Here is a 144,179-nt window from a genome sequence, read left to right on the forward strand (position 1 = left end):
TATGTATCTTGGAATTTTAAGCATGGAGTCTGTGGTTTTTTTCCCCCTAAAGGTGATCTATAGATTATTTCTATTGGCACTTTTTTTTTTCTGTTGAGAAGTTTTAGATGGTTTTCTTGCATCATGTCACACATCATAGTAGTCAGACTTTTTGATGTGATCTTTTAAGAGACCTATAATCCTTACATCATCCCTGTGTCTTGTTTTTGAGATCATTATGCTTTGCTTGTATGAAAAAAGAGTATGTTTTCTTTTAATATTATTGCTTTTTGTCTCTTTTCCTAGATTTTTTGTGCTTTTGGGTATTTGCATCCCTAATGAGCTATTCTTCCAGTTCTTCAGTGAGATTTGCCACCATGGATTCAAATTTTTTATTTTCTGCCAATTATTTCTGCTGTGTAGGGCATAAATCCTGCTTTCACAATTCCTATTTCTTTTTTAAACTATTCAGGAACATCCTGCTGTGGTTCTATCCTCTATTTAGAATCCACAGAGTCCTCTGCTTCACTGGGTGTTGATTCATTTTTCTTTCTCTTGAAATATTTATTCATGGATGTCTGTTATTTTTTTTTTTTACCGTATCTGGAGGGTACATTCCCTTCTGTTATTCATATCTACCCTGTTGGTTTATCTGTTTATGCTTAAGGTCTTGAATTGCATTTTCTTTCTCCTGAAATAGGTGGTAATTGCACTCTTTTTCCCCTTCACGTTATCCTATGGCTCACTTTCTGATTCCTTTTTTTTTTTTTAATAGTTTCTTCAGGGTTTGGACCTCAAAGCTCCTTCAATGCTGAGTAATTCATGTTCTATAGGTCTCAGTATTTGCTCCAAGTGACCTCTGGGAAGTTAGAACTAACTCCAGTTAGATGCTAGTCTTTTCCTTAGGCTTGGTAGAGCAACCAAAAGCATATGTGTGCACACACATATCCTACTCCTGTTCCCTTTGTTTCTCATTTTTCTAGCTGAGCTCTTTTGCAGCACAGAATGTCCTCTCTGCTATCCCAGATGAGCAAGTTTATGACTTTTGGTTTTCTGCCACTAGGAGGCGAGGGGTTAGAACTGAGTTTTTTGGGAAAATTGTGGGTGAGCTCATATAGACTTGTTCCTGGAGTAAAAGGTGCTAAATGATTTGAGGATCAACCTTCTCTGTTATTAGTTTATTGAATTGTTACCTCATTTGGATTCTTCACATTCTAGACCATGGAGATATATGAAATTTCTCTATCTATTGTGCATTATACCTATTTGGAGAATTTTGAGAGGTCATGAGCATCAGAGAAAATATCTAGGTTTCCATCTGGTCATATGGCCATCCTGAAAATTTTCAGCTGATGTTCATTGCACTTTTACATTTTAACAGAAACTAAGCTTTCTCCTGGAGACATCACCTAACTGGTAGGCCCTCTTCCCTTCCATTGGAGGTTACTCCTTCTTCCTCTAGTCTTACTTTATGAGGTCAAGAAGAAGAGTAAACTTTCACCTTGCTTTTCACTGCTATTCCCCAACGATTTCTTTACCATCATGATTCAAAGATTTTTCCTATTTTGAGATTCATTAAATCTGCTTGAAATTATCCCCTTCCCATCTTGTTGCTATTAATTTCCAATCTTAAGATTTTTCTAACTTTATCACTGGATTTAGCACCTATTTCCTGTTTACCTTATGTCCTCTTGAATACCAATAGAGACAGCTAGATGATATAGTAGATGAAATGTTGGCCCTGGAGTTAGGAAGATATGAGTTCAAATCAATTTCCTTTTCTTTTTTCTTTTTTTAAAATAGCTTTTTGTTTTCAAAATGCATACAAATATAATTTTCAACCTTCACCCTTGCAAAACCTTGTGTTCCAAATTTTCTCCCTCCCTCCCCTAGACAGCAAGTAATCCAAAATATATTAAACATGTGTAATTTTTCTAAACATATTTCCAAATTCATCATGCTGCACAAAAAAATCAGATCAAAAAAGGAAAAAAAAGCAATCAAACAACAATAAAAAAGGTGAAAATGTTTTGTTGTGATCCACATTCAGTCCCTACAGTCTTCTTTCTGGATGCAGATGGCTCTCTTCATCACAAATCTATTAGAATTGATTTGAATCACCTCACTGTTGAAAAGAGCCAAGCCCATCACAGTTGATCATCTAACATAGTCTTGTTGTTGTGGTGTACAATGTTCTCTTGATTCTACTCATTTCATTTAATGATTAGTTCATATAAGTCTCTCCAGGCCTTTCTGAAATCATTCTGCTTATCATTTCTTATAGAAAAATAATATGCCATGATATTCACATACCATAACTTATTCAGTCATTCCCCAACTGATTAGTATCCACTCAGTTTCCATTTCCTTGCCACTACAAAAAGGATTGTTACGAACATTTTTGCACATATGAGGACTTTTCCCTTTTTTATGATCTCTTTGGGATACAGACTCAGTAGAAATACTTCTGAAAGAAAGGGTATGCACACTTTGATAGCCCTTAGGGTAGAGTTCGAAATTGCTCTCCAGAATGGTTGATCCAGTTCACAACTCTGCCAACAATATATTAATGTCCCAGTTTTCCTACATCTGGCCCAACATTTGTAATTATTTCTTCCTGTAGTCTTAATCAATCTAAGAGATGTGAAGGGGTACCTCAGAGTTGTTTTAGGTTGCATTTTCAGATACTTATTAAATGTATGACTATGAGCAAGTCATACATTGATGTATATGAGCAAGCCATATAAAATGAGGGTAATAAATAGAACATATTTCAGACATACTTTCCATTATTGTGAAGATCAAATGAGATATTTGTGAAGCACTTTGCAAACTGTAAGATGATATATATGTGCTAGTTGTTGATATCGTTTCTTCTTCTTGTAAATTTCTTGTCTGCCTTTATAGACACATTTTACTCTGTGAATCATTTGAAAGGAGCAGGGGAAGGTATTTCCTTTTTCTTGATAACTCATTCAAATGAAATTATAACTCTTTTTTTTCCTTTTCCCTTCTGAACATCTTGAAAAAGTTGTCAGTGCCTAGTGCTTCCATTCTTCAATATGTATATCTCTTCTCAGTCTCTTGTGATTCAATTCTACCCCTACTCTCTGACTGAAATTCCTACTTACAAGGTCACCAATAATGTTATAATTACCAAGTCCAATGGATTTTTTTTTTCAGTTCTCATTCTCTTTGATCCATTTGAAAATGGACAGCAGTGAGTCATGTAATTGGTTTGAGGAAGCAGATTTTTGTTGTTAATTGATTTGGACTTCCTTGGCTCAAAAATATTGTTCATTAAAAATCTGAGCTACTTCATTGGTACTAATATTTAGCAGAGATTGAAATGGAGAAGGATCACACAGATTCATGAAGATGAGTCTTCTTGATTCCAAACCCAGTGGCTGGCCTTGCTACTCTTAAGGACTCCCTAAAAAGAAGAAAGAGACAAGAGAGCTCTGAAGACTTTTATATCTTTTAAACTCTGCCCACTTCCTTACTTTCTTCTTTGCTAGAGTCTTTATGGTCTGCTCTTCACTACCATCTAAGAGTTGAATGCAGCATTGTACCTTCATATAATCCATATTTATCTCAGTTTCTTCATGTGTAAAATGAACTAGAGAATGAAATAGTAAAACACTCCAATAGCTTTACCTAAAAAAATCCCAAATGGAATCATGAAGAGTCAATATAATTGAAAACAACTGACTGGCAGTGTTAGATAGCATGGCAGAAGTGAATTTCATGCAATCTACCCCACTTTCCCTTTTCTTCTATATTGCTAGATTTAGAGGTAGGAGGCCTTCATGACCTTACATTGAATAAAAGCCCAAGAAGAGTTAGGAGAGATAATTTAATTTCATCTTAATTATAGGAATATGTGTGTCTTTACCATCACCGTGAAAATCATGTTATCCATTTATAACTCGTTTTTATTGCTTTGTTTATTATTACTAAACTAGAATTTCCCCTGAAAGTTCATGTGCTTGCTTGTTAAATATCTCTGTCCAATAAAATTTCCATTTTACCATAATTTAATCAACCATCTAAAAAATCTACAATTGCTGACTGGAGGGATTCCTGTGTCCTCCAAATCCATTCCTGGAACACTGCTTTTAGCAAATCTGGCAAAGAATTGTGTTGTAGAATTTTAGGAGTAAATAGTCTTTACAATTGACTTTCATTTTCTTTTTTTCTGAGGCAATTGGGGTTAACTGACTTACCCAGGATCACACAGCTAGGAAGCTTTAAGTGTCGGAGACAAATTTGAACTCGGATCCTCCTGGCTTTAGGGCTGGTGCTCTATCTACTGCACTACCTTGCTGCCTTATACTTAACTTTTCCAGACATATCCTACATCACCTAACCAGAATAAAGCTTCCTCATCTAGTCACCACTCTTTTATAGATGTGATCTTTATTATTTTTGAAAGCTCCTAGAAAATAAGAGTTGTTTATTTTCTAAACAATTGTATTCAAAGATGCTTTAGTGACTAGAACACAATAAAGTGAATTTTGTTGCTGTTCAGTCTTTCAAGCCAGTCCACATTTGAGGTTTTCTTGGCAAAGATAGTAGAGGTTTTGCCACTTCCTTTTCTAGCTCATTTTAAAAATGAGGACAATGAGGTAAACAGGATTAAGTGACTTGCCCAGGGTCACATAGCTAGTAATTGTCTGAGGCTAGATTTGATTTTAGTTTTTTTCTGACTCCAGTGCTAATTTCTGTCCTCTGTGCCACCTGTTTCAATAAAGTTCTTAAGAAATGACTTTTCATTGATTTCATTTATTTGTATTATTCCAATCCATACCCATTATATTCAAGCTTTCTGTTCCTGAATTCACCCTCCCCTCTTAAGAAAACCTTAAGAAAAAAGGTTTTTTTCTTAACTTTTGTTCAGGCTAGTGCCCATGTCTAGAATATTTTCATTTTTTCCCTTCCCCTTTGGAGCTTTGTGCATTTTTTGGATCCTAAATCTAATGCTATGTCCTTGAAGACACTTAATCCCAATTGGCAAGAATCTTTCTTTTTAGATCTCACACAGAGTTCTGTTTCACACCCTTTAATTCACTCTTCATGTAATATTGGATGTTGTTTATATGTGTGTCTTATCCCATACTATACCCTTGGCTCTATGAAAGCAAGAATTGTCTCTCAGCTTTGTTTCTTCTCTAATGCCAGCACAGGACCCTGCAATAAATTGTTGAATTTGTATTCATATGCTTGAAGATGAATCATGGTTTATGTTCTCATTAAGAAAGAACACTGCACATTCAGAGACCCTTATAATCAAGAAATGTAAGACATGGAAGGAACATTGCTTAGTTCGAATTCTTACCTGATGCAAAAAGGTAGCCCTGACAGGATCAATTGAACACTATCTCTATAATTAAGAGGTAAAGACTAGATCAGTGGACTTCAGTGGTATAGAGAACTCCCAGATGATGAAATCCTTCTATCAGTCTAGATCACCACCTTCTCTGCTACTCATAGTCTTTGAACATTGTCTAGAGCAGAGATGCTATATATGAAGATAGAAGGGCCTTGTTGCTACTGGCAACGCTTCTAGTACATTGAAACCATATTAAAATGAAACAAAATTAAATTTTAACAAGGGAAAGCTGGGTGCACAGTGCATTATAATTGATCTGGAGTCAGAAAGACCCATCTTTCTGGGTTCAAATTTAGCCTTGGACACTTAATAGCTGTGTGACCCCGGGCAAGTCACTTAATCATGTTTGTCTTAGTTCCTCATTTATAATATAAACTGGAGAAGGAAATGGCAAACCACTCTAATATCTTTGCCAAGAAAATTCCAACTGGGATTATGAGTTGGAAATAACTGAACAACATTTTAACAAAATAAACAAAAATAGAATAGAACATAGATAATCTTAACATATGGTTTTTAAAGTAAATATGCAGCTCACAGGGAGCTGGCATAATGGTCCATTTCTAGTTATATTGGATACCACTTGTCTAAAGAACTCTGAAATTAAATGACTGGTCGAGGGTCACACAGCCAGTATATCAGAGGCAGGACTTTTATTCAGGGATTCCTGGGTCCAGGATCAGTTTTATATCCTTTTCATTGTAGGGATGCTCTAATAATTAGGAAGTTCTTCCTTATTTTAGATGAAATCTGCCATGTTTTCTTTTCTATAAGTAAAGCCTTCCGATTCCTTCAGATATTCTTCATATAACAAAGTCTCTGCACCCCTCACCTTCTGCTGAGTATAACAAATCAGATCCTATGCTTTTGTTATAAGAGCCATAACAAAAGCACTCATCCTTATTGTCAATAAGTAGCCCATGGGGTTGGGAGTTCCTGTAGCAGGTCTCTACTATAATGAATAAATGTATATAGTTGCTTCATATAAATTCAGGGAGAATGATTATTTTCAACTTGGAGTAGAAGATAAACAATGGAGAAAACAAAGAGAAAGAAGTTGAGGAGAAACTTCTTCCTTGTTAGAACAATATTAACTCTTGTTTTACAAAGAAACATTTTGATGATAATTTTATACAAAATCAATTTGGAGAAAAACTTTTATAAAAAACGTTATGAAGATAATTTTATAAGGAATCAATCTAGAGAGAAACTGTTAAGAATTGTGGCTTTAGATAAATTAAAGATACCATTTTCTGTTAGAGAAGCTGGAGAAGAGAGAAAGGAAAAAAAAAACAAAACAAAACATTGGGATATTTCCCAATCTTCTTTTTCAAATGAAACTAACAAAATCTTTTTCTTGTGAAGAAGAAAAGAATTATCAAAAAGAGACTTTATTTGCTACCCAAAGTGTTTCCAGAATTATGTGAGAAATAATCTGCAATTATAGCGATGGTTAGAAAAATTGGGTTGTGACTTTTTCAGTAAAACTGTTGAAAATTCCTACTATGTTTTAATTTTATTGTTAGTTTGTTAATAAATTATATGTTCAGCAACCTTAATGTTTATGTAATACTAAAAGATGAATATATAAATAGACATGAGTAAATATTACTGGGAAAGGAAGATTCTGTAGCTTATTAAGTAAATGAATTGATGAACTAGTGAGGGCTCTGAGTCTAGTTAGAAAAGATATTGATATCTTGTTAATTTAATGAGGAAATATGCAAACATATTTCTAGATTTTCCTAGAACTCTAAATAAGAATAATTATGGAAACAAGTCAAATAGTAGGCTGCAGGATGCCCTACCATTGAACTTGGTTGAGACCCTGTAACCTCCCCTCACTATAATAATATGAAAGAACACCAAAACAAAATCCAACTCTGTATAATTGTATACAATGACCAACTTTGTCCTTGATGAATATATAAAGAAATGCAACTCAGGAGGTGGAGCCAGAGGATCCTTTGGGCACAGAATGCTACAAATATTGTCAATCCTCATATTATTTTTGATAAACTTTTTTTTTCATTGCTAGGGAGTATTTTAAATCATTATTCTATGAAAAATAGTATAATTAAAATTAGGGAAAAAAATAAAGATATAGATGTACTACCTATCAAATTTCCAATGAAAAAGATATCAAGGACCATTTCTTCCTCCCTCCCCCACCCCCCAAAAATCCTAATGGACTAAGAATCTTGGGTAGAATCTAATAATATTAAATTTAATAAGGATAAACATAAAGACATTTATATTTTTTTAAAAAAACAACTTTACAAGTACTGTATGGCTAGATAATAGAATTTCTGAAAAAAAAGAGCTACATGTTCAGTCATATGATTACAATATGAATAGAATCACATGGCAATATAAAAAAAAAAAAAAACAACCACCACAAAACAATTGATTAATTTTAGACTATATCAATAGAGGCATAGTGTCCAGAGCAAAAGTGGTGATCCTTTTGTTATCCTCTACTCCAGCCAGGCCATATTTAAATTTTTTTATTAATAAACAGTAAAAGGAAAAGGGAACAGCATCATATAATTCCTATTATGTGCCAGGTACTATGCTAAACAATTTTCAATTATTTTCTCATTTGATACTCACAACAATACTGGAAAGTAGATGTTATTATTGGGACAGCTAAATAGTATAGTGAATTGAGTCTCAGGTTTGGAGTCAAGAAGATCTTAATTCAAATCTATCCTCACATACTTATTAGTTGTGTGACTCTGGTTAAGTCATTTAAGTTCTATTTACCTTAGTTCATCATCTGTAAATGTGGTGTTAAAGGGCTTTGACATCATGCCACGTTAAAATTGGTTGAAAGAAATCTATTTATTATGGAGAAAAGAAAATTTAGAGGTAACATGATAGCATGACTGGAATTGTTTCCCTCTTCATTCTGCCTCCTGTTTTCTCTGACTTCTTTCAAATCCCAGTTAAAATCTCACCTTCTACAAAAAGCCTTTCCTGATCTCCCTTCTTTCTCTTGATTACCCCCTTGTATCCTGCATATATTTCATCTTTACATAATTGTTGGTATTTTGACTTTAGTTAAACTGTGAGCTTCTTGACAGCAGAGACTGTCCTTCTTTCTTCATACCCTTAAAGCTTAACACAATGTGTGCACATAGTAGATATTTAATAAATGTTTACTAACTGGAATCTTCAGATATTTGAAGAATTATCACATGGAAGACTGATTAGCCTCTTTCTCCTTATCTTCAGAATTAGGAGTCATAAATAGGAGTACATGGATGTGGATTTTAGCTTGTTACAATACCATACTTCCCAATATTAGAATTGTCCAATGATGAATGTGCTATTCTAGAAAACAGTCCTTTCTCCCTCATCTTCCTTCTTCAAAGAAAGCTTAGGTGATCATTTTTCTAGCAAATTATAGAGATTGTTCTGGTTAGGTACAGGTTAGGCAAGATGACCTCTAAGATCCCTTCCATCTCTGAGATCTTATAATCTTGTGATGAGGCAGCTTGATGGCACTAATGGCTAGCGCACCAGGCCTAAAGTCAGGAAGACATTTCTTCAAGCACTTATTAGTTGTGTGACATGGGGCTAGTTACTTAACTCAATTTCCTCATCTTTCCTGAAAAAGAAAAAGGCAAACTATTCTTGTACCTTTGCTAAGAAAGCTCTAGATTGGGTCATGACTAAAAATGACTGAAAAACAAAAACAATTATGTGATTCTATCTATTGGAGAGAGTCTTATCCTATTTTATTTAGCCACAGTGATTTCTTTTTCTTTTTAATATTATCTTCCCCCATTCTCTTCTACTTCTTCATCTTCTTTCTCTCAGAGAATTGTTATACAATCATACTCAAGAGTTAAAATAAACCTTTGAATCTATCTAACCATTCTTTCCACTTTATGCCTTTCCAATAGGTGATATTCCAGTTAGCCTGTTCTCTACTGGTGAATGTGGGGATTGAAGGGATCTGGCAGGATGGTGACAGGAAATTAAAGGGGAAGGCATCCAAAGCATATTTGTCCTTAGATATTCTTTTGGCCAAGCATGACAGCCTGTAAGCTACCTGGTCAGAGAGAGACATAGATAGAGGCAACATTGTTTGGATGAATTAGTATCTTAACTTCCAATTTTACCTCCTAAGATTCACTGGCATGTGGGTCACACCAGTTTCATATATCTATTGGTTATTTTCAAATAGGTGCTTCTGCTCATATCATTCAATGCCATTCTGTCTTGGGCTCTATCTAGACAAATCCTGTTGACCTTTCAAGATTAGTTCCAGGTCCACTTCCTTAGGAGTTCTTCCCTGAGCAGCCCAACTCATAGAAATCTGTCCTATTGCTGAATCCCTTATTGTCTATTTTCTTGGCAAATATACTGGAATGGCTTATCATTTCCTTCTCCAGGTCATTTTACAGTTGAGGAAACTGAGGTAAACAAGGTTTAATGATTTGTCAAGGTCACACAACTAAGTCACACAACATCTGAGGTCGTATTTGAACTCAGGTCTTCTTGATGTCAGGTCTGCTACTCTATTTATATCACCTAATTGCCCGTTTTGGAACTTACCACATACCATCTTAGTGTTGCTTATGACTTCAAATGTGTGCATCTTTTCTCCTCAGATAACTACGAAAAGTACCTTCAGCCAAAGAGCCCTCACAAGACTTGCTACAGTTATGGGTACTTAGTTACAACTAAATTGAACTAAAAAGTATACTGCTAGTAGATTTGGAATCAAAAGACCTGGGTTCTAGTTTCAGCTCTCAAAAACTTGTTCTGTGATCTTGACAAATCCCTTTATTTTCTAGACAGCAATGACAATGTACAATGAGGAAGTTGAACTAAATAATTACATAATCATATTCTAAGATCCCTTTCAGTTCTAACATTACCAGTTCTACATTTTGAATCAAATTGGCAGCACTCTGCCTTTCCCCACCTCCCCTATCCATTACCTCCAATCCTTCCTTCTAGATTTTCCTGTGAAAATCTAGGTCCTAAGAAGTATCATGAATTAAAAACATGGGATTTACTTCAGCTGGTTGGGAGAATGGCAGCTGTTTGCATCTACCCCATGGGAAAACAAAGCTCTACCAGGCTTAGTTAAGACCTTTGAGGCCAGCTGTTGACAGGAAAAATGAAAACATCCTGACATGTTTGGCTAAATTCTAATGGGAGGTTGTTGCATCACCATATTATCTTTCTCATTCCCTGCCTGCCTTCTTCCCTCCTTCTCTACTGCATGGGATTCCAGGCTACTGGGAAAACTGGAGCTCAGAGAGAGTCAATTTAGGGCTTCACAAGTAGCAATAATGTTGCTAGTTGGAACTAGAATGTTGGATTTTAGTTGGACAATGTTGGAACTAGAATGCAGATGTTTTACAAAAGAGATACTTCTAGAGTCAAACCTATGATACTGTAACCCAATATAACTGTATTCTAGTAGTCCTATATCTCTTACTTTTTTCTACTTTTTTTCCCTTAAATGAGGCAGTTAGATTTCTCAGAGATGAGATAGTTCAGGTACTAGTGTGCTGGGCCTGAAGTCAGGAAGACCCGAGTTCAAATTGGAGCTCAGCCATGAACTAGTTGTATGTCCCTGGGACAAGTCATTTAACCTCTGCCCCAATCCACTGAAGAAGGAAATGGTAAATTACTCCAGAATCTATACCAAGAAAATTTAATGGACAGTATAGTCATGCAGACCAGACATGACCCCTCAGATGAGAACAGATTTAGTACAGCTGTCCATGAGAAGCAGTCCATTTTCTGAGGTTGATTCTTATTTGTTTCCCAGTTGGTTTCTTTGCACTATCCGTTGAGCTTGCTTTCCCCCTTGAGGACCTTAGACTAGACTAGTCTGTCCTCTGTAAGGCTTGACTTTCATCCAAGCTGTTTTTGTGCTTCCTGAGAAAAGTATATGGGACACTTAGCCTGTGATATCAGTTTCCATGGTGCCCATTATTGACATACACGATAAGGAGTTCAGTTAAGACTTCAGTAAATAGTCAGGCTTGCAATCAAATGTTGGTCTGTTCACTAAACAATCTCTTTTTAATCAAAGAGACCTGAGCACAGGAACAGGGAAAGGTTTCTTTTCTCCCTTCATGAAGGTTGGGGAGTGGTGAGGGGTGGCTTTAGGGGGTGGCTGGTCATAATTGATTCAATTAGTCTGTTCTGGGGCAAAGGGCTGGAGTGGAAAACTCTCAAGTTAAGCTGGCCTTGAAAGCCATGGGAAGCATTTAATTAGCTTCAGGTGACTTGCATAACTTTGGTAGTTAGATGATAGAGTGGATAGAAAACTGAGTCTATAGTCAGGAAGACCTGAGTTCAAATCCACTCTCAATAGCTTAGTAGTTTTGTAGCCCCAGGAGAGTCACTTAATCTATATCTGCTTCAGTTTATTCATCTGTAAAATGAGATTAACAATAGCACCTACATGTCAGGGTTACCAGGAGGGTAAAATGAAGTAATATTTGTAAAATATTTTGTAGTAATTTATATAGAGTTGACTTATATATAATAACATTATTATTAGTCATCAACAGGCTAACTCTGGTGTTGTGTTAAAAATATTGACATTGGAGGAAGAAGATCTGGGATTGCTCATGACAATTATTTCTTAGTCTGTCCTTAGTAGATGATGTATCTACTTACTGGTCATTTACTTAAATAACTTTACGTATGGTCAACATGAGAGGCCATGCGGCATAGAAATTATAGTTGAAATAGCTGAAATCAAGGAGTCCTGAGTTCCAGTTATCCTTTTGGAATATATGAGTAGTATGAAATGGGGTTCTGATTTCAAACAATAGAGAAATATATTACTCTTAGTTCCTGACAGTTTTTTCTAAAAACCAAAACAAACAAAAAAAAAACATATGTCTAATATTCACATGCAGAAACTAAGTCATTTGTCAATAGCTCAATCCCTTTGCAAGGGGATAGGTAGAATCAATGCAAGTATAGAGAAATGATGCATTCAGTATTGAAGCAAAGTAAATTTTAAAAATCCATTTGATTTTTTAACTGCATTTCAGTTGTGTTAAAATCTTAATTTAAAGACTAAAATTGAGATAATTATAAAGTAATCAATTTAAAAAACCTTATTGGATGAAAATATGATGGATTTATTCACTTATTTTGTAATCCAATAAAGATTGAGTTTTCTTTTTAATGGGATACTTATATATGTACATGGTTTACTCAAATTGGCATATGATGTATCCTATGGTACCTCGATAGAATCAATGTTCTTTTCCCTCTTCCTCTTAATATCAAGAGAATGATAGAAAGGCACTAAGCATCTCAGGTAGACTCCCTTCTGGTATACTTATGGGAGAATATGGACAAGAATGAAACAGAATGAGCCAGCATGGATGAATGACTCTCTGCATGACTGGACTGATTAATGATTAATGATATCACAGATTCATTTGAACCTTTGTGTTTAAGTAAAAGTGATTTTCTTCAAAATGTAGAATTTTCTAATTTTGCAGAACTTTTTAATCACTCAAAACTCTTTCTGAAGCAAATCCCAACTTTTCTATATTGAGAGCATGTGTCTGCTAGTCATGGAATATCACAATCTCTGAGAAAGAAAATGATTCATACAATCAATGGCAACAAAGAGAAGTTTCTTAAAGTCAGGGACTATTTTGTTTTCATTTCACTATCCATAACACCCAATATATTGGTAGTGTAGCATATTGGCATATAGTAAGTATAAAATAAATGCTTGTTAAATAAATGAATGGAAGCTGAAGCACATTTTGAACATTGGTTTATAGTTTATGGTGTTTTATGCATATATCATCAAAAAGGACATGATATCTGATTATTATTGTTCAATTGTGTCTGACTCTGCCATATAGATATGCCATAGAGTTTTCTTGGCAAAGATGGTGGAGTTGTTTGTTATTTCCTGCTTCAGTGAATTAAGACAAACAGAGTTTAAATGACTTACTCAGCATTATGTAGCTAGTAAATGTCTGAGACAAGATTTGAACTCTTCCTCCTTTTTCTAGTCTCAGCATTCTATTCACTGAGACACCTAGCTGCATTTATCATCTTTGATGGAAAGCCATTCTGCTGCATTGGGACTTAGATAAAGTGCCTTCAATTGAAGAAGAATTCAGCACATCGGATAAAGGATTTATGGGACAGCACAGACAAAAGTCCTATGGAAGAAGGAGAAATGGCTCAGTTGCCATCTGGATCATTGGGAGGAATACCTATTCCAATGTGATCCTAGATCCATCAGAATTTTGAGGCATAAAGATGATTCAGGTCATTTGACATTTATCAATTGTTTAAAGCTCCCAATTCAACTTTCCTTTGCTAGGTTCTAAATATGCTGACCTATGTATAAATGAGTTTCTTTTTTTCTAATGATCAGCATCATATATCAACTCATGCATCAACTTAAAAAATAAAATAAAAAAAAAAACAGATTCAACCAAGACCACAATGGAAATCCAAGCCAAAAAAAAAAAAAAAAGCCAACCCCAAAACAACCTTTTCACTGCAATGTGATCAATACCATGCTAGGCATTTTTCATGTTTTTTTGTTCTCCAGGGGCCTGCGACTCTGAGCTGATAACAGTTGTAAAAAATTCCACAGCAAGACTGCAGAGTTTGGGAAAGAAGGGAAACTGAAACAAATGGTGAATCCTACTTTGACTCAGAGGGCAAAAGGCAAAAGGCAAAAAAAAATTAAAAAATACAAAATAAAAATCCTTGAGATCTCTTTCAGTTAGGGAATGTAGGGGAAAAGTCTTGATAGAGATATGTGTTTATTTAAAGCTGTTACAGTACTAATGAAGGCCTCTCCTTTTCTAGAATGCACCAAGGTTTACAAAATGCTATCCTCACAACAAAGATGAGGTAGATCATTTAATTAGGACTATTTTCATTTTTTAATAAATTTTCAATAATGGATTTTTATTTTCAAAATACATACAAATATAGTTTTCAATATTCACTCTTAAAAAACCTTGTGTTCCAAATTTTTCTTTCTCCCTTTGCCCACCTCTCTCTCCTAGACAGTTAAACATCTGCAATTCTTCTAAACACGTTTCCACATTTATCATGTTGCACAAGACAAATTTGATGAAAAAGAAAAAAAATGAGAGAAAAAAACAATAAACAATAACAAAGGTGAAAATACTATGTTGTGATCCATATTCAATCCCCATGATGTTTTCTCTGGGTACAGATAACTTTTTCTATCACAAGTCTATTGACACTGACTTGAATCACCTCATTGTTGAAAAGAGCCAGGGCTATTCTTTTTGCAGATTGGCAAAGTGAATCCAATGACATAGTAAATTTGTATTAGAACCAGATTTCAAATCCAGATTTCCTGATTTTAATTCTATTATTTTCCCCATTAAATCACATTGTCTTTAGATGCCATCCAACTGGCTTAGAATTGAGATAGAATTTAGAGATTATTGAATGCAACACTCTCATTTTATAAATGGGTAGATTGGGACCTTGTTCAAGATCAGGTTAGACCATGTCTTAAATTATGGTGAAGATTTCAAATACTAGAGCAGTTCAACAATTCATAGATGTCTTCAGTGTCAGATTAACTACCCCTCCATTCCTTAATAAGTACCTTCGCAGGTATCAAAGGAATGAGAGTTTAAAAAGCGGAGGAGTAAAAAGGGATAAAGGGTTGGATTTGTAGTTGGGAAGACTAAATTTAAATTCTACCTCAAATATTTACTAGCTGTTTGATCTGGGCTTATTACTTAATTTCAGCCTCAGTTTCATCATCTATAAAAATGGAAATAATAACAATGGCAGTATGTTAGAGGATTGCATTCAGTTTCAAATGAGATAACTTATATTTAAAAGTGCTTTGTTAATCTTAAGGTGTTGCATAAATTTAAATTTAATACTTTGAAAATCATCTGGCTAAACCTCATTTTAGAGCTAAGGTCCAAAAGTAAGCCACACAGGGAATAAGCAGCAGAACCCAGATTTTCTTATTCCAAATGTGTCTTTTTTGACACTATACAGTATTGCTTTTGCCAGAAAAATTCATTTCCTATCAATGAACCTCCCAGTGCTGAATGGAGTTCAAATATAATATGATTAATTTGGGATTTTGACCTATAGCTTCAGCAGAGGCCCGTGGCTTCACAGTAATGAGTTCCTGGCCTGTGACTCATTCATGTATTTATGAATATGGATGTATCTGCCTGTGACCACAGTATTCTTTGCCAAGATGCTGGTGTGGACCCTCTAGGTTCCACAATGTATATCAGTTCCAACAAGCAAAGGCTAAATTTTTTTTGTTCCTGGGTATTGAGCAGGTGAGAAGTCTTTACCCTCCTTTACCTAGAATTTTTTCAGGATTTAAGGTCTGTAATTTAAAGTTGTAACAGTCACCTGTCCAAATATGCATAAAGTGATCAGCAAACAAGAAAGCTATTGGCATTAAGCTACTTTCACCCTGGCATGAATCATGTGCCAAGTACAGCTCAGAGAAATACAGTAGAGGGAAAGAGAGGTTAGGGATGGTGCTGAATGCAAAGCAGGCTTCTCCTGGAATCACATTCTTAAACATTTCAATTTCCTGGCCAGGAATCCCATCTGTTCTCTTTCCATGTACTCACCTACTGAACTTGACTATTCTCTGCCACAAGAAACAATGGTATATTCGGAACAGAAACGAGTGTCAATATAAAGTAATTACTAAATAAAAATTAAAAAAAAAAAAAAGAAACATGGTATATATTCCTGCCTTTGCTCATACTGTTCCCTATGCCTCAAATGTCCTCCTTTCATATTCTTGCCTATTTAACTACTGCCCATTCTTTTTTTTTCCCTGAGGCAATTGGAGTTAAGTGACTTGCCCAAGGTCACATAGCTAGGAAGTGTTAAGCATCTGAGGTCAAATTTGAACTCAGGTCCTCCTGACTTCAGAACTGGTGCTCTATTCACTGAGCCACCTACCTGCCCCTGCCCATTCCTTTTTTTTTTTTTTTTAATAGTATTTTATTTTTTCCAAATAAATGTAAAGATAGTTTTCAACATTCATTTTTGTAAGACTTTGTGTTCCTTTTAAACATATTTCCATGTTTGTCATGTACGAGTAAAACCAGGTCAAAAGGGGGAAAAAACATCAGAGGAAAAAAAAAACAAACAAAAAGTTAAAATACTATGTTTCAATCTATATTCTGTTTCCATTGTTCTATCTCTGGTTGCAGATGGCATTTTCCATCACAAGTCTGTTGAAATTGCCTTAAATCACTGCCTTGTTGAGAAGAGCCAAGTTCATTACAAATGATCAAAAGATAAGGACAATATTCTCTTGGTTTTCTTGTTTCCCTCGGTATCAGTTCACGTGAATCCAGACTTTTTTGAAATCAACCTGCTCATCACTTCTTATAAAACAATAATATTAATTTCCATATACCATAATTTATTCAGAACTATTTCAAGCATGTACATTTGTTGTTCAGTTGTTTTCAGTTTGTGACTCCATTTGAAATTTTCTTGGCAAAGATACTGAAGTGGTTTGCCATTTCCTTCTCTAGCTCATTTTACTGGTGAGGAAACTGAGGCAAACTGGATTAAGTGATTTGCCTGGGCTCACAGATTAGACTGGAAGTCAGATTTGAACTAAGGAAGATGAGTCTTCCTGACTGCAGGCTCAGCACTCTATCCATTGTGCCATTTTAACTGCCCAAAGCATGTACATGGTCTACTACTGCTATGATTAATAACTACTATTAATAATAACAGCAAGGCTATTGCCTTCTTTTTGCTCAGTTCTAGTGTCCATGAGGAGGATTCTAAGCAGCCATGATGCCCAGCCAACCTTGGTAAAGATAAGTTGCCACATGATTTAACCAACCAGTCAGGAAGATTAGAAGATGAAAGTAAAAATCTGATAAATTGCTCTTTACTCTGTATCTGGACCTATCTGGGTAGTGAAGAACTATTTAAGACTACATCAAAATATGTGTTTATAAAGGAGTCAGCTTGGAAACGCTTAGGATGGTAAGTGTTCCTACAAAAGTGATAGGGACCATTGGCATCTCTGTATACCCTGTGTACACAAAATAATTATATTGAGAACTTCAACACAAACATGTGTTAACCAAAAGAATATCCCTCATCCCATCTACACCTAAACAAATTTTTTTCCTAAAGAACCCAAATTGGCAACCAAGTTTTCAGGACTAATTGTGCTCCTCAGAAATGAACATAAGAAAGAGAAAGTTTGTATCATTATAGAAGATGAAAAAAAGCATTTGTCTAATCTTTGAATGACCCAGACCAATGCCCATCTTTTCAGAACTGGGACAAAAAAAAGAGTCAAAGAAGCAGCAGAGCAGAATAATAATAAGAAAAAATAATTATTATTTTGAACTATCAATAAAATCACAGAAAAGCAATATTAAAAATAAATATTTATATATTTATACAATGCTTTAAGGTTTTTGACATTTAAAAACATTGAGACAATTTCTGGGTAATTAAACATATTTTTAATAAGGCTAGCATTTTAATAAAAACAGTCAATGTCACTCTTGAATGCCAAAGACTATCATGGTGGTAGACTCACAGCTTATATGCCCTTGAAAAAGTGAGTGTTCCAGAGAAAGGCAATGAACTCTGATTGGTTAACAATCAACGAGAAAATTAATATTACTATGAGAAATGGGCTCACTCCAATGAGGGGCTGAGTGACATAATATCACTATTGAACATAGAGACTATCTCTACATTCAGATTGCTCCAGTCTTAGGCAATCTAATCAAAGAATTGTCCCCACCAAACCGCAAAAGAGCACAATGAGCTCCCTCTCCTGGGTAGGTTCTGAACAAGACTTAATAAAGTTAATCCAATCTCATTATCAATAATGTATTTCAAAGACTGAACATCTACTGGCTTCTGAAAAAAGTCCTAGTCCTAATTCAATAATTATTAAAATGAGAAAGAAACATTCATTTCTTTCAGTTTGTAAAGCAAAGGCCTGAAGTCAGGAAGACCTGAGTGCAAGTTCAGCTTCAGACGCTCATTGTCTATGTGACCCTGGCCAAGTCCCTTAACTTCTATTCAACTTAATTCAATGGAGAAAGAAAGAGTAAACTTCTCTCATATTTTGTCAAGAAACCCCATATGGAGTCACAGAAAGTTGCACCTGATTGAAAATAACCACAACAAAGGTCTCTTTAAATAACATTTGAACCTTACAATTTATATATGCTATATAGTAAAATTGTATATAAAATAGAAAATAGAAACAAAGTCCTTTTAGAGAGAAGGCATTAGCAACAGGGGAATGAAGAAAAGTTTCATACAGATAATGGTACTTTAATTGAACACTGAAGGAAATTAGGAGATTCTTAAGAGGTTAAGGTAATGAGGGAGTGTGTTTCAGATCTGGGGAATAATTAGTGCAAAGACTTGTAAACAGGAGATGTTTTACTGTGTTTGAGAAACAGTAAGAAGGCCAATTTGGCTGGGCCATGGTGTACATGAGGAAGAGTATTGCACAATAAGACTGGAAACTTAGGCTGGGGACAGTTTGTGAAGGGGTTTATTAGACACAAAGAATAATTTGGTACTTGATAACAAGAAAGACAAATATTTATAAAGCACACCCTTTTTGTCAGCAGAACATTATGCTAGAGTTTGGTTTAAAGGCCACTGACCTTAGAGAGCTCAGTTTCATTAAGACACAAAAATAATTATAATAGACAATAATATCTGATAAATTCATGGCATTGGGCAGGTGGGGTTACAGTGAATAGAGGTCAGGGCTTGGAGTCCGGAAGACTTTTGTACAAATCTGGCCTCATACACATACTAGCTGTGTGACCCTCAGTAATCACTTAACCCTGTTTGTCTCAGTTTCCTCATCTGTAAAATGAGTTGGAGAAGGAAATGGCAAATCACTCCTGTATCTTTGATAAGAAAATACCAGATGGAGTCATAGAATCAGACAGACTAAAAGCAATAGAACAAGACCAAACCTTTTAATTACCACAACCTCTTTAAAACATTCTGTGGTCTATTTACTCATTTAATTATAAGATTCCCCTTCAGGCCTCATGCAACACTTGGGATATTATACATCACAATGAACTGTGTTGGCATCCTATCCCTGGACTAGAATATAAGTTTTGTAAGTGAAAAGGCCATAGAAAGCAGTCAAAGATGTCCTGCTATAAGAGACCATTTAGTCCAGCCTTTACAGTTTACATGTAAAGAAACAGAAGGCCAAAAGAAGAAATGATTTGTCCAGTTTCACAGGATAAAAATATAAACCATCATTTGTTTTATCTGAATGCTATTTTTTTTTTTTTTGTTGAGGCAATTGGGGATTAATTGACTTACTGAGGATCATACAGCTAGGAAGTATTAAGTGTCTGAAGGTGGATTTGAACTCAGATTCTCCTGACTCCAGGGTTGGTGTTCCATCCAGTGTGCCACCTAGCTGCCCCTTTATTTAAAGTCTTTATGTCCTCTAGTAATTAGCCAAGGCCTTTGCATGCAATAAATAATAAAATGTAATATTATGATTTTATGACTACAAATAGATACATTAGATAATGACACTGAAAAATGATTTGCTTCACAACAGTGTGGTTTTTGTTATTTTTAAAAACTCTTCGATGTTGCTATGTGATCCCAGGATTTTTGAAAAGTAGACCAGTGAATGGAAGATCTGGCAGATGTCTAAGGTAAATAGCTTTGGAATAAAGCCTTAGTAAAAGACTTTCATCACTATCTCTGAACTAGTCTAGCTAAGGTGAAAGAAAATCCTCACCAGTAGACTTTAAAGTAATGAATTCTTTTGCCGTGTTAATTCATGAGATAAAGAGAATTTTAAAAAATATCCTCAGTCCTATGGTGGTCCCTTTTGCATCTACAGTGATGGAGGTAAAATGAGGGAAAAGGCTTGTGATCTCTGCTTCCTAATGTGGTCTATATTTGTTGCATAGTTGTCAGCACTATGGTCAAGGTTTGTGCCATAGATGTGAGTTATAAGTTTAGTCAGTAATTTGCAATGAATATTTTGCATTGCAATTATAGGCAAACAACTATTGATATAGTAAAGGATTTAATGAGAAAGAATGGGGTCTATCTCATACCAGTAATCAATTGGCTACAATTATGGAGCCTTGTGTCAGTATCTGTTGCGTGTAGAGAACAATTTAGAATTGAGATTTGGGGGTGTGAAAAGGCAATGATAACACTGTTGGAATTTCTGATAGCATATCCCAACATGAGATTTCTCTGTGTCTTCAAGATAGAAGGTAGCCAGAGATGCTAAGGATCTTATGAACTTTAGCTACTCTTAATAGCTCTTCAGTGGTTGGAGGACATCCATCTATTATAGGAAAGTCTATCATATTTCAGAAAAACATCTCTCTGGGACTTAGCCCCATAAACTTTGGAATACATTTGATTCTCATAGATACAGATAATTTTCCAGAAGATAGCTAAGAGAAGGAAAAAATACTGAGACTTCTCAATATTTATGTACCTTCCCTGGCTAAAAGACCTTTCCCTAGTCAATATTCTTCTACATGTGTTGTCTTCCCCTATCAGAATATAAGCTCCTTTAAGGCAGGGACTAGCTTGTGTTTTTTGTTTTTGTTTTTAAATTTTGCCCACAGTATTTAGCATAGTGCCTAATATGGAAATGTAATTAATGCCTTTCATTCATTTTTTCCCTTCATGAATAACTGGAAGCATATAGAGTAAGTAGGAAGTGATTGCTCACAAAGTAGGTTATTCAGGATCCCCTAGGGTTTTTTCTGTCTATTTTGATGTTGTGACATACCACAGTATCCTTTAGCTAGAGAAAAGGGCTCATTCACTGAGCAATGTTATAGGTGTGCTTTCATTCCAATCCCCACTATATATATCTGCATAAACAGAGCAGTCAGGTATATATCCACCAACAGGGAACTGGGCAATGATGAGATAATCATAAGAAAAATTCAGCACTTATATAGTGCTTCAAATGTTCACAATTCACTTTTCTCCATTAGTTATAGCTAAGTGCTACCAACCTGATATTTCTACTGAATCTTTTTTCTTCCCTGCCTTCAGATTGTGCTGGCTACAGAGGCTTCTCAGACACTGGGCTCAGCCAATAACCAGAAGATACATTACAATGAATTCAATTTCCTGAGAAGAGCCTCCTCTCCTTTTACTCATTCTTCTCTTTAAAATTTATGGTTTTAAAGCATTCAAAGGGCTCAATGTGCTTAACTGAAAATTTAGGAAACAGCTAATAGCTTTCTATAGCGGAAAAAACCTTAGTATTCTCTGATTCAGCAGCCCTCATTTTTTTTTTTTTTGATAGGGAAAGTGAAGGCCTTGAAGAATGGTCTGAGATCACACAATGAGAGAGGTATGGTCAAAGTCAGGACTAGAACCCAGGTGTCCTGGTTCCCAGCCCAGACCTTTTCTCTAAATCATTAAATTGATCCACTTATCAGAAAAGAAGGCTAAGGTATAGTCTCTGCTGTCAGAGCTTACATCCTAGCCAGGGAGACAACTCATTCACAGGAGGAAGTTTGTGCATGTGGAATAAGCAAGCTGATAACAAAGTGATATGCAATATAATACAGACTCTCAGAGAACAGGACAATTTATAATAGGGACAGTGAAAGAGGGTGAGAGAATAGGGCAGAACACTCTGGATGAGAGAACAGATTAAAAGAAAATATAGGGATAGGAAAATAGCAATGAGAGGCGAAAGACAAGAAGATAATAGGAAAGGAAGAGAGAGCAGTGCTAAGCACTCCCTTCTCACTCTAGTTTATGTTTAGTAAATCCTCAGTGATTTCATTCACCATCTTTTTTCACAAATCCTCAAGTCTTCCAAAGAAACTGCTTTTCTCAAGAAGCTTCCCTAAAGATTAACAAACACACCCCCAAATCTAGGAAATTTTCCAGAAGTTAAAAAAATTACCTAAATTGCTATTAGTTAACAAGTTACCTCTTTTGTAATCTAGATTGGGACCAGGCAATGTTCTGAGTTTATTAAAGCACCCAGTTAATCACTAATTTCAAATTACTGACTTTTTCCTGTATTCTGATTATAAGATTTTGTAGTTACTTTGAGATATGCTCTATGCAATTATCTTCCTGGCCCCCAACACCTATTACCTTTTGATTCTACTTGCAAAGACCTATGGTAAGAAGATTGATCCAAGATTGGCCTTATAAGGAGATTTTGATGGGTATATAGTGAGGCTGTGTTCTCAGAGAGCAGGCAAAGAGATAAGGAGCTCAGAATGAAGACAGAGGACCTATTGTCATGAAGCTGGGGCTCTGCTATCATTTGATCACTCTGCCTGACTCTTCATCCTTCTGCACAATGGAGGTGTAAAGGTCATGTTCTGAGAGAGGCATAATGAAGTCTGAGGAAACTGTTTATCTATATACCTCTGAGCAACTTCAGCCAGTGGCCACTTTGGTATCAAGATTAACATACCCTGAGCCTACTGTATTTTAATATTTCAAATATTTGGTTATTCAGGAGAAACAATTTCAGGAAGAAAATGTATTTGGATGAGTGTTGGAAAGCAACAATTGCAACTTTAATTTCCAATTAGATGGGAGGCAAGATCCATAGGTTCTCAATCTGATTTTTAAAATATATTTATCTATTCAACAAATAGTAATTAAGGACCTATTGATCATCTCTTAGACCATTTAATTAACAGAAGAACAGATGTTGTACCTAGAGTGGAGGAGATGAGAGACCCTCTGTCTGAGCATATCACATGGCAGGATGGTCAGGAAAATCTGAGTTTAAATCACTTAACTTCTGCCTACTTCAGTTTCCTCAATTGTAAAATGGGTTTTTGTGAGGATCAAATGGGACAATATTTGTAAAGCATTTAGCACAGTGCCTGACACATAGGTGCATAATAAATGTTTGTTTCCTTCTTTGTATTGCACCAGTATAAAAACATATAGTATTTCTCCAGAGTGATATGCTTGCCACTATCTATGAAGCACTAAACCCAAGGGTCTCGCCCCTTTATTCTTCCCCCAGTGCTGCAACTTATATAGCCACCATTCTACTCTCATATAAATTGTCTTTATTTTATTTTTGGGACTGATTCTGTCTTCTGACATTAATGTATATGCTATAATATCTCTCTGCATTCCCCACATATCCCAACTGAATTTTCCCAGAGCACCAGAATCCCTAATTAAGACTTTAGAATAGTGTTAGAATCATAAGCCTCTGTAGAACACCAGTTTTCAGTGGAGGCATTTTTGATTTATACACTAACTAGAACTAATTGTCCCAGTCTAAAAAGAAACTTGAGCTCCAATATCCCACCTCGCCAAAGAAGGGTTAAATTTAGATGAGATTTTTTGTTTATTTTTGTGTTTTTTAATCATGTTTTCTGGGAGTCTAATGATTCTCAAATTATTCTCCATGATCTATTTTCTAGGTCAGAAGGTTTTGACAAGAAGTACTTTAAATTTTCTTCTATTTTTGCAGTCTTTTCATTTTATTTTAATATATTTTACTGTTTCACAATGTCATTGAGTTCTGTTTGTTCCATTTTAATTTTTAGACTCTATTACTTTTCTACTTTATGTTCTAAGCTATTTACTCTCCATCATGTTCTTTTCTTCCAGAGATCTTATTTCACTTATAATTTTATTTTTTATCTCTAGCTTCATTTCTTCTAGATATTACTGTGATTCTTGTGAACAAATAATTTTTTTTCTGTGACTATAGAAATTGTGAAGTTATTGTTTTTTTCTGTGTTTAACTGTTGGTTGTCTCAGTTGTTGCTGCTGTTGAGTCATTTTCCAGTTGTATTGATTCTTCATGATCTCATTTTGAAGTTGTCTTGGTAAAGATACGAAGTGGCTTGCCATTTCCTTTTCCAGCCCATTTTACAAATGAGGAAACAGATGCAAACAGGGTAAAGTGACTAGTCCAGGATCATACAGCTGGTGTTGGAGGTCAGATTCGAACTCTGGAAGATGTTCCTGATCCCAGGCCCAGTACTCTATTGACTGCACAACTTTGCTACATCTCTAGACCTATAATTTTTTTTTCATAATTTTTGGTATCTTCTATTTACTCATATTTCCAGCTTCAGCACTTTTTTTTAAAGGTGAGGCTCTACTCCATCCCCTAGTTGCATACCCTTGGATGGTAGTCAGGTTTCAGTCTTAATTTCTGGGGTTATTGCTCCATTACCAATTTCTACCACTTTTATTTTGGACTAGATGAAAGAGAAGATTCTTTGCCTTGATTACTCCCTAGCCTTAATCACTGAATGGATGGGGCCTCAATCAAACTGAGACTTGTTGAAGACCTCATCTTAAAAAGGCCAAAGTCTCCCGCTGTATCCATAGCTATCATGATCTACATCTGGCCACTGGACTTAGATGGTTCTGGAGCAGAAAATGAGGCAGATGACCTTGCCCAGCCCTCCCTCATTTAGATCCAATTCATCTTCATGTCATGATATCATTTCCCTGATATTATGGTACTCTTCCAGAAGGAAGGACAAACAACAACAACCTCCTCTAATATTTCTTCATTCAAGATGCTGGGAAGTTTTAGGTGTCCCTAGACTGATTCACTTTAGAGTGCTATGGTTTACAGTGACCTTTGAATCCTCAAACCAGAGTACTGGAGATTTCTAATCCCCCTTGAGTATCTCTTTAGGAGCACTGCTAGATACCAGATCTACATCTATGGTCAGTGGAGTTAGCATGCCATAGTTTTTTGAAGTTTCTAAAGCTTTCACTTCTGTATACTCTAGGATTCCTACTTCCAATACAGAACTCAAGCACTAACAGGCTTCCAGCTTGCTTACTGTGCTTTCTCACCAACATTCCTAGCAAGATTCCTTTCCCTGTGCTTGTGGGCTTCTCACTGTTTTTTTTTTTTTTTTTTTAAATATATTTCTAGGCTGGATGAAAACTCTTGATCTAGTTTATCTTCATCTCATGCTCTTTTTAGATTTTTGCTGGTGCATATGGGCTCCTCTACAGCTTTTTACCTACCAACATATATTCTAATGGGGAAAGACAATACACATGCAAAAAAGCTGAAAAATAATGTGGGAAAGGCAAAGAGGAGCTACCCCATATGAGGGGCTGTCGGAGCCTAGTACAAAGAAATGCAACCAAATGGAAAATGAAGAGATGGCTGGCCCAGGACTCCTTATTAAATGGAGGCTTTGGGATAAGTTTTTTACTTCACTCCTCAATCATAAGGGCAGATGGTATAAATGAAGCATGAATACCAAGACTGAAGAATTCATTCAGGCATAAATATTCTCCTCTCCTCTATTTGCATGATATTCAGTAGTTGTTTTTCCTTCTTCATCCCTCTCCTCATATTGTTTATGCATGTCCCATCTTTATTGTTTATTTTCATTAGAATATCACTGGTTAAGATGGTAGATAAAGTTATAGAGGATACCATGTGTACCCCAAAGATCTAAAAAGAGCATAAGACTGACTAGTAATCAAGAAATCCAAAGATAAATTAGAGCAGAAGTCTTCCTTTACCTAGGAATAGTATGTCCCATGATCCAACCATCCAAGGTCACAGCCTTGATGCCATTTTCAACTCCTTACTATCATTCATTAGATACCCGCTTATCAGTTCTATATAATAATACCTGTATCTATCCCCTTTTCTCCACTCATATAGGCACAACCCTAACTGAAGCCTGTATCATCTCTTGCCTGGATCATTGCATTTAATCCCCTTAAATATCTCCCTAATTTAACTCTTTCCCAAATCCAATTCATCCTCTGTAGAACTAATAAAGTGTTAAATCTAAAGCATGAATGCGAACTTTCCTTTTGCCTCTGGGCTAAAACATAAAAACCTCTTTTTGCCTTTTAAATTTAGTCACAATCTGGTTTCAGGCCTAGCTTTCCAGGTTTATCAAATACATGCCTTTTTGCATATTCTACAATCTAATCATGTTTGTTTTTTTGCTATTTTCATAGAAACCTTTTGAATCTCTAATTTTCTTCAAACTCAGCTTAGTTGCCACCATCTACCTCTGTTTCTTCCTACCCCCCTAGTCCCTAGTGCTTCTAACCTCTGAAATTATCTTGCAGTTGCTTGTTTATGTACATTTGATGGAATGTATGCTTCTACAGGTCAAGAATTATCTTATTTTTTATTTTATATACTTATCAATTATAAGAACTTATTGCATATTGTTGTTATTCAGTAGTTTCAGTCTAGTCCAACACTTTATGACCCCATTTGGGGTTTTCTTGGCAAAAATCTTGGAGTGGTTTGTTATTTTTTTCTCCAACTCATTTTATATATGAGAAAACTGGGGCAACTAGAATTAAATATTAGTTTCTCTTTCTCTTTTAGAATCATCAAAGTCTAGTGGCAGGACAAAAACCAAGATGATGGGGATGTACTAGTATTTAGTAGAAGACCTTAGTGTCATACTTTCTGAAGGACTGGGGCTAAGATTCAGGTGAAATGGTGGCTAGGGAAAAATGTGATGAGGGAACTAATAAAGGTGAAGAATGAAACAAAGAATCACTTCCCTTAGGAAATGGCACAGTGCCAGACTTGAAGCCAGAAAGCCTCATCTTCATGAATTAGAATTTGGCTCCAGACATTTACTAGCTGTATGATTCTTGTAAATCACTCAACTCCATTTGCTGAAGAAAAAATGTCCAACCAATATCTTGCCCTCCAAAAACTCCCAGCGGGATCATAGAGAACCAGACACAATTGAATATCAAAAATAACATCATTCCCTTTCCAAAGTTAATAGTAGTGGTGATTCAATTACACAGAGAGAAAAGAGTGAAAGGTGATGGGGGTGGAACTGTACCAAGGGATACCTTGGTGGTGAATGGTTTAATTCTTTCCAAGATTGGCCTCTGATTGCTATGTTTGCAGGAGAAAAATATCAGCAGCACCTCTGTACTCCCATCTTGATCTTTTTTCCCCATTGTTTGGGGAAGTTCAGGTTTCTGTCCTATGCCTTTTGTTTCTATCAGAGAAAGGAAAGAATACAAGTCAATAATAATACTCTTAATTTAAATTCCCCTGGAGAATTGCTATTCAAGCAGATATCCTGGAATAAGAGAATTCAAAGCCTTCATCACCTCTAAAAGAAATACTTAAATGCTAATTAAGAGGTGGTGGGAAATAGGAGGGGACAAACATCTGCAACTTTTAGCTATAGTTCTATATGTTATTATAAAGTCTCAAGTCCCAATTAAAATATAATTTAAGGCTGTATTCCCATACCACTGTCTTCACTCAGTTATTTCCACATAATCCCTTTGCTTTTATTTATTAACTTTTGAAGACTTCTCATTTTTGATACATTTTCTCAACCATCTTGTTCTCAGTCTTAAATCCCTTTGGACCTGGCTTGTCCTTTTTCTCTACCAGAATCCATCCTTCTTTAACTGGACTTCACTTTCCAGGTTGCTCAATCTTTCTTCTGTGGAAATCCCAGTCATGTTTCTGAGATTAAATATTCCCTATAAAAAGTACTTATGGACCATCCCATGGCTGCCACTCTCCTCTGGGTTAGCCCACCACAGCATCCTGCCTTGTGGTATTTCCATTCCTCCATATCACATAGTATCTGTCCTAGCTCCACTATGCTTTCAGACCTCACTTTTTATAGCTAACTAACTCTTTTAAGGTGCTAAGTCCCTTTCAAGATTTAGCCTGACAGCCAAGGGCATATCCCAATCTCATGGAATATTTCTTTTCTATTGGGAAATTGTGAGTTCCACCAAGAAACTTATAAAAGCTCTTTTCTTGCTAATTGTATGCTCTCTCAAATATATAATAAATACAGTGCCTTTATCATCTGGTTAGTAATTATTTCAACTAGGAACTGGAATCTAATGAATTTATTCAGCATACAATTTGGGGTTCTATATCCCCACCTGTATCCCCAATAAATGGGGCCATCTATTACCCCAACCATTTGTGTCCCCAATAATTAGAGTAGGTAACTTTTCACAAATGAAAATGTTTATCAGCTAATAAAAATACTAAAAGAAAAAGGCAGATATATGCATCTAGTAACAGATGACTAGGACAAATATTCATTTATTTGCTTCTTTAGGATATAATGACCACATATTTTCAGATAAGAAACTGCAAAATCTTACATTTACTGAATGGTTGCTCTGATTATAAAAATTTTCTATAAGAAGAAAAAGCAGGGACATGGTTATAATAAAAATTGATCCTTCAGACTTCGGCCTGAGAGTACATTCATGACAGGACAAAGCATCCTTAGCTCAGTCTAACCATTTCACCTTATAGCCAGACTCAGGAATAATCAGGAGGTTCTTATATCACTGGGAAACTGACTCAGAAGGATCCCACCTTAAGTGGAGGCCAAAGTTGTCCTCCCAACTCTTGCCCAAATAAATAACTTCTACCTATAACAAATCAGGATCATATTTCTTTGAGTACACTTGTGGCATATTCCTTTCAGATAGTGGATTACTGGCTTGATGGTCCATCAGACAATCATATCTGAATTCAAAACTCCAAATAATATCAGCTACAGTTCCAAGAGATTTCATCTCAAATAGTAAGTCTCATTAATCAAAGCTTCAGTTGAATCTAGCTCTCAAGGATTACATATTCAAAATAAGTATTGACTACTATTCTTACATTTATAATAGTAAGAAATTCATCCTAGAAAGTTCATAGCTTATCTTTATAACCAAGTAGATGGGTTTTAAATTCAACATTACACAAATCATTTTAGTTGAAGATGTTCAATAGCCAATCTATATCAAAACATATTATTAACATGTTCAAAGGAACAAAGACATAAACCATTGTTCTTAGAATCTCCCTAAACAATGGTAACAATTTTAAAATGATTCAATATAACCAATTATAACTCACATAGAATATAAAATATAACAGAATTAATAATTTCCATGTTAATTCAACTTCCTCCAATCGAGGAGTCCCTATAAAATATAAATAACAGGTACAACACCAATATTGTTAAAATTCCTTTAAGCACAAACATTCCCATCTTCCACCAAAACATTCCTAATTGCAAAGTCAATTTTAGAGGTTATAAATTGTCCTTAAAAGTTCATTCTTCATTCCTCCACAGATTCTTTAAGCCTGATGTTCTCAGCCTTCAAACTCTAGTCTCATTCATCTGTAAAGTCTGATAAGTCCTTCTACTCCATTTCTTCCAGGCCTTAGTAAACTCCCATTCTCCTACAACTGCAAACTCCAAAGGTGGTGTTTGGGCCAGTAATTCTTGTTTCCTAAGGGCTAAAAAGGGACGAGGACAGGAGCATATATAATTACTTAAAAACTTAAATTTTGTCTAAAAGGATGGGACCTCTCCTTCTCCTGCTGGGTAAAGCATTCCATACTTTTCAAAGAGTGATAATCCTATATGAGAAGCTTTTGTGGCAAACATTTATTCCACTAATCCTTCTTAAAGCAGCAGAGTTTAGGGAAAAGTTTCCACTTATCTCCTACATCTGTTTTCCCACCAGTATCATTTCACCAAAACCTAACCTAAATATTCTGGAGCCAGGCTTTCCCCCTCCAGAGAGACACCTTTTCAACACCTTCCCATCTATCTCTTACATATATTACACACCCTTCAGATAAAATTTGTTTTTTAATTACACACATTCCCATATGCCAAATTTTCTTGCATTTACTTCTTTGTTAAAAGAAGAAAGCAAGATACATAATTAAGATTGATCTTCTTAATAGCTTTACGCTAAATTTCACAAAATTTATACTACATATCCAGCTAGGTTGACAAAATGTTAAAACACAGATCAAAAATTTTACAAATTGCCCAATATAAATTTTAACAAGCAACATAGTAACTTAAATATAGTTCATCTAATAAGGAGATAAAAGCATGTTACCAGAGAACCAAAATTTTAAACTTAAAATCAAATCAAATGTTGATTTAAATTTCTAGTAACAATATTTCAATACCAATGCATACTTTAAAAAAATCTTATACCAAAATAAACAAGTTCACAATTTTAGCACATACTAGTGAATAGTAATTATCTCACACAATTTCAGAATTAGAATTCCAATTTAAACACAGCCCCAAAATTTAAGGTGGCAGAAAACTGCCCTTTCAAGTCCATCCACAGGGCTTTAAGAAATTGGTAGACTTTAAGACTCTGGGGTAAGAAGATCAGAGAAATTTGGACGCAAGTGTTCAGCTGCAGGCCCAGTGACTACCCCACCCTCTATGCCAGAAATGCCAGGATGGGGTGCCCATGTCAAAGATATTGAGGCACCAGTGCAAACCCCAGAAGAATTCAAGTCAACCAGAGACATCACACTAGCCAAGATAGAGACCACAAACTTGAGAAATTTGGAAAATCCCAGAAAGGAGTATTTTTAACTTCTGCAGTTTTTTCCTCCCTCCCTGTAAACCTCAAGTTCTGGTCTTCAGAAGGCTTTCAATCATATAAATTAGGCCTACTTAAAAATACAATAGACCAACTTAACTTAGCTGATAGTGCCAAGCAACTTAAAACTTAGTCTCAAAAACCTCCAGAATCTGATAAAATGTTTTTAGCAGTTTTGTAACTTTTTAACTATTTCTGCAGACTCAAATTAACCACTTCTAGGTCCATAGCAATGTCAGATTTTTGTTTTTGTTTTTTCTTTTTGATAGAGCAGTTGAAAACTTTATCTCAGAACTAGTCCTTCTTCTCTCTAGCTAAAAGCTATTTGCAGAAGTCCAATTATGTACAAAACAAGCATTTTAAAATCTCAAATAGCCAGATCTTTTCCTATGTAATTAGCTTGACTAAGAGAAACAGAGAAGACAAAAACAGGCTCATACTCACATACAAACACAAACTACTTTCAAACTCCCTTTTGGGATCCAAAGCCTTAGGAGCCAGACAGGTGGTATAGAAGACTCGTTTGAATTTACACACAATCTTTTGGAGATGGACTATTTCTCCAAATGAGTTGGTCACTTGCCCAAACTAAACAACAGTATTTAATGCCTATATAATTTGGTACTTCATCCTAATTCTTCCTAAAGAGCTATCTTCCTGGGACATCAGGTAGATGTAGAGCTAGTTGCTTTCCTTTCCTAAGGTTCACAGTATCTTATCCTTTTTTAATGGAGGATTCACCCAATCTTACTAAAGGAAAATAGGAGAATCTTTACGGACTTGAACCACTTGGGGTTTTCTCCAATTATCCAGATGGCTTACCAATTGTTTGGCAGAGGAGAATTAGTCTCTCTCCCCTCACTAGTTTTTGCCATTAATCAGATGGCTCACCAGTTACTTGGCAGAGTTTCTGCCCCACTTTACCAGTTCTTGTCTTTATCTGGGCTGTGCTGTACAACTTTCCTAATTGATTTTAAACTTTTCTCATCTGGCTTATCTCTTGGGCTAAATTAATCCTCTATCTTTGCTAGTTTACTTCTATTTTTGCTTTCTTTGAGTGTCTCTCTTCAAAAGTTTAACCAATTAGAATGGGAACTCCTAGGCCAATTCCAAGTGTTGAGGTGGGGAAGAGACCCCAAAAGGTTGGGAATCACAGACCAGTGTTGTGAGGTTTCTCAAAAGAATTTGCAAACTTCAACTCATATCCAAGTCAAGGGGAAAAGTTTATTGTAATTGAAGGCAGCTATGTTCCAAAAGACTTTGACAAAGAACCAGGAGCAAGGAGACATCTTTATCCATTTCTTCATATCACTGATATTATGGCCTAGAGGTAGAAATGAAGAGGCGTCTCAAGAATTTGGTTATCACTGACCAGCAGAACTAAAACTATCCTAAAACCAGAAGACTTTAGAATCATTGACAACACAATAGCATTCTTAGGTCAGAGGGCCTCCAGATCACTAATATATTTTCCCTAAAATCTAAGGGAAGTGTTGAAATCCTTACAAAGTGTTAAGTCATTAGAATTGATAGAGACAATAATTATCTAATTTAGCATGGTTCAGTATGATTGATCTGATCCTACAAGGAGATGTTATGGGCCAGAACTTGAAATAAGGTACTAAGTGGAATTGATGGAAGCAATGCTTGTGTGCTTGGGTTTGCATTTTTAAGAGTTTACACATTAGATCTCACACATTGGAGTTCAAAAATACGGGAGATACACAAAGTTAACTTTGTAATTTTGTGAATTCACACCTCCCACAATCCCACTCTCAGAGGAGGAGTCAACTTTTTACACCGAGCATAAAAAGAGCTTCAGTCAATCAGTTTGGGAGATTGACAAGCTAGAGACTGCAGTTGGGCAGAATGAAGGATTCGGAGGAGTAGAACCAAGATTCAGAGAGAAGCTGGTAGAAGCAAAGGACTAGCAAGAAAAGCTCTGTTATCTAAGAAAGCTAACTGGGCTATTTTGAAGGAGAAAATAAAGAACTACTTTAACAACTGGCTGCATTTTGAGTGATTATTACTTTGAACTGAAACTAAGGCTGCCTCCAGAAAACCTCCCCAAGAAATCTGCTCCCAGAGAGAACAATCATATTTTAGAAAAGAACACCACAGGGAAGAAATATTATATTCCTAGACCAGAGGACTTTTGTAATCATTGACAGACAGATTGACAGAATAATAGTACTCCAAGGGGGAGGGGGAACCTCGGGATCACAGCTTCCAAAGCTAGAAAATTTGGAATTACTGACAGATCATTAGAATAGAATCACTCTAAGGTCAGGGGACTTTAAAATTATTGCTTTCTCTCCTTAAAAGCTATATTTCATCACAAGGACCACCAGAGTACTCTTGGGTGCCTGCCTAAGGATTCGGTACAGGAGAGACCCCCTCATGAACAGGAATATCTCAGAACAAACCCCAAAACTATGTGGGACATTATCATCCACAAAAACAGAGACTCTCAGAGTAAGAAAAAGCAAAAAGAGATTTCTTACCATCTTTTGAGAAAGGGCATCTCCCATCTGACAAGGTGTTTGTCAGTAAAGAAGTGCAAAACATAAATTGCAAAACACCAGATTAAATAGAACAGAAGCCTCTGTATAGCCATCTTGAGTTTTTTCCCATTGTTTGGGGGAGTTCAAGCTTATACCCTAAATCTGGAAATCCATCCCAGAAACAAAAGAATAAAGTCAATGTAATACTCTTAATTTAAATTTCCCTAGACAACTGCTATATAAGCTAATATCCTCTAATTAGACAATTCAAAGCCATCATCACCTTTAAAAGAAGTACTTAAATGCTAATTAAGAGGTGGTAGGAAATTGGAGCTCTATAAAGCTTCAAGTCACAATTAAGACATAGTTTAAGGCTATATTCTCATGACTTCACTCAGTTATTTCCACACACTTCTAATTTTAATGCCTTTCCTCTATTTATTATTTCCAATTTATACTGTATATTGTTTGTACATAGTTGTTGCATGTTGTTTCTCCCATTAGACTAAGTTTTTTGAAAGAAGTATCTTTTGCCTTTCTTTGTATTCTTAACACTTAGCACAATGTCTATTGACTGACTAATTCCTTTTTCATTCTTTATTAGAAGGAATCCCTCTTTCTTGGAAGAATATATTGGCAAAATAAAATGCTGTAAAAATAAAAGAGATAAATAAATCCTGATATATACTCTTACTAAGCTGTATGGCATTGGCCAAATCATTTATCCTTTTTTTCTAACAATAATAGGTTTGTATCTTTCAAAATACATACAAAGATAGTCTTCAAAATTCACCCCCCCCAAAAAAAAACTTGTGTCAAAATTCAAGTATTTTTCTCCCTTTCTCCCCACTTTCCCCTACCCCTACACCATTTATCCCTTTTTCAACCTCAGTTTTCTCATCTATAAAATGCAGATCATACTCTCAGTAGCACTTGCCTGGCAGTGTTATGAGGATCAAGTAACAGTAAGTAAAGTATTTCACAAACTTTTGAATACTACATGAGTTGGTTATTAGTGTGATTACAAATGCCAAGAGAATAATATTAAGAAGATCTGGGAGCTATCTTTGTGAGAGGAAGAAAGTGTTCATTTATATGCCTTCTTAGAATTGCTGGAGAAGAGCCACTTCAATAATACTCTTCAAGTTTGAAATGATAATACCAGGCCTATGAGGTGAGCTGAAAAAAAAAACTGAAGTTGATAATGGGCAAGATTTCTGTTTAAATTTGTCTCTGTGGCTTCCTGGCCTAGGTTTTATTTTTCTTTTTTGAAAGCCCAAAGCTTAAAAAACAACTCTTTTTCAAAAACAAAAACAACCAAAAAAAACCTAATGTTCCTTCTCCCCCATATCCTAAATCCCATAAAACTTAATCATCTTAGCTCTCCTGTATTACTTTTTTGGAGTATGAAGAGACCTCAGAATCTATGAAGTCCAACTTGTATTTTTTCTTCAGTCACAAAATAGATTATAAAAGTATTATTATAATTATGCTCATTTACAGATGAGATATAGAGAGGTTAAATGATTTGATTCTGCCTTCTGGTCATTTCTTCCTTTGTTTCCCCATGGCAGAATTTTCTTATTTCTTCCTAATAATACCTTCTATTTCTGTAGTGTTTTAAATGTTTCTAAGCAATTTACCCTTAATAAGGATGCATTTCTATTTCCCCCCCATTTTATAGAAAATACTGAGGGGCAGCTAGATGGTACAATGGATAGAGCAACCCCTATGGCGTCAGGAGGACCTAGAGTTCAAATACAGCCTCACACAGTAGCTGTGTGACCCTGAACAAGTCACTTAACCTTAGTTGTCTTGCCCCCAAAAAAGAAGAGGAGGAAATAAGAATACTGAGGTGGCTAGATAGACATTTGTCTAGAAAAGATCTGAGAGTTTTAATGGACTACAAGTTCAGTGTCATAAAAAGGCCAAGAAAGCTAATTCAAACCGAGGTTGCATTTACTGACATAATAATCAGGACTAGGGAGATGACTATTCCACTGAATTCTAACCTGGTCAGACAATATTTGCAGTATTGAGCTCAGTTCTGGACACCACAAATTAGAAAGGACATTGAAAATCGCAAGTATTTGGAAGAGGATGGCCAAAATGGTTAAGGATCATATATTGCTGTTGATTGAAGGAACCGAAGGTTTTTAGTCTAGGAAAGAGACTTAGGGAAGATATAGTAGCTGTCTTCAATTATTTATAGGGCTGTCACTTGGAAGAAGACTTTGATTTTTTTTTCTTCTTGGCCCTGTAAGGCAAAACTAAGAATAACAGGAAAAGGTTAGGAAGAGGAAATTTTAAGCTGATATCAAAACCAAAACAAAACAGAAAACTTTCCTAACAATTAGTTATCCAAAGAAGGATGGATTGCGTCAGAAGGCACTAATAATGATAATATTCACATGAAACCTTAAAGCCTGCAAAACCTTTACAAATATCTTATTCTATTCTCACAATCATGAGAGGTAGGTAATTATTAAGGAAATGGAGGCAGGCAGTGGTGAAAGGGCTTAGCCAGGGTCACCATTATTAGGTATCTACAGTAAAATTTGAATTCAGGTCTTTCAGATTCTAAGTTTAAACTTACATTTACTGTTCTGTGTAGTAGGTATGGAGCCAAAAGAGAATAAGTACTATTGCAAACAATGTATACAAGAAATTCTTGTTGAGTTTAAACTAGATATCTAGGCATTAGAGGTCTCTTCCAACATGAGGCTAATAGAGCTAATTAAGTGACTTCTTTTGGTTACACAGTCTATGAGTGTCAGAAGCAGGATTAGAATCAAGGTAGCCAACTCCCAGTCTCAGTGTTCTTTTCAATGAAAGGTGATGTCCCTCTAACAAGGTACAAGGTAATCTCAGGTCAAAGTTAGAAGACTGAGGATGGCAGCTGTCTGGTGCTGAAGGTTTAGAAGTTTAGACCTGGAATTTAGGAAGACTTGAGTTTAAGTCTCTCCTCACTTGTGACCCTGCGCAAGTTACTTCTCATTTCTCAGCCTCAGTTTCTCCATCTGTAAAGTAATAATATCACTTACCTCCCAAGGTTTCTGAGTGTGAAATCAGATATATCTATTGATTAATTCATCTGATCTAGTTAGCACTTTGCAAATCTAAAAGCACTTTATCAATGCTAGCTATTATTGTAGGAGAACTGTGTAAATTTCCCAAATGTTCAAAGAAGCCTGCTGTCACTGAGCAAGCTTGTTCATTTATCACCTGCTCCTTGGATGCACTGAGCTGTGCTGCCTGAAACCACTGACTGTGCAGCTGAAGCCTGATAACAGACATCTCAGGTGTTAGAGCACAGCAGGAAAGTAGCTTTCACATGGACAGTGGGTTACTTAAAAACAATATCCTCAGAGGCTCAGAATCAATAAAGATGCAAACCAAAATAGGTGCCAGCTAGGGGCATGAGTAGGGAGAAAAATTGCAAAAGAAGTCGTACTTCATTATTCCTAAAAACAAAACAAAAAAAATCCAGAAAAGGAGTAATCTTTGATATCTACCGGCACTATTATTAGGTTGCAGTGAAGTGGATTTTCTCCAAAGCCTCTTAAGGTCTCAGGATTTGTGGCACCTTGACCTCCAATCTTCAGTTTGAAGAATTGGGTCGAATAAAGCCTTCCCCTCTAAGAAAGCTTTCCTGAGTTCTTGCTCATAGAACAAAGGTTATTTCTTACTTCAAATTTTCTAAGAGTACTATGCCTGAATTTTTCTTTAGTATTTATTGTATTCTTCCTTTTATTACTATAATGTAACATTGTGATTGGTGTAATTGGACTGCGAGGAAATATATTGCCTTGGAAGGAGAGGGCTGGCCTGGAACTAAGTTTGTAACACAACTGATCATAACTTTTTGAGACCCAGTTTCTTAAATGGTAAAAAGAGAATTCAAATACATGCACTACTTATCTCATGCCATTGTTTTAGGGGAAGGAGTTTGTGACTTTTAAGCACAACAGACATGGAAATTATTATTATTCATGCACCTTGAAAAAAGTCTGTGTAAGAGCATCACTAGGAAAAAAAGATTATCTCCTAGATAAAGGGTTAGACTTGGTGAATCAGAAAGATACAAATTCTAATTTTGTCCCAGATGCTTGCCAATTAGGTGATCCTCATCATCTCTAAGCCTTATTTTCCTTATCTGTAAAATGAGGATAATAATAATACTTCCTTCATAAGATTGTTGTGAGATTTGTAATGGGAATTTTTAATTCTTAATTTCCTTTTATTAATTTTTATTATTTGGGGCTCAGGACCCCAACTGAAACTTTGGTTAACTGAAAGCCTGTTTTTTTAGCCTTCCTTGACCAAAACCTGTCCCATGGGATATGAAAATTTACTTAAGGTCTTTCTTAGACAAGAAGTCAAAGAAGAATTTCAAATGTCCCTAACTCTTTGAAGACATCTTGAGCCTACCTCAAACAGTTTGTGAACCCTATAAATGTAGTTTAATCTGTAACCGGAATCAATTTAGCAACAGCGGCGTGTTTAACTAGATATGTTTATTATGTATTAGTTTATGACTCTTTAACTGCACAACTTTTATGATATTGAAGGAGAGATGGGATGATGCATCTGTCTTTAATGTTTATGACTTAAAACATATGTACTAAGAGAAAGGAATGTTCAATTAGTCAGTTTTAAAGCATTTATTAAGTAATTACTATGGGTCAGGCTGGGTATTCAAAGAAAGACAAAGAAAAGATAGTTTAGAGCTCAAAGTGCTCACAGTGTCATCCAGTCATACATAGAGTTAGGATTAAGAGGGACTTTAAAAGGTCATCTGGTTTAATCCTCTCATTCTACAAAAGAGAAAAATGAGACCTAAAGATATTAAGTGATTTGCCAGAATACATGGTAAATATTGGAGGCAGGTCCTTTGAACTTGCAACCAATATATTTTCTAGACAGTGAACAAGCATTTATTAAGGACTTACTGTATGTCATAAAGGCACTATCCTAAACAGTAGAGCATACCTAAATTATAGATCTGATTTAGCCATTCAGCAAAGCAAAAGCATCTTTGTTGACTAAACAATTAACAATATGCCCTTGATGCATCTATAACCTTTCAGTCTCCTGCCTAATAAAAACCAAAGCTCTCTATGGGCTAGAGATTGCTAATTTCTGAGTGCATTTCCTGTCCTCTGTCTCCTTGCCTTGCTTCATGTGAGCTTTGTCTCAGGAAGGTTAAGCACTGCTGTTGACAAAGGTGTCATTATCAGGGAGTGAGTGGCAGAAAAGACTTATGGGAAAAAAGACTATGGTCCTTGGTTGTAGCTCATTATCTGGAATTTTTATTGGCTTAATCTTTCATGTACAAGTTCTACATTACTGTGAAGCCCATTCTAATCATTGTCTCTAACTCAAGCACTTCCCTTTTTGCCTCAGTTTATCTCTGGCCTAATCTGACCTCAGACCCTAGTTTTTTCCTATTGCTCTCCTGTTCATAATTTCAATTTTTTAATGGGAGATGTGAGGTCACTGATATTGGGACTCCCTCTGCTGGTGTACATGGCAACCCACCCATATCATATTCTGTCTTAGTCATATCACATCCAAAGAAGTATTGGGTTCAGTCATAGAATTATAGATTTAGAGATTGATCAAGTTTCTCATTTGATAGATGAAGAGACTGAGGCAGAGATCAGTTAAATGATTTGCCCATGATCACAGTGTCAAAGGAGGCATTTAGAGTTAGTCAACTATCATTTATTATTGTAGTTATTGTTTTTGTTCAGTCATGTTTGATTTTGAGGGTTTTCTTGGCAAAGATACTGAGTAGTTTGCCATTTCCTTCTCTATTTTACAAATGAGGAAACTGAAGGAAACAGGGCTAAGTGATTTGTTCAAGGTCACATAGATAGTAAAGTATCTGAGGCTAGATTTGAACTCTCTATTTCCCATTTTCCATTCCCCTATCCAATCAAACAAGGTTTATTAAGGAAGTTTTTCCTTACATTGATTTGAATTGTTCTTTCTAAAATTTCCAAACATTGTTCCTACTTTGACCATTGGAGGCCAATCAGAACAAGGATGGTCTCTCTTCTTAATGGTGAACATGATGATTCTTTGATCCATATATAGCATGAATTTAAATTCTTTCACCATCTTATTTTCCCTCTTCTTTTTTCAGTTATCAGTCTTTTCAAATTTTTGATACCCAAAGTAGATATACTATTCCAGATGAGGTCTGATGAGGATATATGAACATCATGACTCTCTTAATGCAATTTAAGCTTGCTTAAACTTTTTGGTTGCCATGTTACTCTGACATGTGACTCACATTTACTTTATAATCTATTAAAACTTTTGGGTTTTTCATATGAATAATTTTCTAAAGACGTCTCCCCAAACCTTGTGCTTCCCAACCCAAACTTACATTTATATGCTTATATAAACAGCAAGATTTAAATATTTTGTCATTAATTTTTTGAACCCAAGTATAGGATTTTACATTTATCACTATTAAATTTTATCTTATTAGACTGTTTAATTGTTTTAGACTCTTAGATCCCAGTTCTATTAAATAGCATGTTAGCTATCTCTTTTGGATTTCTATCATGTATAATTTTGATGAATATGAAATTTTTGCTTTAATGAAAACAAAATGCTTAACATTAAAAATGATAAAAAAAATTTAATAGCAAAAGGCAGATTTCTCGGGCACTTTTCTAGAGATCACTTTCAAGTAGAAAAAAAAGTTTTTTTGTTTTTTTTCTGAGGCAATTGGGGTTAAATGACTTGCCCAGGGTCACATAACCAGGACAGATTTGAACTCAGGTCCTTCAAGGGTGCTGCTCTATCCACTGCACCACTTAGCTGCCCCTAGATATCAGTTTTTGATTCGAGTTCTGAACACATCTAACCATATGATCAGGAGTATATATTCTAATAAGGGAAGATAACACATAAAAGGAGGCCGCTAGGTGGTGCCATAATACAGAGGTCTGGGCCTGCAGTCAGGAAGACTCATCTTCCTGAGTTCAAATCTGTCCTCAGACACTTATCAGCTGTGTGATCCCGAGCAAGTCACTTAACTCTACATAATTCAATTTTCTCATATGTAAAATGAACTGGAGACAGAAATGGCAAAGCATTCTATAATTTTTGCCAAGAAAACCCAAAATTGGGTTGCAATGAGTCTGAAATGTCTGAACAATAACAAGCAAATAAAAAGAGCTGAAAAGAGGTGAAAGGGGATGTGGGAGGGTATGTGAAGATCTTGATTTTTGGGCCATGATAGAGAAAGTCCCACGGAGATAGGTCTGCAGTGCAGCCCAGAAAAGAATGAAGACATAGTGATCTTTTCTTTAAAAATGAAGATTCTGGGAGGAACCAGCCAATGTGGGGAAAAATGGCTACAGGCTAAAGGTACTTTCAATCATGAGAAGTAGTATGAGGGTGGAATGAGGGCAAAGATGTTTCTCAGGCATGGGGGAGAAACTCCTGTGGATATGAATCAGCAGAACAGCCTGTAGAGGAACGGAGACATTAGGGAGAAAAGATCATTACATTTGGCAATTAAGAGAAAGACCAGTCTCAGTTGAGTGATGAGATAGAAAGATAAACTATGGGAATTTAAGGGGAAAAAATGCTGAAGTGACTGGAGCCTCCAAGGACATTTTGATAGTTTGACTGAGAAAGACTTTAGAAGTTTAGCAGGGAGTTTAATTGTCTTATTAGTTAACAAGACATAACTAACAAATATGATTGGCTCTATGGTAAGTGACTTTTTCAAGGAATTTGGCTGAGAAAATAGGGGAGAGTTTATAGGATAATGGTTAATATTGATGACAAGCACCAGGGAGGGAATTTTAAGGATGAGGAAACCTAGGCTTGTTTGTAGGTAGCTGGGAAAGATTCCAATAGAAAGAGAGAGATTGAAGATTAGACAGGGACAAAGACTATCAAGAGCAGATAGATAATGCAGTAGATAGATGGGCTAGCTTGATGTGAGGAAGACTCATTTCATTCAGACACAATAGATATGGGATCAAATTATTTAATTCTGTTTGCCTCAGTTTCTACATCTGTAAGATAAGTTGGAAGGAAATGGCAAACCACTTTAGTATCTTTGCTAAGAAAACCCCAAATGGGGTTATGAAGAGTCAGAAAATATTGAACAACATCAACAACAAAAGAATGTTAAATGGGGAAGAGTAAAATCTACTGGAAAAGATGAAAGATGGAATCAAGTATACTTTGCATACACATGGGAAATACAAATATTTAGGTTTCTCATTAAACTTTTAATAGCTCTTTCTTGCTTCTTGATTCTATTCCTGGTTTTAGCTTAATCTTGAGTAGGGCACAACTTTTTAAACCAATCTGAATATAATCTGGGAAGTGGAAAGATAGGAGAGAAGGTCTGTTTGGATTTTTTTTAAATGCCTACAAATTATCATGATTGTGCAAGACTATGCAAGGGAGTAGATAACCAAGAAGTTGTCACAAAATCTCACTTTTCTACAGCACTTTATAGTTTACAAAGTATTTTGGTTATAGAAACAGGTAGTACAAATATATTTATTCCCATGTTTCAGGTAAGAAAATTGAAGCTCAAAGAGATTAATTTTCTTGACCAAGCTAGAAGTTATACAGAAAATTTAAAAGCTAGTTATAGGGTTTTTTTTTTTTAATTGCAAGTAAGAAAAGATTTTTATTTTGAATACTAGGAGTAGACAAATATAAAAAATGGATTGGTCAGATAAGTTTAGCTACTGGATTTTTCTAGAATTCCCCACTTTTGTCTTTTTAAAAGATTATTTATTTATCTACTTTAAACAATTTTCTCTTTAATTTTTTATTTAGTATTTTATTTTTTCTACTTGCATATAAAAACAATTTTAAACATTTTTTTAAACTTTGAGTTCTAGATTCTCTTGCTTCCTATCTTCCCACCCTGTCAGAGAAAATGCAAGCAATTCAATATAGGTTATGCATGTGTAGTCATGCAAAACATTTCCATAAAAGTCATGCTGTGAAAGAAAACATATACCAAAAAAACAAACAACAACAACAACAACAACAAAACAAAAACCCCAAAACAAAAAAACTGCAAAAAACCCAACCCTCAAGGAAAATAAAGTTTTAAAGGTATACTTCAATCTGTATGAATAGAATTTTTCATCATAAGTCCTCAGAGTTATCTTGAATCATTTTATTGTCAGAATTACTGATCATTTTATGATATGGCTGTTATATACACAGTACATTTCACTTTGCATCAGCTCATGAAAGTCTTCTCTGAGAACTTCCCGCTCATCATTTTTTATAGTACAATAGTATTCCTTCATAATCAAAGACCAAAATTTATTCTGGCATTCTCCAATTGATGGGCAGCCTCTCAATTTCCAATTCTTTGACCCAACAAAGGAACTGTTATAAATATTTTTGTGCCTATAAGTTCTCTGACTTTTTTGTTTATCTCTTTTAAGATATAGACTTAGTAGTAGTACTGCTAGGCCAAAGGATATTCATAGTTCTATAGCCCTTTGACTATAGTTCCAAATTGTTCTATAAAATAATTGAGTATGTTCACAACTTCACCCACAATGCATTAATGTATTATTTTTTCCACATCCCCTCTACCATTTGTCCCTCTCCTCTACCATTTGTCCCTCTCCTTTTCTATTCTATCAGGTAATCTAATAGAAATGTGGTAGTACTTCAGAATTGTTTTAATATTCATTTCTCCAATCAACAATGAGTTAGAGTATTTTTCATATGGGTATTCTTGGCAGTGATTACTTCATCTGAAAACTATTCATTGGAGAATGGCTCTTATTTTTATAAATTTGATTCAGTTCTCTGTTTGAGAAATAAGGTTTTTATCAGAGAAACTTGCTTCAATTCAAATCACACAATTACTCTTGCTAGCTCTATCCCCTCCCCCTTTTCCCCTTATTCTATTCTCTCTTTTGTTTCACCTGTCCTTTCTCAAAAGTGTTTTGCTTCTGACTATTACCTCCTCCAATTTGCCCTTCCTTCTGTTACCCCCACTCTCTTTATGTCTACCCCCTCCTACTATCCTGTAGTGTAATACAGATTTCTATACCCAACTAAATGTGTTATTCCCTCTTTGTACTAATTCTAATAAGAGCAAGGTTCATTCCCTCCCTCTTCTCTCTCACCAATTCCCCTCCATTGTAATTTTTTTTTGCCTCTTTTATGTGTAATAATTTACCCTACTTTACCTCTCCCTTTCCCCTTTCCCTAGTACATTCCTCTTCCACTCCTTAATTTTATTTTTTATATATCATCTTTTCACATTCAACTAACACCTGTGCCCACAGTTTATACATACACATCTTCTAACTGCCGGAATAATAAGAAAGTTTTTGTAAATTACAAGTATAGAAAAAGTAAACATATAGTAAAGAATTCAATCTTATTAAGTCTCTTATGATTTCCCTTTCTTATTTATCTTCTTATACTTTTATTGAGTCTTGTATTTGAAAGTTAAATTTTTTATTCAGTTCTGGTCTTTTCATCAAGAATGCTTAAAAGTCCTTAATTTCATTGAATATACATTTTTCTCCCAGTAGGATTGTACTCAGTTTTACTTTGTAGGTGGTTTTTGGTTTAAACATTGTTTTCTTTTAAAGTTTTGAGTGAGTGCCTTCCTCACCCACTGAGACGGCAAACATTATGATATTGATGAGGTGTGAGAATTGAGGGTAAGAGATCCCCTCTGGATGATGTCCCAGATTCCTTGTGAAAGAATTCACAATGCTGAAGTCTGTGGGAAAAGGGGATTTATTTACACTTAAGAAGACAGCTTGCTAGGAACACAGTTTTCTTAGTGGGTAAGGTCCTGTTTGGAATTAGCAAAGGTGAGTTTACACTGAGAAGAAAATATCTTCATCAGTGGGCAAAATCCTGTTAGGACTTAGCAAAGATGTGGGGTTTTATTAGCCTTCTGAGGCTTTATCGGGGTTTGCTCAGGCTCCTAAGCAGTTCAAGGGACTAATCTCCAATTTAGTAGAGGGTGGTGATTATGCCCCTAGCCAAGATCTCCAATTAAATGAGATTACTTATCATGAATGGGTGTGGCCCAGGGTTTGAGACTCAGGAATTCCCTTCCCTCCAAAGGTGGACGAAGTTTCAGGGCTTCCCCAAAGATTAAAGGGGTCACAATTTACATCAATATCAATTATACATGTGCATTATGCAAAACATATTTCCATGTTAGCCCTATTAAAAAAAAAGCAAAAAAAGTGAGAAAATGATACTTCAATTTATACTTGGAGCTTATTCTCTCTGGAGAAATAGATAACATCTTTTCATCACGAATATTTTGGAATTATCTTGCATTATTTAGTTGATCAGAGTATTCAAGTCTTTCCCAGTTGATCACCATTATAACATTGCTGTTACTGTGCACTCTATTCTGCCAGTTTTTCTCACTTCATTTTCTATCAGTTTATATAGATCTTGCCATGTTTTTTTTTTTTTTTCTGAAGCCAATAATATTCCATCACAATCATATTTCACAATTTGTTTAGACATTCCCTAACTGATGAACAACCCCTCAATTTTCAATTCTTTGCCACCACAAAAAGAGGGGCTATAAATATTTTTGTAGATATGAGTCCTTTTCCTTTTGTTTTTAATTTCTTTGGAGTACAGACCTAATAGTAATATTGCTGGATCAAATAGTATATACCATTTATAGCCTTTTGGTCATAGTTCTAAATTGTCCCTCCCAATGGTTGGACCAATTCACTATTCCATCAATCATTCGTGTATCTATCTTCCCTCATCTCCTCCAGCATGCATCATTTCTGACAATCTTACTTTCATGTTCACCCTTTATAGAGTCTGATTGCTTCCTTATAAGCCTTCTCCAGGGCAGCCAAATCTTCCCAATTCTTCTTTCTTCAATCAAGTACCAATATATAAATGCCTGCTTGGCTTTTATAAAGTCAAACTTGCCACCTAAACAGTTCATGCTTTGCCTATTGTATTATTTAGCATGCATACTGCCCCTTATTGTTTAGTTAGGTCTCCACTAGGTTCTACAGTTGGGGTACCTATATAAGAAATCAATTCTCCAATGATCTTTCCACTCTTCCACACTGCCTCTAAAAGTCAAAATTTCTTTTGACTGATTAAACCAGGACAGCCCAGCAAACCAGTCTTCTTGTCTTTCATTTTTACTAGCATATGTTTCAACTATCATCTTTTCCCCAAAGGATTCCCAATAGTGTTAATAGCTGCTTCGAGTACCCCACTGGGATATTGGCTTTGGATGAAATGAGCTTGATTACATACTAAAAAAAAAAAAAAATCACTTTTTCTCCCCTTCCTTGTTTCTCTATTTCAATTCCCTTAACTGACTCATTGCTTTATCTTTATTCCTGAGTTTAGAATATTGCCAGTTCCCTCTGTTAATATTTTTAATGATCAGTGATATTAGCAAAGACAAATTCTCTCCAAAGAAGGTATTCTGTCTAGAAGGGAGAGAGGGTGTGGTTGTAGGAGTCTGTACTGTAGTCTCTTTGAAACAGCATCTTATGGGGTATGCTGGATTTGGATTCAAAAGAGCTGGAATTAAGTTCTAATTCTACTTATTCTCTAGGCGATGCTGAACACATTTCTTAATCTTACTGTTTCTTAGTTTCCTATTGTTTAAAGAAAGAGCACTGAGTTGGTAAGTAAAGTCAACAAGAGTTAAGCTATTTTTGGATGAAAGAGAGTGGATCAAGTGCTGGCAAGAAAAACATAAAATAGTCCCTGTTCTAAAGGAGCTTATGCTCTAATGGGGAAGACAATATGTAAACCATTGTGTACAAACAAGATAAATAAATAATAAATGGGATATAATCTCAAAGAGAAGGCACTCGTTGTAAGGGGAAATACAGAAAAGCTTCTTTATAGAAAGTAGAATTTTAGCTGAGACTTGAAGATAACTAGGAAAACCATGAGAATTTAAAGTCATTTTTATCTTTAAACCTCTGACTTTTCTTTTTCTATCCCTAGTGCTTGGCAAGGTCTCTAGCAAATAGTAGGCACTTAATGAATACTTGTTGATTGATTAAGTTCTAAAATTGTTATCTTTCTGTAATTGGAAGAAGTATAAGAATCTCATCCAAAAATTTTATTGATGAAAGTAAATAGTTCATAAATAAAGAGATGGTGGGAAACGTCGGAATCATCTAATCCAATTCTACTCATTTTAGAGGTGAGGACACAGATGTTAGAGTTAATATTTGGGAAAGGCAGGTACTTCAAAAGGGCCAGGATTCTCTGCAGACAAAGTACTTTTTGTAACCAAGGAGATGTCCCAGTTTTCAAAAAGAAAAAAGTGAATTTTGTAGACAGTGGGTGAAAGCTTGACTTTCCTTTCTGGAAAATTTCTAGAATGTATTTTTAAAGGGTTGGTTTATAAGCATTTGGAAAGGGAGACAGTGATTTGTAAGGGTATCTAGGGAGGTTAACTGTCCTGGGGAAGATAATACAAGTCTAAGTGCTGAAGATGGAATTGGAACTTTGTTCTTTTGACCCTAGAGCCAGCGATCTTTCCAAGATACTCCTCTACAGCTGTGTTATAACACTTTGTTCTGTTTTATAGCAGTGACTCTATGTCACTTGAGTCCTCAAAGACAATAGAGGGAAACATCATCAAAGCCTCCCAAAATGGAAAGGCTTAAAATAATGTGTCTAAGGATAGAACATGTGCATATTATCTGTTAACCAGCCTAGCTAAACATTGAGATCATCACCATAGCTCACAAGGGGCTCAATGTTTTTTGTTTTTGTTTTTGGCCAGAGCAGTCATCAAATACCACATACTCTAGCTCAGATGTAATATGTATCTATATTGGTAGAGTATGTCCCCACACCAAGGAAATCATAGGCTTTATTCTAAAACTACACTTATAGATAAGTCAATACAGAACGTGGAGCAGGACCTTGGGGGCAACTGTAATAATTTATATATTGTTACCTCTTTTAGAGCATGAGGTCCTTGAGGACAGGGAACAGTATTTTTTTCCTCTTGTATCACAATCTCTCAGTACAGTCTTTGGTATATAGGAAGGGCTTAATACATGCTGTTGACAAACTAAAAGGTGCTCAGGAAATTAGGATCATAGGCTCATAGAATTATATCCAGAAGAGACCTCAATATCCACCCAGTATGAACCCTTTGGTTTTTTTCCCCATTTATTTAGTATTTTATTTTTCCCAGTGAGTTGTAAAAGCAATTTTTGATATTCACTTTTAAAACTTTGAATTCCAGATTCTCTCCCTTCCTTCCTTCCTGCCACCCCTCATTGAGAAAGGAAGCAATGTGAGATAGGTTATACATGTGTAGTCATATAAAACATTTCCTTAATAGTCATGGTGTGAAAGAAAACATAGACCAAAGTACTCCTTACCACCCCCAAAAAATTTTTTTTAAGAAAAATACAGTTTAAAAAATATTTTTCAGTCTATATTCAGACACCAGCAGTTATTTCTCTAGGTATGATTAACATTTTTCATCATAAATCCTTCAGAGTTGTCTTGGATCATTGCTGAGAATAGCTAAATCATTCACAGCTGATCTTCTTACAATACTGCTGTTACTTTGTATTATCTTTTGTTTTGTATCAGCTTATGAAAGTCTTTCTAAGTTCTTCTGAGAGCATTCTGTTCATAATTTCTTATAACACAATATATTTCATTATAATCACATACCCAAATTTATTCAGCCATTCTCAATTGATGGGCATAAATTTCAGTAGGTGATAGGTGGATTCTTTCAATTTCTATTTTACCTTCTGGTTTGAAAATGAGAGTAGTTTCCCTTAATAGTTTCTTGAAAGATGATGCCTTTTTAAAATTATTATTATTATCATGGCTTTCAAGTAGTCCAATAATTTTAAAATTATCTTTCCTGGATCTATTTTTTTAGATCAGTTATTTTTCCAATGAGATATTTCACATTGCCTTCTATTTTTCTTTTGGTTTTGTTTTATTGTTTCTTGATTTCTCATAAAGTCATTAGCTTCCATTTGACCAATTCTAATTTTTAATGAATTATTTTCTTAAGTGAGCTTTTGTACCTCCTTTTCCATTTCTCTAATTCTACTTTTTAATGAGTTTTTTCTTCAGTGAATTGCTATGCTTTTATTTCCATTTAGCCAGTTCTGCTTTTTAAGGCATTCTTCTCCTCATTTTTTTAAAACCCCCTTTACAATTTGGCTCAATGTGATTTTAAAAATATTATTTCTTCAGGAATTTTTTTTTGGTGTGTATTTCCTTTATCAAGTTGTTGATTTATTTTTCATCTGCATAACTATCATTTCTCTTCCCAGTTTTTCTTTTATCTTGATTACTTGATTTTCAAAATCTTTTTTGAGCTCTTCTATGGCTTGAGACTGATTAAAATTTTTCTTGGAGGTTTTGGAAACCTTTGTTATCTTCTTCTGAATTTCTGTTTTGAACTTTCTTTCCACTATAGTAGTTTTTATAGTCAGAATTTTTTTTCTCTCTCTTTTTTTAATTTCCCATGAAATAAAGTTAAAGTACAATTCTGCTCACGAACTGAAAAAACTACTTGAAATAATTGATATCTTTATCAAAGTGGCATAATATAAAATAATGCTACATAAATCATCAGCATTTTAAAAAATATAATCAACAAAGTTTAGCAGCAAGATATAGAAAGAGAAATTCCATTTAAAAATAATTGTAAACAATATAAAATGCTTAGGAACCTAAATGCCAGGACAAACCCAGGGACTATATAAAAACAATTGAAAAACACTTCTTCACAAAAATAAAGATCTAAGCAATTAGAAAAATAGTAATTGCTCATGTGTAGGCCAAGCCAGTGTAATAAAAATGACAATGCTGCCTAAACTAGTTTATCTATTCAGTGCTGTATAACTCAAACTACCAAAAAAGTATCTGATAGAGCTAGAAAAAATAACTATTAAATTCATCTGAAAGAAGAAAAGGATATCTAGGGAATTAATGGAAAAAAAATAACAAAGGAAGGTAGTCTAACGATAGCAGATCTCAAACTATATTATAAAGTACTAATCATTAAAAGTGTCTATACTGGCTAAGAGATAGAGTGGTAGATCAGTGAAGTAATGAATGACAATGGTAACCTACTGTTTGATAAACCCAAAGATCCCAGCTTCTTGGATAAGAACTCACTATTTGACAAAAATTACTGGGAAAAACTTGAAAACTAGAGGAAACTAGGACACAAACTAGGTATAGATCAAAACCTCCCACTGTATACCAAGATAAGGGTAAATGATTTAAACATAAAGGGTGATGCCATAAGCAAATTAGAAGGAGAAGGAATAGTGTACGTGTTAGATGTATGGGAAAAGAAAGGAATTCATGTCCAAATAAGAGATAAATAGTATTACAAAATGTAAAATATGTAATTTTGATTAGATTAAATTAAAAAGCTTCTTGTAGAAACAAAACTAATGCAATCAAACTTAGATGGAAAGAAAAAAAAAAAAAGATGGGAAATAATCTTTATAGCCAGTATCTTTGATAAAGGTCTCATTTCTCAACTTTATAGAAAGTTGAATCAAGTTTATAAGAATATAAGCCATTTCTCAATTGATAAATGGTAAACAGATATGAACAGGCAGTTTTCAGATGAAGAAATCAAAGATATTTATAGGCATATGATGAACTGCTCTAAATCACTTGTGATTAGAGATATGCAAATTAAAACAACTTTGAGACACCACCTCAATTCTATCAGATTGACTAAGTCACCCCCCCCTCAAAAGAAAATGATAAATGTTAGAAAGAATGTAGGAAAATAGGGACACTGATAAATTGTTGGTGGGCTTGTGAACTCAGGAGAACAATTTTGGAACTATGCCCAAAGGGAAAGGGCAACCAAACTGTGCATACCTTTTGATCCAATAACATCACTCCAAGGTCTGTATCCCAAAGTGATAATAAAGAAGGGAAAAGGATATATATGTGCAAAAATATTCATTTTTTTGTGGTGGCAAGAATTAGAAATTGATAGAATAGATATCAATTGGGGAATGGCTAAACAAGCTGCTGCATATATGAATCAATTGGAATATTATTGTGCAATAAAGAATGATGAAGAACCAGATTTCAGAAAATAACCTGGAAAAGTTTATATGAACTGATGCAAAGTGAAATGAGCAAAATCAAGAAAACATTACACCTGGAATTAACAACATTTTATGATGATCAATTATGAATGACTCGGCTCTTCTCAACAATACATTGATCTAAGACAAGCACAAAAAACTCCTGGAAAAAAAAAATGCTATTTATATCCAGAGGATGGACTCTGAATACAGATTGAAGCAGTTTTTTCATTTACCTTATTTTCTCATGGTATGTTCTCTAGTTGAAGAGTTTTTCCAAAATAACAATTCACATTTATGTTGAAGATAAATGCACATCTCTTAAATACCTTCGATATGCAGATATTATATTAAACCCTCCATGAATATTACCTTAATTGATCTTTACAACAATCCTATGAGGTAGATACTGTTAGTATCTCCATTTTGCAATTGAGAAATTTGAAGCAAAAAGAGGTTAAGTGATTTTCCCAAGGTAAATCCTTAATAGATGTTGGCAGAGGGATTCGAACATAGTTCTTCCTGACTTCAGGTCAGATATTTTATCTACTCTATCACTCAACTTCCTATAAAATAAGGCAGAAGAATTGGAAATTGAGGAGAAGTCCATCAATTGAGGAATGCAGAATAAATTAGGATATGTGATTATGATGAAATATTATTGTTCTATAGGAAATGATGAGCAGGATGCTCTCAGAAAAACCTGGAAAATCCTCCATGAACTCAAGCAAAGTGAAATGTATTATGTATAAAGTAATAGCAACATTGTGGGATGATAATCTGGGAATGACTTTGCTATTCTCAGAAATACAATGATTCAAAATTACTCTGAAGGACCTATGATGAAAAATGCTTCCCATACACAGAGAAAGAACTAATTGTGTCTGAATACAGATTGAATCATGCTTTAAAAAAAATTTAACTTTATTTTTCTTGAGGATTTTGTGTGTGTGTGTGTGGGGCAGATCTTAGTTTTCTTTTGCAATATGACTTTTATGGAAATTTTTTTTGTATAACTTCACATATGCCTACCCAATGGGTGAGGGAAGAAGGGGGAGAATCTGAAACTCAAAGTTTTAAAAACAAATATCAAAAGATTGTTCTCCATGTAAATGGGAAGAAGAAAATATTAAAAATTAAAAAAAATAAGGCATAAAGGTACTAAGCTAAGTGCTTTACAAACATTGTCAAATGTTGTACTGTAAGCTTTTCAAGGCTCTTTCATCACAAAGTATATGGGGAAGGTATCTTTTTTTATTATCATTTTAGAGGTGAGGAAACTATAGTTCAAAGAAGTTGACTAACTTACCAAGGACAACTTGAAAAACAGAATTTTAGATTGAATCTTGCTTGACATCAAGACCATTATTTCTACCACTATCCTCTGAAGTGGATAAACAAGCTTCTCTTGTTTACAAGATTACTTTGCTTCACAAACTTTTTCTGTATCCCATATTATCCAAGTTGCTAGCAACAGCATTGGAATTTGAATTAAGAAAATTCATTAAAAATTTAGCTAACACCTGTTCCTGTTACATTATGAGCTCCTTGAGAGCAGAGGCTGTTTTTTTTTCCATTTCTTTTATCGCTAGTATTTATGACATAGTGTCTGGTAGATAGTAGACACTTAATAAATGCCTTTTATTTAATATATATTTAATAATATATTTATCAATATATTATTTAATATTTTTAATTTAATTTAATATTCAATAATAATAATATATGCTTGTTTATTTATGTGTCAGGTATTATTCTATAATGAACTGGCAATACAAAGACAAAAACAAGACAAAATTCCATCCTCAATGGAATCAGAAAGCTTGGGTAAGAACTCTAGCTGTGCTATTTAACTATGTAATCTCATATGGGTAACACTTACTTTGAAACTTAGTTTCTTCTACTATAAAATGGGGATAATGAAGGCAATATTTTTTCCATAGAGATCACATGACAATATGTATGTCAAAAATTCTAAAAAATGTAATTGGTTTTCATTACCGTCAACAGAATCATCTAAAATGTTTGTCTAGTTTAAGCATTAAAGACAAAAGAATTGAAAAATAATACATATTTGTTGGAATCATTGTGAGTTCAAATAGTTACTCTTTATAAACTTAAATAGAATTATTATTACTTATTATTAGTAGTAATAAAATTTTAACACTGGAAAGTACTTTAGAGACTACCTAGTACAACCGACTCTTATTTACTTATGAATTTATGAATCTATTTATTTTTAGCCTCAATCTATAAATTCTTCTATGCAGGGTTTCACACAATGAAAAAAACTCCCTCTATTGAAGCAGGTTTTTCTTCAACTTATCATCTTAGAGACTTGCCTTCAGTGCAGTTGTTTTTCAGTTGTGTCTAATTCTTCATGACTCCATTTGAGATTTTCTTGGCAAAGATAGTGGATTCATTTGTCTTTTCCTTCTCCAGCTCATTTTAAAGATGAAAAAACTGAGGCAGAGTTAAGTGATTTAGCCAGATTACACAGCCAGTAAGTGTCTGAGGCCAGATCTGAACTCAGGAAGATGAGACCTCCTGATTCCAGGCCCAACACCCTGTGCACTATGGTGCCACCCAGATGTCCTAGAAAATCTTCTGAGAGTACCAATATATTAAGTAATTCACCTATGATAGCATAATATGTTTTAGAGCCAGAACTTAAAATCAGGTTTTCCTGACTCTGAGATCACCATGAGACATTGCCTTCTGTCCATTGATTTTACAAGTCATAGTTTCATCATATCATAAATATGTAAATGACAGAGAGCTTTGAGACCATTGAGAAACTAAGCCAGAACTCAGATTCTTGATTACTGTGCTTACTTTGTCCAGACTTCTTTCCATTGTATTATCTATAAGGAAGTCATGGACACCAGTTCACACCCCTGATGAACCAGTGAAATGTCGTTGGTTCTTTAACCATGATTCTCATTGTGACCCAACATTCCATAAATTTATTTCATGGGTCAATAAAAGATTGAGACTAATGGGTATGTATATTTTAGTGCAAATCAATTCTAATCATTTAAAAAATCATTTTAGACTATGGACTACTCTGATGGTGTTCTCATAAGTTCCAGCTACTTCAGGAACTCAATGGAGTTTTACAATGGAGATCCTTGCAGTATTTCTATGAGGCAAAAATTATTTTGGCCAGACTTATGATATCATTGAATGGGAAATCCCTACATGGAAACTCCTGCAACTCATGCCATTTGACAGCTCATCTGCATCTCTACAGAATAACGAAATTTCAGAATATGAAGTTGGAAGAGAATTCAATGATTATCTTTCTTAAGTGATACCCCAAAGGCAACCCTATTATAACATACCAAACAAGAGATCATCTCACCTTTACTAAAAGATTTTCTTTCTTTTTTTTTTTTTTAATTTTATTTTATTTAATAATAACTTTGTATTGACAGAATCCATGCCAGGATAATTTTTACACGACATTATCCCTTGCAATCACTTATATTTCGTTTTTTCCCCTCCCTCCTCCCCCCCCCCCCAGGATGGCAAGCAGTCCTATATATGTTAAATATGTTGCAGTATATCCTAGATACAATACATATTTGCAGAACCGAACAGTTCTCTTGTTGCACAGGGAGAATTGGATTCAGAAGGTAAAAATAACTCGGGAAGAAAATCAGAAATGCAAATAGTTCACATTCATTTCCCAGTATTCCTTCTTTGGGTGTAGCTGTTTCTGTCCATCATTTCTCCAATGAAACTCAGTTAAGTCTCTTTGTCAGAGAAATCCACTTCCATCAGAATACATCCTCATACAATATCGTTGTCGAAGTGTATAATGATCTCCTGATTCTGCTCATCTCACTTAGCATCAGTCCATGTAGGTCTCTCCAAGCCTCTCTGTATTCATCCTGCTGGTCATTCCTTACAGAGCAATAATATTCCATAACATTCATATACCACAATTTACCCAGCCATTCTCCAATTGATGGGCATCCATTCATTTTCCAGTTTCTAGCCACTACAAACAGGGCTGCTACAAACATTTTGGCACATACAGGTCCCCTTCCCTTTTTTAGTATCTCTTTGGGGTATAAGCCCAATAGAAACACTGCTGGATCAAAGGGTATGCACAGTTTGATAACTTTTTGGGCATAATTCCAGATCGCTCTCCAGAATGGCTGGATTCGTTCACAACTCCACCAACAATGCATCAGTGTCCCCGTTTTCCCGCATCCCCTCCAACATTCATCATTATTTTTTCCTGTCATCTTAGCCAATCTGACAGGTGTGTAGTGATATCTCAGAGTTGTCTTAATTTGCATTTCTCTGATCAATAGTGATTTGGAACACTCTTTCATGTGAGTGGTAATAGTTTCAATTTCTTCATCTGAAAATTGTCTGTTCATATCCTTTGACCATTTATCAATTGGAGAATGGCTTGATTTTTTATAAATTTGAGTCAGTTCTCTATATATTTTGGAAATGAGGCCTTTATCAGAACCTTTAATTGTAAAGATGTTTTCCCAGTTTGTTACTTCCCTACTAATCTTGTTTGCATTCGTTCTGTTTGTACAAAGGCTTTTTAATTTGATATAATCAAAATTTTCTATTTTGTGATCAGTAATGGTCTCTAGTTCATCTTTGGTCACAAATTTCTTTCTCCTCCACAAGTCTGAGAGATAAACTATCCTATGTTCCTCTAATTTATTTATAATCTCGTTCTTTATGCCTAGGTCATGGACCCATTTTGATCTTATCTTGGTATGTGGTGTTAAGTGTGGGTCCACTAAAAGATTTTCAAGGAAGAGTTCCCTTCTACCTCTGTTAAATAAGAATTACAGTGTTAGAGAGTAGTCCAGCATACTGAAAATCTAAGTGACTTGCTCACACCTTGCTTTAAGGTTAGAAAGGACCTTAGAAATCATTGAGGACAACCCACTCTTATTTACTTATGAATCTATTTATTTTTTTTTGCTGAGGCAATTGGGGTTAAGCGATTTGCCCAGGGTCACACAGTTAGGAAGTGTCATGTTTAAAATCAGATTTGAACTCAGGTCCTCCTGACATCAGGGCTGGTACTCTATCCATTGCACCACCTAGCTGCCCCTATTTATTTATTTTTAGTCTGTTGACAAGCTGTCAATTGGCTTCTTAACTCCAAAGGCTGTATGGTGTCATACTGTTTCTCCAGTGGAAATGCCATTATTCCCATTTTACAGATGGGAAACTGAAGTATAAAGAAGTAAAGCAACTTATCCAAAGTTACACATGTAATAAAGTTCAGAATCTGGATGAGAACCCAGCTTTTCTGATTAATGAGTTCCAATATGCCAATCTAGTGAAAAATTGGTCTGTAGTCAACCAAACTGCACCGCTGATATCAATCAACCAGATAATATGGGGCTATTTAGTGAAAGAAGGAAAAAGTGCAAACCATGAGTCCAAAATTGAGAACTCACACCCAAAGCTTTTTCAGCTATTCTAGAGAATGAGACAAAAGCGAAACATAAGGGCTTGGGTGGTAACTAATTTAGAAAGCAAAATATAGTCATTCTGAAGAAATGCTACTCGCCAGGTGATTAAACATATTCTTCTCACCAAAATCTGAAATTACATCTATTATTCACATGGGACTATATCAGGAAAAAAAAAAAAGAAAGAAAGGCAAAAATAATCAAGAATGAGACAAGGCTTACTGTTAAATCTATATGTGAAATCTCATTCATTCGTTTGTTTATTTCAACATTTAGTGTGTGGAATATTATTCTAGATGCTAAAAGAGGTACAAGATAAGACAGTCTCTGTCTGATTATTACTTGATATAAGCACAGGATAAACTGAAAACTATAACATTAATTGAGATATTGATTTTTTTTCCCTCTGTCTTATAAAATCACTCCAATTCAAACCAATGCTGACCTTATCTGCTGAACCAGTACATATGGTATGATGAGTCTATGAACAAGAGCATAATACACAAATCACTGGTTCTGGAGTAACAGAATCTGAATTCAAATCCTGTCCCTGACATTACCTGTATGATTTTAGCCAGTCATTTAACTTTTTAGTTTCCTCATCTGTAAAATGAAGGAGTTGAATTGGTGGCATTTAAGGTCCCTTTCAGTTTTATATCTTAAGTGAAGACTGCCATGAAGCCTTCAGAGTACCTAAATATCTTCATTTGTCAATCACTGTAAGAGGAAGTTTCCCCCTCATAAATGCACACAGACATGTGTATATCTATATTCACAATACACAAATGTGTACATATGTATATATATATATACATATATGTATATACATTCTATATATATATTCATACATATTATTATTTATTATCATCATTATTATTATGATATTAAAAGCCACCATTGAAAAACTAATGTTTTCTGGGATGAGGTAAGTCATCCAATTCATTTCACCTCAATATTTATTGAGTGGTATATGAATAGGCATTGAGAATTCAAAGGCAAAAAAAAAAAAAAGAAAGAAACCATTTTTGACATTAAGGAGTTTAGCTCAGAGAGAGAAAGGAAAAGTTTGGGATAGAGTGGAGACATGGAGTAGGGAGGTAAGGGTAGGTGATATGTACTTATTTAAAATATTTATAGAGTAAATGCAAGGTACTTTCAGAGATAAAGGGAGAACAGTAAGACTTGGGAAGTCTTGGGAACTGGAAAGTTCATTTTTGGGACAAAGTATATAAACTATGATTTGAATGAAGCTAAGACTTCTATAAGGTAGAGGTGAGAAGTGAGAGAATTCTAGGCATGCGGGAGAGGTGAGACAGAGTGGGCAGAAATGGAATAGTTAATAGCTAAGCATAAAGTAGAATGTGTGAAGTTATATGATAATCTAGAAAGATAAAGGATTTAAATGCCAGACAGAGAACTCAGTAATTTCTCCTAGAAGAAATAGGGAGCCACTAAACTTCTTGAGTAGGAGAATGCCATGAGCAGGTTTGGGTTAAGAATATCAATTTGACAGTTGTATGGTGAATACAGAGGTCAGAAACTAAAACCAACTTCATGATTGAAGCTATTGTAATAGAAATTATAAGGGCCTAAAATAAGATGATGGTCCTATGAGTGGGGAGAGCGAATCAGATATGAGAGGTGTTATAGAGGCAGATTTGACAAGACTTGGTAACTCATTGGTGGATAAAGGAGAATAAAAAATAAGTCAGGAAAGATAAAGTATGGGAGAGAGCATAATCTACTAGAAGACTGGCCTAGATAAGGCCCTCACAAAAAAAGGATGAAAAGGACACACAGAAGATAAAACTAAGACAGAGATAAAACGATTAAAAGATTATTACAGTGAGGCAGTGGAAGGACATCAATGAAAAACTTTGTGGGCTTTATAATTTTGCCCAGAGCAGTCTTGCCCAAGAGGAAAAACACACTGTATTTTCATAGGTATTTTTGTGTGGAGTCTGGCACTCAAGATCCTTTGAAATTTGTCCCCAATCTATCTTTCCAGTCATATTTTCTACTATCTTTTCTGTGCCAAACTCCAGATTAACTTCCCTTTTATGTATCTTTAATATCTTTCCTTCCTCTGAGTCCTTCTCCCCTATCTATAAAAATGCTTAGCTTTCTACAATTTAAAAAAATGTTCTTTTCCTAATTCCAAAATATAAAAATAAAAGTATTTTTATTTGGCTCTTCTACCTGATCTAGCTACTGTTCTATCTCTTTCCTCCCATTAAATGCTATGCTTCTGGAAAAAGTAGTTAACATATCCTATCACTATTTCTTTATGCTTTCATGTTTGCACCCTGTGTCTGGTATCACACGTCTATGTTGGCTTTGTGGCTTAATTGTGCTCTACCACCAGCTCATTACTTCAGGATACTTTTTGACCGTTTCAATTTCTATCTGTTAGCATGCAGTGGCTAGAAAGTCTCTTCCTGATAAGGGTCAGACGATAATGCTTATGCTATGAGCCATCAGAAGTAGCAAAGGACCTGGAAACACAGCTAAACCAAGTGCCCCCAGGATAATATTAAATTTATTTATTTAACTCATTTACTTTTTCTGCAAGCTTTATCACTGTTTCTATCCCAACTTTCTGATTTAGGATCAAAAATATAATGTTTAACTCTCATCAGTTCCTAGTTATCAATCTTCATTGCCACTCCAACCATTTTATGGAGCTGCATTCTATCAGATCCCAAAGGGATATGTGGATCTGAGACTCTATGGCCTCCTTCAGATCCAAATTCTATAGCTCTTGCTCTCTAAATGAACCTGAGCAAGCATAAAAGGTACACTTAGAGAGTGATGTCTTTGTCTTCTACCACCCTGGTCCACCTTTCTTTTCTTAATAGATATATGTTATCAGCAAAAAAACTGCCAAGTCTCTGAGTCATCTTAAACAATCCATGAGAATAGTCTGAGGCAATAATATTGACAGCATAATGTGTGTTGGGAGAAGCAGAATTTGATTGAAGTGTAAAAAGCTTAGTACAGAGTAATTAGAGTTAAGTCTCAAAAAGTAAAGTGACAAGGGAATATAAAGAGCTTTTAAGCACCGAAAAATAAAGTCTGAATTTTACCTGGTAAGAAATAGGGAATCATTAAAGATTCTTGAGCAGAGGAGAAATGTGCATAAAGCAACATAAAATAAAGATTATCCTGACATTAGTATGAAGGATTGATACATTATTACTTTTTTTGAGTCTACAGTAACAAGGAAATTATATTCTTAGATCAGTTATTAGTATGCCTCTGAGTATATACTTTTTAAGGCTAAGAGGCACAACAGAATCAGCTACAAAGGTGATTTGATTATTAAGTTGATGATCTATGTGTCTTTGAATTTCTCTTGCCCAGGGACTATATTCATCTGTGAACCTGGTGTGAAAATTCAATGGCTCCTATTGTGGGGACTGGACAATTCTGGAAGCATATAGGCAAATTTTTCATCAAAACTATAATTTGGAATTCTTTTGTCCAGTGGATTTCATTGGCAGATTGGGAGATAGTACAAAAGAAAAGAAAAGATAGTACAAAGATAATACAAAAGATAGTACAAAAGCCCATTCTAGGTTTAGCCCTGGAGAGAAATGGGATAGGCCATTTACCAGAGACTTTAGTCTATGTTTTTGTGGTTGATAGACCCCCAACCCCTGGAAATAAGGGGAGATACATGGCAATGGGTCAAAGTTGGCCACAGGAGGGAAATATGACAGTAACTGACAGAGTGGGATGGTCTGGGACTAGGTCGGGGCAGTCACCTTCTGTGGTTAGCTAAATATCAGGCCAGAGAAGCTCATCCTAGAGTGGAAATCTCCCTGCACCCACCTCTCTTCCTCCTTATGTAGGTTGAGCCCAGTTCCAGTCACCACACTTTAGTGCTATTTACCTCTCCTTATTCTAGCTAATGGGAAAAGTCAAACTAATTAAGATCCAAAGAAATTCTTTCTAGAAATGAAGTTATGATTTGATACATTCTGTGACTAGAGTTCATTCACCACCCACCACAAGCAAGCTATGAGCACAGCTTTGTCTCCCACAAGGTCCTTGAATTAGTATGAAATTTTACAAAAGGTCAGAGAAATGAGTGATGAAATCATTGAATGTCAAGTGAGCCATGAGACCTTTTCAAGGTAGCCCTGGGTTGCATAGAGCCCCAACAACTTCTCTGAGGAGTTTAAAAATTAAAAACACATTCAAGGAGTCTGAGGTTCAAAGGTACCTTAAGATGTGTCCTCAAAAGGACTGAGAACTGCTGATGGCAGGGAGTAGGTGGTGGTGTTGGCGGGGTTGGGGAAGAGGTTGGCTAGCTGGATAAAGAAAGGCTATTCAGATATTACCTTATTCTCTCCACAAATTCTGAACCTCTCATTTTTTTAAATAAAAAAAGCAAATAAACCCTTCTTATCATTAATAACTGTCAGGATTCCTGCTTGAGCCCCAGAGAAAAAAGTGGATGAGGATAGGAAGGCAGGAGGATTAAGACTTCTTTAATCCTTTACAGACACCAGAGGAAGGTTGACTTGTACAGCTCAAAGTATAAGGGTTCAGAGATCCTGTAAGAACAGACCTGCTTGGTATTAGCCAGGCACTGGCTTTCTCTGCCTTTGCCTCAGGAATGCAAAAACAGATATGAAAATCCAGATATCTTCTATTAAGCCCAGACATGAAATCTATTTGGAAAAAAAGTAAAGCAACGACACTCTTGCTGCTAGATAAATTTTTTGCTTTGAAAAATAGTTATTTTTCATAGTTATTTCAAATAAATAATGATTTTATAATTTTATTAGCTTAAATATTTAAGATAGTGAATATCAATATCTATCTATCTATCTAATCTAATCTAAATAAAGAAAGCTCTTTGTAGTAGGTCAAAACTAATTTTTAAAAATGTAAATGGTACTTTCAGGGGGGGCAGAGTTAAGAAGTCAGGGTAGAAAAAGCACTCGGCTGAATTGTACCAAAATTCTCCTCCAAACAACTTTAAAATACATCTCATATCAAATTTTGTAATGGCAAAGCCAACAAAAGGACTGGATGAGATATTTTTGTAGCCCAATATAGGGCTAGAAGCTGATGAAGTTTATCTCACATGGATAAACATCAGTGGTGGAACCAGGTGGTGGTGACAGAAGCAGTAACAGTTTTGGGAGCTCTCAAACCAGAGATGAGAAAGGGAATTGGCATTATAGGGAACCCCCATACTAGGAGTACATGCAGGACCAGAAACTGCCTAGCAACTTAGTTGCCTATACACACTTCTAAGTCACAATTCAAAGACAAAGAGGAGCACTTCTGATCAAGAAGGAGTGGAAGTGCAGATGGGAACTATCTTTTTTTTGTTGACAAGGGATCAAGAACCCTGAAAAGCAGCATCACTTTTAGTCCCAAGGATCAGGGATCCTAAAGAACAATATCATTTCCAGCAGCAAAGTAGTAGCGGTTCTGAGGAGCAGTAATGATTGCAATCACAAGATATCAGAGATTCTTTCTAGGTAAGGACTTGCCACAGTACTTTGAGATTAAAAAAAAAAAAAGAAAGTAAAATACTATTGGTGATGTCTTTATTTACTCCTCTAATTCACCGGTTGGTTTGAGACCCCTTGGTTACCCTCAAAGTGGTCTAGCCTTTCTGCCATGATGTTGGCCAGGGTTGGCCACTGCACATGCATATTTTCTTGGAGCCACAGATAAGATTGGGTGATAGGGCTTGGCAACCCTCATACCAGAAGTCTTTCTTGAATGTCCTACAATCCAAATCTCAGTATATGATATTCTGTAAGACAAAAGATCTGTCTTTACAACCAAAAATAACCCACCCAGCAAAGCTGAGAATCCTCCAGGAGGAAAATGGTCATTTAATGAAGTAGAGGACTTTCAAGCATTTCTGATTTAAAAAAAGAAAGTAAAATACTATCGGTTATGTCTTTTGACTCTCACATAAAATGGATTAAGTGAGACAGAGCTGCATCACTAGCCTCTTCCTCTCTTCCAGAGGCATTGAAGTACAGTGACAATAAAATAAATAAGAAAGAAGTCAGAGATAAATAAGATATTAGAAAAGTTAGATGTGATAGACAACTGGAGAAAACTGAATAGAATTGGGGAAGAGTATACCTTTTTCTCAATTGTACATGGTACATTCACAAAAACTCACAACTAAATGCAGAAAAACAGAACTATTAAATGTACCTTTTCCAGACCATACTTTAATAACTATTAAGTTTAATAAAGTGCTCTGAAAGCATAGATTAAAAGTTAACTGGAAACTAAATAATTTAATTTTAAAGAATGAGTGGGTCAAAGAACTAATCATAGAAATTGCCAATAATTTCATTGAAGAGAATGACAAAAATGAGGCAACATTGCAAATTTTCTGGGATGTAATCAAAAGCATTACTTTTGTATCTTTAATGTATATCTTTAAAGAAATATCAATAAAAGTGAGAAAGTACAAATCAATGAATCGGGCATACAACAACAAAAATAATGAAAAACGTAGAAAAAGAACAAATAAAAACCTCCCATTTAAATACTAAAATGGAAGTCTTGAAAATCAAAGGAGAGATGAACAATTTTTAGTTAAAAAATTGAACTAATAAATACAACTAGGAGTTGGCTTTATGAAAAAAATAAACCATCAATTAATTTGATCTTTAAAAAGGAAAAAGAAAACTAAATTAATAGTATCAAAAATAAAAAGGGTAAATGTACCACCAAAGAAGATAAAATTAAAGCAATTAGTAAAAGTTATTTTGCCCAATTACATGCCAGTAAATCTGACAATCTAAAAAGAATGGATGAACATTTATAAACATATAAATTTCCCAGATAAACAGAAGAAGAAATGGAATACTTACATAAGATTATTTTAGAAAAAAACAAATTGAAAAAGCCATTAATGAACTCTCTAAGAAAAAAATCCCCCAAATGAGATGGATTTACAAGTGAATTCTACCAAACATCCAAGGAAGAATTAATCACCATGCTACATAAACTATTTGAAAAAAATAGGCAAAGGAGTCCTATCAAATTCCTTCTATGATGCAAATACAGTTTTGATACCTAAACTAGGGAAAGCAAAATTAGAGTAAGAAAACCATAGATTAATTTCCTTAATGATTTCAATGTATAAATTTTATATGAAATATTATAATGTATCACAATAAAATGCAACAATATGTAACAAAAATCAAGCACTGACCCTATAGGATTCATTCCAGAAAATGCAGTAGTGGTTCAATATTGGGAAAACCATCAGCATAATTGACCATATCAATAAGAAAAGCAACAAAATTATTATGGTTATTTCATTAAATGCAAAAAAAAGCCTTTGACAAAATATAGCACCCATTCTTATTAAAAACATTAGAAATCATAGGAATTAATGGAGCCTTTTTGAAAATAATAAATAATTATCTAAAGCCAAAAGGAAACATCTGCAAGAGGGATAAATTTAAAGCCTCACCAAAAAGTCAGGAGTAAAGAAAGGATATTCATTTTCAAAATTATTATTTGACATTATACTAGAAATATTAGCTATAGCAAAGACAAAAAGAAATAGTCAATGAGGAAACAAAACTATCATTATTTGCAAATGGCATCCTTAGAGAACCCTAAAGAATAAATTAGGGGAAAAAAAAACTATTTTAAACAATTAACATTATAGCAAAATTAAAAGATATAAAATAAATCCAGAAAAATTATCAGCATTACTTTTACAATACTTTTTAATTCTGAAACTATGATTCTATGAGATGATAGCTATTTCCCTCCTTTTCTCTGGTTCCTGGTTTCCTCAGCTTCTTTCAAAACTTAAGTTCAAATCCTTCTTTCTTCAAAAGATTATTGATGATCCTGCCTGGATTCTCCACAAAATTCCTACAGGATTCTGCTAGTTCTGTCCCTCTGAAATTACACCCAAATTTACCCTTGTCTATTCAGTTTTTTTGTTTCTCTGCTCCAGGCATTGTATTATCCATAATGCTATTGCCCTGCTTCTCTCCACCTAAAACAACCTTCTCATTGAAGCTCTAGAAATCATGCCTACCTGTTCTATAGGAGGTCAATCCATTGGTAACTTGGTAACTCCTTACTTTCATTAGTGAGCACATTGTAAGCACATAGTGATCACACAGTGATCCTAGACCAGATCATGCTCCATATTCTATCCAACTATCTTATCACATGGTTTTTTCTCTATAAGCAACATCCCCCTCCCTCCCCCAATCACATATATACATATCCATCCTCTACTATTTACCTTTCACTTTAGGACCAGAAATAACATCATAATAACTATAATTTATAAAGAGAGCTTTAATGGTTGCAAAGAACTTGACAAATATTAACTGTTTTGATCCTTAAAACAATCCTAGAAGGTAAGCACTATTAATACTACTATATTTCAGATGAAGAAACTCAGGCAGATAGTGGTTAACTGATTTCACCATTAGGCTAACAAGTGTCTGAAGCCAGATTTAACTTTGGTCTCCTTGGTTTCATGTCTAAATCTCCATCATCCAGCTGCTTATAGTAATCCAACTGATCACTCTATAGTTCCACCATACCCAGTCCAATGCTCTGTTCCCCAATCACTATTCTATGTATGCTGTTTACCGAAATTCTAAATTCTTTGAAAATAAGGACCATCTGAATTACATCTTTCTATTTCTATTAATTAGCACAGTTCCTGGAATGTGGTAATTGCTTAATGAGTGATTTTTATTCAATAAGTAGCAGATCTAGATTTGATTCCAATAATTACTAGCATTTATATAGTACCTTAAGGTTTGTGAAGTTCTTTATAGATATTATTTCACTTTATCCTGGGTAGCTAGTATTTTTATCTCCTGAGCAAATTGAGGAAGACAGAGGTTTCATAGAAGTACCTATCTTCCTTTAAAGACTTAATCTAAGTCCCAATTTCTATCCTCTACCCAAGTCTTTCCTAATTCTCCATTCCATTCCCAATTACGAGTTCTGTTTTTCATAGTTTGTATTTAACTATTTTGTATTTATTTATATTTATCATCTTGATATTTAGTCAGGATATACTTGTATGTGTTCCTAATCATCTCCACGAATAGCATGTAATTTCCTTGAGAGTCACTCTTTGTATCTTCAGCACCTAGAACAGTGCCAGACACAGAGTAGACACTTAGGTGCTTGTTGATTGATTAATTGATCTAATCAGATGACAAATCTTTGCCTTTCTGACTTCACAGTTTCTTACACATCTATACCATTTCTTTACCCACTAGCCACCATTCTAATTCAGAGCTTCATTACTTCTTCTCTGGACTATTGTGACAGTTTTCTGTTTTACTTCTCCTTTTCAAATTTCTGTCCTTGTCAATCCATCTTCCTTACAGCTAGCAAAATTTTTTTCTAAAGCACAGGTCTGATCATGCTACTACTCTACTCAAGAAACTCCAGTAGCTCCCAATTACCTCCAAGAACAAAAATAAATTCTTCTGCTCAGGCATTTAAAACCTTTCATAATTTGGCTCCAACCATTTTCCTTCACACACTCTCATCCTGATCTTTATGTTCCTTATACAAGATTCTTCATTTTCTGCTTCAAATGCCATTGCACCAGTCCTCCCACACATTTAGAATGCACTCTCCTCCTTCATCTCTGCTTCTTGGAATCCCTCATACTGTTCAAATTGAGAGCCATATTCTACATGAGCTTTCCCAATTGCTCAAACTTTTTTCTCAATCACCGTGTTTAATTTATGATCTATAATGTGTTTTCTTTGTATTTTGTGTACATCCAAATATGTGTATATCTCTAAAAATAGAATATAGACTCCTCAAGGACACTGATTATTTTATTTTTTTGTCTTTATGTGTCTACCACCAAACAGTGGGAGACATAATAAGTATCTAAAAATAATCATAGATTGATTGAGCTTGTCTTCTGAGATAATGAAGTTCCCACAATTGGAAGTGCCTAAATAGAAGCTAAGTATTAAAGATATGAGAGAGAGAAAATTCCTAAACCATGTAGGAAGTTGGATTGAATGATTTCTAATGTCCTTTTCCCCTCTAGAATTTTATGATCCTTTACTTATTTTTTTTCTCATTTACCCCAATTGTTGAGAACATATTTAAAGTCCTGGGTAAAGGAATACCTTTCCCAATTTTAAAATAGTTTTTTTTTCTTTCTTTAAGTCCTATGAAGGTACTGATAAGAGTGTAGCAACCTTTGACGTTATGGCAAGATTTATCATTGGCCAGTTATGAAGTATCACTCTGAACCCCAAACTTCAGACAGTTCACACCATAGTTCAATGTTCACTTTCCACAGGACATGCACACACGTACACAAACACACACACATACAACCACAGGACAACACACAAACACAGGAAAAGCCATTTTGTTTTTAGATTTCTTAGATCTGCAGTGTTCAAATGCAATTAATTTCAACATTAATAAAACATGTGCTATGCATAAAGTACACCTTTATGTTTCACCTGCTTTTATAATATCCCTTTCCAACACATAAAACTCTTTCATAATAGTACAATTGGGCCAACTAAATGCCAGCCTGTTGATTCCACTTACTTTTTTGCCTGTCCATACTTTTAGTACAGGAAAAAACTAGTGCCCTTCTTGGGAATATTGCCAACATCTACTTCCTGCTCAGCTACCCTTCCTCTCTGAATAGGACAGACTTTTACAATTGCCAGTATTCTGTTTTTTCTGTCTTGAAAGTAAAAGAAGTACATTATCTAATCTTCAACAACCCACAATTTACCCCCTCAGATTCCAATGTTGTTTACCAACAGCAGAATTTAATTCACACTTTGCTGATCTGCAAACCCAGTAATTAGCACAAAGCCCTAGGACTCATCCCAGTTTTTAACAATGAGTTAATAGGAACACAAGTGAGAAAGTCTCATCATCCTTAATTACTTTTACCCAACACTTCCCTGCCACTGAGAGAGAAAGGCCATACTCATTACCATCCTTACTAAAACACTGCCTTTGGAGTCCAGAGAGCAAATATTGCACTGAAAAGCCCAAATATACCAAACCACCAAACATCAGTAGGTAAGCCCAAAATCTCGGGAAGCAACAGCATTTTAGACTACCAATCCCACCTCTATCCTGGGCCTCCATAATCATAATCCAGCAAACCATATGGCAACTTTCTGTAGTGGAAGGAGTCCTGGGAGTTAGAAGATCTGGGATGTGGTTCTTTCTCTGCCACTAATTAGTTCTGTATCACTTCTCTTTTCTAAGACTCAGTTTACTCAGAAAAAAAGATAGTATTTAATTTGATCTCTAGATGCCCTTTTAACTTTAGCAATTTATAAATCTGTGATTATCATTCCTTTTCTTTGTGTAGGCATATTTCCAAGATATTGCTGGTTCATTTTCAGATCACTGCAATGAAACATTTACTGAAATAAAGCAAGTCACATAAATTTTTTGGTTTCCCAGTACATATAAAAGTTATGTTTACACTATACTGTAATCTACTAAGTATTCAATAGTATTATATCTAAGGAAATTAGGTGACAGTGTTTAGAGCCCTGTGCTTAGAGTCAGGAAGACTCATATATCTTTTTGAGTTCAAATTGGTCTCAGGCACTTACTGTGTGACCTAGGCAAATCACTTAACCCTGTTTGCCTCAGTTTCCCAGTTTATTTGTAAAATAAGCTAGAGAAGGAAATGGTAAAACCACTGTAGTATCTTTGCCAAGAAAATCCAAAATGGAGTCACAAAAAGCTGAACACAAAAAAGTATTGTCCAAAAATGTACATATATTAATTTAAAAAGTACTTTATTGCTAAAAAAAAAATTACCTATCAGGTGAGACTTCAGTGAGTCACAATCTTTTTGTTGGTGGAGAATCTTGCCTCAATATTGATGGCTGCTGACAGATCAGTGTGGTGATTGCTGAAGGCTGAGATGGCCATGGGCAATTTCTTAAAATGTAAACAGTAATGAATTTTGCCTAATTTGCTTAACTCTTCATTTGACTTGGACACTTAGAGGTCATTGTATAGTTATTAATTGACTTAACTTCATTACTTTTGTATCTCAAGGAATAGGGAGGAGCAAGGAGAGGAAAGAGATGGAAGAACTACTGGTAGGTATAGCAGTCAGAACATATACCACTTTTATCTGTTAAGTTCCCCAGTCTTATATAGGAATGGCTCATGATGCCCCAGAATTATTGCAACAGTAACATCAAAGATCACTGATCACATATCATAATAAAAGATATAATAATAATAATAGTAGAAATATTGTGAAGAATTACCAAAATGTGACAGAAATATGATTTGAGTACATGCTGTTAGAAAAAAAAAAAGGTGCCAATAGACTTGTTTTATCCAAGGTTGTCACAAAATTTCTATTTATTTAAAAAAATGCATTATCTGTGAAGCACAATAAAAAAGAAATGCAATAAAACCAAGTTTTCCTATACAGTAATTTCCCATTGCAAAATACATTCAAAATTTCATTTGAGCCTTACAATAGTACTATGAAAAAGACAAGGGAAAAGGAAGAAGGATTCTTGTACCATTTTATAGGTGAGAAATAAAAATAAAAATAAAAACTGATTGCTCAAAGTCACAGAGGTAAGAAACGACAAAACCAAGATTAAGGTCTTCTACATTTTTAGTCTAGTCTTATTTCTGCTTCAATACTGCTTTCAATAACATTGAGCAAAAATATGTCAAGGGCTAAAATGATTCATAAAAAATGGAATTGTCACAGGATTTCCCAGGAGAACTATGGTTTCCATGACTATTCCTATTGGTAAAACAAGAGTGGCTTTAGACTACTTACAGAAGTTTTCATACAGGAGAAAGGAGTTGAATTAGGCCTTGGAGAGAGAAAGGAGAAGAAAGAAGAAAAGTTATTCCAGACTGACTTCACATTCCAACCATTATAGCACTATAAAACATCTTAAATTCCAGTCCTAGTTCTTCTACTTGCTAGTTGAGCAAATACTTAAATCTCTCTAAATCTCAATTTCCTGATCTACAAAATAGGAATAATAATACTTATATGACTTACTTAGTTGTTGTGAGGAATGGGTCTTATGAACTTTGAAAAGCGGCATATCTTTTAGTAGCCAAGATCTAAACTCTATTGCTTCTCTGCTGAAGGTTTGTAAGTGCTAACAATGTCTTCTAAATTTGGTTCCCTTTAAATATGACACCTTGTGGTGAAGCTCCAATCACCTCATCTAGTTAAGGGTCTACCTTATAACTGAAAAAAAAAAGAGTTAGAAATCACTGATGTAGATTAGGAAGAAGTGAAAAAATTGAATGAAAATGAAAGGGAGAACTGGAATGACTTCCTTTCATAATCCAAGAAATCACAGAATCTGAGAGCTGGAAGAGATCTCAGAAGCTATCTAATCCCACTTTTACATGAAAAGAATCTTTTATATAATATATATAATAAATATATTATTAATAATAATTCTATAATAATATAATCATTCATAATAAATAATATATATATATAAATATATAATATATCCAACAAGTGGTCAATCCATCAATTCTCTCTAGGAATGTTGGGGTGATAACATTGGATGTTCCCTTAAAATAGAAATCCAAGGCCCTGGTAGCCTGAAGTCAGAGATATTCAAGACAGGAATTGGGGGGGGGGGGGAAATCATGAGCTTTCTGACTGATAGTGATGATGAGTAGTTGCCTTGATATTGACATGATGATGATGATGATGATGATATGATGATGATGATTGAGAACCAGCAGAGCAGAGGAGATTGAGCAGTAATTTTTAATCTTTTTGCATGTATGAAAAACACCATTGGCAACCTGGTGAAGCTTATTGGTCCCTCACAGGGTGCTGATTTTGTTTTAAAGTAATTGGAGTAAATGGTAAATTTCAGTTAGAGGTTTGTGAAAATTAAAGTATATAATTTTCCTCTTCAAGTTCACAGGCCCTCTGACATTTATAATAGACTCCTTGGAACTCCATGGACCCCAGGTCTAGAATCCCCATCATTAGAAGATTGGATTAAGGGGTACCTGAATTAGAATGCTGACATGGACATTTGCTATCTTTATTTCTTCATTTTAACAATTTTTTTTATCAATTAACAATAACATTTTATCCTTATTGGAATATCAAGAAACTGAGAATGTATTTTGCAAACTTTAAGGCAAAATATTAATGTGAGCTATGAGGGTGATAATGGGTCCCATTTCTAAAGAACCTGATAGTTTGCAAAGTGCTTTCCAAACCATGATCTTGTGAAGCAGGAGGTACAAATGTGTTCCAAAAGTCTTTGTACAAACTTAAATTTTAGGAGCAACTGGCACAATGGATAACACCAACCCTGGAGTTAGAAGTACTTGAATTAAAATTTGACCACAGATTTACTATCTGGAGCAAATCGTTTAATCCAACAGCCTATCTAGAGAAAGAAAAAAACTTTAATCTTAGAGGGATGAAATTAGTTAGTCATGATCATATGACTAATCAATAGCATAGAGAAGATTTAAACTCATGTTTTCTGAGCCCAATCCCATTGCTTTTTTTTCCAAACATAATATCATTTCTCTCCTCTAAGCAGTCACAACAGAGACAAAGCCCATTATCCTTTGGGAACTAATGAATCTTAAAAAAGAGAGAACACCCATAAGAAGTGTGCTAAAATCATTAAATTAGTTAATTATCTGTTTAAATATTTTGTGCTGTTCTAAGGGATATAAAATTTTTCCTGCCAGCAGTTTTGAAGAGAGGCCAATTCAGAAACTGTTGCTGGAAGAGAAAGCATCTTAGGACTAGAAGAGGATATTTGCATCCTTTAACTATCTCTACTAATAATTCTCTAAATAATAGGGATCATTGTGGTGGGAAAAGGTTGGGTTCTTCCAGGTGAGCTTGTGATAGAGATAGTCCAGGTTTCATAATAACTAAAAGAAATCCTGAATATAAAATTGTCAACAAGTATTTAATGCCTGCATACTATGAGTAATGAATGCATAAAGCCCTTACTGTTTGCTCTGCACTGAGGGAAAATAAAAGACCAAAAAAGAAAAATAATAAATTCTGGCTTTCCTAGAGTTTGCCATCTATCCAGACAGATGAAATATGAAATATACACTAACATGCAATTGTAGGCGATAAGTTCACAGTAACTAATGTGGAAGAGTATGGAAATAAATGTGTAGCAGAGATATAAAGTGCTATGAGAGATCAACGAAAAGAAAAAATAGCTTCTGACCAATGTGAGAAGCTTTCATGGAAGAGATCATGTTTGAGTTGAAAAATTAGTGGGATTTCAAAAAGACAGATTGAGAACAGGGGCAAAGATATTCCTGGAAGAAGCTACAGTGCCAGTAAAGGCCACAGTTGATCAAATGTTAAGTTGATTAAGCATCTACTATGCACTAGGCACTGTGTTAAGCCCAAAGATGGGATCTACACATGGAGATTATAAACAACACAGAATAATAATAGCTCACCTCTGAATAACATTTCGTAATTATAACAGAACGCACATAATTATAACAGAAGACTGTAACTGTTTAAAATGGCACAAAGATTTGAGGTATAGCCACTATCATTGACCCTATTTCATAGATGAGGAAACTGAGCCTCTGATAGACTAAGTCACATAGCTAACAAGCAAGATTAAATCTGCAATAATATATTTAGGGTACTGTCTAAATAAGACAATATATTGAACATCTAAAATATATTCATATAAATATGAGAAAATATTTGTATAAATATGCTTTTAATTATGATGATATTACATTGTTTACATTAATATGCTATATAAACATATTATTATATGTATTATATGTAAATTCATTATGAATTACATAAATATATTATTAAATATATGAGCTGTATAAAAATATGTTTAAAAAAGGACTTCAAAGGCTATCCAGTTCAACCCCCTCATTTAATACATGAGGTAAGTAAGACCCAGGGAATATAGGCCTTTTGTTCAGAGTCAAATAGGCAGTAAGTATCATAGGTGGATTTTTGAACCCAGATACTTAATGAACTTTCAATGTGTCATGTTGCTTCCCAATACTAAAAGGAAATGACAGAGGAGGGAATGGCTGGAATCTAAGTCTTTTAATTCCAAAACGAGTATACATATGGGACTTTCTTAAGGATTGCTCATAAACTAGAAGAGAGTGGACATCAGAGTGCCCCTAGAGAGTCTAAAATACCTTAGTGTATCCACCTGAAACTTTTTCCCTATGGAGTCATAACACCAAACATCTTAATTTGCAAATCAACAGATATTCCCATAAATTGGAATGGAAATTAATTTTCATTTTCCTTCTATGAATACTGACAATATTGCAATTTTCTCTGCCATTTTCTTGCTAAGATGGAATTTATGACCTAGCAAGACTGGGAGACTCAAATCTGCCTTTCATAGGATTTTGCACTACCAGCTGTGATCCCAGCTCCCAGCCCCGACCTTCCTCCCTTCTTAAGCTCCAGGGTCTCTTGGTTCCAAAAGCATCATCCCCTGTGGAATAAGAGCTACTCACTAGGAAGCAGGAGCTCCAAAAGACCCAGTGATTCATCAGCACAGAATACTGACTATAATAAATAATAGAACAAAATTGTATACAATGATTCATTGTGTCAAAATATAGAAAGACCAGATAGTATTGGCAACAGGGTTAGATGAAAGGGTTCATTTAACTTCAGAGCAAGTATAAAGAGGCTTTAACTGCAGGTGAGCCCCACTTTTAAAATACTCAATATATTAAACTCAACATTTTTAGAACAGTAAAGATTTGAAGAAGAATAAGAATTATTTACATGACAAAGAGAATAAGTGCTTTATAAAAAGAAATCCTCTCAAGCAACAATAATAACTTGGTGCCATTTCATCTTTATGAGAATAATCTATACACATATATGGAAGGTAATCTTGATGAAAAATTGAGAAGGGAACAGACATGCATTCACAAACAATTGTTTATAGTAGAACTTATTTTTACATATGGACAATTTAATGAAAGACATATAGACAATTTCAACATCAATTTTCAAATACAACATCCCACAGTGCATACTATTTTCTGATTATTTTAAAGTATTTGATTTGGTTTAAAAAAGTGTTAAGGGTTTTCTTCCAATAAGATATTTTCCACATACTTTAAGATCATGAAAGATTCCTTGAGAGACACAATCACAAAACAGCCCTCTGAACAACATCAAGACAGATGTACAACAGGGAAGTAGATGTATACCAAGGATATGTGCTACTGTTATAGACAGTTACTGTTACACTGTTATACAATATTGCCTCAATATTGTATTGGCAACAATACTGGCAACAATTGACAACAATATACTGTTAAAGAGAATGTCATATGCAGAGTAAAAGTTGAGAAGGAATTCCTTAAAGATGGTAAAATTTTCCAGATGCTTCATTTTTGGGTGATGTATCGAGCACCAGAATAATATAGGTTCTCCATACTTAAGAAACTGACTCAACAATACATCCCAGAAAAATTAAATGGATAAAAGTGCCCGCTGGCCAGATCTTGGCCCACAGTTAAGTCTACTGAGTCTGTTATTACATATAATTAGGATGGATACTGAAGATGGATAATGACTTGGACTCTGAAGAAAGCGATAAGACAATGGGTTCAACTACATTTGGGAAACTGTGCAGTGCTTTTCATGGTCCCAAGCTGCCTCCCTTCACAAAAGCCCATTTTAAGAACACAAATACACCCACACACCAGAAACATACTGTTCTAGTGATGCTCTGTAGTCTCAAATCTTAGAGTATCACAATTTCCAAAAAAAATCAAAATTGTTGGTGACCCAGCAGTCAAAAGAAATAGATGTGACGTAGTTACAAGCTTGGACAGATGGGCACCCTGAGTGATATGCTGATCTTCACATAAATATAAATAGAAAAGGGGACCACTAAACACACAAGGGTCTTTGCAGGTTGCATATTACATGAGAAAATCACATATTAACATTACCTATGTTCTATTTCTATTTGTATTTATATTTATTTCGTTAAATAATTTCCAGTTTAAATATTTTAAATTTTTAAATTTAAATTTTATTTAAATTAAATTTTATTTATTTATTTAAATTTAAAATTTATTTAAAGATTAAATATTTTAATCTGATTTAAGTTGTACTTGGGAGTGGTGTGAACCTGAATTTGACACCACTGCTCCAGTGTTTACCATGGTGCCAGGCACATAGTAGTGACTTAATAAATGTTTTCTGATTTTGCTCTGCATCTTTTTATATTTTATGGGTACCATTACATCACTCACTGCACCAAGGATGGCTTCCATCATAGTGGATACATTTGTGTGAATACATAGACAAAAACTGAAAAGGATGAAAAAGCATAAATGGGTTATAGCATAGGGAAGAAATTCTTACATCAGTGAGCTCAAATATCTAGCAAAGTATAAATGAAAAAAAAATTACTAGATTTGGAACCCAGAAGACCTTTGTTCAAATCCTAGTTATATGACTTTGGGTAAAACACAATAGATAGGACTAAATTTCTTCTATAAAATGAGAGGGTTTGATTAGATGATTTCTAAAATCTCTTTTAGCTCCAAAGGCTATGATTCCAAAATTCCATCTTTTATGATCTATGATACTATAATAATTTGTATGTGTATGGCAGTAAGTGCCAGATTAAGGAATTGATATTTTATTCTAGAAGCCATAGGAAGCCAAAGAGATTTTTGAACAGAGGAGTGACATGGATGGACCTTTGTCATAAGATCACTATTTTGGTAGTGAATATGAAATACAAGTTTTCTCTTCTTAGAGGCAAGGAGATCAATTAGGAAACAATTACCAAGGAGAGAGATGAGAGCCTGAAGCCCTTAGCATGGGGAGATAATATGTACATAAATACTTATTAAAAATAGATAAAAAACAACAAGAACTCACTAAGTGCCAATTTTTGCTACTGCACTAGTTGTTGGGGATCTAGACATAAATGTGAAATAATCCTGCTCTCAAGGAGTTTACATTCTAATTGGAAGACAATATATATAAAGTTACATAAAAATAGACATAGCAACAACAAGCATTTATTAAGTGCTAACTTAATGTGCCCATTGCTATGCTAATTTCTAAATATACAAAGAAAGACAGAGCAGTTCCTACCATCAAAGAGGGGAATTTAATGGGAAAGACAGCTCACAAGCAATAATGTTAAAATAAGCTATCCAAAGAAAACTGGAAATACTCTCAAAGGAAAGGCATTTTGCATAAAGTAAGAACAAGAAAAGGTTCATGTAGAAGGTCAGAATTTAGCTAAGTTTTGAAGAAAGCCAGGAAAGTTAGGAGGAAGCAATGAGGAAGGCATTCATTTCAGACATGTCAGACAATGATGAGGGGAGATGGATTTACAGCTGACAAAATGTCTCACATATCCATTATCTCATTTGACACGTGTGGCAACTCTGTGGGGAAGAAATGGATTCAGGGAAGAAAAACGATTTGCCTGGGGTCACAGGTGTACTTAGTAGCAGATCCAACCCTTAAGCCCAAGTCCTCTGACTCTAAGACCAGTGATTTCTGCTACCTTGTCTGCTTCTAAAACACATTCCACTACATTATCTCATTTAATTTTCAAAATTCTATGAGTTTGACAGAGCATATATTATCATCCTTATCTTACAGATGAGGAAATTGACAGGGATGCAGACACATCTGCATAAAGACATGACATGGTTGACAGCTCTGTAATAGGTTATTAAAGGGTACCAGGGATGTGTTGCTGCTGACATCAGTGAGCATAAGCATGCTTCTCAAGCCCTCCTGATGCCAATTATGAAGGAAACATATGGGCTCAGAGACCAGGGGGTAGTTGTGAGGCAGAGTGGGGGGGCATTAATGGGCAAAATCAGCAAAGCAGGGAATGTTACTGCTCTTAGAATCATAGACTTCAGTGATGGACCGGCCCTTAAAGGTCATCCAATATCACCCCTTTAATTCCATCTGTGAAGAAACTGAAGTCCAATGAGACTCTCACTCAGTTATGAATTACAGAAAGTAATATTAAAAACCATCTAGTTGATACTCCATCTTTTATAGAAAACTGATGCTCAGAATAGGCTTTATAATTAATCCAGTCATAGCTGATAAGTGATTGCAAACCCATTGCTTTTTTCCATACTAGAATGAGAGACCTGAAAGCATCTTTAAATACATAGATGCCTATTTTATATTGCCATTAACTATGGAATAGTTTGGATTTCCTATGTTCTTCATTCATTCTTTTGTTTATTCAACCAACGCTTTTATGAGCAAGAATCTATGGTCTAGAGACTGTAGAAAGAAATATGTAATTAGGTTCCTGTCCTCACAAATTTCTGTCTAGAAGAGGAGACAAAATTCATGTAGGAAACAAACAAACAAAAAGAATTCACAGCATGTATTCTGAAGTGCTAAGGGTTTCAGGTCCTCATTCCCTCTCTCCTGAATTATAGTTTCTTAAATGTCTCCTTGCTTCTAAGAAGAGAAAATTTGTTTTTCAAATTGGAACCAGAATAATGGTCCTAAGACAAAGGTCTAATCATGTCAATTCCCTGCTCGAAAGCTTTCTGTGGCTCCCTATGGACTCTAGAATAAAATCGAAATCCTTTAGTTTGGCACTTAAGACTCTCTCTACAATCTTTCTCCAATCTCTTTTCTCAGTCTAGTTCATAGTATTTCTTTTTAAGGCATGGACTATTAGCCATTTCCATGTCTCTTCATGCCATCTCCTCTTTCTGGGGGTAAACATAGGCTATCCTTCCAATAGATGGGAACTACTTCCTCATGTCTATCTCATAATGAATATTTTCTATCTTTTTTTAGAACTCACTTCATAGGCTGTCTCCTCCATGAAGCTTCTTCTTGATCCTCTCTCCTCACTCCTAAATCTCAGGATTTAGAACATTGACTGTCTTCATGTTTATGCTGTGTCTTTTAATTCCAGAGTTCCTTTAGAGGGTCCTGACCTCAGCCCACCTGGGAACAGATGCCACAGAACTTAATTACTTCCCCACAATTAAGGAACAAGGTAGGAGGAAGGCTGTGGAATTATGATTCAGACAGGATCACTGTTCTAATAATTACCATTTGTCTTTGTATCCCCAGCTCCTAGCTGAGTGTCAAATAGGAAGTGGGTGTTCAATTAATGTGTGTTGGATGAATGAATGAATAAAACAAGTGAATTCTGGGAAAGATTCAACAAAAAGCTAGAAAATTCATTCTCTTTGGACTTGGAAAGATGAAATGAATATCTTTTAAAAACTGTTTTTCTTAGATCAATCTTAGATTGAATTGAATGAAAAGATTGGAGAGAAAAAAGAGGAAAAGTTGAATTTGATCTTAATTGATGTAGGGGAGATAGATTCTTCAGGAGGTTGGGTTTTCCTGCTTGTAAAATTAATATCTCAACATTTTTTCATCTATGGATTCCCTGATAAGGCCATTAGCTAATAAATTAATGCTTACTTGGATATATTGATAAAGTCATGCATGACTTCATCAGTATATGCACTTCATTCCTGTGAATCTCAGCTTCCTCATATGCAAAGCAGGAGGAATAATACATTACATGTCATATATTTATTGTGGAGAAATGCTTTGGAAAGCTGAAATCACTATATAAATATTTGGGACAATTATCATTACTATTGATTTTGCCCCACAAAATATTGAAAAGTAGTGGTAAAAGGAAAAACGTATTTGCAGAAAACTTAGCAAGGGGCCTAATTTAGTTAGACTATTCCAAGGGCTCTTAAGAATGGAACTGGAAAAAGAGGAAAACAATCAAGAGAAAAAAAATCTCTCAAAATTTCTACATACATTATTTTCTCTATCATTGACAGTAGAGACACCACATTTAAACTCTAACAAAACAGTCCCTAGTGAGGTGAAAAGGAAATGAAGTAAATTGCTAGTTTGAAGCAAGTATAAAAAGATGAAAGATCCATGATTGAAGCCATACTATTTTGAGGTCAAAAAGAAATCAACTATCACATTATTTGAAATTAAATACAATACTAGATACTTTGCAGACATTAAAAATCCCACTTCCCATCTTTATGCCTATTTTCTTTTATGTACAAAACCTTTATGAAATTGTTATTCATATGATGTCAAGAGTGTCAAAGGAAAGCATATAGGGACAACAAAATCTCTGACATCACTACTTTTTTGACCATGAGAAAAGCATCTTATCTTTGAATTTTAGTCTCTGCATCTATAAGATAAGAATTTTATTCACGTGAGGAGAATATTTTATCATCCTTAAAGCACTACATAAATATGTGCTATTATTATTTCCTTTGCCAATCCAGATTGTTAATTCTTTTCATATTGCACAACTTTTAAAATAACATTTTTTATGAATCTTCCAAAATGCATTTATCCAACATACAAGACCACTTCTTCATGCAATATCCTAGAATAATCAGCACCATCTCTACTCTCCAGCTCAGATCTCATTCTTGTTTCATCGACTGGACCAATTTTTTTTGACCATTTATATGCTGATGGTTTTAAAAATCCGTGATTTTATTAGTGTAGGTCCACTTCACCAACACAATTATAAAACTCAGGTCAGCAGACATTGTTTCTGAGTTTCTATATTATAACACTGCTCCCTCCCTTCCCCCCAAAAAACTTTCATTGGCCATACTTCTTGTTGACGTTGATGAACTTCCTTCCACATTTAGTTAGTCTGCCCCTCAAATAATAGAGTCAAAGCCTCCTCATTCTCCACAACCCTTGTCTGTGTTCTCTTATAAATCCTTCGCAGAGTGTCTACCTAAAATGCTATATTCTTTCCTCTAGATCTCTTGACATGATATGATAGCAAATTTTAAAGATTTTGTATATAAAAGAAAGTAAGCATAAAAGTAGGAAGTGAGGTTATCTTAGTCATTTTTTTCAAGATAGTAATAAATTGTGTGAAGAATCTAGTATTCTACCTAATCTCAGATAAATGCAAGTTGATTTCTTTTTGTATGGCCTCCATCATGGATCTTTCTTTTTTTTTATACCTGATTCAATCTAGCAAATATTTCTCTGTTTTCTTTCTTGCAAGTTTTATTTCATTTACCTTTCACCTCACTAGGTACTGTGATGTTAGAGTTTAAATGTTGTGTTTCTACTGTCAATGATGGAGAAAATAATGTATATAGAAATTTTGATAGATTTTTTTCTCTCTTTTTTTCCTCTTTTTCCAGTTCCATTCTTAAGAGCCCTTGGAACGGTGTGGCTAAATTGGACCCATTGCTAAGTTTTCTGTAAGTATGTTTTTCCTTCTACCACTACTTTTCAACATTTTATAAGGCAACACTGCTCATTTTATTCCATCATCTTTTTCCAGAAGATTTTCTGAACAAGTTTACATCATAAAATGATTTTCTCTTTGGATGCTTTATCTCTTCACTTGGGAAACATCGAATATTTCCTAGTAAAAGTAGTTTCTGTGCTCTTTTGTTTTCATTATAGAAATTGATTTAGTTTGGTTAAATGTCTTGAGAAATAGTTTTGGTCTTTGTCAATGTCAGTTTCTTTATTGATTAGTCATTTTTTTGGACATCAGTTATTTGTTTAAATAGATCATATGGAGCTATTTTAACTACATGACATTTCTTCCTCATTTTTGTGATTTCTCATAATTGGATATTAACTTTAATGTAATAAATTTATATATCCTGACAGCTGATTTGAAATTACTTACATATTGGTAGCCAGTTATTTCCTGATTGTTAAAGTATATTGAATTTCATTTTAAAAATGTTGCTTAGTCTTTATGTCCAACAACTTTCTATTTTCTCCTTAACCATGAACTCTGCCATAAAATGATTTAGAGGAGTGAAGGTTCTTATTAATCTGCACCCTTTTTGTTTTTTGTTCTTGAGACTCTTTTCATGGTACAATACAGGGTAAGTCTTATTATTTTTAATTATTTTTAAGCCATGTTGTTTCCTTTTGCACTTTACTTTTTACCAGACACTCTAGCACCTGTCTAATACTTTGTATTCTTGATGGGTGAGAGTTCATCATGACTACGTCATCACAATAAATTAACCACAATATTCTCCAGTCAAGTTGTTTCCTACCTACCTCTTAGTCTATGAACAATAATCAAATTAATATTGCTATTACTTCTGGGAAGGATACATCAACCAATCAACCAAGTGCCCTATATATATATATATATATATATATATATATATATATATATATATATATATATCAATTCACTATCCTTGTTAATCCCCAGATTAAAAAATCTTTGACCATGATTTTTCTAATAATATTGTCTTCCCTTGTTTGACTATGAACTCCCCAAGGGCAGGGAGCTTGGGGGAACCTCAGTGTGTTCCCCAAGACCAGCTTTTCTCAGGAGGAAAGTTGCCATAATCTGCTTTTTTTCTAGATAGGAAAACTAGGGAAACAAAAATGTCAAATGATGTATGTGAAGAGAAATGAGGAATGCTAGCCTAATTCCTATATCCACTGGTCTGGCACTCCATTAAAACATACTCTTTCCCACTGTCCAATTCCTTTGAAATCCAGTTTAATTTAAATCCTTACTCCTTCCTCTCTCCATAATCTTTCATTCTTGCCTAACATAAATCATGCCCAGCACTGCAGACTGCCAAGAAACAGGCCAGCTCAGCACTGATGTTCTTCTGCAGCTCCAACAATTTATGACAAAAGCCTGAATCACCAACAAATTTAAAGGTAAAACTTAACTCTCTACTTCTTGATAGAGACCACATTTAAAAGAGTTGATTTCAGTTAAAATTATTCCCAAAGATCATGGAAAAATAGTGGATATCATCATAAGTGTATACCTTGTTTTGGACAGAGCATTTTCTGAGTTTTATTTCTGCATTTAATTAAAGTTATCTATTAGGGCTTAAAGTTTCAAAGAAGCTTTAAAAGTGAGTTTAAAACAACTAATGTCCCATCCCCACTCCATTTCTAGAGGTCATTTTGATCATTTGGTCAGTCATCTAATGCCCATTTCACTAATAGAGACTAACATTCAAGTAATAATTGATAAGCCTTCTCTCAATTTGGTTATTGGGAGCATCCATGTGTATGCCCTAAAGTGGTCTGTATGATTTAAAAGTTTAAATCTTCAAGTGGAGTATAAAAAGAGTATTTAAAAGTTCAATACTCTTTTTATACTCCACTTGAAGATTTAAGGAAAAATGTAAAGCTGTCAAGAAATTCTTAGTTCCTTTGTTCAAGTTAATGTATACTCCTTAAGAATGGACAATATAGTTTACATATGGTCGACAAAAAGAAAACATAATTTTCTTTCCAATTATAGCATGATATTAGGGTCATCTCTGACAAGTTACATAAAGCAAAACATTGTGTAAAAAATGAGGCAAGATGCTGAGCAAGTATGATTATTAGATTTCCCCTCCAAAGGTGGCTGCTACCCTATATCTCTAGTTGGATTTTTTTGTTAGACAGGGACCTTCATGCCCGATCCTTTTCTGGGGCCTTCTCTGCCTCTACTCTTTGCTGTCTGTTGAATTCTGTCTTTGCAAAGTTCATTAAGCTTCTTGTTCCTGATATTTCCCTCCTCACCTGACTGCTGATGCTGGAAATTCTCCTGCTTCTAGATCTATGACTTGTACCAACGTACTGCCCACTACCAACTTACTGTGCAAGGCTGGTGGGGCCTAATGAACTGATGAGACAGCATGTACTGAACGTGTTGGATGTGCAAAGGGATGTGATCAATTGGAGGATGGCTGACCAGGCTGGAGAATAGGATTCTGGTGGAATACTTTGTAGGAAGATTTCAGAAAAACTTTGAAAGACAACATTAACTGATATAAAAGTGAGCAGGACCAAGAGAACATTGTACACAGACAGCAATAGCAATATCACATGATGAAAAATTGTGAATCACTTAGTTATTCTCAACAATACAATGACCCAAAACAATCCCAAAGGACTCATGATGAAATATGATGTCCTCCTTCAGAGAAAGAACTGAATTTGATTGAATACAGACTGAAGTAAGCTATTTTTCCACTTTCTTTTTTTTCTAGTCTTCTCATATAAAATGAATAATATGGAAATGTTGTATGTGATAACACATATATAATATATATGAAATTGCTTACCATCTCAGGGACGAAGGTCAGAGAGATAGAGAATTTGGAACTCAAAACAAAACAAAAAAAGAAGTTTAAAAATTGTTTTAACATGTAAATAGGGGGAATAAAATATTATTTTAAATAGAAAAAGAAATTTCTAATATTATGGCATAACAAAAAAGTGTTGAAAGTGGCATCAAACTTGGTTTCAGTGGCATTGACTCTCTGATGATAAAAGCTGTTAACTTTTGTATTTGTGTTCCCAGTACCTAGACAACCACCTAACAGATAATAAACACTTAATAAATGCTTGCTGAATTATTGCAGCAAGAGTCTGATTATTTATTGAAATTAGAGTTTTTTTATCTTTATATCCCCAGGGCCTAGCACATAGTAGGCCATTAATAAATGCTTGTTATAACCAGTCAGTTACAAGGATTGTACATCCTCAAGTATCATGTTCTTCTAAGTTTAAATTATGCTTCTCAAACTTATTAGTCATATGATTTCAGGCAAATCATTTGATCTCTCCCAGCTGCATTTCCTCAGAAGCAATTAATTCAATGAAATGAAAATGACCTAAGAAGAGAATTTTAATATGGATGTGCTTTTTATAAGTGAGCAAAGTGAATGGATTGTCCCTATGCCTACTCTTTACATAAAGAATGTGTAGAAATTAAATGCACTCTGTCCATGGAGCAAGGCAAAATGTTCCTGGCAGTGAACATTACGATTTTTAAGAGAGAAGCATAGGACTTTATAGCTGGAAGAGACTTTAGAGATGATCTAGCCCAATCTCATTATTTTGCTGAAGAGGAAAATGAAATTCAGAGAGACTAAGAGGCTTGGCCATGGATAAATAGTTGGGAAGTTGGAAGGAGGAAGTGGCAATTAAACCCATATTCTCTGCATCCTAGCCCAAAAATCTTTCCACTACACCACAGTACTTTAGATGTTGGAACTAATTTTTTTCTCCAATCAGAATGCATCTTTGAAATAATAATGAAAAATCAAAGGAAAGATAATATTGTACATAGTGTTTTTATTTATACAGTTTCTCAGATATGTACCTAATGCATTTTCAGACATTTTTCAAGTTAGTATTCTTTCTAAGGGCCTGCTTCCCTATCCCCATCTTTCTTTCTTGTCATATAATCACCATTCTTGACCCAGAATCCCTTTTCCAGAAAGGTGTAGCAAAAAGACAAAGAAGGGAAGGGGATAATGGGAAGTGTGAGAAATTTTTCAAGGGCTATGAACAAAAAAATACTGACCCTATTATAAAGAACAGAGTTGTGAGATATTTTCTTTGATACTCATCAGAAGTTGACCCACCAGTTATGGTTTGTACAGAATGTTCTTAGACCATAATTCTAACTGGTAAGGACTTTAAGCTCATCTTCTTTTGATAAAGGTATTGCAAGTCATTTCTGAGAAGCTACTTAATCCAAATAACATTTCTAAGAAGGTATCACTGGAACTTGGAATGAATCCTTATTTCACCAAAACATTCAGTAGGATTCTTTATGTGAGGGTGAGCAACAAAGGAAGGCAGAGATAAAAGATAAGCAGAAGTCCCTCCTACATGAAGGATTCTGAATCTGGGATCTGTGAATATTCTCTTTTTTAATGTTTTGATAAATAGATCTCAATATAATTGAATTCTTTTATGATCTGTGTATTTTATTTTATACATTTAAAATCATTTCATTAGGAATCCATGAGCTATCAAAGGGGCCTATGACACATATAAAAGTGCTAAGAACTTTTGTACTAGATTGCTGTGTAAGGATGATAGACCTAGAAGGACCTCAGAGGCCATCTAATCTAAACCATTATTTTTCAGATCAGTAAACTAAGGCCCATGGGAGTTAAGTAACTTGCCTAAGGATACCAGGGAATAAACATCATGAATGAGATTTGAATCTCATCTTCTAGAGTCCATACATTTTTCATTGTACCATGTCATATCCCTTTAGGAGTTCAGTACAAATTTCTAGAGCTAACAGCAATAATTCTATGCTCATGGAACCTCAAACTTTACCTTAAATCATATAAACTGAACTCATCATTTCCCACATAATCCAGCACCTCTTCCTAACTTGCGGACTTCTGTTGATGGTACCACCATTGTTTTAATCACTTAGTGTCTATATTTCCAGATCATCTTTAGCGCCTCCTTTAATTTCTCATCTTGTTCATTCAATCAGTTCATAGAATAGAATCATAGAATTTTAGAGTTGGAGGGATGTTACAATGAAGTAATCTAATTCATCAGCATTTGAAGTATTCTAAAAACAAAGAAAAAATAGTCTAGTTATTTAAATTCTGCTTGAAGACCTTCAGTGATGGAGTATCCTCTACAACTCAAATCAATTCATTCCATTCCAAGAAAGTTGTTAGTCTTTTTTTTTCTTTTCTAAGGAACAAAAATCTACTATCATGTAATTTGTGTTCATTGGTCCTTATCGAACAGTTGCCCTCTGGAATCAAGCAGAAAAAAATTTAACTCTTCCTTTTTTAAAAGAGTTCAAATAAATATAGTTACTATGTTTTTTACCTCTACCTCAAGTTTTCCCACTTTGGGGAGTAATTTCCACATTCCAAATCCACATTTGAATGTTTACATTTAAATAGATGCTAAATTTTGTCATTTCTTCCTCTACAATATCTCTCAAATATGTAAGTCAACTAGCATTTATTAAGTACCTACTATATACTAGAACTCTACTATGATATAGCTAGAGATAAAAAAAAAAAGATTAAAAAACCAGTTTTTAATCTCAAAGAGTTCAGTCTAATGAGAGAGAAAGCATGCCAGCAACTATAATCAGACAGGATAACTACAAAGGAATATAGCAAGACATAATCTGCATTCAGAGAAAGAAATGATAAATAGAAGTATGTGTAGATATGCATAGTTAGTTGAATGAATGAATGAATGGATGGATGGATGGATGGGTGGGTGTGTGGGAATGCGAACACTTGGTTTCTAAGGAAAGCAAAATACTTATAGGGCAATTTAGAATAAATGAGGCAAGAAGTAATTAAGCCAATTAGTGAAGGCAGACTTGTAAAAAAAAAAATTGCCAACCTGGAGGAATGAATGCAGTGAATCACATAATGCATTGAATTGACATTTTGGATCTAATGGCTGTAATTGCCATTCCCTGAGCCAGACGCCTTGTTTCTGAGGATAAACACAGTATAGATTTACAGACTTTACTCCAGATGGTACGAACACAGGAGCCAACGAGGTTGACAGGAACTCTGAAGGAAAAAGAAAGCAAGGGTGCTCAAAATTCATCACAAAGATAAATATTTGGAGAAACATCCTAAGAACCATTCATATGCATCAGAACATTATTTCCTTTCTAATGCCAGCTAGATCATTCACAGAGCTGCAGTGAATTCTCACCATAGTCTTTCTACATTTTATATCTTAAGGGAGAAAGAGCAACTGGATTGTATATCAGGAATTCTATGATTGAGTTCTGTCTTAGCCAATAACTAAGACCTTCCCTAGCTGAAAGCAAAGGAATGGGCCAGAGGGTCTCTGGAGTGCTCTTCTAGCTCTAAGAAGTACTATTGAATGGCTATATGACCTTGGTAAAGTAAGAAACTTATACTCTTAGGAAACTAGTGGCTCCATCTTTTAAATAGAAATAAAGATGTTACCCTGTTTCCAGTTATTGGATTTAGTCATAGATTTAGACTTAAAAGAGACCCTTAAGGGTCTTTTTGTTCAACTGTTATTTTACAGATAAAGCAACAGAGCTCTAAAGAAGTTAAGGGACTTGCTTATTGTCACAGAAGAGATAACTTATTTTGAATATCTCTTGTATTTATTTCTAAGGGAATATTGAAAAGCAGCATAGTATAGTGATTAGGGCAATGGACCCAGAATCAGGAAGCCCCAAGTCCAAACCCTACCTCACATGCTTAGTAGCTGAATAACTCTAAACAAGTCACTTGAATCACTCTGTGATTTCTAAGGTTCCTTCCATCTTCCAATCTCTGAATCTATGATCCTGTTTTGTAATCTTGTCCAAAATCTGAATAATCCAGTGTTTGTTTTTGCATCTCAATGTGGTCAATAATCATTCAGTCACTGTGAATACAAAAAAAGGCAAAAAAAAATAGTCTCTGCTCTCAAGGAGTTCCTAGTCCAATGATGGAAACAATGAGGAAACAAATGACTACATATAAAGAAACTACATGCAGATTAATTGAAGATAGTTAACAAAGGGAGGATGCTAAAATTAAAGAATATCCAAAAATACTTTCTATAGAAGGTGAAATTTTAGCCGGGACTTGAAAGAAGCCAAGGAAGCTAGAAGATGAAAATGAGGATCAAGAGAAATCCAGGCATGGGAGACCAACCATGACCAGACTTGGGGGATGGGGTTTCTTTCCTAAGGAAAAGCAGTCTTTGATTCATTGAGTAGAGAGTTAGAATGCATGGCGGGATGGAAGGAAGGTGTATAAAGATTAGAGAGGGAGGGCACAACATGAATGGGTTGATTTATTGATTTTTGACTGCTCTACTTAACTCATGAAATGTTAAAAGGACCAAATGAAATGCTAGATGTTGAAAATGCTTTGTAAATTGTAAAGTATTATAGAAATTCACACAATTATTAATTCAAATACTTACTTCACTATTTTAAGGGTCTGTAATTTCCAGCTATGAAAATCAATCCCAACACCTGTAGGCTGTAGTTGATAACCTTCATGAATCATTGGATTGGAACAAACTTATCTAATAGGGGCTGACACTTCTGGTATTTGGGTTTTATGAACTAATACAGGCTGGTCCTTTAATTACACACACACACACACACACACACACACACACACACACACACACACATACAATCAATCAATCAATGTCTGGCCCTTATCTGAAGCATTTGTAGCTTGGTAGGCTCTATGAAAACTTTTGACCCACCCAGTCTTTAAGAAATCTGGGTCAAAGCTACACTGTGATGAGATGAGATGCTGGAATAACAAGAGAGGGAGGGGAGGGTAGAAAGGGAAAAAGACAGAATAAGAGAATAAGAGAGATAAAGGCAAAGAGACAGAAAGGCAAGATAGGGACAGAGACAGACAACAGAAATAAATGAGACAGACAGACAGATAGACAGAGACAGAGACAGAAGTGGGGAAGAGAGAGAGAGAGAGACAGAGAGAGAGAGAGGGAAACAGAAGTACAGGCAGAGAAAAATAGAGTTGACAGAGAAACTGTCACACAGAGAGACAAAAAGATTGAGACAAGGAGAGAGACAAAAAAGACAGAGACACATATAGAAACTACCTAATCTTCCCCCAATGTCCCTTTTATTTCTGGAGAAACAAACACACACAGGCAGAATCCCATCTAATAAAATACACCCTGCATTACTAGATGACAACAATATCCTTCTCATCTGAAGAGAGGCTCACATTCAAGGGTCAAATAAGATGTTGTGCTTTTGCAGCTAGACAGCAGAGAGCCCAGCTGGGGTTCATTGGTATCAACAGAAGCACACGGGAAAGAGTCTCTCCTTTTGTCTGCAGCCCTGTCTGGGCCATGCAGTATTCACAAGTATTCACTTAGCAGGGCTTTGTTAATACTGCTTTTTTGTTAGTGCAGTTTTTCATATGGATTCTTCATAGACTTTAGAGCTGGAAGGGTTGTATTTTGCAGGCAAACACTCCAGCATTGTTGCCAATAAAACCCAAATGAGGTTACAAAGATGTGCTCACGACTGAAAGCAAACAAACAATAACAGTCAAATTATTGCACAAAGGAGTAAACTGAGGCTCAGAGAAGTATAGGATCATAGATCAGCTACTAGAAAAAACCTGACCCCTTCATTTTCCAGGCAGTGACTAAGAGAACACAAGTACCAAGCTTGAGGTCACAGAATTAAGGAGCAGAGCCTGGGTCTTCTGACTTCAATTAATAACAACAATAATAATAATAGTTAGCATTTATGTAATACTTTAAGGTTTGCAAATGCTTTATGAATGTCTTTTGATTCTTGTCTTAATACCCCTGTGAAGTAGATATTATTATTTCTGTTTTACAGAGGAGGAAATTGAAGTTGAGGTGGTTAAGTGACTTGCCCCGGGTTACACAGCTTACAGTACATGTCACAAACAGGATTTGAACTCATCTTCCTAACATTAGACTGTGAGCTCCTTGAGGGTGGGGTTGGTCATTTGCTATGTTAAAGTTAGCCTATTAAGGGGGAGGTGTTTGATATGGCTGATGTTTCCTTTATTAGGTGTGAACTCATATCACCCTGTACACTCTTCCTACTCCTTTACCAACCCATAAAACTCTTAGACTTTGCCCTTAAAATCATAGCAAATACAAGTGTTTCTTTCTCAGAGCTAAGATGGCCAGACATGCCAGACACACACACACACACACATACACAGATAGAGACAGAGACAGAGAAACTGTGGGACAGAGGAACAGAGAAAAAGAGAAAGAGAGAGAAATTCAGACAGACACACACATACATAGAGACAGACAGAGACAGAGAGACAGAAAAGAAACACAGACAGTGAGAGAGATTGAAAGAGATCTAGAGAGAGCAATATTCTCTTCTGGGGAAAAAATATTACTATGAAAACTGCAGTATTAGATTGGGTACTCTTTATGAACTTGGATTTGTTATGGTTGCTGTTTTTACAATTTTGATAATTTTATTTCAAAATAATTGGTTTCCTCTGTAAGCTTTCTAGCCACCATAAGTATTTTCTTCTGGGATGGAAGGTAAAAACTTCTAGAGTGATATTATAAGTCTGTGTGACCATTGTTGTTGTCCTTTGTTCTCAAGGAGGACCTCATATGACATCAGGGAGGTGACGCCATAACATACAAGTGAATTAGATTTAAGTGAGGGAGGGCTGTGAATTATGTCTGGGGGAAAGGTCTACAAAAGAATGGTTTTGACAATGTATGAGTTTGGAGATGAATTCTTTGTGCTTTGTGGGTTTTGTTGAGTGAAGTAAAGTAACATTCAATATATTGCTAGCCTGAATGCTTCTATCAGAGATAAAGGAATCTTGCCTTTTGTCTGGAGGTTTAGACATAAGCCAAATGCTTATGTTCCTAGGAAAACTCCTGGATAGAGATTTAAGCCAGATAAATTTACTTTCTCTGAAGACTCTCTATCCCAGTTGAATATATAATCCATGCAGATAAGAGCTTTGAATTTGGGTCCCAATATATGACCTAGGAATGTGTGTGAAGGCATGATAATTGCTGAGAGGGGAGAGGAAGATAATCCTACATTAGTAGCGCTTTAAAACTTGCAAATCACTTTCATTTGTGTTATTTCATTATATCATCATGTTGTTGTTGTTGCTGAGTTGAGTTCAACTCTTTGAGATCCAATTTGGAATTTTCTTGGAAAAGATATTGAAGTGGTTTGCCATTTTCTTCTCCAGCTCATGTGACAGATAAGAAAACCGAGGCAAACAAAGTTAAGTGACTTGCTCAGGATCACACAGCTAAAAAGTATCTGAGACCAGATAGGAATTCATGACAATGAATCTTCCTGACTCTAGGCCTGACATTCTAGCCACTACGCCACCCAATTGCCCAGATCTTCAGAATAACTAGGTGATATAAACAGGGAAAATGGTATGACCATGTACATTTTACTGATGAGGAAAATGATTTCAAAGAATTTAAGAAGCAAGATTGACGTTATATGCTCAGTAAATGTGGGAGCTGGTATAGAAGGCATGTCTTGTGGTGGGAGTAAAAATAGACTGATTCCCCAACACTCCCCAAGAACGCTTTCTCTGTAGTTTCTTCTCCATTCTCCATCTGTCTGCCATTTAGATATGGGGTAATAAAGGAAAGGGAGGAATAGAAGTAATAAGAAAAGATAAAAACAGAAAGAAGGAGAGGAAAGAGTTGAGACAGATGGGAAGGGGGCTTTGGGAGTATTCTGTTATAGGAACAAAATTGACACCATTAAGGTTCCAAAATGCCCTTTACTCCTACCCCTTTTAAATCCACCATGTTCCTTTCCATTTTCCCCACTAACTCAGTACTAGTTCTATCCTTAGCCACAGTTTCTAAGCCTTACCATCCCACAGAATACCAAAGTGTCAATTTGTTATGGAGAGAAATTTTTTTTAGAGGAATTGAATTAGGAAACAAAAGCAGTCAATCAAAATAGAAGTATTTTCAAGGGAAAAAAAAGATGCTTCATTCTGCACATTGTCCTTCTCCATTATTGTAGCTTAATGGTTAAACCCTATAAATTGTATTTGGACAGTATTCCATATATATCCTTCCATGTCCTGCTGTTTGGTACGTCTAAGAACTTAGTATTGTCCTAGTCTAAAGTCCCTTTTTCTACCATTGGATACAATGAGAGTGCCTGGCTTTATTTATATTTATATGTAGCTATTTATTTATATTTATAGTTTACAAAGTGCTCTACATACATACTTACTCATCATGACAGCTTTGTGAAATGGGTTAGACAAATATTAAAAATCCTATTTTACAAATAAAGAATCTAAAATTCACAGAGGTCAAGTGATTTTTTCCAAGATCACACACAAAATAAACAGCAGAGAATAGATCTGAATTCGTCTTCCTGACTCCAAGACCAGGACTCTATGTGCTATTCTATCTAATAGCTTCTGTCTAGAGGTATCATAGTATAGTTGATAAGATTCGAGATTTGAAATCAGGACACTAAAGGTGGTAAGTGTCAAAGGTGGAATTTGCATGCCGGTGTTCCTAACTCCAAGGCCAGCATACTAGCTACTCTACCATGCAAAGCTCTTGCACCTCTGAAGAATATTATTTAGGCTATTTAGAATATACCAATAGAAGGAAACAACAAACAACTCCATCAATAAACTAATCAGAGGGGAGCATATGTTTTCCAATTTAAGATAGCAATAAAAACCACAAAGTCTAGATTCATTTTCCTGTCACTGATTCCTACCAGGATTTTAACAGTCCAGATCCCCCCTCTTCCTTTGGTCAGCCAAAGAGACTGACTTCTGGCTCCTACAGCAATGTGAGCTGCTGCTGGCTTATTCTGCCTGCTCTGATAGACAGATGATATTTCAAGCTAGCTAAGGCTTGGAGGCACACCTGTCAGGGCAGCAGCAATTATATTCTCTGCCCTTTCTTCTCTGCCCACCTCTCTCCCCCCAACACAGTTTTCCTTGCAAACTTGCTATGATAAAAAAAATCACTTCAATCCATTTTTAAAGGCCGGAGTTTGAGCCAAAGAAAAGCATTAGGAAAGATGAAACAAATAGAAATTTTTGTGGCTCTATTACCTTCTAGGTCACAATCCCTTCTTCCCATTCTATTTCCCTCTAGTTCTGATATACAAGATAAATTTGGAATAATATCAGATACTATAACTCCTTGTACTGTCATTTATTGCTGTTGAAGTGAGCAGAGGAACAGCTTAAGGCAAGCAGATAAACTAGCTAGAACTACTAGCTTGAGAAAGATATTGTGCCCAATGAGGAGTTTTCAAGCTGCGGGTCAAGCAATTTAGTTTAGCAGTGGAAAGCATCTGTTAATTTTGTTCAATCATATTTTAATCTCATCCAACTCTTTGTGACCCCTTTTAGGGTTTTCCTGGCAAAAATACAGGAGTGGTTGATCCTTTTCTTCTTCAGCTCATTTTACATTTAGATTTTACAGGCAGACAGGGTTAAGTGACTTGTCTAAGTTAACACAGCTATTATAGGTCTGAAACCAAATGTAAACTCAGATGTTCCTGACCTAGTACCCAGTTCCATGTAGATACTCAGCTGCCCTATTGGCAGCCCAGAAGCTATATTCTTCAAGGAAAACTTTTTATGGACAATTCTTGAGACTGAAAGAGAATATCAAGGTTATAGTTCCACAGTTCTGAGTTTTCTCAAACATATGAGTTTTCTTTACTCATCTGTTTCCCTGACAGATTTTTGGGTGTGCTCATTCTTCCTCATAGACATTGGTGGAAAAACATGACATAGAACTATATATGGATTGTAATATATTTATTATTCCTGGATTTGCTATAATTTTTGAATATCCATGATGCCATTTCTGTTGCTGTTCAATTATTTTAGTGATGTCTGATTCTTCATGATGCCATTTGGGGTTTTCTTTGATTAAGATACTAGTGTTCTCCAGCTCATTTTACAGATGAGAAAACTGAAGCAAACAGGTAAAGTTACTTGCCCAAAGTCACAGAACTAGTAAGTGTTTGAAACCAGAATTGAAATATCAAGATAAATTTTCCTGACTCCAAGCCTTCCACTCTCCATTGAGCCACCTTGCTGCCCTTATTTCTTTTGACTTATTTTTAATTAAGCAGACATTTTAAAGATCTGCATGTGTAGTCATATATGGATGAACACATCTGTGAGGGCTCACAAAATAATGTGATTAGTGGAATATATTCTCTTACAAGAGAAGTACTCTTAGGACCATGAGAGTAGTGGATTAGTGAGGTATATCCTTCTGTGGGAATCTAGACCTAATAGTATAAGGGTTGGGATGGATGAACCATCCCAGACAATGTGTCTAATTGCCTCTCTGTAAAGGGTAAGATATGCATTGTGATTAAGATGATTACATATCCAATACATTGATCAAATAAGAGTCACTCTTTCGCCAACCTCATCTCTGAAGAGCTCAACCTCATAACCATATCATTGTGTTTGGCCATTATTCTAGAGGTGGCAGAAAAGTGGGATAGTAGATGGAGTGCTGAGCCTGGAGTTAGAAGAGCTGTTCAAATTTATCCTGAGATACAAACTGTGTGAGTCAGTAACCACTTCCTGCCTCAGTTTCCTCAATTGTACTATGGAGATAATAATACCAACTCCCTGATTGTTATGAGAATCAAATAAAATAACATTTATAGAATTCTTGGTTTAATACTTGGCATATAGTAAATACTTATTAAATGCTTTTTACCCTTTCTTACTTTGAGTGGCCAGAAGTATCTTTTAAGAGGTAGAGACATATCTACAAGAATGATTGTGCTAAGATCAGGATGTGACAGGGTATTTATTTTCAGAAGTTGGTCATTACAAGCAACATATTGTGGTTTGAGTCCCATTGGACTTGGAGAGAAGTCATCTAGGTTTAAAACTAGTTCTGACACTTGCTAGCTATGCAGTGCTAAGCAGGCACTAAACCCAGGTGAATCCCAGTTTCCTCATCTATCAAATCAGATACACTTTTACCACCAGTTTCATAAGGTTGTTGTAAGAAAAATATTTTGTAAGTATTAAAGCACTCATATAAGTGTAAGTTATTGTTTTTATTATTATAGGAAACCACAAAAGCAATAGATAGAAAAATCTGAAAGCATTCATTCTCACCAAGCAGGAGGTAGGTAGTGTTTCAGGGAAATATAGCTAACACAACTCCCAAATGCCCTGAAAACAATGATCTAAGAATTTTAATAAACTTGATTTCTTTGGTTTGTTTATAAATTAAAAGGATGCAATTATGTTCTCTCTTTCCTTTTCTCTCTCTCCCTTTCTGTCTGTCTCTGTTTTTCTCACTGTCTCTCTGCTTCTGTCTTTCTTCTTCTTCTTCTTCTTCTTCTTCTTCTTCTTCTTCTTCTTCTTTTTCTTCTTCTTCTTTTTCTTCTTCTTCTTCTTCTTTTTCTTCTTCTTCTTCTTCTTCTTCTTTTTCTTCTTCTTCTTCTTTTTCTTCTTCTTTTTCTTCTTCTTCTTCTTCTTCTTCTTCTTCTTCTTCTTCTTCTTCTTCTTCTTCTTCTTCTTCTTCTTCTTCTTCTCCTCTCTCTCTTCTCTCTCTCTCTCTCTCTCTCTCTCTCTCTCTCTCTCTCTCTCTGTCTGTCTCTCTCTGTCTGTCTTCATTTCTGTCTCTATCTGACTGTCTGTCTCTTTCCATTTCCATCACTGTCCTTCTGTCTCTGTTTCTCTTTTTCCTTTCCTCCCTCCCTCCCTCCTTCCCACTCTGTTTCCCTCTCTGTCTTTGTCTCTCTATCCCTCTATCTCTTTCTGTCTTTCTGTTTCACTGTTTCTGTATTTCTCTCTTTATCTATGACTATATTTCTGTCTCTGTCTCTCTGTGTGTGTCTCTGTCTCTCCCTGTCTCTGTCTGTCTAGCTCTCTCCATTTCTGTATCTCTCTGCTTTTTTCTTTCATCTTTATATTATTTCTTTAGTTGGGAAATGGTTTAAAACCTCAATAGGCCCAGTGCAAATATCTTTTAGCTCCAGCACTACAGTTATACTTTAAGTATGTCAATGAGAGGATCTAACTATATTTTTTACATTGACTTTAATACTGGAGCATAGGAATAGAGCATATCTCTCCAGTCCTGAAACTCTAATAGTAACTACTATGTGTACCATCTGGTATCACAGAATATTCAAAAAAGAAGAGATCTTAAAAATTACCTCTACCAACCCCAACACTGGTGTATGTATGTGTGTGTATGTGTGTGTGTGTGTAGTCACACATGTATTCTGTGAATACACACCTATGCATATACACATATGTATTCTTTTTGTGTGTATACACACACACACACTTGCCTATAGACTTACTATTCTTTTTTTTTTCTGAAGCAATTGGGATTAAGTGACTTGCCCAGGGTGTCACATAGCTAGGAAGTAGACCTACTAATCTTAATGTGTGTCCTGTGTAAATGCATCTCATTTTGTCTAATGATTCCAAAACACTCTATTCTTCCTAAATTGATAAAGGACTTGTTAGGCTAGATTCTTGGAGTGGTTTGGGGATTCTTTTAGGAGATTTTGCAAATTTCAGCATCTAATGAAATCAGTACAAATTCATCTACAAAAAGAAATATCTAGAAGATTTTGCTATCTTCAAGAAATCCCTCCTCCACTGGGGCTTTGCGCTGAATCTCTTCTATAACAGTGCCTACCTTCATCAAGTATATAGATCTCCATGTTGCATGCCTGATGTTTATGATTATAGGTCAGGTGGAAGAATTTTAATTGAATTTTAAGAGGTATATTCAGAGAGAAAAGAGAAGTATAGTTTTATTAGGGTCTGTAATTCCAAGGGCTCTTTACTAGCTTTGATGTTTGCTTGGGAGATATTTGTTGTGAGAAAGACTTTAGGGCATCATTTTGCTGTACCAATTCATTTTTTAAAAAGTCAACAAATAAACACAGTGGGATCATGTATTTTTTTGTATAGTTCAATCAATTATATGAAGGCAAAGGTATGGTCTGTAGTATAATAGTGCTTGCAAAAGGCTACTTCTTTCCTATTAATACATTTATTATAGATGACCTCAGCCTGATTTATAGAACTCTCACAAAATTTTTGAATAGACTGGAAAGTTGACCTAAAGGTTAGTAGTTATTGTTTTCTTGATTCCTTTTTCGTATTAAGAAAGGACTCTGAGGGGCAGCTGGGTGGCACAATGGTTAGAGCAACAGCCCTGAAGTCAGGAGAACCTGAGTTCAAATCTGGCCTCAGACACTTAACACTTCCTAGCTATATGACCCTGGGCAAGTCATTTAATCTCAATTGCCTTAGCAAAAAAAAAAGAAAAAAAGAATGGACTTTGATAATAGATATCATCATCTGGGTTGGTATTTAACTTGGTTTAAATGTTTTCCTAACACTTAGGCTCTTAGAAGACTGAATTATTAGCACAGTCTAGGGAATTACTCTTGGTGAGGGTGAAGGAAGAGATTTCTCTTTCTCTAAATCTATTAGCCATAACTTTAGGCAGTGGAGCTATTTAGTCAGGAGGAGACACTCAATCCAGTGACTGTAGGGTCAGTTTGAAAGAATTCAAGACATAGTAGAAGGGAACATAAGACACATAATCCAGGTAGTTATGGATACAGATGGGCATTGGCTTAAGGCAGAAGCAGCTTCAAGGAGTATGATTAAAAACGAACAAAAAAGAGAGGTCACTTAAAAAAAAAAAAGCTAGCTTGGGTAATAAAGATTTGAGATGTAGAGAAGACCAGACCCTGAGAATCCAGTTGAGCTACTTACCCAGCAGAGATAGGAGTTGGAGGAATCCAGGATCATTGTGAGCACTCCACAGAGGAGAAAGTACTTTTAGGCTTGACAGTACTGAAGGAATGAGTAACCTTGGCTTTATATATTTTCCATAGGTATTTCCTGCCATTCTATACTGAAATTGTTTCCTGAAGACATTACATGTATTTGTAAGAATGTTCCCCAGTTTATTATTGGAGGAAGGGGATGTTTTACAAATATTATTCTAATTATTCCATCTTACTAAATGTCTTTGCTAATAGCTAATTGTGTTTGCTAGATGACTATTAATTGAAAACACACTGGTGGGAACTCATGAGCTAGGAACTATATGGTATCCCTAGAACCACAAGATAGCAATCACCTTCTGGAAATTCAGATTTTGAGTGTGATTGCAAGTGTGTTTGTATGTGTATGTGTGTGTGTGTGTGTGTGTGTGTGTGTGTCTCTGTATGTTTGGGGGAGTATGGCAGAGGGAGGTGTTATATAATTATATAATTCTAAGATTTTTGAGAGTCTATGTTTTCATGATTCCAAAATTTTACAGTTCTAAGATTTTGAGATTCTATGATTACATGATTCTAAGGTACTGGCATTTTGTGATTCTAAGATTCTAAGAACTACATGGATGGCATATTCTACATACTAGGGATATTCTTTTGATTAATCAGGTTATAAGCTATTCTCATCGGTTGTGAATGACACAAGCCCAAGGTCCTTTTAATTCTAAAATGTTATGATTTCCATGAAATCAAAGTAGGTGGGATACTATTAGTCCCTACCCATCTTAATAAGCTAATCCTTCCAGCTGCAGCTTCCTCAGATAATAAGAAAGCTTATTAGATCATCCTACTCGTGGGCATAGGGTTATTGTGGGATTCTTCCCTAGGCATCTGACTGAATTACTTGGCAGGTATTAGATTCAACCAAAGTGTAAAACTAGCTTCTTTTTGACTCATTCCATTTTTTTCTTATGCCTCTCATTGATTCAATATCTATGACATATATTTAAGTGACCACAGTGTATGCATCATGGCATCATTATTTCATAAGAGACAGAGTTCAAAGGGATTGTAAAGACCATGAACTCATTTAACTAAGTGCTGGAGATCAGGGTACTGACCCACATAGCCCATGATCCCTGTCAACAGAGAACTTAAAATATTATTGGGGAAATAAAATATAAATATCCAAAAAATAAATAGAAGTGATAGCATAAGGTCATATGTAATTAGCATTATGCCAGTAGTAAAGAGAGGGAAAAACTCCTAAGAGTGCACAAAATAAGTCATAGAACTGAAAGGGATCTCAATGCCCACATTGTATAGGTGAATTGGGATGAGATTTTCTCAAGTTCATATAGGTAAGTACTAAGATAGCCAGAATTTGAAGCCAGATCTTTTTTTTTTTGCTTTATTTTAATTTTTAATAATAGTTTTTTTATTATTTTCAAACTATATACAAAGATAGTTTTCAACGTCATCCTTTTGCAAGGATTTTTTGCAAAACGTTGTGTTCCAGATTTTTTGCCCTCCTCTCTCTCCTCTCTCTTAGACAGCAAGCAATCGGATATAGGTTAAACATATGTAATTCTTTTAAACATATTTCCATATTCATTGTGCTGCACAAAAAAATTCAGATCAAAAGGAGGAAAATGAGAAAGAAAAGAAGTAAGCAAACAACAAAAGAAGGTGAAAGTATTATTCTGTGATCCACATTCAGTGCTCATAGTTCTCTCTCTGGATGCAGATGGCTCTCTCCATCACAAGTCTATTGGAATGGTCCTGAATTACTTCATTGTTGAAAAGGGCCGAGTCCATCAAAGTTGTTCATCACATAATCTTGTTGCTGTGTACAATGTTCTCTTGATTCTACTCACTTCAATTAGCATCAGCTGAAGCCAGATTCTTTGACTCCTAAATTCAGAGTTTTCTCATTATATGATTTAGTCTGAAATATAAATAGAGTAGAACAGTCAAAGAATGAAGAATTTGAATTAGGTTTTAATTTAAAGGTAATAATAGTGACATTAGATTTTTTTCTAGTTCAACCCTTTCTTCTTTTATATCTGAGGAAGAACAATAAGCTCAATCTAATAATATAAAATTCAATAGGAATAAATGTAAATAAAGCTTTTCATTTAGGTGCAAAAATCAATTTTATAAGTAGAAAATGGGGAAGAAGTAATTATTCAAGGAAAAGATAATCACTAATATTAAGTGCTTTCTATATGCCCGACACTGTGCTTATTATTTCATTTGATCCTCACAACAACCATAGAAGATAGATGTTATTTTCTTCATTTTACAGATGAGGAAATTAAGACAATCAGAGATTAAGTGACTTGCCCAGGGTGAAGCAGCTAGCAAATATCTTTATGTCAGATTTGAACTCATCTTCCTGACTCTAGGTTGGACTTTTCATTGTGCCATCTAGTTGCAGAAAAAGATCTGAGAATTTTAGTATATCACATGCTCATGAATTAGTAATATGATGTAGCTACCCCTCAAAACTGATGCAACTTGGGCTGCATTAAGAGAGTCCTATTGTTGTTATTAAGTTGAGTCTGATTCCTCATGACCCTATTAAGGGTTTTCTTGGCAAAGATACTGGAGTGGTCGCCATTTCCTTCTCCAGTTCATTTTACAGATGAGGAAACTGAGACAAACAGGGTTAAGTGACTTGCCTGGAGTCACACAGTTTGTGAGTGTCTGAGTCTGGATTTTGAACTCGCATCTTACTGACTGTAGGTCTTCCACTCTAGCTGCTCTTAAGAGATAGTTCTTGTCAGACTATCTGGAATAGTGGCGTTGAGTTTAAAAGGGCATTGGCAGGCTAGAGTGTTCAAAGGAGGATAACCTTTGAAGTCTCGAGTCCACAACACATGATGATGCATTGAAGAAACAAAGCAAGATGTTTAGCCTGGAGAAAAGAAGATTCAGAAGAAATGATGGCTATCTTCAAGCATTTGGAGGAAGGATTAGATTTGCTCTGTTTGACCAGATGGCAAAACCAGAAATAACAGATGGAAATTCTAGAGACAGATTTAGGCTTGGTCAGGAAAAACTTCCCAATTATTCAGCTGTTCCTAAGAGGGATCCTAAAAAGGGGATGGATTCTTCCTTTTTGCAGGTGATGAAACAGAACCAGTTTTTAGGTATGATACCATACTAGATGACTGCTAAGATGCCTTATAACCCTCACATTGCAGGATTCTGAGAAACTGAGGCCTGGGGAATGAAGAGAGAAACCTAAGGATATGCAGGTAGTTAAAAGCAGAGCTGGGATACAACAAGATTCAGATGGCAAGGAAGAAGCAGGGCAACATCTCAATGGAGGGGAGCTGTGATGATACTCCAGCATCATGCTAGAAATGGTGCAAGGAAATGGCTACAGTAGAAAAAGGGAAAGGCTGGTCACTGTTTGGAAAATACCTTGGATAATGACAATATTAAGGACTAATGCTCAGAAAGCTTCAGAAATATGATGCCTTTGTGACCCTAGCTTTGTGACAGCTCTGTTCTTTGCAATTGCAATCTTCTGACTCCTTTTCTATTCTGTCTGTTGTGTTCATGTCTAAGGATATGGGACTCTGGCACAGAGAAAAATAGCAAAGAAAAAATATGAAATGATGGAATAGAATAAAATATTGGATTTACAGTCAAGAGGGCCTCAATTCAAATGCTGTCTTAGACACTTATTAGTAGTGTTACCTTAGGCAAGTTGCCCTTGTTTACCTTAGATTTCTCTTCTATAAAAAGAACTGGAGAAAGAAATGGTAAACCATTCCAGTATCTTTGCCAAGGAAACCCCAAATGGAGTCAAGAATAGTTGGACATGACTGAAAAAGTACTAAACAGCAGCAGCAAAGCACTTTGTGAACCTTGAGATTTACATAAGTGATATCAGAGTTGTTATTGTTGTTGATATACATCATGGCCACTGCTGTTATTGCTATCCATGAAAAATGATCTGAATATCAGCAAACCCCTTTTTTTTCTGTGAATATATCAGGAGAGGATGAATGGATATTAGATCTACATAAATGAAATCAGAATAGATGGTAGGATTTGGGAAAGAAAAGTATCTGCTGGAGGGAAAGATTCCAAATCTATCATTCAGTTCCATCTGCAGTTCATTACAGGAGAAACTGAAAGATCCTACAGAGTTGTAGCACAGAAACTTCCATCTACCCACTGCCTCCACAAAGAAAAAGAGGGTAGAGCAGGGATTGAGAAGCTCCCTACTTGCTCTGTAAATCTCATCACTGACTTGTCCATATGGGAAGTGAAAAGGATTGTTTCATTCATTATGTGTGTATACACAGTTCCTAGCATTGTTTCTTGAACACAATAGGGACTTATGAAATACTTGCTGATTGATTAATTACCTCCACAGTATGGGGGCAAGGTGTGAGATAACAATATCATTTCTACATTTTAGATTCTACAGTCATGTTTTCTGATGTCTCACATGGAAAAGGTTGATTGAAAGCTAAAAAAAGAGAATGAAAAGGGAAGTAAATCTTTGAAACATACTGAAACGAATATAAAGTATGAAGACCAAAAACTCTTCCTCCAACAAACATACACACATTTGAAAAATGTCCAAACTACAAAACTGGGTATAGTCTAACTACAAAAATTAGAAAGACTGTGAATGGAATTTAGGACTTTGTACATAATAGCTGCTTAATGAATTTATGGAATGGCATTTTCTCTCCTACTTGTTTTAAATGCCCTGTGATAGTTATTACCATCTTCAAATACAATTCATTTTAATGATGCCTTTTGCATCAATTGTGCTCTCATTTCTGACTCCCAGAAGACAAAGTATGTGCAATAGACATACCCCAATAAACCATCGCAGCAGATGGGTTCAACCAGTTTCAGGATAACTGATAAGTCTTAACTCTGTTCATTAGTTAAGGGATGCTTACCCAAAGCAAGTAAAGCTTTTTCTTGGTGTAATGAGAGGATTAGAACAATTTGTTCCAAGGCCATGAAGATGGTTGAAAAAGGTGCTGGGAAGTACTTAGAGCTTGGTAAGACATCAAAGATTCCAAGGTCATCTCAAATGGACTTCAATGATTCTGGAAGAAATAGTGAGACTGACGATTTTTTGCAACTCTGCATCACTTAAAATCCAATTCACTTGCAAGTCAAGACATCACCCTGTGATGTTATTATTCCTCTTCAAAAACAAAGGACAAAACAACATGATATAGTGAAAAAAACTTCACTAGATTTGAAGACAGAATTCACACACCATTTCTGCCATGACTTTGGGCAAAATGGGCAACCAAATCCATTGCATGAGACTTTCCTAGGAACATACAAAGCACAGGGAAGCACAGACATATAAGGAAACACTCAATTCCCCCACAATGAGGCTCCACTTGGCTCTCATGTTTATCATCCTGTCTAAAAGAATTTCAATGACCATAATTAGAAGAGTAGCTGAGAGGCTCAGTGGATGGAAAGAGCAGTGGGCTTAGAATGATAAAGACCTGGGTTCAAATCCAACTTTAGATGCTTATTAGCTATATGACCCTAGGCAAGTCACTTAATCTCTATTTAATTCAATTTCCACATTTGGAGAAAATTGAGTTAATGACAACACCTGTCTAAAAAAGATTATTGCGAGACTTGTGATGTCAAGAGTCATTTGCATCCAGAGAGAGAACTATAGAGACTGAATGTGGATCAAAGCATAGTATTTCCACCTTTGTTGTTATTTGCTTAGTTTTTTCTTTTTTTTCCTGTTTTTCCCCCTTTGATCTTATTTTTTGCACAGCTTGATAAATATGGAAATATTTTTAGAAGAACTTTATATGTTTAACCTATATTGAATAGCATTTTTTCCAAATAGTCATTGACTATAAGAACTGGTGTTCCATAGGAATTAGAGTACGGACTGAATGAGGAAAAAAAAAACTATGAGTAGAAACCATAGTTCATATATGAAGTTCAGTCTGGGTGGATGAGTGGATTATTATAATAGGATGTCAGCATAGGTGAATTTTGATGAGCCAGCCAACTGATTCTTAGTATTATGGGGAAGATTCAGAAATAAGATCTAGCCTGAGTACTCTTGCAATTCATAGAGTGTTATTAACATACATTCTCTCAATTGATCTTTCAGTAGAAGCTGCCCTATGATGTGGAAAGGATAAGTATGGCAGCTGAGACCTTTCAGGACCAAAGTGCCCTCTCTGACCACCACTTCCTTATGTATGCTCTCTCCCCTAAGAATGTAAATTCCTTAAAGTCTGGCACTATTTTTCCTTCTGTATTTGCATCCTCAGTACCTAGCATTGTGTTTGACACACAGTAAGAATATAATAAATGCCCTTTTCTTCCTTTTTTCGTACAAACTTAGATCTTAAATAAATCCAGTGCTAGAAACTGGGAGAAAGAGGGCTTTGTATATTATGTAGCACTATGAAAAGGTGAGTAATTAAAGATAACCCCTGGCTAACATAAACTGGGATGTCAGGGGGCCATGCATATATTTACGGGACTAAAAAATATGGCACAGAGATTCTAAACCAGAGTGTTGGTCCAATGGAAAAGAACAGAATCTGTGAATTCGTTCTTAGACTCTACTCTCAATGCACTCACAACCTACATTATTCTGATTCTGGTAGATGTGTTCTTTTTTTCAACCTTGAGAATTGAGACTGCAATAGATCTGGGTGAACTGAGAAAGTATATATTGAATTTGCTCAGTGCAAATCCCTTACTGGGTACAAGTTCTCTCTTAAGCTTCTGGCGAATTCATTCAAGCTCTAATATAAAGGGTCATGAAAGCAATCTAATGATGATATTTAATTACAAAGAGCAAAGTACTAGGTTTCTCTTTACAAGGAAGATACAAGCATAGAGAGTTGTTAGTCTCTATGGGAAAATACCATGTGGAATTGTTGCTCCAAAGCTTATTTCAAAAGTAGCATTACTGTCAGATGGATTCTCTGCTTTCAATAACCTAGATTAATCCTTTAATTTTACTGAAATATTTGTTAATATTTCCTGACTTCAAAGCAATTAGATGGTATAGTGGATAGTGTAGCAGCTCTGCAGTCAGGAGGAACTGAGTTCAAAACTAGCCTTAGACCTTTATTAGCTGTGACTGGACAAATCACTTAACCCCAGTTACCTTCAAAAAAAATCCTTGACTTCATTGGGATGAACTATTATCAGAAGCAACAGACCATTCTGTGAAAAAAAGATGGGTAAGTGATGTGGAAAGATCAAAAAGACTTAGATACTAGCTTAGTCATTTATAACAAACCAGTCTCTTAAATTCTTTATATTAGCAATATGGGCAGCCACAACATGAAGATGAAGAACCAAAAATATATGAAATTCTTTTGGGATACTGTTTAGTTTTTTGCTTTGGGTCCAGTGCCTCATCATGGCTTGGAACTGATTTCAATGCTTTTGCCAGTAGAGTACAGAAGGTTATATTATTTGTTCAGGATCACACAGCTAATAAGTAAGTGATACAGACAGGATTTAAATTTAAGTTTTCTCACTCCAGAGTCAGTGGCTTTTCTTTATTTTGTGGTGGACTATGAAAACAGGAGGTTCAAAGATTTTAGGTCAAGTACAATTAGGAAATTCAGCATTATAAGAAAACATAGGTATAGAGATTGACAATTGGGGGCAAAGCAGGGAAACATTTTGTATTTGGTTTCCTCTTCTATTCACAGGATGATAGACAAAGTCAGAAAAAAAATATTAGTGCTGAACTACTCCCTTATTTTATTGAGAAGGAAGTTGATATTCCAGAGATATAGTAATTTCTTCAAAGTTCCATAGTAGGAAGCAGCAAAACTGAGCTTTGAATCCAAATAATCTGACTTCTAATTCAATGCATTTTCCTGTAAGCACTCTGACCTTTAGTGGGGTTTTAGGGCTCTTCTACTCCTTAACTGGGTGGCCCAGTGGATAGAATGGTAGGTCTGACATCATGAAGATGCATCTTTATGAGTTCCAATCCAGCCTCAGACATTTACTAGCTGTGTAATCCTGGGCAAGTCACTTAACCATAATTGCTTCACTTTTCTTCATCTGTAAAATGAGTTGGAAAACAAAATGGCAAACTATTCATGTGTCATTGCCAAGAAAACCTCAAAGGGGATCATGAAGAGATGGACACGATTAAAATGACCAAACAACACTCTTTGACTTCCAGCTATGTGTTTTGTTGTATTTTATTTTTGAAGAGGATCAAAATGACATCACTGTGTTAGACACAAATAGTCCATATGAACATTTGGGATGGCTTCTTTAATTTTGCATATTTCATGTTTTCTTTGAGTTAAATCAATTCTGCTTTGCTCAGAGAGCACAGTATCTTCTCTATTGAGGGCTCACCATGCTGGGCAGTCCTGTGCTAGGCTCTCCCGTGTCATACAATTGAATCTAAAGTTCTTAAGAGATACCTTGAGAGTGTTCTTGTATCACTTTTCTGACCACCTTGTGAGCTCTTGCCCTGTGTGAGTTCTCCATAAAATAGTCTTTTGGGCAAGTGTACATTTGGCATTTGAACAATGTGGCTGGTCCAGCAGAGTTGTGCTCTCTGCAGTAGAGTTGGAATGCTGGGCAATTTAATTTTTTTTTTTTTGGATTAGTACATTTCATTTATTTATTAAGATAACAGATCATAGTTGAATTACTCAGAAATCATAAAAACATGATTAAATGAGCAATTTTGTAATAATGTGCTGATTCCAGTTCTTCCTTTTATTATTATTATTAAAGAAATATAACATGGTACAGAAATATAACAATATGTGGCATAACTGTATAGTCTCTTATATTTTTGGTGACAGAATTTCGGAGTTAACATTAAAATTTTTTAACAAAAAGTCATATCTTTATTTGAAGATTTTTTTTACTTAATAGTATTTTATTTTTCCAATTATACATAGTTGTTTTTTTTTTTCCCTAAGGCAATTGGGGTTAAGTGACTTGCCTAGGATCACACAAGTAGTAAGTGTTAAGTGTCTGAGAACAGATTTGAATTCAGGTCCTACTGACTTCAGGGTGGTGCTCTATCCACTGGGCAATTTAATTTAAGAAAGGACTTCAGTGTCTGGTACTTTATCCTGCCCCATGATATTCGGAATCTTCCTAAGACAATTCAAATGGAAGGAATTCAGTTTCCTGGTGTGGTACCTCTCCTCTTCCACACTTTTCTTCAGTGCTTTACAAACACTGAGCTAGCTCTGGCAATGCATGTGTCAATCTCATAATCAATGTGGACATCCCTGGAAAGTATCCTGCCAAGGTAAGTAAACTCATCCACAGCCTTCAGAACTTCACCATTTACTGTAACTGATGGTTCCACATATGGATGCTGTGGTGCCGGCTGATGGAGGATCTGTGTTTTAGGCCATAATTAGCACAAGCAGCAGAGATGGATTCATACTTTGTTTTATCTCTGCTTCGGAGGTTGCACTGAACACACAATTATCTACAAACAAAAATCCATGCCCAACACACCTTCCACTTCGGTTTTGGCTTGCAGCTTTTTCCAAGTTGAAGAATTTACCATCAGGGCACTTAGCTGATGTTGATTCCACATTTGTTCTCACTGAAGGAATTTGACAACATGAGGTGAATATATGCTAAAAAGCATGGGAGCAAGCACACGGTCTCGTTTCACTCCATTGGTGACTGGGAAAGCTCGAGAGCATTGTCCATTGTTCAGAACCCAAGCAAGTGTGCCATCATGAAATTAATATAAAAAACTGATGAACTTCTCTGGGCAACCAAATTTTTGACATAATATTCCATAAGCCTTCATGACTGACAGTATGAAAGGTCTGTTGTATACATACCTCTGTTCTGCTTCTGGAATTTATCCTGGAACTGTCAGGCAGTAAACACCATATCACTAATAAACACAATATTATGGTCCAGCTGACTCCTCTAAATTCACTTCTCCCCTGCCAATTTCCTTTCTTTTTTCCAGTCTCACTAAGAAATTCCAATTTCCTACACACAGAACAATTAATGAAAAGGGATTAAGCATTTAAACTAAATTAGTGAGTCAGTTACTGAATATGATAGCCATCCAAAGTAGTATAACTTTACTAGCTTTAAAGCCCATATAGCTTCTTAAGTAGGGAAAATGATTTGTATGGAAAAGAACACTGTCCAGGGGTCAGGAGATCTGAATTAAAAGGTCCCAATCCTGCCAGTAATTTACTGTGTGGTCATTTCCTCTCCTTTGGCTCAGTTTCTTCTTCCATAAAAAGGAAATTGATCTTTGAGGTCCTTTCCAATTCCAAAAGTCTATGACTAATCTGAGTCACTGTAGTTTTTAAAGTAGTGAAGTATGATGATCAAAATCATGCCTTTATGTGGAGAGCTGAGGGATTAGTTAGCAGCATGCCCTGTAAATGAATTGTAGGGAGTGCAAAGTAAGGCTGGGAGACCAGTCAAGAGATTATTGTAACAACCAGGGATGAGATAATGAGGGTTGGGATTGGAACAGGGGCGAGTGGCAGAGCTTGAGGAGGTGACTAAAGTGGAAAAACAGAAAATCAGCACCATGATGACTAGTAAAGAGGAGTGGGGATTAGAAGTCTTCTCTAGGTCAGACCTTAATTTGTAAAAGCACATTTAAATGATACTTAGTTCATTTTTTTGTATTTTTGAATCATTCTTGTGATTTTATGAGTGTAGACTCTTGATAAGGAACTTTCCCTAAAAATGCAGGTGAGAAACTACTCTATAACTTAATAGTCTTAGAGAGATTCAGATTGAATCAATCAAAATCAATTTAAAAAAATCAGAGAGACTCTGGATCAAAAGTCAATAGGTATTATAGGCAAAACTTGTATCCAGAACTTCTTAATTTCAATGCCAAGTCTTTGATCTCTATACCACACTGCCTCTCATATTTCACTTTAATATTTGGAATGACTTGACATTATCCATATTTTCTCATAAGACCTCCAAGATATTTGGTTCTTTTATTATAATTTGAGAGCTCTAGTGAACCCAGACTGCCCATCTTGTGCATTGGCTATCTTTCAATTAAAAAAAATCATATGGATTTGCCTATTTTCAACAATGAAATAATTCAAGGAATTCCATTAGACTTGTGATGGAAAGAGCCTTCTGCTTCTAGAGAGAGAACTGTGGAGATTGAATGTGAATCACAGCCTAGTATTTTTACATATTTTTTTTCGATTTTTGCTGTTTTTTTAAAAATAATTTTCCCCCTTTTCTGATTGGAATTTTTTGTGCAGCATGATAAGTTTGGAAATATGTTCAAAAGAATTGAATATGTTTAACTTATGTTACTTGCTATCTAGGAGAGGAGGGAGAAAAATTTATAACTTCAAGGGTGAATACTAAAAATTATCTTTGCATGGTATTTTGAAAAATAAAAGGCTGTTATTTTTAAAAATCACATATTAGGAAAGAAAAATTAATAAGTGATTTCTTTTCCCACACTAATAATAATAACAAGCATTCATATAATACTTTTAGGTTTACAAAGTACTTTAGAGATATTAATTTATTTTATCCTCATAATAACCATGGGTGTTATATGCTATTATATATCCATTTTATAGATGAGGAAACTGAAGTAGGCAAAGGTTAAGTGACTTGCCTAGGGTCTCATAACAAGTAAGAGTCTAAGACTGAATTTAAACTTAGGTCTTCCTGAGTCCAGGTCTAGCACTCTATCCACTGCACCATTTCCATATCCAATAAGGGAACAAGTTATATTCATTCCTTTTCTCTAATAACTTTTAAATCTTTCCCCTAGTCTCCACACTCCCTATTGCTACTGAAAAACAATCCCTCACATATGGATTATTTCAACATCTTCAAAACTATTCTCCTTCCTTTAGAGCCTGATTTTAACTGTTTTAGATATTTATTTGTCTGCTATGTGCAAAGGACTGTACATTAAGTCCTGAGGATACAAAGGTACAACATAATAGGTTCTACCCTCAGGGCACTTATGGTGTTACACAGATGAGTAAATACAATGTAATTTGAGGAAGAAGAGCAAACATTTAGGATTGGGGAGTCAAGGAAGATTTCCAAGAGAAGGGGACAGCAGAGCTGAGTGTAGAAGGAAGATAAAAATGCTCTGAATGAAACTGAAGAAGGGGGCATTCTAAAAACACAACTCAATTTAATTCTATTCCAAAAATCTTTATTAGGCATGAATAGTGTATTAGAAACTGGATTATGGGTTTTGATTACAATGACAATCCCAACCCTCAAGAGACTTAAGTAAGGGAGATAACTGGAGACTTTAGGGATCACTTAATCCAACCTCTTCATTTTGTAATTAATTATACTGAGATGCAGAGAGGTCTTTTAAGTGGCTTGCCAAAGGTCACACAATAAGTTAGCAGCTGAACGTGGTGACATCTAGTCCAAGTCTTTTTTTAATCCTACCATAGTGGTGTGCATAGGAGAGATCAGACAGACAGGAAAAATTCAAGGAAGAAGGGAGCTCTTCTCATTGTGTTTCAGGCACATAATAGAGGCTTAATTATTGCTTGTTGATTGATTAACTTTAAGAATCAAGGTAGGTATTTATGGAAGAGGTGGCATCTAAACTGGGATTTGAAGTTGGAGGATTTCAAAAGTTGGATGAGAGGAGGAAAAGTCCATTTCAGGCATGCAAGATGGCATGAGTAATGGCATAGAGGAGGGAGAGAAGAAAACGAACTCAGGGAACTATAAAGAATCTGATTTTGTTGGACTATGAAGTACTGGATTCAGGATATAATAAAATAAGATAGAAAAATTAGTAAATTGATAAAAATTAATAAGACTGAAAAGATTGTGGCTTTAAATGCTAGACCAAGGTTTGCATTTTGCACTCTGTAAAATGAGAGTAATAGAGTAAGATCTCTTAAATTTCTTTCTGCTCTGACATTCAATTATTCTCTGATTCTCAGTCAGAATAGAGCTTCCCAGAAAACCTAAAGATCGTATTCTATAAAGGGTCCCTGGTGACTTCCCTTCAGTTCCGAGTATAGAGGTCCTAATGTGGGCAAAAAGGATTTTTCAAAATACAATTGTTTTCCTCAACAATTCCAACTTTTCTCCTCTTTGTGACATCTATATTTCTCTCAATTTTCAGCTAGTTCTGCCTTATACTTCTTGGTACATTTCCCTATTCCCTTCGCTCCTCAAATGAGTCATAAGAGGAAATGAGGCATTTTGCAGTAACCCATGGTAGAGGATGAATTATTCAAACTCCTCCGGACTCTGAAATTACTTTTAAATGTTGATGTTCTTCATTAAACATCAGAATAGGCAAAGGGTTGCAAGTATTTATCTTAATTTGTGGAACACATCTCCATTTCAGCTTCAATATGGGGACAGCACTATCATATTAATGCTTTGATCTTTGAAACCAAATCCTGTTCCCCTTGGGTTAAACAATATGAACTGTCTGTCCTGATGGATTAGATGGCACCAGTTTTCATGTCGTAATTACTTATTGTAGATAAAAATGGAACCCTAGAGTTGGACGGAAAGAAAGCTGATGTTGACTTGATTCTGCATTTCTTTGCTTCTCTCCAGAACGTGTTCAGAAGGTTTTGTCACTTCCCACATCAGATCACATCAGGATTGTGAAATTAGTCAGCAATGCCACCTACAACAGCACAAGAAGAGGAGGTAAAGTGTGTGCTTTTTACTTGTTCACAGAATCACAGAATTTCAGAATCAGAAGCAATCTCTTACAAGCTATGTGACTACAGGACAGACATTTCCTCTCTGATCCTCAGTTTCCACATCTGTAAGATGAGAAGTCTGGTTTAGATGGTCTCTAATATCTCTTGTGTTTAAATCTATCGTGGCCCTCCCTAATAAATTATGAGTTTTTATCTCAACTCCTAGTCAGACTAGCAAATCAAATCCTCAGAGGTTAAACTAGCAACATTTTCTCCCTTCAAGATACTAAGATATCTCTGAGAGGTTAGTATACCTTACTAATGCCATTGACTTGAATTCCCATTCTAGTTTATTATCTCCAGTATCAATTGCCAATGACTATTACCCTAGTTTTATTTAACCAATTAGTATCAATTAGATTCTTAAAAGATATTTACCAAGATGATATAACAAGAACAGAAAATAAATTTTCCTTCAACATCTGGGAACAAATTTTTCCCCACACCACCTCAGACAATGGAGACACAGTGGGTTCAAACTTAAAGAATATTCTATATAGCATTCATCCCAGAAAGATCATTTTTAAATTGGGTAGGAAGGATAGATGAATAGCTATTACTCCTTTTTAGAAGCCTTTAATCCGCATTTCTCCTGGGTCAAGGTAAGTATTAGGAATTTGTTCCTTAATGAGCTCCTTGGTCCACAAAATCTCACATGTATCCTAGTCTTAAAACTCAGGCAGTTTGCTTATTTGCCCTTTCAAAGTTCAGAAGGTTGCAATCTAGTGCAAAATTCCTTTCCCTAAGAGGAGGAAAAAATGAGCAACAGAGAGAAAAAACAAAAAGGCCATATGACCATATGGCTTAGGTGGGGAGATGAAGGATTGAGGCCTTTCTCCCCAAACTAAAATTTATAGCACTCCCCCCTTACATGCAGTCAAGTAAAAAATAAAGCTGAATCATTGGGTTAGAGATATTTTTAAATATTAAATTTTTACTTCTTCCCCCCAATTAACAAAAACTGATTTTCTCTCCTTACCACTCCATCACTCACCATTGAAAAAATAAAACAAAATAAATCCTTGTGATAAATATTTAGATTTAAGCAAAATAAATTCCTGTAGTGACCAGGTCCAAAAAGGTATCTCATTCTGCCTTTTGATTACATCATCTCTCTTTCAGAAAGTAGGCAGTATACTTCTGGAATCACAGTTGATCATTGCATTGAAGAGAGTCCTTAAAGCTTTCAAAGTGCTTTTTTTATACCATAGTCATGATTTTATAAGCTGTTCTAGTTCTGCTCACTTTATTCTGTGTCAATTCATAGAAGTCCTTTCAGGTTTATTGAAACCATCCTCTTCTTTATTACTTATGACATAATAACATTCCATTATATTCATATGCCATAATTTATCCATCTATTCTCCAATTGTTAGAACTCCCTTAGTTTCCAGCTTTTTGCTACTGCTACAAATATTTTGGTATATATGGATTTTTTTCTTATTTCTTTAATCTCTTTGGAATACAGGCCTAGTAGTGATACCACTGGGCATGAGTGCTTTTGTAAGTTTTCTCAATTCTGGCAGTCACTCAAAAGATCTTCACATGCTACACAGATTGAAAACAGTAACTGGATATGCTCTGCAGTCCATAACAGCAGAATTCCTTGGACAGTCATAGATTGTTTTCTCATCGGCCAATCTCAGTTCTCAATTATACTTTAATACCATGATCCTGTAATCTAAGACTCACCTGAACCTGACCAAAAATCTCAACAAGAAATAATCTAGATATTACTTGAACATCTCTCATGAAGAAAATTCCAGGCAGTCCATTCTACTTTGGGGTAGCTTTAATGGTTAGGAAGATTTCCTTAAGGCAAATCTAAATCTGTCTCTGCTCCATCCTTCTTAGTTCTATTCATTAGTACTATTTGATAGTAACTCTTCAAATATTTGAACATAATCTTTTACAGGCTCAAAATTTTCATTCTTTGTCATTTGCCATTATCTGGAGGTCCCTTATTTTGATCTCTTTTTTCTAAATCAGTATTTTTCTTTTTCTTTTTTTAAGAATTGGAAGATCATCCACTTTGTTTTTTATGTTTATTTCTTTTTTAAAATTTTCAATAGGATTTTATTTTCCAAATACATGTAAAGTTAGTTTTCAAATTTGTTTTTGTAAGACTTTGAGTTTCAAAAATTTCCCCCTCCTTTCTTTATCACCTTCCTCCCCAAGATAGTAAGTAATCTGAAAAAGGTTAAACATGTGCAATGTTTTAAACATATTTCCATATTTGTCATATACTGCAAGAAAAATCAGACTAAAAGAGAAAAAATAACATGAGAAATGTAGAGGGCGCAGATAGTGGGAGAACTCTGGGTAAGATAAAAGACACTTCAGCCCAGCAGTAACCTGCTGACAATGTCTGGTTTGGCTCCCCATCCCCTTCCTGAGAAGTCAAGGAGGGCATGATACCTGTGTTCTAATTGAAGCAAGGGATAAGTACAGGAAAGAGGCATTTACATATCAATAGCAAGTTAGCACTTGAATAGTGTGATATGGTCATGCAATGGTTCTACAGCTGGCACATGCTCAGTGTGCTATAGTGATATAATCTTAAGGTATTTAGGGGTTGAGAAGACTGGAAATAAATGGACTCCATCTTTGACCATCCTTGTGGGTCTCCTACATTCTTCACTCCTCCACTAACACCAAGGACTTGGGCTGGTCCTAAGATCCTCCAGAGAGTTAATCTAGACAGTATATTTTGATACCCCAATTTGGGGGCTCTATAAGAAAGAAAGAAAGAAACAAAAAGTAAAAAATACTATGCTTTGATCCATTTTCAGTCTCCATAGTTCTCTCTCCAGTTGCAGATGATATTTTCCATCCCAAATCTATTGAAATTGTTTTGAATCATCACATTGTTGAGAGAGCCAAGTCCATTACAATTGACCATCACATAATCTTATTGTTGCTGTGTATCATGATCTTCTGGTTCTGATCACTTAGCATCAGTTCAGGTAAGTCTTTCCAGGATTTTCTGAAATCATCCTGCTGGTCATTTTTCATAGAACAATAATATTCCATAACATTCACATACCATAACTTAATCAGCCATTTCCTAACTGATGGATATCCACTCAATTTTCAATTTTTTGCATTACAAAAAGAATTGTTACAAACATTTATGGACATGTGGGTCCTTTCCCCTCCTTTATGATCTCTTTGAAATACAGATCCAATAGAGATACTGCTGGATCCAGGGAATTAGTTCATGAACTTGGATAGGAAAAACAATACATCTTTATTTCAGTATAATTGGTTTCTTTTGTAATTCTATGTATTTTGTTTATGTATTAAAAATATTACCCTGAAAACAATAGGCTTCAACCAAACTTTTAAATGAATCCATGATGCAAAAAAAAATTTTAGGGCAGATACATTTGTTATATAGTCCTCAATTTCCACACCTATATTTCAAGGAACAAATGAGATCTTAGGTATGAAAGTTCCTTATGTTACAAATTTTCTATAAATGTATGTGGATTTTTTAATTTAATTTTTCACACATTTAGTATGTTTTTTTGGTTTTGTTGTTGAGTTGTTCCCTACTCTGGGATGCCATTTGGGTTTTCTTGATAAAGGTTCTAAAATGGTTTGCCATTTCCTTCTTCAGCTTATTTTACTGAGGCAAACAGAGTTAATGACTTGCTTGGGATCACACAATTATTAAGTATCTGAGGACAGATTTGAATTCAGGAAGATCTTTTCCTGATCCCGTCTAGCTCTCTGTGCAATATGGCACCCCTAGCAGCCCATAGCAAATTTTCCATTTGGGATAATGACACAGAAGAATCAGAAGGGGTCTTGGAAGCCAGTTCCTCTAATCTCATAGCAACCTTTTTCCTTTATACAAGGTACACTTTTTTTTTTTTGTAATTAGCAAGATAATACATATAAAGTGACCAGATCTATGACATTCTCTTTTAAAACTTCTCATTATCAAAGTCTCCTGCTTTTTTAGTACTATAAAATCACAGAATAGTAGACCTGAGTGAACCTTAGAGATCATCTCCATCAGCCCTCTTATTTTACAGAGAAGACACAGAGGAAGGGGATTTTTCCAAGATTTCCAGGAAGTAAATAATTTAGCTAAGATGAGACTAAAACCAAGGTCTTCTGACTCCAAATTCACTCTTCTTTCCATTGTACTGTATATTCTAATGGTCATTGCTTTCTAATTTCCTGATCTAATTTTCTTTCTGCTACAAAATGTTCAGTTGTAGGTACCTTGAAAATAAATGTCATAAGAACATTCTGTTTCTGTTGGAAACTCAAGGGCAAATCCATCAATTGTAATCAAGTGCATCCCCTTGAAATAAATATTTGAGAGAGAGTAGCTTTTCAGGGCCTCTGAAGAATTAGGCCCTGCACTTATTCTTCTCTAATTCTTCATCTACTTCTTGGCATTAGGAACTTTCAAAGCTCAGCAGCCCTAACCTTTGAGTTTCTTTCCTCTTCATCTTCCCACAAATTCAATCTCCAACCCCACGGTCAATTGTTTCTATCTCCTCTCCAGCAAAAAAAGTTTGGCCTTTTGTCTTCTTCTGACCCCTCAGGATATTAGACACCCAGTCAACAGATCTCTTCTTTCTCCTTTAATTGTGTTTTCAGTCTCTATTCTCACTTCTGCTCTCTACTTCCTTCTTGGAGTAATTCTGGCAGAAACCTTTGTAGTTCCTTTTTGGATATTTCTTCCTTGTATGTGAATCTGTCACTGTTTTCCTCTGGTTTATTCTTTCACATTTGGGGTGTTTCTCAGTTTCTCAGAAAATTTAAATTATTTTAATCCTTATTTCAATGGAATTTAGACAGTTTCAGATTACTGTGTTCCATCAATAATAGTAATAATGACTTATATATCCTTTTCTGAAGTCAGAGTGTCCTAGAATCTTAGAATTCTAGGCATCATTTCCCAAACCCATCTTCTTATTTCCATTCCCCCTTGCTCACTACTTTAGCCCAAGTCTTATTACATTTCTCCCTGACTATCATTGTATACTCTAAAACTTTCTTCCTGCCTCCACCCTCTTCCACCACTCTCCAATCTATTCTTCATCTAACTACTCCCAGATTGTCCTAAAATATGTTGATCCCACTTCTTGCAACAAGAAATGAATGCTCCCTTCTCTAAATTCCTAGAGCATCTTGTTTTTTTCCTCTTTATGTAGTTTTAAATTGTATCATGTTATAATTGTTGATGAAGAAACACACAAGCATACACAGATAGACACACACGCATACACAAATCTTCAGAGTTGGAAGGAATATTATTGGCCATTTAGTCAAACATGTACCCCATCATTTAGTCTTTCAAAAATTAGATTTTTATTAAAACTTACAACAAAAAAAGCTTGATTTCTTCCCTCTCTAGACTTGAAGATGGGACTAAAGCTGTGATTTCATTGGCACAGAAAGCAGTTTAGCCCCTTCTCTGCAACTTTAAAGAATTGTCTAGAGCATTTAAGTGATTTGCTCAGGGCAAATAGTCGGTATCAGATGGGACTTGAAGTCATTCTAAATTTCAAAGTCAACTCTTTTCCTACTGAGCCATACCAACTCTCTGAAGGGACCATCTCCTGTTCTTATATTCTACACAGTTCTTCTTTCAGGACTCTTCTTACAGAAGAAATGTTACTTCTTCTTTGAATATAACATATAGCTCATCAATAATAACAATGACACTGTTATGAATCAATGGGCTCTCTCCATATACATTCAACCTTGAGAACTGCACCTCCATTGATTTTCTTCTCTGGTGACTCCTCATGTCTTCTAGGTGATCTTATATTCTCACAGGCTAAGGTGGTGGGAAAAAAGTTCTGGAAGGGCCAACCAATTTAAAAACAGTTCTCTCATTTTTTCCTAATGAGCATCTTTACAATGGTTTATGTTTTAGAAAATACATGGTCATTTGAACCTCCCAACAACCCTATGTGGTAAGTGGTACAAGTATTATTCCTATTTTTAAAATGAGGAAAGTTGGGTTCAGAACTGGTTAAAGCACTTATCCATTGTCATATAGCTTGTGTTAGATGAGCAATTTGAATTCATCTTTTTGATTCCATGTCTAACAGCCTTCAAACTATATGTCTAAGGACCAGCCTAGCTAAGTGTATCATCAGAAGGATGGTAGCTCAATCATGATTTGCTCAGTCTCATCAGGTCTTGAAAATAATCTACAAATACTTGGATGAGTAGTGATTTTGATCAGGGAGGGAGAACCCACACTGATGAATCACAAACTGTAATTCCTATCTTGGGAATTGTAAGAGATGCAAAGATAAATGAAACTCAAATCCCTGCCCTAAAGGCCCTTGCTTTCTCATTAAAAGCAAGGATACAAGCACAGGAAAATTTTTGCAATCAGAACAATAACATTTTATTTTCTCTGGTATATATATAGCAATACTTTGAGAATGCTTGCTTACCCGGATCCCATCTTTCTATTCTAAATGGTAAAGCAAGCAAATTCTGGTTTGCTTATGAATAATTCTTATGAAATGACCACAGGGCAAGACTCAGAGGAACAATTAGGGGTTAAATTGAGAGTAGGACCTGAGATCCTATGTGAAAAGTTGCCATGAGCAGGTGTTAGAGTAACTTCATGATCATGTGATACTTCATGATCTAGATACTACTCACGTCAACAAAGACCATAGCCCCCAATCCTGCACATTTAGTAGAGAGTCTTCAAGAACTGTTCTAACCAAAACACTCAATGCCAAAAACTTCTAGAAGTCATAGTCAGTACAACATAGGGACTGGAACCATTCCTAGGAACCTATGGAAACATGGACACCAAATATAGCTCTATCATGGACTTGTTGCATGACCTCTTTGGGTTTTTCTCCCCAGCTCTCCACAAAATGCAAGCTTAATCTCAGTGATCTCTGAGGTCTCATTTATTTCTCATTTTCTATAATTCACTAACAGATTCTCTGGAAGGGTCCTTAAAGATCCCTTACTTTTCTTAAAGGGGATCTGGGACTTTGCTATGCACTATGAGGACCTTGCAATGTAAAAACAAATATGGTTTCACAAAACTGTTTTAGTAACACTTTCAATAGAAATGACTTAAAAACAGATATTGTAATTTTCCTATTTTTGTATAGGATCATATGGCTTATAATTAGAAAGAGGCTTAGAAGTCACCTACTACAATCGCCTCATTTTTCAGATGAGGAAACTGAGACCTAGTGGGGAGATGATGTGCTCAAGGTCACATAGTGAATAGAAGAGCTGGAATTCAAACTTAGGTCCTCTGACTACATATCTAGCATTATTTCCATGGTTATATACCTAAGAGAGAAGTCAAAATGAAAAGGAATATCCTTTTTCAAATTCCCCAGTTGCAAGGCTCCAGTATATAGTAGTGATGGATCACAAAGGATGCATACATCTTTCCATCCATCTGGTTAGTCACCCTGAAAATGGATTATCCAGATCCTTCAGAAAAGTCAGACAGGAAGAGGACCAGGGGTATTAAAAAGACTCCATAGTGACATGTACAGTGATATCTATCAGCTTGGCTGGTTTGATGGCTACACAGAGCAGTGAGACACCTATATACTCTTTGAAGATATTTAGAAGTATCTTTTCAACTTCATCCCTGCACACACACACACACACACACACACACACACACACACAGAGAGAGAGAGAGAGAGAGAGAGAGAGAGAGAGAGAGAGAAGAAAAAAGAAAAAAAAAGAAAAAAGAATTTTCCTTACTCAGACTATCTGAATTAAGGTTCATAACTATATATATTTTTCTTTACTCATGAAAGTTATTTGCATAATAAAATGCAAATGATCCTGGTGCTATTGCAGAGAATTAGGGCTTCCACCAGACATTTCCTCTGACCTATGCTAGAGCAGAGAGAGCCCTTTGGCAAGGTCAGTACTGAGAACCCTCAAAAAAGCCCTACCTTTGGGACAAAAACGGCAGCAAATGAGAACATTCAGAAGTAAAGGTAAAATGATGACAGAAATGATAGAGAATGAATGGTAGTATGAAAGTGGTCTGGGGCTCCTCAGCCATTTCCCTTTGTGAATAACTTGGAGGAAAAGGATGTGAAAAGTTCAGAGAAGCACTATGATACAGTGGGTAAGAGTAGTTAATTAGAGTTAGGGGATTTAGGATCAAGGGTTAGCTCTTATCTTCTTTTACTTGTGTGAGTGTGGTCAAGTTATTGCACTATTTGGGACTCAGTTGCTTCATTGATAAAATGAATGGGTTGGACTAAATCACCCTGAAGATTCTTTCTAGTTATAAATCTATGAGTTATGATCCAAAGAATATCAGGATATGTAAATGCTACCTGAATATACTTACCACATTCTTGATACATATTAGGTAGTTGATAAATAAAAATAATAGGTAACATTTATATAATACTTCCTATGTGCCAAACATTTTGCTATGTGCTTTGCAATAATTAGTTACAATCTAATATTATCTCATTTTATTTTCACAACAACCTTGGCAGGTACATACTATTATTATCACCCCCATTTTATATATGAAGACACTGAGACAAATAGAGGTTAAGTGACTTACCCAGATTTGAATTCAGGTGTTCCTGACTCTAGGCCTAATTCTTTATCTATTGTATCTCCTAGCTGCCCCTAGTTGAGTTGTATTGAGTTAGAGAGAAGCACTAATTTTTTCCAGATTTTGGTAACAGTACACAAAAATTCCAGTTTGAGGACGGAGATTCTGTGATTCAACAGTGGAGCTTACTCCTCTGTACCTAAAAGGAGCATTTCTTTCCAAGACAGGATACCTTGTAGATGCAGCACAACTAGCATTGGCTGGTACAATGAACTTGTCCAAATCATTTAACTTCTCACACTTCAGTTTCTCAATTTCCTCAGACCTCTAAAGTTCATCTTCATCATCTACAAGGACTTGGGCATAGGACAGGGATTTGGGGCAGGGACAGGGAGGTAGAAAGATGAAAGGAGCCAAGGAGAAATTTCATCAATCTCATCATTCTGCTGAAGTCCAGCCAGGTGATCCATTTATGTGCCTTTTTGGATGAAGGAAAGGGTAGTTTCTTGGCACTGAGCTCATATACTAAAAGGAGACAATCTGATCTGGTAGGGAATCCATGTTTTCCTTTTCCTTCCAATTCCTTAGATCAGCTTTTTTTTTTTTTTATGAGCACAAACTTCATTTTCAGGCACAGTGAAGCAAGAGGAGGTGTGTGATTGATGGTGTAGTAGCAAAGGAGAAGCAGAGCCAGATTACCTTTGTGGGTTTCTGTGGTAACCAGCTATACTCTGAGGTACAGCCTGGGCTCACTGAAAGAGTGGAATAAGGAGGATGGGGGAATTCATGAAAACTGTGACCCAATGGTATATATTCCAAGCAGACACCACACCTAAAGCAGGGGTAATGATCTTACTGTGTGCCTCCATCCCACCCCTCACCATGTTCCCTGACTCCCTAGCATTTGTATACTTATATTTTCTGGCTGCAATGAGCATCAAGAAAAAAAATAAGTTAATAGGAGGTAACCTTAGCATTGTGGTATAAGGAAGAATTGATGTTGGATTTCAGAAGAAAAGGTAAAAGACACAGAGGAATGATAAAGAATGAATGGTAGGGTGACAGTGGTCTGGGGCTCCTCAGCCATTTTCCCTCTTTGTGAATACCCTGGAGGAAAAGGATGTGAAAAGCTCAGAGAAGCACTGGGATACAGTGGGTAAGAGTTGTCTATTAGAGTCAGGGGACCTAGGATCAAGGGTCAGCTCTTATCTTCTTTTACCTGTGTGACGTTGTCAAGTTATTTCACTACTTGGGAGTCAGTTGCTTCATTGATAAAATGAATGGGTTGGACTAAATCACCCTAAAGATTCTTTCTAGTTCTAAATCTAGAGTTATGATCCAAAGAATATCAGGACATTGATGTTAGAAGACCTGGGTTCAGATATTGATTTTCTTGCTTACTTTTGTGTGCCCTTTGAGCTTTAATTTCCTAATCTATAAAATGGAGCTAATAATGCTTACTTTAATTGTTGCATGGGGCTTTTTGTGAGAATCAAATGAAATAATAGCTATAGAGAAAAAAAATTACTAAAATTTTGTACAGAAAAGGACCCTTGAAGGAACTGAGGATGTTGAGCTTGGAGAAGAAATTTATGGGGTAGGTAATAATTATTCTCAAATATTTTAATGGCATCATATATAACAGGGTTTGGAGCATGGATGAGAAAAATTTACCTACCTCTCTTCTCTTAAAACATGAAGAATCACTAGAGGACAGTTTTTAGAAAATTCATTATTTCCTTAGTAATGTCAGGAAGTCCATATGGGGAAAAAGAATAGAATGGTAAATTTAGAATTGAAAAGGACCTTAGAGATTTATCTTACTCTCTCATTTTTATAAATGATGAAACTATTTATGACTTTTTACCTAGCTCTCTCTGAGTCTTTTAGAGGCTCTGACTAGAATTAGTCTGCCTTTGCTCATAGGTCATTTAGTTATATATTTAGGGACCTGAGAAAGGTTATCTAGCTCCAATCCCTTTGTTTTACATATGAGCTAATAGTAACAAAGAGAATGCTCTAGTAGAAACAGAATTTGAACTCGGGTCTTTTGACTCTAAATCCATTATTTTTTTTTTCATACATCGCACTTTTTGTCCCCCCCCCAAAAAAAATTAAAATTTCTAACCACAAAACATAAAAAGGGATATAATCTCACACATTCCAATTCCACTGGGGAAAAGACCACTTCCCAAACACTTCATACTTCTCCCATTTCACTTGGACACTTTGCAGATGCAATCTCCTAGCAATTGCAACTCATTGCTACTTCATTCTGCTTCCAAAGCAGCTGTTAATTTTTTTCTCTGTGTTGAAGAAGTCATATTCTGAACTTGTCATTTGTTGCAGCTCCTTCTTTCTCAAAGGGAATGTTATTGCTCTTTCATTAGATTGCCAACATTTCCTCAAAGGGAGTGTTATTGCTCTTTTGTGAATCTGCCAAACATGCCCAGGGCTAATCACAGTTCGGCTCTTTTGTCAGTAAGCCCCATAGTAACATCTAGCTAAAACACAAAAAAAAACCCTGCTCAGACAGTTGTCAAGACCATTTTTTAAAGTCAATTTCTAAAAACTAAATTTAACTCATTTCTGTGGGGTAAAGTCAAGATGACATAGTAAAGCCAGGAAGCTGCTCAAAAAACACATGACACCAATCCTCTGAACAGGAGATGACAGAATGAATTTCTCCAGATCAAGAGAGATTGAAAAAACTTCAAGAAAGGTCAGTCTCTCTGACGTGAAGAGGATGTCCAGCCAGCTCAGATAGACTCTGGGAAAGCCAGTAAGAGGGTCTTAATCACAGTAAATCAGCAATTAAGACTCGTAGTCCTGGCTCAGTAGAGGAGCAAATCAGTGGGGCATCTTCCAGTCCCAGCTCAGAAGGTAAACTCTGAGAAAGCAGGCTGTTTCCTGAACAGAGCAAGTAGAGCTACTAGCTGCAAACATAAGAGGCCCCTGTGCTCAAATCCAAGGCTCAGAGCTACAACGGAAGCTTGGGACAGTACCATCTTTATCCCAGGCACAGAGCTCAACCATAAAAGTAAAGAAAAGAGGAAATGCCAAAAGAAAAAGAAAGAAAATGAGCAAGAAATAGAAAATAATCTTGACCATAGAAAGCTACTATAGTAACAGGGCAAACCAAAACACCAATTCAGATGAGTCCACAGAAGAAATCTGAGAGTCTCAAGCACAGAGGCTTCTTGGAAGTGCTCAGAGAGACTAAAAGGCAAATAAGGGAGATAGAAGAAAAAAATAAATGAGAGTTATGCAAGAGAGAGTTAACAGCTTGGAAAAGAAAGGAAAAAATAGCTTGAAGAAAATAACTCCTAAAAAAAGTAGAATTAACCAAATGGAAAAAGAGATAACAAAAGCTAACTGAGAAAAAAAAAACATGCATTAAAAAGTAGAACAGAGCAAAAGGAAGCTAATGAAAAAATGGAAGAAAATGCGAAATATCTCATTGGAAAAACAGATGACCTGGAAAATAGACCTAGGAGAAACAATTTAAAAATTATTGGCCATGACCAAAAAAAAAAAAAAAAAAAAGAGATCATTAAGGAAAACTGCCCCAATATTCTAGAAACAGAGGGTGAAATAGTCATTGAAAGAATTCACTGATCAACTTTGGAAAGAGGTCCCATAAAGAAAACTCCAAGGAACATTGTTGTAAAACTCCAGAACTATAATCTCAAGAAAAAAATATCATAAGTTGCTGGACAAAGCAATTCAAATATCAAGGAGCAACCGTCATGATTGCCCAGGATCTGGCAGCTTCTATAATAAAGGATCAGAGAGCCTGGAATACATATTCCAGAAGTCAAAGAAACTAGAGTTACAACCAAGAATTAATTACCTAGCAAGACACATTCATTACCTAGCAAGACTCCTTTCTGAGGAGGATATGGAACCTCAATGAAGTGAGAAACTTTCAATCATTTCTATTGAAAAAAACAGAACTAAACAAAAAATTAACCTGTAAACACAGGACTCAAGAGAAACATAGAAATTTAAACAGGGAGAAATATATGTATATACTCTAAAGGTTAAACTACTTACATTCCTAGATGGGAAAATTATATGTGTAACTCTTGAGAACTGTATCCATCAATGGTGCAGACAGAGAGGAGCTTCCCATGGACTGAGGGTGTAGTAGTGAATGAATTCTGATGTGATAACATCAAGGGGTGAAAAAAGGCCTATACTGGAAAAAGAGGAAACTAATGGTAAAAAAAAAAAAAAAAAAAAAAAAAAAAAGAACAAAACTAAGGAAAAGGTGGAAAGAGAGAGCAAAAATATATACAGAGGACAAAACAGGATGGAGGAAAATACAGAGGTGGTAATCATAATTGTGAATGTGAATGGGATGAACTCTCCCATAAAATAAAAGCAAATAACAGAATGGATTAAAAATTAGACTCCTACAATATGTTGTTTACAAGAAATACATTTGACACAGAGTCACATAGAGAAAAAAGGTAAAAGACTGAAACAGAATTTATTATGCTTCGGTTAAAGTATAAAAAAAAAAAAGCAGGGGTAACAATCTTGATCTCAGATAAGGCAAAAGTAAAAATAGATCTTATTAAAAGAGATAAGGAAGTAAAGTACATCTTAATAAAAAGTGTTGTAAACAATGAAGTGGTAATAAATGATATTAAGTGTGTGTAGCAAGTGGTAGAACATACAAATTCCTAGAAAAGATTTTAAGCCAGTTAAAGGAAGAAATTCATAGAAAAACTATACTAGTGGGGGACCTCAAGTCCCCTTCTCAGAATCAGATAAATCTAATCACAAAATAAACAAGAAACTAGGGACATTAATAGGATCCTAGATATGATAGGCTCTGGAGAAAATTGAATAGGGACAGAATGAACTATATCTTTTTCTTGGAAGCATATGGCACCTACACAAAAATTGGGCATGTATTTGTAGAGGGCTGGAACTCTGGAGAAGTATACTTGAAACAAGGATACTTACAACAAGGTGTTTAACTCAGTGGAATTGATGAGAGGATGGTTCTTTAGTATCCATATACTTAGTACTTAGTATGGTTATATAATGGTTCTCTAGTTCACACATACATAGTGTGCTGTAATGATGTAATCGAACCAAGGTATTTAAGGGCTGAGAGGACTGGAAATGAGACATTCCATCTTTGACCATCCTCCTGGTGGCTCTCCAATCTCCTGCACTCCTCCACTAAGATCAAGACTAGGTCAGACTGTGACAGACACAGACCATAAAGGAGACAGACTATGAAGGAGAAAATAAAGACTCTAGACTCTATTCCTGACCATTCTCATGGTATCTATCCTGCTGAAACCAAGGCCTGTCTGGAGGACATCCAGAAAGCTAGCCCAAACATTACATGTATTAGCACATAAAAATTTTATAATCAAATGCAAAAAGGCAGAAAAAGTAAGTGCTTCTTTTTCAGATCACAATGCAATAAAAATTATATTCAATAAAGGGGCAGGGAAAGAGACTAAAAACCAATTGGAATTTAAATTAAATAATATAATTCTAAAAAATGAGTGGGTCAAACAACAAATCACAGAAACAATCCATAATTTCATCCAAGAGAATGACGAGATAACAAACCAAAGCTTTTAGGGGAAATGTTCTATTTCTAAATAGCTACATATATAACATAGAGAAAGAAGAGATCAACGAATTTGGGCATGCAACTAAAAATGCTAAAAAAAAAAAAAAAAAAAAAAAAAAGAACAAATTTAAAAACCCCGATTAAATACCAAATTAGAAATTCTGAAAATCAAAGGAGAGATTAATAAAATTGAAACTAAGAAAACTATTGAAATAAATAAAACTAAGAGTTGGTTTTACGAAAAAAACAAACAAACAAACAAACAAAATAGATAACCCTTTGGTTAATTTGATTAGAAAAGGGAAAGAAAAAAAAACAAAACAAATCATTAGCATCAAAAATGAAAAGGATGAACTTAGCACTAATGACAAAGAAATTAAAGCAATAAGAACTATTTTGCCCAACTGTATAGCAGCAAATCTGACAATCAAAATGGATGAATATTTACACAGATGTAAATTTCCCAGATTAATAGAAGAGGAAATAAATTACTTAAATAGTCCCATTTCAGAAAAATAAATTGAATAAGTCTTTAATAAACACTATAAGGAAAAAATCTCCAGGGCCAAATGGATTCACAAGTGAATATTAGCAAACATTTAAAGAACAATTAATTCCAATAATATGTAAACAGTTTGGGAAAAATAAGTAAAGAAGGAGTCCTGTCAAATTCCTTTTATGACACAATATAGTACTGTTACTTAAACCAGGAAGAGCTAAAACAGAGAAGGAAAATTATAGATGAATCTCCCTAATGAATATTGAAGCAAAAATTTTAAATACAATATTAGCAGAGATTACAGCAATTTATCAGCAGCATAATATATTTTGACCAAGTGGGATTTACACCAGGAATGCAGGGTTGTTTCAGTATCAGGAAAACTATTACCATAATTGACCATATCAATAACAAAACCAACAGAAATCATATAATAATCTTGATAGAAAAAGCTTTTGACAAAACACAACCCTATTAAAAAGATTATAGAGCATAGGGATAAAAAAGCTTTCCTTAAAATAAAAAGCAATCTATCTTATCTATCTATTTTATCTATCTAAAACCAATAGCAAGCATTATATATAATGGAGAGAAGCTGGATGCATTCCCAATAAGATCAGGGGTGAAACAAGATGCCCATTATCACCAGTATCAGTCAACATTGTACTAGAAATGTTGGTTTTAGGAATAGGAAAAGAAAAAAAAATTAAAGGAATTAGACTAGGTAATGAGGAGATAAAGTTATCACTCTTTGCAGATATGTTGACATACTTAGAGAATCCTAGAAAATTATCCAAAAAACAGGTTTGGCAAAGTTGCAGGATATAAAATAAACCCACAGGAATCATCCAGAATTTATATATATTACTGACAAAGCCCATCAGCAAGAGATAGAAAGAGACATCCTATTTAAAATAACTATGGACAAAATAAAATATTTGGGGGTCTACCTGTCAAGACAAACCCAAGAACTGTATGAACACAATTATAAAACACTTTTCACACAAATAAAACAGAGCTAAAAAATTCAAAAACATCAAAACATAGGTAGGCCAAGCTAATATAATAAAAATGACAAGTCTGCTTAAATTGATCTGCTTGTTCAGTACCATATCAACTAAACTGACAATTATTTTATAGAATTAGAAAAGAATAATAACAAAATTCATCTGGAAGAACAAAATGTCAAGCATATCAAAGAGGAATTAATGAAAAAATACAAATGATGATGGCTTAGTAGTACTAGACCTAAAATTCTTATTATATTATCAAAACCATTTGGTACTGACTAAGGAATAGAGTGGTGGATCAGTGGAATTAGATTAGATACATATGACTCAAGAATCAAAGCCCACAGGAGTCTAGTATTTGATACTCCAAATCTCCAGCTTCTTGAATAAGAACTCACTATTTGACCAAAATTTCTGGGAAAACTGGAAAATAAAATGTCAGAAATTTGGTATAGACCTCACATCCCACACCAAAATAAAGTCAAAATGGGTACAGGATTTGGGCATAGAGGATGATAACATAAACAAATTAGGAGAACAAGGGATACTTTACCTATTAGATCTTTGGAAAAGTGAGAAATTTATGACCAAAGAAGAATTAGAGAATATTATGAAAGTCAAAAAGAATAATTTGCATTACATTAAGTTAAATTTTTTTATACAAGTAAAATCAACAAGATAAAACAAGATAAAAAGGGAAGTACAAAGCTGGGAAAAAATCTTTACAGCCAGTGTTTCTGATAAAAGTGTCATTTCTATGTAAATAACCATGACAAATTTATAAGAAAACAAATCATATCCTAATTGATAAATAGTCAAAGGATATGAACAGATGATTTTCAGATGATGAAATTAAAGCCATCTATAGTTATATGAAAAATGCATTAAATCACTTTTGATTAGAGAAATGCTCACCTCTCATATTGGCTAAGATGATAGGAAAAGATAATGATAAATGTTGGAGAGGATGTGGGAAAACTGAGACACTGATGCATTATTGGTGGAGATGTGAAATGATCCAAATATTCTGAATAGCAATTTGGACTATAAAACTGTGCATACCTTTTGACCAGTGCCATTACTCATATGTGCAGAAATGTTTGTAACAACTCTTTTTGTGGAATCAAAGAATTGGAAAATCAACTGAGAAATGGCTGAATAAGTTGTGGTATGAAAAATGATGAACAAGTTGATTTTAGAAAGACCTGGAAAGTTTTACATGAACTGATGATGAGCATAAGAAGCAGAAGTAGGAATACATTGTACACAATAATAGCAAGAATGTGTGATGATCAACTATGAAAGATTTGGTTCAGTGATGCAAAGTAATACCAATAGTCTTTGGACTGAAAATGCCATCTGCATACAGAAAAAGAACTCAGGAAATTGAATGTAAAACAATACATATGATGTTCAATCTCTTTTTAAAAAAATCTCTCCTATAGTTTTTCCCTTTTGCTCTGATTTTTCTCTCCCAACATGATTCATAAAGCAATGTGTATTAAAAATAAATTTATGAGAATGGAAAAAAAATTAAATTCAACTTAACAAAAATTTTTTTGAACTTGCTTTTGGTTGGGATCATAGATCTTGACCTAGAAGAGACTTTATCTACAAGAAAGTTCATCTAGCTCAAAGTGTTCATTATGCAAAATAGGAATCTGAAGTTCACAGAACTTACATGATTTGTTCAAGGTCACACAAACAGCAAGCATCAAAGATAAGAGTAGCACCCAGGTCTTACAATTCCACAACCATTTTTCTTTGCAATGTACAACATTTTCTTCTTAATGCTTTATAGAAAAATCAAAATACATTTAGGACAGTTATAATCAAATTAGGGATGATAAGACAAATTCATATGATAAGGTAAAGGAAAATAGTAAATGGAATGGGATAAGGGAAAGAGCACTATATTCAGAGTATGACCTTGGGTAAGTTAGCTAACTTTTCTCTGATTCAAATGACCTCTAAGGCTCTTCTCAGTCTTCATACATTTTATACTTGATCTCTTCTGGCTCTGGCTTTCTGTATTCTAATATCCTTTGTAGTTCTGATATCATATGGCCTGAAGTTCTCCTAACATTTTCCATTGTAAAGTTTTTATTTTCATACCTTCAATTGAAAGAGTCTATCACATTTTGTGATGAATGGTAAAAGCATAAGTGCTAAGTAACATAAAAACCATAAAATATGAGAAATACCTCAAACATCAAATAAGTGGTGTCGATATCGTGCTACATGGGAGTGTGCTGGTAAATGTTTAACAAGTAGCTCCAAAAGGCATGACTTAATTTCAAGTTTAATCTTCAATAATAATATTTATTTGATCATTTTCTTAAGTTTAGACCATCAACAAAACAATAAATCAACCCCTGATTGTAGTATTTGTGGATTTCTAAAATGTAAATGATTATACTGTGGGTTTGGTGAGAAACATTACAATATGATTAGATTTGAATTTTAGGAAGATCAATTTGACAGCTGAGCAGAGGATGGATTGGAGTAGTGAAAGAGAGAAGATGAAGGTATAATAGGCTATTGCAATAGCCCAGATGATGAGGATCTATATAAGAAATATTACAAAGGTAAAAATGACAAGAATTTTCTTACAAGTCTTATTGTCCAGTTATAAAATGATAATCTAGTAAAATAGTGAGTGGCCTGCCACCGAAGATGTTGAAAAGTTGGACAATGACCCTCTCTCCACATTTAGCTAGGTGAGTCTTTGGACAACAGACTCAGAGGATCACCAGGTCCATATTTAAAGGCCTTTCCCTTTTGGTGGGCTTTGTCCAAGCTTTTGCTTAACTAGTATCATCTTTGAAAACCAGGGCATCACCACCAAGCCAAGATGCAGCATAATAGGAGGACTATAGTAGAAGTTACGTGAGGATGGGGGCTGGATTGGTGATTCCAATGGTATTGAAGACTACTGGGTGAGAAAACATCTTCCATCAATGTAGGTTAACACTTTCTCTGTGATTTATTGTCCTAGAGGCTTCCTGAGACTGAAAGAGGTTAAGAGACTTGCCCAATATCACACAACCACTATATGTAAGAGGCAAGACTTAGTCCAGATCTTCTTGACTCCAAGACTGACTCTCTATCCTTTGTACCATGCATAATCATTATTATTGATATTTATTTTGCATTTTATCATGAAACTCTTTTCTAGCTATATCCTGCTTGTTGTAATTGTTTTTATGTTGTCTTCCCCATTGGACTCTGAGCTCCTGTAAAGCAGGGATGGATTTTTTTTTTTTTTGCCATTTTTTGTAAGCCCAATGGTTAACACAACATCTGATACATAGAAGGTGTTTAAGATATTTCTGCCAATTTGATTTGACTTAGACATTAACTTTCTACTTGCCCCTCTTCTAGAGATCAATGGATCAAAGTAATTTAGAAACTTTATGAAAAAGTTCTAGAATCATAAGCTTAAGTGTAAATTTGTGCCTCATACATGGGATATTGGACAATCAGTTGTTCAATCAATCACAAAGCACTATTAATCTACTATTATGTACCAGGGACTGGACTCAGGGCTTTGGAAACAAAAATGAAAGTGAGCCACTGTTGTGCTCAAACAGATAATATCCTAGGTGGTGCAATGGTTAGAGCATGGAGTCTGGAACCAAGAAAACCTGAATTCAAAATCCATCTCAGACATTTACTAGGTATGTGACCCAAGACCATTCATTTAACTACTTACAGGTTGACTCAGTGTTCTCTCTGTAAAAAGTGATACAAATAACACCTATCACCCACTTGAGCTACAATCCCACTCACCAACTGCCTCTTAGATATGGCAAAATAAATTCCCCAGAGAAGCTCAAGGACCTATATTTTCTTTCCCTCTTAAACCTTGCCATCTCAACTTCCCTTTGAAAAATTTTGAAAGCTCCACCATCTTTCTGTTCACCCAGGTCCATAGTTTGTCATCCTTGACTCATCTGACAATTGAACATCTGTTCTGTTTTTAACTTTCATATCTCTCATCTCTTTTTCACTCCTTGAATAGATCTCACCTTTACTATTACAACAGACTGATAATTCAGAGGTTAGCAAACTATAACCTACTTAGTCCTCTATCTGTTTAATGAGGTCTATGTAAGGGAAGCAAGATTTTAATATTTTAAAATCATTTTCTTTTATCTAAGAATGTAAAAACCCATGTTGTTATGAGGATAAAACAAGATAACATTTATAAACCACCTAGCATAGTGTCTGATACATAAAAGACACTATATAAATGTTACTAGTATTATTGATAATTATTATATATATAATATGTATTCCTATATATGTAGGTACACATATACATCCACACATATATAATGAAGACAAATATACAAGTTAATTTTGGGAGGGAGTAAATGTAGCATTTTAAAACATGCTAGATGTTTTATGAACATTTTCATGCTTGAGTCTCATAATAATTCTGTGAGATTTATACTCCCAGTATTATTCCCATTTTATAGATGAAGAAAATGAAACTCAGAGAGGTCGTGATTTTCCATTAAGCAGTATCAGAAGCAAAATCTTAATCTATGTTTTTCTGTCTTCAAGAATAGCATGTAATCCATCATATTCACTGAAGATCATTTGAAGATTACAATCCATTTGCAAATTAGTAAATGGCATGTTCCTCCAAGGCAGAGAGAAGTTTGAAATTAATTTTGTGCTAATTAAAAAAACATTTTTGAGTTGAAACCAAAAGATAAAAAATTAGTTATGTTAATGAAAAAAATCACTTTAAAAAAAACAATAACATTCAATCACAGTGACTTTTAAATTAACATCAGGTTTGCTTTTAATTAACTTAATCGGTATTTTTAACTCAATGTTGTTCAGCTCAGTTTTTTAAAAAAGCTTTAAAATTAAATGTATTACTTTCAAAATCCTAAATCAAGCTTTGCTCAGCACTGGGTCTAAGCCCATTAACAATTTTAATTTACAAACAATCTAGTTTGCATGGAGTAAACATTTATCACTTCACAGATTTTTTTTTTAACATGAAAATGCTTTGTAATCATAAATTCACATTTTTTGTAAGATATTTGCATTGTATTGCTGTCATTATTTTTAAAACTTGACTGTACATTCTACTGTAATGCATCATCACAAAATGCTGGTAGATCTAAGCCATTCATTCTATCTACTTGGTAGAATTTCAGAGTTGGAAGTAACTTTGAAAGCCATCTAATCTAACTTCCTGTTTAGTTGTTAAGACTTTCTGCACAAGATAGAATAAAAATGGTTATCCATCCTTTGCTTAAACAACTCCAATGGCAGAGAACTCACCACTGAACAACACTTTATTTCATTGTTGGACAACATTAATTATCATAATTATTAATTATATTAAGCCTAAATCTGCCTCTGTGAAATTTCTTCCCATTGTTCAGTACAGTGGGATTATTATCCCCTTCCTTCTGAACTTCATGCTCTTATTAATGCTCCTGTCTATACCTCCCAGTATTGTGTTTAAGAAGAGTGCACTAGAAAAAGAATGAATGCAATGACAACTTTGGCCATATGCGACCAAGATAAGGATCTGCTTGAAAAGAACCATCCATTCAAACAAATCCAATTCAACAAACATGTATTAAACCTAACAGGGGCAAGGATGAGGTTAAGGATTGAGAATATAAACATGTGTGAAAAATATCCTGCTCTAGAAGAGCCCACATACTATACTTGGAAGACCCAGAATATGCAAATATAGGTAAACACAAAGTAATCTCAGGAGGGGAAGAGGAGAGCATAATAGTGGATAGTGGGGAGGGAATCAGAAAAGTAAGAAGTAGTACTTCAGATGAGCCTTGAAAGAAGTAAGGGATTTCAGGAAGCAGAACTATGAAGGGACAATATTTCAAACACAGAGGGCAACCTATTGAAAGGTCTGGAGGCACATACTGGGGACAATTAAGATATTTTGTCAGGAATGCAGAGTTTGTGAAGGAAAGGAATATAAATTTTGTCCGGGAAAGTAGCTTGCAGTCAGACTGTGAAGAGCCTCAAATAATAAATATAGCCAAAGTTTGAACAGGGCAGATCTAAAACTGTCCTTTTTAGTTTTCACTAACCATATGTGGATGATTTAACAATGAGGGGGCTTGGTGCTTTGAAATGATAAAGCATTCTCTTATTGACCACTAAACAGGAAGAGCCAGTTGAGATAGTAGGAAATAAAATGTTAGAAAGGAATTTCTGTCCTAAATTTCTCTTGTCTTCTCTGACTGCAAATGGAGTTGTTGAACTCTATTTTGAACTTTCCTATGTCCAAACCTAGCCACCATGTGTTCATAAACACATGAAAACTAACTCCCATAAGTGCCTTGGTAAGCCTAATCTTGGGCTGCTACTTCTGTGTTTCTCCTTTCCTGATTTTATGTGAATGAGTAATGATCCCAAGATATATATGTCTTGTTGGTAGGTAACCTTACAAGTTCAAAACATTCATAAGTCTTGGGTTTGACAGGTGACAAGGGAACTGTTTTCCATGAGATAAAATGACCATCATAAAGAGGATGGGTCCAAACCTTAGCATAGCTTGACAATGGACATGGATTAGGAGTAATTTGGACAACATAGAGTTGAGGTGAAATGTGGAATACTTGCACATTCAGTTTCCCTGAAAACTGTTTCTTGTATAAATGTTTATTATTCAGTCCCTTGGCAGATTGCAATTGTAGCTATAAATGATGTTGATGATTGCTTAAGTCTTGCCAATGTATGCTTGAGTCTTTTGTGTCTTAGGATTTCCTTTGAAAATAAGAAATAAAAACCTAGCTTTTATCTGATTCATATTGTACATTGGATACCTTTCTGCTCTTTGCTTTAGAAAGATCTTAGACAATGAGTCCAAATCTAAGCTTTAAACAACTTTTCCTAGGGAGATATAATTAGTCAATGAATATGAGAAAATGGATCTGACCTTTACCCCTACCTCCACTTCTAAATGGTTATGGTTAAATGATTTGAATAGTGATTAGGTGGAGGAATTGATTCAAAGAAAAGTAACATAATTTTTGAAAAGAAAAAGTTTGGATGAAATTGGACTTGAGGTACCTGAATATTGTTTAGAATACCTTCTAAACTATATTTGTCAAACTGATAGCCCACAGACTTTACACTGCCCTCAAAACTCCCTTAAACTCCCAAGTATGTCCTAAACCAGAGAAAAATGTTTAATAAAATAAATAAAAATACAATACAGCATAGTTACTTTGTGATTTTTCTAAGTCAATATATGTCCCATTGGATTGATTTTTTTGGGTTTTCTTCTATTAGTCTAGAATAGCAGAATTAGAAGGCATATTAGCTCATTTATTTCATTCTTTGACATTTAGGCAGAAATCCATAAAATGTATAGCTACTACAATTTAGAACTAAAAGAAATCTCCAAAATCATCTAGTCCAAGGGTTCTTATCCTGGGATCTATGGATTCTTATGGAGTCTTTGGATAAATTCTAAAGGTTCTTGGAGTGGGAAAAATTATATCTTGATTTGCTTTGCAGTCTTTTATTTTCTGAATTTAAAAGCAATAATTCTGAAAGGGGATACATAAATTTCTATACCAGATTCCTAAAAGCTCCATGATGTAAAAAAAGTTGAATTCCTAATCTAGTCTAATTTCATTTTGCAAAGGAGAAAGCAAAGGTCCAGAGAGGGCCACATAATTAGTAGGTAGCAGAGTCAGAATTTCTATACCCACACTCCCTGGAAATTAAAATCCTAAAATTTTCAAAGATTTTATGAGCATGATAGTACATACTACATGAATTTTATAAAAGAAAAAGCAAAGGTCCAGAGATGGCCATATAATTAGTAAGTAGCAGAGTCAGAATTTCTATACCCACACTCCTTGGAAATTAAAATCCTAAAAATTTCAAAGATTTTATGAGCATAATAGTACATACTACATGAACTCAAGCACAGTGGAGGTCATTAAACCCAATTCTCTCTCTTTTTTTATTGTTTTGGTAAGAAATAATCTAAATGGTACAGTGAGTGGCTGGAGGGGTAGGGAACAGAAGGCATTTCATATACAATAGAATTCAGGAACTCCCATAGCTCATCCGGTCACCAGGCAATTATTGACCATCGCACCAAGAGACAGTGTGGGAGAACTTCAAAGAGTTTGTTTGGGTGAAGAAAAGGATGATCATGTAGGGAACTGTCTCTGCTAAGACCTAGGCATAGGAAAAATGACACTTGGAATATATTTCCTCTTCCCCTCTGCCTTTTAAAATGATCCATTTCCTTTAGGGATCAATTCATGTAGAAAAAGGAAAGTCCTTTCTATGGCAGTCAAGTGATACCAAGGATAGAATGCTTGATCTGGAGTCAGGATGACCTGGATTCATCCAATCTCAGATACTTATTAGCTGCATGATCCTGGACAAGTCATTTAGCCTTTGTCTTCCTCAGTTTCTTCATTGGCAAAATGGAGGTAAAAACAGTACCTTCCTCACAGAGTTGTTATGAGAATCAAAAGTGATAATATTTGTAATGTGACTGGAACATAATAGGGATTTAATGATGCTTATTCTCTTCCTTATTCCCTTTACCCTACTCCTAGAGTCTGGTAAAGTCAGGTGAGTGCAGTTCACGAAAGGTCTTAGATTTTAGTCCATCATGTGCTGAAGCTAGACACTGAATGCTTTGCCTAGGGTCTCCATTGGGATATTGCTGTTGACATCAATTGACTCTGCTATTAGTAGCAATAACTGCTGTTAGGGTATGTCAGACCAACTTGTTAATTTAATTAAACCCTATTCCAGAGCTTACATGTTGAGCAAAGTCCTAGTTTAAATTATAAATTCAACTCATCCTCATGATTTTCTTCTTGTCCTTCAAAACATTTTTGCCTTTAATAGAAAGTCTCCAAATTAGTTTTTTCCTGAAAAATGAATCATTCTTCTCTCCTCTAGGACACCTCCTCACTTTTTAGTTTTACCAAGCCTATTTTTCTGCCTGCCATTTAGTCACCTTCAATCATAGCTAGTATACAGAGGGAAAGGTTCTATATTTGGAAACTGAGTCCCTGGTTGTTAGAATATTTGCTACTGTGTGATTTTGAGCAAATAACTTAATCTCTCTGACTTCTCTGACTTTGATGCATTATTTTCTATAACTAATTCTAACACTAAGAGATTCCTATTCTGCACATAAAACATTTTAACATGTAGATTTGGCCAATGAGGATGTCAAGAGGAAACAGAAGAAAACAAAGATATAGTTGATATAGTAGAGTTAAAAAAACTTGGAGTTGAGAAAAACCTAGGTTCAAATCCCACATCTTATATATAATGTAAGTGTCAAATTAGTAGCAAAGTATCTAGCACATAAGTGGAAGCTGTTTAAGAAATGCTCATTAGAATAAAATGCATAAGCAGGACAGAAAACCTCTTTAAATTTTTAGTTTTCTTCTTTGTAAAAGGAGAATAATATGAGAGCTATATCTTTATAGCTTTGTGGGGGGAATAGTATTTTGTAGAATTTATAGTATTATAGAAATGATACCTATTGGATTTATGAATTATTATGATTCTTCATAAAACTACATGATTGAGCACAGAATTACAGGAATTAAGGATAGATGGGACCTTAGCAGTCAGCCCATCCATGAATGAAGCCTTCTGAACACACCCAACAAGTGGCCATTCAAGCTCTTCTTGATGGCTTCCAAGGAAAGGAACCCTATCACATTTCTTTTCTTTTTTTTTTCTAACCTTTTTTATTAAAGCTTTTTATTTTCAAAACATATACATGGATAATTTTTCAACACTGACCCTTTCAAAACGTTGTGTTCCAAATTTTTCCCTCCCTTCCCCCAGCCCCTCCCTAGATGGCAAGTAATTCAATGTATGTTAAACATAATCTACCACATTTCTAAGCAGCCTTTTCTATTATTGGTCAGTTATATTTGTTAGGAATGTTTCCTCTGACATCAAGTCTAAATTTATTTCTTTGAAATTTCTACTCATTGTTCCTTTCTGGATCAAAAGAAATTGAATCTAATTATCCCTCCATCACAACTCTTCACATCCTTGAAGGTAGCTATCATGTCTATTGTTTCCATTGGTATTTTGGTGTTGACATAAATTGATTCTATTCCTCTGTATTCCTGGAAGCTGTGCCTTTCTTAGTGAAGCCCAAGATCATATGATTGTTTCTGAATGCCATATCACAATGCTGATTCACATTAAGTTTGGAGTCTGTTAAAGCATTCAGCTCCTTTCCAGAATGACTATTGTCTATTAATACCTTTTTCATCTTATGTTTTTATACCAACAGACAAGACTTTGCATTTATTCCTCTTGAATTTCATCTTATTAGATTCAGACCAATTTCCTAGTCCAGGAACTCTTAACATTTTGTCTATATGTTTTATGGAATCCTTTGGCAGTTTATTGGTTTATTAATCTTGTCTCAAAATACTTTTTTTAAAATTGTAATTAAAGGAAATACTGAATTTAATTTTAGAGATTGCTGAAAATTAAGATGTAAGTTTCCCCAAGTTCAAAGACTCCCTAAAATCTACAAATGACTTTCTTAGGTATTTATGGACCTTATGTTAAGAATTCCTGCTTTTTTCTCTCAAGATCCTTTAAGATACTGATTGTTACCCAATGTGGTTTTTTTTTTGCCTTCAATAAAAATCCCCAAATTATTTTTTCCTGAAATGTGAATCATTCCTCTCTCCTCCAGTACACCTCCTCACTTTCTAGTTCTACTAGGTCTACTTTGTTACCTGTCACTCACTTTCATTCACATGTTCTTCATGGGCCATGATGAGGAAAATATTTTGTAGGCCTTACAGAGTATAGAGCTTGTAGAGTTGATTAGCACTTCCATATTTATTGTTCAATGACAATTTGATGAATCACTATCTGTGCCTCAGGCAAACAGTAAATAAACATTGATCAAGCATCTACTATATACTAAGCATTGTTCTAAGCACTAGGGATATGAAAAAAGGCAAAACATTCCTTCCTTCAAGGAGCATATATTCTAATGGGGATAAAACTTGCAAACTATGTACAAAAAAGACGTACATAGAATATATTGGAGATAGTCTTAGGAGGGAAGGCACTAGAATTAAAGGAGATTGGGAAAGGTTTCTTGCAGAAGGTAGGGGTTTGGCTCAGATTTGAAGCTAGGAAAGGAAGTCAGAAGAGGGAGATCAAAAGGGACAGGATTCTAGGCACAGTGAGACAGCCAACTGAAATTCCTGGAGTCAGAAGATGGACTGTTCTGTTTGAGGAAAAACAAAGTCAGTGTTGCTGCACCAGAGAATATATGATGGGAATAGGAGTGGAATTTAAGGAAAGAGGAAATGTAAAAATGTAAAAAGACTAGTAATGTGAAGAGGGAAAGATCATGAAGATCTTTAAATGCCAAATAGAGAGAAGCTTAACAGCATAAGGGCAAGTAAATAATTTTAGAATAATCCTCCTGTCATTTTGACATTGAACCAACCAATTCTGAATCCAGCTGAATGTATTATCATTTAATCTATCTCTATCTTTTTCCACAAGAATAGCATGAGATACTCTATCAAAAGCTTTGCCAAAATATAAGTAAATCATAACCACAGAATTCCCCATATCTACTGATAATTGTGTCAAAAAAGGAAATGATGTTAGGCTAGTGGGATCTGTTCTTTATGACAACTTTATGAAGTTCTTTGAGATCACTGCTTTTCTTTCTAGATGTTTGCCAACCATCTCTTTAATTATTCATTTTGGAATTTCCCCAGAAATCAAAGTCAAGTTCAATAGTTCATGGTTTGTAAACTGTTATCTTTCCTTTTTTGAAAAATATAACCACATTTTTCCTTTCCAATCTTGTGGTATCTCTTCCATATTTCACTATTTCAAATATTACTGACAGTAGTTCAGCAATCATTTAACACATCAAGACTGAAAGATATAGTTCATCTGGGCCAGATGCCTTGAATGTATCAAGGATAGCAAGCTTCTTACTTGTTCCTTTCTTATCTTGGATATCAACTCCCTTTAATCATTGTTGTTCTATTATGTAATGATCATTTTCAGAGAAAATACAAAGAAAACTAAAATTGGTCAGCATGATTTTCTGTTGCTAATTAATATTACCCCATCTACCCCCAGCAAATGTCTTTTCCTTATTTGATCCTCTTTTTAATTCCAAGATAGCTAAGAATTTATTTTTGTAATCTTTAGCTACATCTCTACTCTTCACTACCCCACCCCCAACCTCAGTTCATTCTGAGATTTCTCATTCTTTACACTATTTTTATGGGACTCTGTTTGTTATTCATTTATATTATCTGGCCTTGATGTCTTCCATCACATTTATTTTTGAAATCTAAGTTTATTGGTGAGTTCTCCATCCATTTACATTAGTCTCTTTGGACCAAATCAAATTTTCTTTGTTGGTATTGTTTCCTTTTGTATCTGTAGAATTTCATTTTGAATATTTCCTATCATCTCAAACTGACTTCAATTGAAGCATTTTCATTTATGGGGCCCTATCTTTTTATTTTGGACCCTTCAAAGTCTCTCTTCCCACAATCTAAGATGCATGGCACACTATGTCTATATTTTCCCTCCTTTATCACAAAATAATATAGAGTGGGTACTTTCCCCCAAATTTCCTATCATTTTCATCATAATAGTCCGTTTTTCCTTGTTTGTGAGAATCAAATCAAGAATAAGATTTTCCTTTGTTGGTTCCTACATTTTCTGAAATATAAAATTATCAAAAATTTATTGGCTGCTCTGTTTAACAGAGAGTGAGCTCCAGTAGATATTTCATGTTCCTCTGACAGGTTTGTTATCTGTCTCTTAAACTTCTTATTTAGTTTCTTCTTTCTGTTCAAAAGCTCTCTAGTAGCCAACAATGACAAAATTACCTATTTCTCCTTCCTTTGATCTTTACCTCAGTACACTCCACCATACTTTTACTCCTCTCTCCCATTATCTCTGGTTTCTAAATTTTCTCTTTAGAGTCTACTTTCTTACTATACAATGTTATTACACTTTCATCTTTTAACTATTATATTTCTATTTAATAAGTTATGGTCATCCAGAGTCAGAGTCAAGTCATGCATTTTATCACACCAAATCTCATTGATACTTAGGAGATCAAATTTGTCTCCTTGAGGTAATACTACTAGCTCCTCTTTTTTGTTGCCTAAATTTGGGGTATTTATATTAGAGACAACAGAGACCATAGTTTTTGCTACTGACTTCTTTCTTGAATTTTGTTTCATAAATGTCTCTGTATCTTTGCTGTTATCTTTCCTTTGTGGCTATGCTTTATAGTGTCTAATTGGGAAGGGGTGTAGATTATATAGAAAGAATCATCTCTCTTTTCCATTTTTCTTGTTTAGAAACCTTTTGATTAAGTTTGTAAGACAAGTGGCAAAAACATTTTTACCAGCCTCTGTTAGATGTAGACTCCATCTTTGGCCAGCTATCTGTCAACCCAATATTGTAAGCAGTGATCCAGAAATCCAAATCCTATTTTCAATGATTCCCTCATAATCAATTGTCCATACTCCAAATTAATTTTCTCTTCTGTAATTCTTGTTTTCAATGGATAATAGTGAGAAAAGCAAACCTCCTTCTCTTCCATTTTCTGCTTCTTTCACAAGATTTCATAATTATTGGCAATAGTATTTAGTTGCCTTCTGGTAATGTCATTTGTTCCATACACACAACCCCTCCATAAATAACCAAAAGATTGTAGTTGTCATTAGTTTTCATACATCTTATGAGATCTGCTGTTATGTCTTAGATGCATACCTCTGGAAGACAACAGTGATCATTTTTGCTATTATGTCCATAAACAGCTGCTTCAGTACCCCTGAACAGAAAAGCAGTAGTTACTATTAGTTTTAAATTTTTTAAATGTCTCTTGCCCTTCCTAGATGGTCTCTCACCTAATAACTCCTGTAGCTCTTCTTTAATATTTTTGAAAAAACAAAAAAGCTTTTTCTTTCTCAAAGTATCCAGCTGTTTTGGAGGAACCTCAAATTTGTTTTAAGCTATAATTGTACAGCTATTCTATTCTCTCATTCTATTTGTTACTTCACCATAATAATAAAGGTAAAATCTTCCCTCCTTCACCACAGATCCTTTTTTCCCCTATTGAATCTGTTTTCCATTTCCCTTAGGAGGCCCTTAATTTTTTCCTAAATACCTGGAGTACAGTGAGCATTCTTGAGCTTTTTCACCTTCTCCTCTTAAAGGGAGATTAGGTTACACCTAAAACACAAATAATAGTCACTTGACTTTAGCAGACAAACACACTCAATACAAGTCACTGTACAATTTTCCTTATTCTCTAAGATGGCTGCAATTTTCAGTTCTATTCCTTAAAACTACTTCTGAGTGTTTATGTCTCAAATCTAAACAACTGGTTAAAACTTTTGACAGACAATTATCACTTCTTGGTAACTTGACAGCTCTACTCTAATTTTTTTCCCTTTATCTAAAGAACAATATTACAACCATAGTTGCACCCACCTCTTCTTCAGTCCTCTATCAACCTCCCTACCTGACAATTTTCCCCACCCATCAACCCACTCTACTTTTTAACCCTCTAATTGTTACCTTGTCTTACTTCCCTTGTCTTGTCAATTACCTTCTCTATATCCTTTTTGAGTCTACCTTATGTTCTATTCTCTGATCTTTCTATGTCTATTTAATCCTCATATCACAGATAGTCCTTGAACCTACTTCTCTTAAAACCAGAAAATATCAAAATCAATACTTAGCAGAAGATTCAAATTCAACTTTTGATCTACTTTAATGAGTCAAATCCTTAGTAATATTAGATTTGTCTCTCAATTATCCATAATAAAGTTGGGAAGAATCAAGCAATAATAGGGTTTGGGACTGAATATGTGATTTCATTGAGATAGGAAACTATTAGAAAATAAAACTTCCTCTTCAAATTCAGTTCAGCATCTTTTCTGTAACCCACAGTTTTAAATGTTCTAATTAGTTCTAATATTCTCTAGTTTGCTCTAGGATATTCTAGATAGCTAGAGCAATGGTCTTTAAGGTAAGTACCATGGCTTGACTCCAAAGACTATGACTGATCAGAGGATGAAACAATGGGTTGTGTACTATTTTTTCCTGAAATAGGCAGTTTGGGGGCCCATGTCTGCAAAAACCACATTTACTCATCCCTTATGAGTAAAGTTTTTATGAGTTTTCCTAAGGTACCCCCTTCCTTAAACTCTCAACTTTTCTTCTTTTGAGCAAGGCATCTATCCCTCAAGATCATAATAACTTAGCCCTATCATAGCAGCTATAAGAATGCCATTGAAAAAATCATTACCTTCTCCTACTCTACCTTAAAATACATACCAGGATAAAAAAATCTTGCTATTAGAAGTATTTTATTTTTTAAAAGTTCAGAAATACTGACCTATATCATAGAGATTAAGTGACTTGATTAGACATAGCCAATAATCAACAGAGACAAGACTTGAAACTGGCTCTTTCTGGCTCAGAGGTCAGGAAGAGATCATAGATAAATAATAATGTAAGCCCCAAATGGATAATCAAAAAAACTGAAAAGAGTTAAATTTCAGTATTTCAAACTAAGCCCTAGGCCCTTAGAAGACAACAAATTCAAAAACTACAGAAAGGTATGATAAATAAATAAAAAAAGCATAGATAAAGAACTCTTTTTTTTTTTTTTTTTTTTTTTTAACATCAGAAGGCCAAAAGATGCTTCTGGAATCTTCATTAGGTTGAAGACTTTGTAATTGTTTAAGAAATATTATCAAATTTGTTTCTCATTTTATATTTGAGTATTGATTTATTTGATTGAGTATTGAGAATTTAGATAAATATTCATTTAGAATAAAGGATACACTCAGTCACAAAAGATTTTTAGGCTTAATTTTGCTTTCTTTAAAAAAAATTGATTCACTATTTTATTTTCCCCCAGTTATATGTAAAAACAACATTAGAATTTGTTTTTAAAACTTTAAGTTGCAAAATCTCTCCTTCCCTCCCTCCCATCTTATCCCTTCTCATTGAGAAGGCAAGCAGTTTGATATAGGTTATACGTGTGTGCTCATGCAAAACCTTTCTGTAATAGTCATTGTAAATGAAAACATAATCTCCCCTCTCCAAAAAAAAAAAAAAACTCAAAAAAAAATAAAGTAAAAAAAATATATATATATATGTTTCAGTCTGTATTCAGATACCATCAGTTCTTTCTCTGGGGGTGGATAGCATACTTCATTTTTCAGAGTTATCTGAGATCATTGTGTTAAGAATAATTAAGTCATTCACAGCTGGTCACCTTGCAATATTACTATTACTTTGCACACAGTACATTTCAATTTGCATTGGCTCCTGGGAGTCTTTCTAATGTTTTCTGAGAGCATCCTGTTTATCATTTCTTATAGCACAATAATATTCCATCATAATTACCCCAATTTGTTCAGCTATTCCTCAATTTATTGGAATCCTCTTGATTTATAATTGTTTGTACCCAGAAAAGAGCTACTATAAATATTTTTATACATATAGATCTTTTCCCTTTTTTGGTCTCTTATAGGATACAGATGTAGTAGTGGTGGTATTGCTAGATCAAAGAGTATACGTGTTGGCCATAGTTCCAAATTATTCTACAGAATGATTAAATCAGTTCACAACTCTACCAACAATACATTAATTTTCCCCACATTCCTTCCAATATTTATCATTTTCCATTTCTTTCCTATTAGCTAATATAATAGGTATTAGTAGTACTTCAGAATTATTTCAATTTGCATTTCTCTAATCAATAGTGAGATGGAGCATTTTTTGTATGGCTATAGATAGCTATGATTACTTCATCTAAAAAATGTTCATATCATTTAATTATTAATTGGGAAATAGATCTTATCTATATACATTTAACTCAGTTCTCTCTATATTTGAGAAATGCAATCTTATTAGAGAAACTTGCTTCAAAATTTTTTTTCCACCATCACTCTTGCTAACTGTATTTCCCCCTGTCTATTCTATTCTCTCTCCTTTCACTCTGATCCTCCTCAAAAGTATTTTGCTTCTGACTACCTCATATTCCAATATGGCCTCCCTTCTATCACTCCCCATTTTTCTTATCTTCTTCCCCTCCTACTTTTTCATAGGGTAAATAGCTTATGTTATTCCATATTTGAGTCAATTTTGATGAGAATAATGATCACTCATTCCTTCTTATCTACCTCCTCTTTCCCTAAATTATAAAAGTTTCCCTCTTCTTTTATGTGAGATAATTTACCATGTTTCATCTCCTTTCCCTTTCCCCAGTACATTCCTTTCTTACCTATTAATTTTATTTTTTAGATAACATGCTTTCATATTCAACTCATACCTATACCCTCTATCTATACACCTTCTAATACCCTAATAATGAAAATATTTCTATGAGTTATAAATATCATCTTTCCATAAAGGATTGTAAACTTTATTAAATTCCTTAAGATTTCTGCTTCCCATTTACCTTTTTATGCTTCTCTTGAATATGAAAGCAAAATTTTCTATTCAGCTCTTGTTTTTTTTTTATCAAGAATGCTTCAAAGTTCTCTATTTAATTAAAATCCATTTTTTCCCTTGAAGATTTTTACTCAGTTTTGCTGGATAAGTGATTCTTAGTTGTAATCTTATTTCTTTTGTCTTCCAGAATATCATATTCTGAGCTCCTTTCTGATCCTTTAATGAGGAAACTACTGAATCTTGTGTTAATCTTCCTATAACTCCATACACTTGAATTTTTTTCTTTCTGGCTGCTTGCCATATTTTCTCCTTGACCTGGGAGCTTTGGAATTTAGTTATAATATTCCAGGGAGTTTTCAGTTTGGGGTTTCTTTCAGGAGGCAATTGATGAATTCTTTCCATTTCTCTTTTACCATCCACTTCTAGAATATTAGGGCAGTTTTCCTTGATAAATTCTTGAAAGATGATGCCTAGGTTTTTATTATCATGGCTTTCAGATAGTTAAATGATTTTTAAATTATTTCTTCTGTATCTATTTACTAAGTTTGTTCTTCCAATGAGATATTTCACATTGTTTTCTAATTTTTTTATTCTTTTGATTTCATTGCTTCTTGATTTCTTATAAAGTCATCAGATTAGATTAGATTTACTTAATTCTAATTTTTAATTAATTATTTTCTTCAGTAAGTTTTTGCATCCCTTTTTTCATTTGGCCAATTCAACTTTTTAATGAGTTTTTTTTCTTCAGTGAATTTTTGTGCTTCTTTTTCCATTTGATGAATTATTTTTAAGGCATTTTTCTCCTCATTGGCTTTCTCATATCTCTTCTACCATTTGGCCTACTCTGTTTTTAAGGTGTTATTTTCTTCAGATTGTATGTGTGTGTGTGTGTGTGTGTGTGTGTGTGTGTGTGTGTGTGTGTATGTCCTTTACCAAGCTGTTGACTCATTTTCATGATTTTCTTATGTCACCCTCATTTCTCTTCCCAATTTTCCCTTTACCTCTCTTACATCATTTTCAAAATTTTAAAAATCTCTTCCATAGTCTGAGACCAATTCATATTTTTCTTGAAGGCTTTGGATGTGGGAGTTTTGACTTTATTATCTTCTTCTGAGCATATGTTTTGATCTTCCTTCTTACTATCATAACTTTATATAGTTAGATTGTTTTCTTTTGTTTGCTCATTTTGTTTGCTATTATTTGACTCAACTTTTCTTAAAAGTAGGGCCTGCTTCCAGGGTGGAGGGTACAT

The sequence above is a fragment of the Antechinus flavipes genome, chromosome 2, assembly GCF_016432865.1.
Source record: "Antechinus flavipes isolate AdamAnt ecotype Samford, QLD, Australia chromosome 2, AdamAnt_v2, whole genome shotgun sequence".
Classification (NCBI taxonomy): Eukaryota; Metazoa; Chordata; class Mammalia; order Dasyuromorphia; family Dasyuridae; genus Antechinus; species Antechinus flavipes.